We start from the raw sequence: 144179 nt of genomic DNA, 5'->3' as shown, positions 1-144179 counted from the left end.
ATAGATAATTAGAACACTGCTTTGCAACACTAGCAACTGCATTTAACTGACTTTTCCAATAGACCTTGCTAAGAGGGTTGAAAATCCTAATAATGCATCCTATGGGACAAGCAATGCTCACAAGCCCTTCTCCCTCACTGCAGTGTTTGATGAAATGCATTGCAGTTACTCATATTTGTGAACTGACGGCAGCTAGAAAAGGAGGAAGCTGTGGAACAATTACATCAGGGTGATGTTTATCAGCACCTCTGTGACCTGCAGCATGAGGGCACAATCCAGCGAGTTGCTGAGTGCCCTCAGTTTCCGCTGACTCCCATTCCCTTCAGTGGAAGTCTCATGTGTTCAGTCACTACTGCGAGGCCCTCAGGACCTTCAAAATGAAGCTCAATATTAGGATGTTAAATACCAGGTGACTCATATAGGCGTGAATAAGCAATGATCCAAGAATAGATGGTGGGTGTAATGCTCAGAGCAGGCGACCTCGAACAGGAAACAAACCAATGACAGGCAAAGACTCTCTAGTACATGACTGTGAGATGAGAGCCAATATTTACTCAGCTTATTGGGGTAGTGAGGTCCAGTTAGTTTAGAGAACTATTCACCTGGCTGGGGATCCTTGCAGTTTAGGCCCTAGATACCTGCTGATTCCTGGCATCCGCTGCTTTTTCTGACCTCTTTCCACCCCCTTCTGATTCATGGATTCCTGCTCCACCAGTCTGTCTAGTTTTGAGTCACTTCTTAAAATGAGTCCTGAAGCAGAATCTAAGCTTGCTCCCATCAGGTTATTTCACCTGCAGAAAGTCACGCTTAATGTTGTATATTAATTTTTTGTCCACTTCCTTCCAAATGGTGAACTTTGTAATGGTTAAAAGAAATGTTTGGATTTAGGAGGGATAGGTATTGACTGGTTTTGTATGTTACTCTTATTAAATGTCTTGCCTCCCTCTGACAACATTAAAGAGCTATACACTGGCAATCTGACTGTTCCAGTGTATGCTGCGGTGTGGATCCAAATAGCCAGGTGCTGGCCGGTCATAAATGTAAACCAGCTTCTTCATTACTGCAGGAGAATTTGGCCTTGCAGCAAAGATACTCAGAGCTGACATAATACATTGGAGACTCCATAAGATGAAAATACTGGGAATAGTCCTCTGTTTGGAAAAGGTACAATGGCTTGATCACTGTAACAATCAATACACTTCAGACAACAAGTGGAAACTTGGCTATAATAAATGTCAGCCTTCATTTATGCAACAGTGCTGTTGGTATTGAAGCAGATTTGAATTACTTATGATATTCATGCTGATTCAAGCCAAGATATGGGTGGTGTTTTTGAAAAGTGCATGCACACCGCTTGGGCACACAATTCCACCCTCAGCAGTGTACACTGCATTCATATCTATACATGCATAGAACCAACTTGCATTTGTGCATTGGGATGGTTAGGCAAGTTCACTTAGATGTACAGCTCTTTTGAAATGTGGGACTATGTCTTTGGTTACATTTATAAGAATCCTGTTGCAGAAGTAGCAGCAGAGGGTAAGAACATTAGAGTACAAGCCTGCAGTGTGTAGGGGGAGACTCAGCATCCCTGACGGGCAGCCATTTTGAGGAATATGGACTTCCCTTATCTGCCTTTTGACTTATGGGAACAGAGTGCCTAGAGAGGGTGAGAAGAGGAATGATTCACATTGAAGACAGGCATGTGAGATACTGAGTTGGGGTCACCAACATGGAAAGTAATAAACTAACATTTTGGCTGGACTTGGTTCCACTTACTGGTTTGTTTAAATGTGGGGACATTATGTTAGAGTGGTGCCCGTTATGCTGATCAATATTGTCTCATTCTTTCCTTTAACACCCCCATCTGCCTGCCTGTCTAATCACCTGTTCTGTTGTCTTCTCTTTAAATTGTAAGCGTCTTAGGATGGGGAGCATCTTTCTGTTCTGTGTTTGTACAGTCCCTAGCACAATGGAATCCCTGAGTCATGATTGGAGTTCTAAGGTGCTACCACAATGCTACTAATATGTGGTGGCAAAACACCTGAACCACTTGCTATATCTGTCTGTGTGGAACAGCCACGTTCTGTAGAATTTAAGCTTGCATTTAAAAACAAAAATAAGTTCTAGCCCACATGGCTGTGGAAAAAACCTTCTGAAACCAACCAAACATAAACCAATGCAGTGATGTCTTCCTGATTCTGCAGATGGTCTGAAGCAACAAGCGGGGGGAAGGGAGGGGGAACTCAACTCACACTCAGTTGTTCTCATTATCAAAGAACAAGCATCAGAATAAGCTGTTGAAGAGAGAGAGAAACTTAACTTTTCTGTACTCCAAGGGCGAGATTTTCAAAAGCATTTAGTGCTTTTGAAGATCCCACTAAGCATCTATCTGCCTAATTCCTTTGAAGATCTGACCCAGGTCCTATCAGATTCAGTTCACTAAATGGCACAATAGTACAATCAAGCTATACAAAGCACTTGAGAAGAGTTATCTCATTGTTTTACACCCTTCCTCCCCCACTCCCCAGCTGAGTGACAAGTAATCTCAGTGATAGTTGCTCCTGAAACTGACAGCTCTCCTAATAGTTTTTTGCTTGGTAAATACCCACTTGTTGGGGGCAGGAAATTCTAAGCAGCAGGCGTAACCTTCTGAAGCGTGTGGAACTGTTTCAGGCCTCTTGCTGACTTTCTCCCTTGTACTCCTAAGTGCAAGATAAAATAGAAGGGCTGAATGAGTGTGGCAGAGGAGACATGGGAATTGGTGGAATCGTCCTACTAATGAAGCAATTAGTTGTGTTCCCTCCCATGCTGTCTTTGATCTTACTCTTGCTATTAGGGAGGAATAACTTGGCGGTTGCAGAGCAGTGCTCTCACTAATGCAGAATTGATGTATGCCCTGTGCTGCCCACTTTTATGTGTGTTTATTTCCGCAGCATGTCATGCTTGGATTGTACAGGGTCAAAGCCCTTGGAGTTTCCAACACACCTTCCTCCTGGAAGGAAGGGGAGGCATTTGCAGCAGTGAGCAGAGGAGATGGCCCTCCAAATGTCTAGCTGTCCTGAGATCTGAAGGGAAACCCCAGAGCGTCACTGAAGGACTGGCCTTCCTCGCTATTTCACAGGGGCCCCAGCCCCTGCCAGATGGGTCCCCTAAGGTGGCAATGGTCTTCCTGCATAAGGAGGCTGGGCACAGAGCAGGACGATGCAGAGTTGTAGCAGGAATTACCCAGTTTTGTAATGGAAGGGTGCTGTGAAGAGTGAATGACCCTCAGCTCTGCCTTCCCAAAGCCCCAATCCTGGGGCATTTCAGAGGGGCTTCTGCAAGTTGGAATGAAGGTGAATGCCTTTTAGGTGTTTCTTAAGACCCTCCTTTAGCCATGCTTGGCCAGTATTTATGTACCTTTCATCCCTGCTGCTCCTAGAAACAGGGTTGATGGTTTGGCTCCATGTCTAGAGTTGAAAGAATAGAGTATTAACCCATTGCACCAACTTTTCCTGTGCTGCCATCTTCTCCACAATGTAAGAAAAAAATACCCTATAACCAAGGCGTATTTGCCTAGGAAAACAAGGAATCTATTCTATTTCAAAATCTCTTTTGCTCCAGTTCTATGAACACTGCAGCTTGGGTTTTCTTTGCTCTCTATTTCAAAATTGCTCATCCAGCCCTCAGCAAATGGTATGGTTAATGGGTCTCACAAGCTAGGTTTACATTAAGAAATAATTATCTGTTACCAGAGAAACCGTTCCAGGATGATTCGAGCGTATGTTATGAGTAGCACACAAAGGTGTGTGCGCTAGTGTATTGCCAGTGAAACTACTTCATCATCTGTGGGTTCCACCTGTATTTCCCTCACACATGCACAGCCCCGGAAGGGCTCACAAATCATACTTTGCAAGACCCCTGCTGACAAAGGTTTGCCTAAAAGCAGTTGCAGTGGCACAAGGCAGAACAACTCCCACTGCAGTGGATGGACCACAGCCAACACAACTTCCAAACTGGTCTATGCTGTCCAGAAAGGGGGCATGGCCAACACACCTCCAGACACAAGTTGAAAACTTCACAGGGAGCTCTAATGCATCATCTCTGCCTAACTTCTCCGGGGGAGAAAGGGAAGTGGGCTTAGTAACCCCAACCCCCAGAAACGCTGGACCTTGATGATGGAGGAGGAGGGGAGGGTACAATGTGCATCCACCATGGCAGCTGGAATGAATCAAATCCCAGGGCTGCAGTCGTTGAACTAGACAAGACTTTTGCATTCAATCAGAGTACATACGCAGTGGGGCTGTCATATCTGAAGAAATAACAAAAGCGAAGAATGCTCATCAAAATGAAATGTTCATGGAGAAATATTCTTGGAGTTGATCTTGCATCTCCATGCCTGGAACTCTAATTGACTTCTAGGGGAGTTCTCCTTGAAGGATCAGACCTATTAGCTGTCACTAGAGAACTGGCATGTGTATCTGTATCTTCTAATATGGAATTAATACCCTTTTTCCTGTAGAAAAACGTCTGTCAGCCCCACTTCTAGGGACACTTATAACAACCATTTAAAATGACAATGAGAATTGCTCGTACTTGCCACTGCTGCATGTCTATCTGACTTGACATTATGTCCCTAAGGAAAATCTATTCATGTGTCTGTTACTGTTAGTTCACCTCATGACAGGCCATCAACTCAATGGTCATATGTTGTGGGTCTGCATGTATGATAAAAAGGTGAAACAATTTCATGGCACAGCAGTGCTAGCACAAAAGGTCAGAAAACCTGATGTTTGGATCTGGAGTTGCTCTGAGGAATGATTGAAAGAATTATGGGAGGCTGCCTATGTGCATGTGTATGTGTGTGTGTGTGTCTTTATGTTCACTGCAAGTGCACAGGTGTCTGAGATGCATCTGTCTATGTCTCATTATCACATCTCATTCCCACATCTGTTATAGTGCCAAACAAGGTGTATGTTTGGTTATGAAAATTGTTTTAAGGGTGGATGCATTACTGCATGGGAGATGCTGCAGTACCATATCAGTCACTGCTCTTTCTTCTTTTCAGTCAGCGGATTAATGCTGGAGATAAGCCAGAACTGGACCACCATCTGTGAACTCTCCTGACATTTGTGGAGTTTCAGATCCAGATCCCCAACTCTCTTAGTCCAGGCCTGTTGCCAGAGTCTGTTCATGTAGTGTTACCAAATTTATAGTACAGCATCCCCAAGCCCCACCTCTACTGTACTGAAAAGCTAATCTGGGGCTATGTGCTTGGCCCTGGTGGGTGCTCACATTCAGTGGGGAAGATGGCCTTCCCCAACTTAGTGCCCCTGTGCAGGGACAACACACAATCAGATTTCCCAGAATGAGAGCTGCTCTCTGTTAGCCCCTCTGGACACCAGCTACCTGAAAAGGCCTGGGGAAGAAGGATATGGCCAGTGCCGCCCCCTGCCCCCCCCCCACCTTCCTTTGTAGTGTCCACCAAAGCTGCCCAGGTGTGGCAATGGCACATGGTCAGGACTGGCGCTAGGGTTTTGAGCACCCTAGGTGGACGGCAATTTCGCCGCCCCGCATGCTGGTCCCGCGGCTCTGGTGGAGCTGCTGCAGTCGTGTCTACGGAAGGTCCACCGGAGCCGTGCGAGCGCCGACCTTCCGCAGGCACGACTGCGGCAGCTCCACGGGAGCTGCCGGCCGCCCCCTCCGGACACTCTGGACTGCTGGCTGCCGCAGCGGCGCCCTGACCCAGGGTCAGTGCGCCTCCGTGGCAGCCGGCAGCCCGGGGTTTCCCTGGGCCATGGGACCCCCGCCCCTGGGCTGCCGGCTGCTGGGGTGGAGCCCTGACCCAGGGGACACCCTGGGCTGCCAGCTGCCACGGAGGTGCCCTGACCCAGGGGACACCCTGGGCTGCCGGCTGCCGCGGTGGCGCCCTGACCTGGGGGACACCCTGGGCTGCGGCTGCTGCGGAGGAGCCCTGACCCAGGGGACACCCTGGGCTGCTGGCTGCCGCGGAGGCACCCTGACCCAGAGGACACCCTGGGCTTCCAGCTGCTGCGGCGGCGCCCTGACCCAAGGGAACCCCTGGACTGCAGGCTGCCGTGGAGGCTCCCTGACCCAGAGGACACCCTGGGCTTCTGGCTGCCGCGGAGGTGCCCTGACCCAGAGGACACCCTGGGCTGCCGGCTGCCACGGAGGCGCGCTGACCTGGGGGACACTCTGGATTGCGGGCTGCCGTGGAGGCGCCCTGACCCGGGGGATACCCTGGACTGCTGGCTGCCGCTGGCAGCTCAGACTCTCTCTCTGTCCCAGCAGCAGCGGCTGCTCAACCATTTAAAAAAAATTGGGGGGCGCTTTTTGGTGCCCCCAAATCTCGGCGCCCTAGGCAACCGCCTAGTCTGCCTAAATGGTTGCACCGGCCCTGCACATGGTGTACCATTGGAAAAATGGCAGACCTGCTGCTGCTGCAGCCTGTGCTCCCTGGGAGTTCTCAGAAAAAGTGAGAGTCCTGGAGGACTGAGTGACTTCTTCTAGGGTGTCCAGCTGCTTTGTTGTCCTTCCACCTCACGCATGCAATCTCCAGGGCAAGCTGTGAATATTTTGAGTCATGTTCCTTTAGGATGAGACAGAGCAAAGGTTTGGGAGCTCCTGGTTCCATGGCATTGGATCTGGATGCTTAAAAGGCCCAGTCCTGCAAAGCGCCCTCAGCTCTGACTGAAACCGGAGGTAAGTAGAGACCCCTTCCACCCTGGGGGTACAAGGTCCCCAGCAGGCCCTTCTTCTCTCATTAGAGTGACCATATTTCCCAAAAGGGAAAATGGGACACTACCTGGGCTATAGCCCAGGGCTCCCCTCCCCCATCTGTGTGGGGCTGGCCCGAGCCCTGGGAGTCCCCCCCACACACATGAGGCTGGCCTGAGCCACCCACCCGCCCAGGGACAGCCTGAGCTATTGGCTTGAGCCACTTCCCTGCCACCCCTCCCCCCGGCATGCTTGTGCTCATCCAAGCCTTCCCTCCCCTATCCAGGACTGGTGTCACTCTCCACCTCTCCCCCCGTACATCCCTCCACACCTTGCTAGGGGTCACACCCCACTTTTTTTTGCAAAACCGGTTTTGTCAAAAAACTTAGGCCTGCTGAGACATGGCAAAAACGGAATATATGGTCACCCCATCTCTCTTCTATGTGGGCTGGAGGCAGCAACGCAGCATCTTCAACTCACAAAAGCTATGTAGGTCTCGACCCCTGGGAGAAAATGCAGACAGCAGAACAGCACCCGCCGCTCATTAACAATAAGTGAAATATTCAGTTTGGGTTTTAGTTGTTGTTCTTGTTAAAGCCATACCTGGATCATAGATAATATTCCCTTCCCTCACGTATGTTCTATTTCCTCCTCCTCCCTGTTCTTTGGCACATCACACGTTTCAAGCAGTCCCTTTCAGATGCAAATTTCTCCCCAAATAAGCATTGCTGACCAAGTTTTCTCCCAAGTTTTGTACGTGTTCATTAGCTGCCGTACTGTTGGGCCAGGAACTCAGATACCACAATGATGTTTGCTGTATGAAAATCAGAATAGACCCCTTTTAGAAGTGCTTCATTACTACACAAGTTAAGGAAAACCCTTTATATGCACCTGTAGACAGAGCGCTAGGTCTTTAAACAGCATACACACAGAACACAAAACAGAGATTAAAGTCCACATTTTACAGGCTGGACACCACATGTCGCAACATGCAAGCATGCTTTTATTTACTCTCTGCAGGCAGAGCCAGTCTTGTGATTTTTTTTCCTCAGCAGTGCAGGCATCATTTTGGGCATGGTTTGACAGTAATCAAATAACAAGGCAATCAGTAAACAATACATTTATAACAAAAAAAGATAGGGGCTCAAGAAGCTGCCCCATTTGATTGTGCATGCATGACTGTGAGGGCTTGTCTTCACTGCAGAGTTAACTTGGACCTTTAGTGTGATGTTGCCTCAACCCAGCTCCCATCCACAACTATAGGATGATCAGATGGCCCGATTTTTATAGGGACAGTCCCGATTTTTGGGTCTTTTTCTTATATAGGCTCCTATTACCCCCCACTCTCATCCTGGTTTTTCACACTTGCTTTCTGGTCACCCTACACACGTATAATAACACTTCCACCCAAGTGCAGTGGTACTTTACACTCAGGCTAACTGGTCTGACCTGGGATGTAGGCATAAGCCCAAGTGCTGCTAACATTCCAGCTGGTAACCTGCCCACTTTACAGTGAGAATGCAGGTTAAACCACCTCTGTGCTGATAGTCCTCCAAAGCCTTCCCACAATTCTGTGTGCCTACCAGGAGAGATCAATTCTCCCACAATTCACTGGGAAAGAATTATTAAATGGTGCATCTTACTGCAGTGCTAAAAACCATTGGATATGCCCCCAGAATTCCTAGCAACACACAAAAGTGAGTACAGCACCCATGTGTACACAGTTGAGTGGACAAGCTTCAATGCAACCGTGCAGTGTGCATGCTTACACTTAGCTAGGTTACGGTGACACCCCTGGTGCTGATCCCCTGAGTTAACTCCACAGTGAAGACACCCTGGGAGGCTAAACCCTGCAGAATATATGTGATGAATCTAAAATACAGAGGCCTTGAATCTGCTGCTATTTAGACATCAAAACTCAAATTAGTCAAGAACAATTGCAGCTGAAAATTAATTTCTTGCCACACCCAAAAAAGCTTTCCAGGACAGTTTGTAGCCTCTGCACATACAAATAACAACTGTGCCACATGCTGCACACAGAAAAGTGGGATCACACATACCGAAATGTATACTGTCACCTGGTTTCTTTATGCATTAAATTAAGCGTGAAAATGTTTTAAGACTTTCATACTGTTGATAATGATAATGTAGTGCTGTACTATATGTTTGAAACACTTTTTTTTTTTTTGGCCAGGGAAATCAACAGGCCTTCTAGAATCCAAAGAACCTAGTGCAGTGGTGGGCAAACTTTTTGGCTCCAGGGCCACATCAGGGTTGCATTACTGTATGGAGGGCCGGATAGGAAGGCTGTGCCTTCCCAAACAGCCTGGCCCCTGCCCCCATCTGCCCCCTCCCACTTCCCGCCCCCTGACTGCCCCCCCTCAGAACCTCCGACCCATCCAACCCCCTCTGCTCCTTGTCCCCTGACCGCCCTGTCCCGGGACCCCCACCCCAAACCATCTCCCCGTGGGACCCCACCCCCTGTCCAACCCCCCTGCTCCCTGTCCCCTGACTGCCCTGACCCCTATCCACACCCCTGCCCCCTGACAGCCCGCCCAGAACTCCCACCCCCTATCCAAGTGCCCTCTGCTCCTTGTCCCCTGATCATTCCCTCCTGGGACCCTCCCACCTCTAACTGCCCCCGCTGGGATCCCACCCCCTTATCCAACCCCGCCTCACTCCCTGTCCCCTGACTGCCCTCCCAACCCCTATCCACATCCCTGCCCACTGATAGGCCCCCCGGGACTCCCACTCCCAACCCTCCCTGTTCCCCATCCCCTGACTGCCCCCCCAGAACCTCCACCCCATCCAACTGCCTCCTCCTTCCTGACTGCCCCCGAGGACCTCCCGCTCCCTTACCCAACCTCCCCCCCCATTCCCTGCCCCCGCTCCCTTACCCAACCTCCCCCCCCATTCCCTGCCCCCTTACCAGCAGCAGGAGCTCGCAGCTGTGACACCCAGCCAGAGCCAGCTGCGCTCCCCATGCTGCCCAGGGGAGCAGCGGGCCAGAGCACAGCCCATGCAGCAGCATGGCTGCGGGGGAGGGGGAACAGCGGGGGAGGAGCTGGGGACTAGGCTCCCTGGCTGGGAGTCCTCCACAGTTTGCCAATGTCTGACCTAGTGCATACTCTGAGAAAAGGCTAATTATGGGGGACCTTAGCAAAATTATCATAGAATCATAGAAATGTGGCACTGAAAGGGGCCTCTAGAAGTCATCAAGTGCAGCCTCCTGCACTGAGGCAGGACCAAGTAAACCTAGACCATCCCTGATAGGTGTTTGTCTGGCCTGACTGTTCTTGAAAGCATCCAGTGATGGAGATTCCACAACCTCCCTTGGAAGCCTATTCAAGAGCTTAACTGCCCTTATAGTTAGAATGTTTTCCCTCAGATCCAACCTAAATCTCCCTTGCTGTAGATTAAACCAATTACTTCTTGTTCTACCTCCTGTGAACACAACTCATCACAACAGTCCTCGATATAGCAATCTTTATATTTGAAAACTGTAATTACGTTCCTCTTAGTCTTCTTTTCTCAAGACTAAACATGCCCAGTTTTTCTTAACCTATTCACATAGGTCAGGTTTTCTAAATCTTTTATCATTTTTGATGCTCTCCTCTGGACTCTCTCTAATTTGGCCACAATTTTCTTAAAATGTGGCACCCAGAACTAGACACAGTACTCCAGCTGAGGCCTCACACATAGAGTTGGACATTTATCTTCCATCTCTTTCATATAACAATCCTATTAATACACCCCAGAATGATATTAGCCTTTTTTTGCCACTGCATCACATTATTGATTCGTATTCAATTTGTGATCCACTATAACCCCCAGATCCTTGTCAGCAGTACTACCACCTAGCCAGGTATTCCCCATTTTGTAGTTGTGCACTTGATAATTTATTTTCTTCTTTGCGCTTGTCTTCAGTGAATTTCATCTTGTTGATTTCAAATCCACTCTCCAAATTGTTACTGTCATTTTGAATTCTAATCCTGGCCTCCAAGGTGCTTGCAACCCTTCGTGGCTTGGTATCATTTGCAAATTTTCTAAACATACTCTCCACTCCATTATCCAAGTCATTAATAAAAATTTGACTAGTACTAGACCCCTGTGGGACTTGCACTAGATATGTCTTCCCATTTTGACAGTGAACTGTTAACTATTTTTTTAGTATAGTCGTTTAGTCAGTTATTCATGCCCCTTACAGTAATTTCCTCTAGAGTCAGGCCATATTTCTTTGGTTTGCTTATGAGAATGTCATTTGGGACTGTGTCAAAAACCTTACTAAAATCAAGATGTATCCCATCTCTAAGGAATTAATATCTTCAAGATTTCCCTAGACAGGTGAAAAAACATATTCCTTTATTTTTATGAAAACTATCAATGGTCAATATGTTTAATAAAAATGTGGCTTCTGTCCTTTCAGCTGTTCGCTTGCCTGAGAAAGATAACGTAACTTCCCAATTCCTATCCAAAAGCTTTAGTCTTCAGAAAGAATTCTTTCCAGATGGCTCAGGTTTAGAGCAATGTAAACCTAATTGCTTTTTACTTCCAGACACGTCTGTTTTCTGGCATATACTAGATATCCAGGCCTCCCAATAATAGCACTGCTTTCAGACACATTTAACCATGAGAGATTCATGAGTTTGGCATGTATCCCAGATCTTAAAGGAAGAGCCAGGGGGAAAAAATCCAATAGGCTCTACAAGAATCCTGAATTTTAGACTGTAATCCAGGATTTTTTGCAAATCTTTTTGCAACTGACCTATCCATTTGAAAAATGCCAGGCTGCACTCTCATTAAGAGTTTCCATCTCAATCATATGCCCCTTTATAAGGAAATCCTAGTAAGTTTTTCAACAAAGGCTACTGACCTGCTTTTCAGCTACTTCAGCCTTTCTGGAAAAAAAGACCTAATAGGATTTAGCTTTAGTTTGTGGGTCAGAAAAGAAGTGAAAATTATTTCCCTCTATTCAGCACTGGTGAGGCCACATCTGGAGTACTGCATCCAGTTTTGGGCCCCCCATTACAGAAAGGATGTGGACAAACTGGAGAGAGTCCAGCGGAGGGCAACAAAAAGGATTAGGGGGCTGGAGCACATGATTTATGAGGAGAGACTGAGGGAACTGGGTTTAATTAATCTGCAGAAAAGACAAGTGAGGGTGGATTTGAGAGCAGCCTTCAACTACCTAAAGGGGGAGTTCCAAAGAGGATGGAGCTAGGCTGTTCTCAGCGGTGGCAGAGACAGAACAAGGAGTAATGGTTTCCAGTTGCAGTGTGGGAGGTCTAGGTTGGATATTAGGAAAAACTATTTCACTAGGAGAGTGGTGAAGCACTAAAATGGGTTCCCTAGGGAGGTGGTGGAATCTCCTTCCTTAGAGGTTTCTAACGCGCTGCTTGACGAAGCCCTGGCTGGGATGATTTAGTTGGTATTGGTCCTTCTTTGAGCAGGAGGTTGGACTAGATGACCTCCTGAGGTCTCTTCCAACCCTAGTCTTCTATGCTTCTATGAAGATCCATTTAAGGCCTTAAATAAATCTTTGCTCAAACTGTGTGTAGACAAGGCCTAAGAATTGAAATCACAGGGGAAAACCCTGAGCACTTGCAATTTACAGTGAAGTCAATAGCCTACATTGACTAAACTTTTATCAGCTGAGTGTGAGCTTGCAGTGTCAATTAACCTGATCCAATAGAAAATAAAATCACTGTTAGTGATTTTTAGAGAGAACTATTCGCCCAAGTCTCCAGTGTCTGCTTATGGAGTTAATCAGCCTTGAAAACAACACTCCCTTTTAAAAATCATAGAATCATAGTACTGGAAGGGACTGTGAGAGGTCATCTAGTCCAGTCCCCTGCACTCATGGCAGGACTAAGTATTATCTAGACTAGTGGTCTCCAACCTTTTTACACCCAAGATCACTTTTTGAATCTAAGGGCAACCCAGGATCTACTCTGCCCCTTCCCTGAGGCCCCTCCCCTCCCCCAAAGTCCCACCCACTCCACACCCCACTCTGTTGTTCATGCTCTCCCACTCTCACTCACTTTCCCCGGGGTGGTGTAGGGGGTTGGGATCTGGGAGGGGGTGCAGGCTCTGGGCTGAGGGGTTTGCAGTATGGGAGGGGGTTCTGGGATGAGCCTGGGGCATGGGGTTGGGGTGCAAGCTCTAGGAGGGAGTTTGGGTTCAGGAGGGGACTCTGGGATGATGCAGAGTGTTGGGGTGCAGGAGGGGGTACAGGATGCTGGCTTTGAGGGGGGTCAGGGCTAGGGCAGGGGGTTGGGGTGCAGGAGGGTACAGAGTGCTGGCTCTTGGAGGGGGGTCAGGGATGGGGCTTGGGGTGCAGGAGGTGGTTTGGGGTGCAGAAGGAGGTTTGAGGTGCTGGCTCCAGGAGGGGCTCAGGACTGGGGGTTGGGGTGCGGCCTCCCACTGGGCAGCACTTACTTCTGGCAGCTCCCGGTCAGTGGCGGGCGCAGCAAGGCTAAGGCAGGGTCCCTACTTTCATCGCTCCCAGAAGGGGCCAACGCGCCCCTGTGGCCCCTGGGGGAGACAGGGGGCACATGACTCCACACACTGCCCCTCTCTGCAAGCACTGCCCCCACAGCTCTCCTGGTCAATGGGAGCTGCAAGGGAAGTGCTTGCAGGCAGGAGCAGCGCGTAGAGGGACACCCCTGCCCCCTTGCCCCCGGGATCATGCTGGCTACTTCTGGGAGTGGTGTGGGGCCAGGGTAGGGAGTCTGCCTTAGTGGCAGCCACACTGCACTGCCAGAGATTGCAATCGACTGGGAGATCCTCTGGGATCGACTAGTCAGTTGTGATCGACCAGTCAGTTGTGATCGACCAGTTGGTGACCACTGATCTAGAACATCCCTGACAGGTGTTTGTCTAACCTGCTCTTAAAAATCTCCAATGATGGAGCCCACAACCTCCTTAGGCAATATATTCCAGTGCTTAACCAGCCTGACAGGAAGTTTTTCCTAATGTCCAACCGAAACCTCCCTTGCTGCAATTTAAGCCCATTGCTTCTTGTCCTATCCTCAGAGGTTAAGAAGAACAGTTCTTCTCCCTCCTCCTTGTAACAACCTTTTATGTACGTGAAAACTGTTATCATGTCCCCTCTCCATTTTCTCTTTTCCAGATTAAACAAACCCAATTTTTTAAATCTTCCCTCACAGGTCATGTTTTCTAGACCTTTAATCATTTTTATTGCTCTTCTCTGGACTTTCTCCAATTTGTGCACATCTTCTCTGAAATGTGGCACCCAAAACTGGACACAGTACTCCGACTGAGGCCTAATCAGTGTGGAATAGAGCGGAAGAATTACTTCTTGTGCCTTGCTTGCAACACTCCTACTAATACATCTGAGAATTATGTTTGCTTTTTTTGCAAGTGTTACACTGTTGACTCATATTTAGCTTGTGATCCGCTATGACCCCTGTAATGGGTTAGATCACGGAAACCCCCTTGGGGCTGCCAACTGATGTGCCAAAACTACTTCTGCCCCTGCTTTCCCTGCCAGTTTGGAACTCCAGCACCTCATCTTGTTGAGCCAGGCACGCCAGTCTGCTCCAGCACAGACCTGGGTCTGAACCACGTGCCCCAAAGCTGCAGACTTAACTGAAAGCAACTTAAGAAGTGTTCCTATCTTTAACACTCAGATGCCCAACACCCAATGGGGTCCAAACCCCAAATAAATCCGTTTTACCCTGTATAAAGCTTATAACGGGTAAACTCATAAATTGTTCACCCTCTATAACACTGATAAAGAGATATGAACAGCTGTTGCCCCCCCACCCTAGGTATTAATACATACTCTGGGTTAATTAATAAGTAAAAAGTGATTTTATTAAATACAGAAAGTAGGATTTAAGTGGTTCCAAGTAGTAACAGACAGAACAAAGTGAATTAACAAGTAAAATAAAATAAAACACACCAGTCTAAGCCTAATGCCAGTAATAAAACTGAATACAGATAAAATCTCATCCTCAGAGATGTTTCAGCAAGTTTCTTTCACAGACTGGATGCCTTCCTAGTCTGGGCACAATCCTTTCCCCTGGTACAGCCCTTGTTCCAGCTCAGGTGGTAACTAGGGGATTTCTCATGAAGGCTGCCCCTTTGTTCTGTTCCACACATGTATATATCTTTTGCATAAGGTGGGAATCCTTTGTCCCTCTGGGTTCTCACCCCTCCTTCTCAATGGAAAAACATTAGGTTAAAGATGGATTCCAGTTCAGGTGACATGATCACATGTCACTGTAAGACCCCCAAGCCTTTATTCCTCTGAGCCTGACTCACAGGAAGGCCTGCCTGCAAACAGAGCCATCCACAGTAAATTGTCCTGGTTGATGGGAGCCATCAAGATTCCAAACCACCATTAATGGCCCACACTTTGCATAATTACAATAGGCCCTCAGAGCTATGTTTCATATTTCTAGTTTCAGATACAAGAGTGATACATTTATACAAATAGGATGACCACACTCAGTAGATTATAAGCTTTGTCATGATACCTTACAAGAGACCTTTTGCATGAAGCATATTTTAGTTACATTGAATTCACACTCATCAGCCTACTTTCATAAAATCATACAGAATGCAACGTCGCCACCCCCAGATCCCTTTCCTCAGTATTCCTTCGTAGGCAGTTGTTATAACCTTATTCCCAGATTCTGGACCTTAGCGTCCAAAATTTGGGGGTTAGCATGTAAACCTCCAAGCTTAGTTACCAGCTTGGACCTGGTACTGCTGCCACCACCCAAAAAATTAGAGTGTTTTGGGGCACTCTGGTCCCACTGAAAACCTTCCCTGGGGACCCCAAGACCCAGATCCCCTGAGTCTCACAACAAAGGGAAATAATCCTTTTTCCCTTCCCCCCTCCAGATGCTCCTGGAGAGATACCCAGACACAAGCTCTGTGAAACTACGCAGAGTGATTCCCCCTCTCCGTTCCCAATCCTGGAACAAAAGCACTTTCCTCTTCACCCAGAGGAAATGCCAAATCAGGCTAGCAATCCAACACACAGCTCTCCCCTGATTTCTTCCTCCCACCAATTCCCTGGTAAGTACAGACTCAATTTTCCTGAAGTAAAGAAAAACTCCAACAGGTCTTAAAAGAAAGCTTTATATAAAAAGAAAGAAAAAATACAAATGTTCTCTCTGTATTAAGATGATACAACACAGGGTCAATTGCTTAAAAGAATATTGAATAAACAGCCTTATTCAAAAAGAATACAAATCAAAGCACTTTAGCACTTATATTCATGCAAATACCAAAGAAAATAAACCATAGAACTTACTATCTGATCTCTTTGTCCTTACACTTAGAAACAGAAGACTAGAAAATAGAACTACTTCTCCAAAGCTCAGAGGAAACAGGCAGACAGACAAAAGACCTCTTACACAAACTTCCCTCCACCCAAAGTTGAAAAAATCCGGTTTCCTGATTGGTTCTCTGGTCAGGTGTTTCAGGTGAAAGAGACATTAACCCTTAGCTATCTGTTTATGACACGCCCCCCAAATTGCAGACAGTGGGGAAGCTCACTGGCGGCAATTTCTTCTAGAACTTGAAAATAAACAGATTAATACAACACATGCACCTTTACATATACTACTAAGTATATAACTAACAGACTTTTACATTTTAAGAACACTTTTTAACTACTGGATTCTGGGAAACTTTCACGGGAGAGTGCATCAGCAACTTTGTTAGAAGCTCCTGTGATGTGTTGAATTTCAAAATCAAAATCTTGGAGAGCTAAACTCCAACGAAGAAGTTTCTTGTTGTTCCCCTTGGCAGTATGAAGCCACTTTAGTGCAGCATGGTCAGTTTGTAGTTGGAACCGCCGTCCCCAAACATATGGGCGTAGCTTTTTCAGGGCGTACACAATGGCATAGCATTTCTTTTCACTGACTGACCAGTGACTTTCCCTCTCAGACAGTTTCTTGCTGAGAAACACGACAGGATGGAAGTTGTGATCTGTTGCTTCCTGCATGAGCACTGCTCCTATACCACACTCAGATGCATCTGTGGTTACTAGGAATGGTTTGTCAAAATCCGGGGCCCTGAGTACAGGGTCAGACATGAGCATCGCCTTAAGCTGGGTAAAGGCCTTTTGACACTCATCAGTCCACTTAACTGCATTTGGCTGGGTCTTTTTGGTCAGGTCGGTCAATGGGGCAGCGATTTGGCTGTAGTGTGGTACAAATCGCCTGTAGTATCCGGCCAAGCCTAAGAAGGATTGGACCTGTTTCTTTGACCTTGGGACAGGCCACTTTTGGATAGCATCCACCTTGGCCTGTAGGGGGTTTATGGTTCCTCGACCCACCTGATGCCCCAGGTAAGTCACTCTGTTTTGGCCTATTTGACACTTTTTGGCCTTAACAGTTAGTCCAGCCTGCCTGATGCGCTCAAAGACCTTTTCCAGGTGGAGCAGGTGTTCGGGCCAGGAGTCTGAAAAAATGGCCACATCATCGAGGTAGGCAACTGCAAATTCTCCCAGTCCAGCTAGTAGACCGTCTACCAGCCTCTGGAAGGTGGCGGGTGCATTTCGAAGGCCGAAAGGAAGGACATTGAATTCATACACCCCCGCATGGGTGACGAATGCTGACCTCTCCTTGGCAGGTTCATCTAGCGGTACTTGCCAGTACCCCTTGGTTAAGTCTATTGTAGAGATGAACTGGGCACGTCCTAACTTTTCCAATAGCTCATCGGTACGTGGCATTGGATAGTTGTCCGGACGAGTTACAGCATTTAGCTTACGATAGTCCACGCAGAAGCGTATTTCCCCATCTGGTTTGGGTACCAGAACCACTGGAGATGCCCATGCACTGGTAGATGGGCGGATTATACCCATCTGTAGCATGTTCTGGATCTCCCGTTCTATAGCAGCTTGGGCATGAGGAGACACCCGGTAGGGTGGGGTTCTGATTGGGTGAGCATTACCTGTATCAATGGAGTGGTATGCCCGTTCAGTCCGTCCTGGGGTGGCTGAGAACAATGGGGCGAAGCTAGTGCACAGCTCCTTGATTTGTTGCCGCTGCAGACGTTCCAGGGTGGTTGAGAGGTTCACCTCTTCCACGCCACCGTCTTTTTTTCCGTCGTAGTAGACACCGTCAGGCCACTCAGCATCATCTCCCTGGACTGTAAACTGACAAACCTGTAAGTCTCTGGAATAGAAAGGCTTGAGAGAATTAACATGGTACACTTTAGGCTTTAGTGAGGAATTGGGAAATGCTATGAGGTAGTTCACAGCTCCCAGGCGCTCTTGGACCGTGAATGGCCCTTCCCATGATGCTTCCATCTTATGGGCCTGTTGCGCCTTCAAGACCATAACCTGGTCTCCTACCTTGAAGGAACGTTCTCTGGCATGTCTGTCATACCAGGCCTTTTGCTCTTCTTGAGCATCCTTTAGGTTCTCTCTAGCAAGGGCTAAAGAGTGTCGGAGGGTGCTTTGTAGGTTGCTTACAAAGTCCAGAATGTTAGTTTCTGGAGAAGGCGTAAACCCCTCCCATTGCTGCTTCACCAACTGTAATGGCCCCTTAACCTCGTGACCATACACAAGTTCAAATGGTGAAAACCCTAAACTGGGATGTGGTACAGCCCTGTAGGCAAACAGCAACTGCTGCAACACTAGGTCCCAATTATTGGAGAATTCGTTGATGAATTTTCGTATCATGGCCCCCAAAGTTCCATTGAACCTTTCCACCAGGCCATTGGTTTGATGGTGGTACGGGGTGGCAACCAAGTGATTCACCCCATGAGTTTCCCACAGTTTTTCCATGGTCCCTGCCAGGAAATTAGACCCTGAATCTGTAAGGATGTCAGAGGGCCAACCTACCCTGGCAAAGATGTCTGTTAGGGCCAGGCACACGGTGTTAGCCCTGGTGTTGCCTAGAGCTACTGCTTCTGGCCATCGGGTAGCAAAGTCCACTAAAGTCAGTACGTACTGCTTTCCTCTGGGCGTCTTTTTGGGGAAAGGGCCCAGAATATCCACAGCTACTCGCTGAAATGGGACCTCAATTATGGGGAGTGGCTGGAGAGGGGCCTTGACCTGGTCTTGAGGCTTACCCACTCTTTGGCATACCTCACAAGACCGGACATACTTGGCAACATCCTTGCCCATGCCCTCCCAGTGGAAGGACTTTCCCAACCGGTCCTTGGTTCTGTTCACCCCAGCATGGCCACTGGGATGATCATGGGCTAAGCTTAAGAGCTTCCCCCGGTACTTAGTTGGAACCACCAACTGTTTTTGCGGCTGCCATTCTTCCCGGTGTCCACCAGAAAGAATTTCCTTGTATAAAAGTCCTTGGTCTATAACAAACCGGGATCGATTAGAAGAGCTGAGAGGCGGTGGGGTGCTCCGTGCCGCCGCCCACGCTTTCTGAAGGCTGTCATCTGCTTCCTGCTCAGCCTGGAACTGTTCCCTTGAGGCTGGGGTCACCAGTTCTTCCTCAGACTGTGGACTTGGGCTTGGTCCCTCTGGAAGCGATGTAGGTGATGGGGTTGTTTCCGTTGCTGGTGAACCGCTCTCCGCTGGTGCACCTGAGGGTATTTCAGGCTCTGGCTGAGCCTTTTGGGTATGGCTGTCGTGTGCTTCTGCCAGTTCTGGCTCGCTGGCGCCCTCTGGCGTTGAGTTTGAAGATGTGGTTGCACTTGCTGGTGCTGGTTGCTGTTCCAGTTCCGGGCCTGGGACTGGAGATGCTGTGGCTGTTTCAGTGGTAGGCATGGAATCCGGGTCCACTGCCTCTGTCTGGGTCTCTGGTAACACAGACGGGGCCTCTGTGGACGGCTCAGGAACAGGAATGGGTCTGGAAGCTTGCCTGGTTTGGCTACGTGTAACCATTCCCACTCTCTTGGCCCGCCTCACCTGGTTGGCCAAGTCTTCCCCCAGTAGCATGGGGATAGGATAATTGTCATAGACTGCAAAAGTCCACATTCCTGACCAGCCTTTGTACTGGACAGGCAGTTGAGCTGTAGGCAAGTCTACAGCTTGTGACATGAAGGGGTAAATTGTAACTTTGGCCTTTGGGTTGATGAATTTGGGGTCAACGAAGGATTGGTGGATAGCTGACACTTGTGCTCCCGTGTCTCTCCACGCAGTAACCTTCTTTCCGCCCACTCTCAGATTTTCCCTTCGCTCCAAGGGTATTTGAGAGGCATCTGGGCCTGGGGATCTTTGGTGTGATGGAGGTGTAATGAATTGCACTCGCATGGTGTTCTTGGGACAGTTGGCCTTGATATGTCCCAGTTCATTACACTTAAAGCATCTTCCATCTGATGGGTCACTGGGCCGAGGTGAGTTACTGGAGACTGGTGAGGTTGAAGAGTAGGGTATCTGTGGCTTTACTTGGGTGGTATGTAGGGTCTTTGGCTGTCCTCGGTTGTAGGGTTTATGGTCTGTGTGCCCCCTGGGGTAATCGTTCCCCTTGACAGTAGCTTTTTTGCTTTCTGCCAGTTCCATCCATTTGGCTCCAATCTCCCCCGCCTCATATAAGTGCTGGTACTTGCCACCTAATGGGAGGGCTATTGCATGACAAAAGACCCTTAACAGTCTTCTCGCTTAATATGCAAACCACAAACTGCTAGAGAGAGCAGAAAAAAAAATTCTCTCTGGTTCCCTTTTAAAACCAAACTGTTTCTCTCTGCTAAAAAGCCCTTAGCAGAGAAAAGAAAAATATAATATTCCTACTGGCTTCTGGATTCTGTCTATATCCCGCCGCTGCTACACCATGTTATAACCTTATTCCCAGATTCTGGACCTTAGCGTCCAAAATTTGGGGGTTAGCATGTAAACCTCCAAGCTTAGTTACCAGCTTGGACCTGGTACTGCTGCCACCACCCAAAAAATTAGAGTGTTTTGGGGCACTCTGGTCCCACTGAAAACCTTCCCTGGGGACCCCAAGACCCAGATCCCCTGAGTCTCACAACAAAGGGAAATAATCCTTTTTCCCTTCCCCCCTCCAGATGCTCCTGGAGAGATACCCAGACACAAGCTCTGTGAAACTACGCAGAGTGATTCCCCCTCTCCGTTCCCAATCCTGGAACAAAAGCACTTTCCTCTTCACCCAGAGGAAATGCCAAATCAGGCTAGCAATCCAACACACAGCTCTCCCCTGATTTCTTCCTCCCACCAATTCCCTGGTAAGTACAGACTCAATTTTCCTGAAGTAAAGAAAAACTCCAACAGGTCTTAAAAGAAAGCTTTATATAAAAAGAAAGAAAAAATACAAATGTTCTCTCTGTATTAAGATGATACAACACAGGGTCAATTGCTTAAAAGAATATTGAATAAACAGCCTTATTCAAAAAGAATACAAATCAAAGCACTTTAGCACTTATATTCATGCAAATACCAAAGAAAATAAACCATAGAACTTACTATCTGATCTCTTTGTCCTTACACTTAGAAACAGAAGACTAGAAAATAGAACTACTTCTCCAAAGCTCAGAGGAAACAGGCAGACAGACAAAAGACCTCTTACACAAACTTCCCTCCACCCAAAGTTGAAAAAATCCGGTTTCCTGATTGGTTCTCTGGTCAGGTGTTTCAGGTGAAAGAGACATTAACCCTTAGCTATCTGTTTATGACAGCAGTAATTTCGCATTTTGTATGTGTGCAAATGAGAAAGGGTCCTGCTTAATCTACAGGCAAAATTGCTTTTATCTGGTGTACCACCTTAATTCTTAGTAGTTGTCCCATCTGATTACTAGGTAACTGTTTATAAAGTAAGCTCTGGGTTGTCCCTGAATTCACAGTTCAACTCTGTCTCATTACCTCGGCTTTGATACCTGCAAGAGACTTTAATAAGAGTGAGCTCCCTACCTGACAATGCACTGGGACAATGCACTCTGTCACAGGGATATTAAAAAGACTGTCAGTGCTATAACATCAGTGATCTAAGATCTTGTGGTGAATCTCTCTCACTGAGATGCTGAAATGTATGCTTCTGGATGGTGTGGTAGCCCTGTTTGAGTGTATGTGCTTACAGTTGAATAGTTGCTGACCTAAAGAATGTGTATATGACCTAGTATTGCTGGGATGCAGTTTTCAGTGACATCTGTGCTGTATGAACTCATTGCATATTTTTGTAGAACTTGCTTATAGTATGGTTCCTCCCTGATTGCTCTGGCCAGCAAGTTGGCACACCACCAATAAGTACTGTTTAAACAAAACCGTATTCAATCACAATTCTGGCTAACTTGGTGTCTCTCTATGACTTCTGTCGTGAGCATTACTAAAGCACTCGGCCGCTTATAGAATCACAGAAATGTAGGGCTCGAAGGGACCTTGAGAGATCATCCAGTGCAGCCCCCTGCACTGAGGTAGGACCAAGTATACCTAAACCATCCCTGACAGGTGTTTGTCTAACCTGTTCCTAAAAATCTCCAGTGATGGGGATTTCACAGCCTCCTTTGGAAGCCTATTCCAGTGCTTAACTATCCTTATGATGAGAGATATTTTCCTAATATCCAACCTAAATCTCCCTTGCTGCAGATTAAGCTGATCACTAAACCGTAGGATAAGAAGTAGATATGGAGAACAATTGATCACAGTCCTCTTTATAAAAACAGTCTTCAAATATGTTAAGGGCTATCAATTCCCCCCCCCCCCTCAGTCTTTGTTTTCAATATTTCTCATAGGGCAATAGACTTGTAATACTGTATCTAAAATGTCCAGGAAATGGCTAGTCAGTGCAGAACATGTGTTTTGGGGAAAATTCAGGACTGGGTGTGTTTTGGAGTCATCCTGCAAGTAGTAACCAAGGCTGCTGGAAGCCAGAGTGCTGCTGTCAGGCTGATGGGGTCAGAGTTGCTGGACCAGGGCTGCAGCTATATACAGACCCACAGACGACCTATATGCTGGCAGGTTGATTGTGAGCAATGCAAGGTAGGAGCTACAACAGCAAAACACTATGAGGCAACTAAGATTGCAGGGCAAGCAGTGACACAACCCCTCACTGGTCTGGCTTGCACCCTGGAATGTGACAACAACACTCCTCTTAATACAACCCACAATATTAGCCTTTTTTGCAACTGCATCACATTGGTGATTCATATTCAACAGCAAACAGTGAATAACTACACTTTGAGTACAGTCTTTCAACAAGTTGTGCACCCACCTTACAGTAATTTCATCTAGAAAAAATGGCTCTAGTTTCCTTATGAGACTATCATGTGGAATTGTGTCAAAGGACTTACTAATATAAAGATATATCATGTCTACAGCTTCCGCCCATCTATTAGGTCAGTACCCCTGTCAAAGAAGGAAAATAGGTTGGTTTGGCTTCATTTGTTCTTGACAAATCCATGTTGACTATTACTTGGCATCCTGTTATCCTCTAGGTGGTTACAAATTGATTGTTTAATAATTTTTTTCCAGTATCTTTACAGCTATTGAAGTTAGGCTGACTGGTCTGTAACTCCCCGGTCCTCTTTGTTCCCCTTTGTAAAGATAGGTTCTCTGTTTGCCCTTCTCCAGTTATCTGGGACCTCACTTGTACTCCACAAATTCTCAAAGATAATCACTAACGATTCTGAAATTGCTTCAGCTAGTTCCTTTAGTGCCCTACAATGAATTTCTTCGGGACCTGCTGACTTGAATCTAACACCAAAATATTCTTTAATCTCTTTGGCTTTTGTTCCTTCTCCCATTGTTGTTAATATTAATTGTGTTAAGTATCTGATTGCAATTAATGATTTTAGTGAAGACTGAAACAAAAAAGGCATTAACACCTCAGGCTTCTTCTTGTCATCTGTCATCTTCTTCCTGCTAAGTAGAGGACCTACATTTTTCTTCATTTTTTTCTTGCCCCTAATGTATTTATAGAACCCCGTCTTATTGCCTTCTATGTCCCTTGCTAGGTGTAACTCACTTTTTAGTATCTTGGTACTTAATACCAAATCTTTGCTATGGTATCTGAGCACCTCCCATCTTTTAATGTATTTTATCCTCAAAACACCCCTGTGACGTAGAGAAGTGCCCCCATTTTACAAATGGGGATCTGAGGTAGCAAGAAGCTAAGTGACTTGCCCAAGGTCACACAAGAAGTCTGTTGTCGAGCAGGGACTTCAGCGTAGGGTTGGCTAGGTGCCTGGGTTTCGACTGGAACACCTAGTTGAAAAGGGACCCTTGCGGTTCCAGTCAGCACCGCTGACTGGGCTGTTAAAAGTCTGGTTGGTGGTGCAGCAGGGCTAAGGCAGGTTCCCTGCAGATCCCGGAAGCAGTGGCATGTCCCCCTCTAGCTCCTAGGCACAGGGGCAGCCAGGAGGATCCGCATACTGCCCCCACCCCAAGCACCAGCTCCACAACTTTCATTGGCCAGGAAGCATGGGCAATGAGAGCTGCAGGAGCAGCACCTGAAGATGGGGTAGTGTGCAGAGCCACCTGGCTACGCCTCCGCATAGGAGCCAGAGACGGGACATGCCGTTGCTTCTGGGAGTCACCTGAGGTAAGCGCTGCCAGAACCTGCACCCTTCCCATGCCCCAACTCCCTGACCCAGCCCTGAGACCCTCTTCCACCCTCTGAACCCCTCGGTCCCAGCCCAGAGCACCCTCCTACACCCCAAACCCCTCATCGCCAGTCTCACCCCGGAGCCTGCACCCCCAGCCAGAGCCCTCACCCCCCACATCCTACCCCCTGCCCCAGCCCAGAGCCTCCTCCCAAACTCTGAACCCTCCTAGTGCCAGCCTGGAGCCCCCTCTTGCACCCAAATCTCTCATTCCTGGCCGCACACCAGAGCCCGCCCCCCCCCACACACCCTAACCTTTTGCCCCAGTCTGGAGCCCCCATCCACACCCTGATCCCCTCATTTCTGGACTCATCACAGAGCCCGCACCCCCAGCCCATAACCTGTACCTTTTCCCATGCCCTAACCCCCTGTTCAGCCTAGAGCCCCCTCCTATACTCCAAACCCCTCATCCCTGGCCCCACCCCAGAGCCTTAACCCTTCCTGCATCTGAAGCCACTGCTTCAGCCCAAAGCCCCTTCCCACACCCTGAAGTCCTCATTTCTGGCCCCACCCCAGAGCCCACACCCCTTCCTGCACCCCAACCCTGAACCAACCCAGTGAAAATGAGTGAGTGAGGGTAGGGAGAGTGAGCAACAGGGTGTGTGTGTGTGGAGTGAGCAGGGTCGAGGCCTTGGAGGTGAGGCAGAGCAAGGGTGTTCGGTTTTGTGTGAGTAGAAAGTTGGCAACTCTACTTCAACCTAGTTCTTCTGAAGGTAGTGCCTTAATCACTAGACCATGCTTTCTCTTTTTGCACCATGCTTCCTCTCTCCAGTTAACATGCATCCGACGAAGTGGGTATTCACCTACGAAAGCTCATGCTCCAATATGTCTGTTAGTCTATAAGGTGCCACAGGACTCTTTGCTGCCTTTATAGATCCAGACTAACATGGCTACCCCTCTGATACTTGTCTCCAGTTAAGAACTCCATTAAGAAGGGACTTGTCTCTAGATCATTCTTGGATGCAGCTGCTGCTTCTTTGACTTTATTTTTTAACTTCCTCAACCTTCTTCTTTTGCTTTTACCCTCCTCTTTGCAAACACCTCTCTACTTAACTTCTCTGTGCCAACTTGGCAACATTTGGACTAAAATCTCTTTAAAAGAGACTTCTACAGTTGTACTCTTCTTCTAGAACTTGATTCAAAGCCCACTGAAGTCAGTCAAATAATGGATTAGCCCTTAGTTCATTGCACTTTTATTATGATTCATGGAGTACTGACATAGATGCAGCACTTTGTGGTCACTAAAACACATGGCTTTAATCCAGATGTGTTCAGGATTTCCCCCATGAGATGAGGGATGTGTGCATGGTAGTCATGCTTAGAAAGACAATACAAAAAATTCTTGTTCCTGATTTATTCCTTCTTTATTTTTTAAATTTCCACTCTCCGAAAATAGAGAATAGATTAAAATATACCAATATTTTCTTATCTAATTCCTTTGTTTTTCAGTCTTTCCACCTTAAAAGATCTATCGTGCATGTTGGTTCTTCAAGACTAAAAATAAGACATATAGATATGCATACTTCAGCATTGAGTAAGTGCAATTTTTTATCACTAGATGTCACCATTGACTCATTTACAATATCATATTGTCCTGCTTGTTTTTCTTTCATAGGAAAGGAGGAAGAATTGTCATGCTGAATTAGAACAATAGTCTCCCTCGTGTCCTCCAGCACAAACCGGTACCTGAATCCTTTCTTCGCTCTTCTTTCTCTAAACAGAATGTGTGCTTTCACTATTTCCTTGATTTGGATGATCGATACAATCAGGAAAACCCCCATTCAGCCCAGTGATTTTATAATTTTTAGTATAAACAGCATTCACTGTGACTCTTGAGTAAAAACCAGGTGTAGAAGTCTATGGAGAACCACAGGAAGATCTAAGACTTCTCCAGAGACAAGCCGTAATGAGCAGTACTATCAGAGTAATGTGCTATATATGCTTTACACTGTTGGTTAATCCAGTAATTAAAGGGTTAATTATCTCAATGTGTCCACAGGGCATCCATGGAAACTATTCTCCTGTTATCTGGAAGTGTTTTGTTACAGCAAAAGAGAAATACACTGTTTCAACCAGTATTCTAACTTGAACCTGGTTTAATTAGTTTGCTTGATACTTTCTGGAGACAACGCAAAACAGTTTGAACTGCCCAGCAAGAAGTGTGCTTGACTTCTAAGATGGTTACATTGCTGATTTGAGCTCCTGCCCTTCTTTAAAACATTTGATTTAAGAAATGTGGGCCAAATTTGCTTGGCCCCTGAGCTGCTGTGGAAGAGCAGGGGAGTGAGCATGAACCATCTTTTGTGTGGGCAACATTCTGAGAAGCACAAGGACTGCTTATTCCTGTTACCCAAAGAGACTGGGATGCTGGGAAGGGACAAGCTGGGGTGGGAAGGAGACAGAGTGATAGTGTTGGTTTCCCCATACCCTTCCCCCTTCACTGCCCTCATACAGCAGGCAGTAGATCAGAGCTGATGCCTCCAAGGGAGCATTTTATGCCAGCCTAAAAGCTGAGGCCATCTGAGCACCCTGGTGCTTCTTGTTGGGCAGTACAGCTCTTATTCAGGGCTGTCACATTCTAGGGCTCTGTTAAGAAAATCCAGCCGCAGGCCTTTTGTTTCTTCACTATAAACAGCTCATCAAGAAGAAGAACCCTTGTGCATACACTATTACACTTTGCTCTCATTATAGTTCAAGGTGGTTATTGCATTGTGTGTGGACTTCTGCCTCAAGAGGCCATTATTGCACAAACTGCGGTAGTTAAAAAACCACGTGAGCAGCAATCTACTGTTTTTGTGTCTGAGTCCTAGGCTAATCAGTGGCAGACTATATATGCGAGGCTATACAAACTACTGATTAAAAGTCTTAACAAATATGTTGAAAAGACAAGGAAGTAAGGCATTTTCCTCCCTGGGACTCAGCAAAGTAGGATTAAGGTAATAATTGGCAGATAATGCTATAACTGAGAGAGTACATGTTGTACTTGGCAAGCCTAGTGCTGTAGATCTCCCACCTCCTGGGGATCATCCATTTCTTCCCCCTTTCTTTTTTTTCACTGTTCCTGCAATGTTCTTTTTTCCCCTTTACTTTCAAGCAGCAACTTGCCCCTGTAAAAAATGCAAGAGGTATGTAGCATTAAAGATATTAGCAGTCCTAAAGAAATGTACATTTTGTAAAAGAACGTGTGCTGGACTTGAAATTGTCTGCATCCAGTTTGACTCCTTTCCCAAGATTGTGATTTAATTCAGTAATACTCACTCTGGGCCAGGCTACAAACCCTATCTGTACTCATAATAGGAAGCAGTCCTCAGCTAGGAAGTCCCACTGAAGCCAATGGGAGCAACTGCTAACCAAGGTTAGGAGTTTGCAGTCTGGCACTCTGCACCTTGTAAGAGAAGACAAGATATTTTGCAAGATTTTATTTCGACAGAATACCACTGTCTCATTCCTTAGCAATGGCGGAGAATTGTGTTGTTAAAGAACTCAGCACTTAGCAGGGATTGCTAGATGTTCACAAGTCCAGATCTGAAAACATGCACAGGAAAGAGCAAATATAGCTTACAGCTGTTTGAATAAATGGGGCATGATCTTCAAAGCAGGGATCTGGTTTTTTTTTAGGCCTTTTCTGTAATAGAGAAATTTGTACTGGTACATGTCTAATGTATAGTGGGCCACAGTTTGAGCCATTGCTTGTCTTCTGTTACACAATATTGTGTCTATGGTAGCAATACGGTAGCAACGGCCAACACAGTACCTTCTGAAGGAAGGCAGCATAGAAGAAGAGGAGATAACCAAACATGCACACAAGAATAGGAGGGAGAAGTCATGTGTTGTGCAATGTGGTATGTGTGCAAACCCTGTTATAGAGTAAATGGGGAACAAAATTAATTCAATCATGATTTAAGGGGGAGGATCAGCAACAAAATATTTTGGACTGATTATCAGTTAAAACAACAAGTGCATATCTAATAGTGCCCAGCATAATGGGGTCATGGTCTATGATACCAATATTCTGTGTAGAATATCTTGAAAAAATAAACATTCACCATATTATTTTATAATAATTGTTATAATACAATATTTCTTAAAATATAACTAAATTATAGCATCTGCACAGAGAAAACTAGACATTTCTTGAGAACTCATTCCAAAATATTTGTTATTGTACCAAAAATAAAATAAAAAGTTGAGCAAGACATCTAGCCCAAAATGGTGATTTTATTTTTAAAAATGTTGTTGTTTTTTGTGATCAAAATTCTTAAATTTGGATAGTTAACATACATAAAGTACAATATATTCTGTTTACAACATGATACAGAGCGCAGACAGACAATGACTGGCAGAATGTAACTTAGATTTCTGTGAGGAGGGTAAATTTGAAACTATAAACATCAGTAATCCATACATTTCCAAAATAAACCTTTTAGGAGCCAATCCTGCAAGGATTTAAGCACATGCTTAGCTTTATAATTTGTGAAGACTATTCACACTGCATAAAGTTAAGCACATTCACAAATCTCTGCAGGATTAGGACCAATTATCACTACATAGTAAAATTAATCTTTGGTATAAATCCAAGACACTGGAATTACCTCAGAGTTAATAAAACAAATGCATATTATTGAGATTTGGCCAATCACCACCGTGATCACTTACCTTTATTTACGGTGGCACCTCTTTAACCCATATCTGTTTTCTAGTTGTCTTGTTAGAGTGTAAGATATTTGGGGCTGGGATTGTGATGTATAGTTATGCTTATACATGTAGTACATTGTGGGCACTACTTGAAGCAATGTTAATTTGGTTCATACCAAATAACAATAGCTGCATTTGCAAAACTATGAATTAATGATATTTTGAAATCAGTATACGTTTTGTTTTAGCTGGAGTATATATGGTATAGCAAACTATCTGAAATATAGGTGTAGTAAGATGAGGCCCTGAAACATAAACTCTTGCATCAGAGGCCTGGTATGATGCCTGAGGCCTGAACTAAAGTAATGGTCAAGACTTTGCTAATGTAAAGCAAAGTTAAGCTGTTAGTCAGAGGCAGGCCCTGCTCACAGAATGTGGCAAGAAGAGGGCTGATGTTACAAAAATACACATATCTAAAAGGTACTGGGCACTAGTTATGGAAACACATGCCAGGATGGTACCAGAACACTCCAGTACTAGCACATTCCCCACAGATAACAGGAACTGGCTGACCTATCATAAAGACAGGGGCAGGACAATAATGTGGTAAAGTTGTTTTGTGAGACGCCGCACTTTAACACGTAGGGTATGTCTACACTACGAAATTAGGTCGACTTTATAGAAGTTGAGTTTTTAGAAATTGATTTTATACAGTCAATTGTGTGTCCCCCCACGTAAGACCATTAACTTGGTGGAGTGCATCCACAGTACTGAGGTTAGCGTCGACTTCCGGAGCATTGCACTGGGAGTAGCTATTCCACAGTTCCCACAGTCTCCGCTGCCCATTGGAATTCTGGATTGAGCTCCCAATTCCTGATGGGGGCAAAAACATTATTGTGGATGGTCTAGGTAAATGTTTTCAGCTTCCCCCCCCCCAAAAGCAATGGCAATAAATCGTTTCTCGCCTTTTTTCCTGGGTTACCCATGCAGATGCCATACCACGGCAAGCATGGAGCCTGCTTAGCTCACCATCACCATATGTCTCCTGGGTGCTGCCAGACATGGTACTGCATTGCTACACAGCAGCAGCTCATTGCCTTTTGACAGCAGATGGTGCATTACGACTGGTAGCCATCGTCATCGTCTCCTGGGTGCTCTTTAAGCTGACCTCAGTGAGGTTGGTTGGGGGCGCCTGGACATAAATGGGAGACGACGATGGCCAGGAGTCGTACTGCACCGACTTCTTGCGAGCAGCCAGGAGACAACGATGGCCAGCAGTCATACTGCACCATCTTTTCGCAAGCAGCTAGGAGACGACAATGGCTAGCAGTCGTACTGCACCGTCTGCTGCCAGCCTAAGATGTATAAGAGAGATGAAGTGGATCAAAACAATAGAGACAAGATTTGTTTTGTATTCATTTGCTCCCCCATTCCTCCCTCCCTCTGTGACTAGTAGGGGGAGGGATAGCTCAGTGGTTTGAGCATTAGTCTGCTAAACCTAGGGTTGTGAGCTCAATCCTTGAGGGGGCCATTCTGTGTGAGAATCCTGTAAGCTATGTCATCAGTCACCCCTCCCTCTGTCAGAGCAACAGCAGACAATCTTTTTTCAGCACAGATGCTATAGCACGGCAAGCATGGAGACTGCTCAGATCACCACTGCAATTATGCGCACTGTAAACACCACACGCATTATCATACAGTACATGCAGAACTAGAACCTGCAAAAGCAAAACGAGGTGAGGAGGTGACGGCAGCGCGGTGACAAGAGTGATGAGGACATGGACACAGACTTCTCTCAAGGTACAGGCCCGGCAATGTGGACATCATGGTCTTAATGGGGCAGGTTCACGCCATGGAACACCAATTCTGGGCCCGGGAAACAAGCACAGACTGGTGGGACTGCATAGTGTTGCATGTCTGGGACGATTCCCAGTGGCTGCGAAACTGTTGCATGAGTAAGGGCACTTTCATGGAACTTTGTAACTTGCTTTCCCCTGCCCTGAAGCACAAGAATACCAAGATGAGAGCAGCCCTCAGAGTTCACAAGCGAGCGGCAATAGCCCTGTGGAAGCTTGCAATGCCAGACAGCTACCAGTCAATCAGACATCAATTTAGAGTGGTCAAATCTACTGTGGGGGGCTGCTGTGATCCAAGTAGCCAGTGCAATCAAAGAGCTGCTGATATCAAGGGTAGTGACTCTGGGAAATGTGCAGGTCACAGTGGATGGCTTTGCTGCAATGGGATTCTCTAACTGTGGTAGGGCGATACACAGAACCCATATCCCTATCTTGTCACTGGAGCACCAAGCCAGCGAGTACATAAACCACAAGGGGTACTTTTCAATGGTGCTGCAAGCACTGGTGGATCACAAGGGACGTTTCACCAACATCAGCGTGGGATGGCTGGGAAAGGTACATGACGCTCGCATCTTCAGGAACTCTGGTCTGTTTCAAAAGCTGCAGGAAGGGACTTTCTTCCCAGACCAGAAAATAACCATTGGGGATGTTGACATGCCTATAGTTATCCTTGGGGACCCAGCCTACCCCTTAATGCTATGGCTCATGAAGCCGTACACAGGCAGACTGGACAATAGTCAGGAGCTGTTCAACTATAGGCTGAGCAAGTGCAGAATGGTGGCAGAATGTGCATTTGGATGTTTAAAAGCAAGCTGCTGCAGTTTACTGACTTGGATAGACCTCAGGGAAACAAATATTCCCATTGTTATTACCACTTGCTGTGTGCTCCACAATATCTGTGAGAGTAAGGGAGAGACGTTTACGGCGGGGTGGGAGGTTGAGGCAAATTGCCTGGCTGCTGATGACACGCAGCCAGACACCAGGGCGGTTAGCAGAGTACAAGAGGGCTCGGTGCACATCAGAGAAGCTTTGAAAAACAGTTTTGTGACTGGCCAGGCTACAGCTTGAAAGTTCTGTTTATTTCTCCTTGATGAACTCCGCCCCCACAACACTTGGTTCACTCTACTTCCCTATAAGCTAACCACCCTCCCCTCCCCACTTCGATCACTGCTTTCAGAGGCAATAAAGTCATTGTTGCTTCACGTTCATGCATTCTTTATTAGTTCATCACACAAATAGGGGGATAACTGCCAAGGTAGCCCAGAAGTGGTTGGGGAGGAGGGAAGCACCGCGTGGGGTGGGGGAGGAGGGAAGGACAAGGCCACATTGCACTTCAAAACTTATTGAATGCCAGCTTTCTGTTGCTTGGGCAGTCCTCTGGGGTGGAGTGGTTGGGTGCCTGGAGGCCCCCCACTGTGTTCTTGGGCATCTGGGTGAGGAGGCTATGGAACTTGCGGAGGAGAGCGGTTGGCTACACAGGGGCTGTAGCGGCGGTCTGTGCTCAAGCTGCCTTTCCTGAACCTCAACCATTTACTGGAGCATATCAGTTTGTTCCTCCAGTAGCCCCGGCATTGCCTCTTGCCTTCTGTCACCAAGCTGATGCCACCTATCATCCGCAGCCCACCACTTATTATCTTCAGCCCGCCACCTGTCCTCTCATTCATATTGTGCTTTCCTCGACTCTGGCATTGTTTGCCTCCACGCATTCTTGGGCTCTTTCAGTGTGGGAGGACTGCATGAGCTCAGAGAACATTTCATCGCAAGTGCATTTTTTTTGCCTTCTCATCTTCACTAGCCTCTGGGAAGGAGAAGACAGTGTGAACGTTGAAACATTTGCAGCTGGTGGAGGGAAAAAAAGGGAGAATGGTAGTTAAAAAGACACATTTTAGAGAACAATGGGTAGACACTTTCACAGTAAACCTTGCAGTTAACATTACATAGCACATGCGCTTTCAGTACAAGGTCACATTTTGCCTCTTACTGAGAGTATGCTGGTTTGGTGTGAGAGATCTTTCACACAGGGCCAGGCAACAGAATTTGGCTTGCAAGCAGCCATGGTAAGACACAGTCTTTTGGCTTCTTTAACCTTCATAACATGTGTGAATGGTTTCAAACAGCAGCGGCCTCATTTCCCATACCAAGCAGCCGTTGGGTTGACCATTTAAAATGGGTTGGCCATTTAAAAGGAGGAGGGGCTGTGGTTTTCGGGTTAATGTGCAGCACAAACCCAACTAAACTCCCCCTCCCACACCCTCAATTCTCTGGGATGATCACTTCACCCTCCCCCCCTCCCCCGCTGCCGGCGTGGCTAACAGCGGGGAACATTTCTGTTCAGCCACAGGCAAACAGCCCAGTAGGAACGGGAACCTCTGAATGTCCCCTTAATCAAATCACCCTATTTCAATCAGGTGACCAAGAATGATATCACTCTCCTGAGGATAACACAGAGAGATAAAGAACGGATGCTGTTTGAATGCCAGCAAACACCGGGACCATACACTGCAATGCTTTGTTATGCAATGATTCCAGACTACGTGCTACTGGCCTGGCGTGGCAAAGTGTCCTACCATGGAGGACGGAATAAGGCTGCCCTCCCCATAAACCTTTTGCAAAGGCTTTGGAGTACATCCAGGAGAGCTTTATGGAGATGTCCCTTGAGGATTTCCACTCCATCTCCAGACACGTTAACAGACTTTTCCAGTAGCTGTAGTGGCCACGAATGCCAGGGCAAATTAATCATTAAACACGCTTGCTTTTAAACCATGTATAATATTTACAAAGGTACACTCCCCAGAGGTCCCTCCTCTGCCTGGCGGGTCCAGGGGGCAGCCTTGGGTGGGTTTGGGGGGTACTGACTCCAGGTCCAGGGTGAGAAACAGTTCCTGGCTGTCGGGGAAAACGGTTTCTCCGCTTCCTTGCTGTGAGCTATCTTCCTCATCCCTGGTGCGTGCTACTCCATTGACGGAGCCAAAGCAAAGAGGTGGGGTAGTGGTGGCTGCACCACCTAGAATGGCATGGAGCTTGTCATGGAAGCAGCATGTCTGGGGGGCTGACCCGGAGTGGCCGTTTGCCTCTCTGGTTCCTTGGTAGGCTTGCCTGAGCTTCTTAAGTTTCATGTGGCACTGCTGCGGGTCCCTGTTATAGCCTCTGTCCTTCATGCCCTTTGAGATTTTTTCAAATGTTTGGGCATTTTGTCTTTTGGAATGGAGTTCTGATAGCACGGATCCGTCTCCCCATACAGCGATCAGATCCTGTACCTCCCGTTCAGTCTATGCTGGGGCTCTTTTGCAATTCTGGGACTCCATCATGGTCACCTCTGCTGATGAGATCTGCACTCACCTGCAGATCGCCATGCTAGCCAAACAGGAAATGAAATTCAAAAGTTTTCAGCCTTTTCCTGTCTTCCTGGCCAGTGCATCGGAGTTGAGAGCGCTGTCCAGAGCAGTCACAATGGAGCACTCTGGGATAGCTTCTGGAGGCCAATACCATCGAATTGCGACCACAGTACCCCAAATTCGACCTGGCAAGGTCAATTTCAGCGCTAATCCCCTCATCAGGGGAGGAGTACCGAAATCGATTTTAACAACCCCTTCAGTCAAAAATAATGGCTTAGTCGTATGGACGGGTGCAGGGTTAAATCAATCTAATGCTGCTAAATTCAACCTAAACTCGTAGCGTAGACCAGGGCATAGAGGAGTTGCTCCTCTGTGTGTCAGGAGTGATGTGTAACTTGTTTGTACCTGTGTATAAGAAGGCATCCCTGAGTCAATGTCTTTGTCTGGCCTAGCGGGCAGTGGTAAATCCCGCCACTGGCTGAGCCGGTTCATTGTCAGGGAGCCCATATGTACTAGCAGAACTATAGGCATCTGATCCGGAGAGCCAGAGACTGTGTTTCGTTTGGAAGCAAACCTGGCTGGATGCCTTCGTACCTTATCAGAGTCTGTGGTCATTGGGGATTCTCTCGGGGTCTGCTGTGTCAGCAATCTGCAGAGCCAGGGCAGCACACAGAGGGAACACACGCACAAAGCCGACTTTTATCAACATTGAACAGAGCAGAGCACCACACCAGTGACTTCTGACAATAGGTATGCCAGTAATGTTTGAAATATTAATTTGCATGATGTAATTAAAATATCAGTTGCCAGCTGGAGAAAGACATAGGAATCTGAATAGCAGAAAACTCAAAACCAAGATAGGTATGTGTAGCACATGTGGCAGTATTGGCATGAGTACGAAATGGGAGCTTTTTCGTTGGAGTATAGATATGAACAGATCTTAAAGCCATCTGGCCAACCTGACACTGGTTCAATATTAGCTGTTAACATGTAACTCGTGTATATCTTACATTTCTTATTTTAGAAGGAAGCAGCTGTCCTGTCTTGCTTCATTCTCCAAGCAACTGAACATTTAAATCCCCCGTTTTCATTATCCAAGGAGTGGTGATTGTCTGATGTTAGTTATATTTCTGTAAAAATCGAAAATTTACAGAATTTCCCCCATTGTTCTTGCAGCTGTACTGGTACTAGGAATATGTGAACCAGGTGTAAGCACACTAGACCTACACTAACAGGGCTGGACATCATGGTGGCCTTAAAAAAAAAAAGCCTATGCCCACTCAACACTAGACCTCCTGCCATTGCTAGAACAGGGTGAGCCGCAGGGACACTAGACCAATAGTAGCAGAATTCCTGAAAATACCCTGAATGAGCTACATTGAGTATCTCCTGCCATGGCTCGCAAAACCACTAAGGCTCTGTTCCCGCAACTTATTCTACTATGGCAGACCCCTGTGCCTACCTGAAGCCCCATTGACTTTAATGGTTTAAATGCAAACCAACATTTGATGGCTAGGTTTAAAAATGTTATTTGCTTCTAATCACAGCTGCAAACAGCATAAAAGTTGTCAGCACGTGTAATATTTTGTATATAAATTTTAAGGTTAAAGAACATTTTAAAACCCAGTTAAATAATCTTTGGTAGTAGTTATTCCACTAGTGTTATTATTGATATGGACATAGCTAGCTGGAGTAATTCAAATTTGCAGTGTTAGAGAATTTACTGAAACATGAGAGCCTTGGACTGATTTATAGAAAAGCTTCACAGTGATGTACCCTATTAAATCCCAGACAATAATCCATATAGACAAACAGTTTATGCTGCATGATTGATTGTAGGAATCTACTCATAGATCCAATGCATGACATATTCAATCACATCATCTTTCTATTTTTTAAATATTAAATGATCTTTGCATCCTGATGTGATCTGTCCAGTGGAGACTGAACCACTTATTCATAAGGTTCAATTGATAGGACCAAATCTGGCAGTCTTGCCCTATATAAAACTCTCATTAGTCAGTAGGAGTTTTGTCTGAGTAAAAGACTAAGGGGTTTAGGATTTTGCTCATATGCCCAGAAAATAAACATATGGGACAAGATCCTACCCTCATTCCTGCCCTTTCACACCATTCAGGTGGTACCAAGGGGCTGGCATCAGGCCCTAAATGCTCAGATAAGAATTCCCCCCACCTGGGAAATCTCTCAACCTGTTTCTATGCCAACCACACCCATCCACTCTATTGCAGGTGAAGCATCAGGAGTAGGAAAGGATATACTTACTGAAGGCTGAACAGATATTAGGGTGACCAGATGTCCAGATTTTACAGGGACAGTCCTGATATTTGGGGCTTTTTCTTATATAGGCTCCTATTACCCACCACCCCTGTCCCAATTTTTCACACTTGATATCTGGTTGCCTAGCAGAGATAGAACATGCCAACTGAGAATGATCAGAATAGTTGTAGTCCTTTTAGGGACCATAGCCAGCCTGTGTAAATTTCAGTAGCCCCTCGGCCCCTCTAACTTTTTGCTGTAGAGACATATTTGTGAATCAGGTAATGATAACCTACTCTTTCCTGCAACAAGCAGATCTTGTTGCAGGAGAAAATCTGGATCATTATATCTTATTAAAATCAAATTACTGGTTGTTACAGCTGTATCCTGAGTGGGAAACTGGTCTTCTAAGAATCTGTTGTGCTACATAAACCTGTTGCTAAAGATTATGGATGATGTAATTTTTATGCTAAAATGTGGTTGATGTTTAAATTTTCAAATTTTACGGAGATCAGAATGAGATTATCTAAAACTTGTTCCCCCACAGGGTCCAAAATGGAATGGTCACTATATTCTTAGGTATTAGTTATTCCACAGGGTGGAGTCTGCCTCCTGAGCCTTGTAACACTCCTCCTTCTAGAACCCAAACTCCTATATGCACTCAGCTATGCCTATACTCTAGTATCTGCAGTGAGTAATTATGTCTTTCATACACTTCAGTGGAAAGTTCACTAATCTTAGGCAAGATTTTCATTCATGTAAAACTGCCTGGTAAGAATGGAAGCTGCCCACACAATTTCTTTGAACACTCCGCTGACATAACAATACTCATTCATAGCTGCCCCATTTTAGGTGGTGTAGTCCTAGGTGTACACACTTGTTAGGATGACCAGACAGCAAGTGTGAAAAATTGGGATGGGGGTGGGGGGCAATAGGAGCCTATAAAAGAAAAAGCCCCAAATATTGGGACTGTCTCTATAAAATCGGGACAGCTGGTCACCCTAACACTTGTATACATCTGTTTTCTGTGCACAGAAGCCAATGCAGTTCCGCATTGCTGCACATAACTGACAGCTATCTTAATGCATGTAGCTGTACTTTTTAACTCTCTCCCTCTTTATGTTATGCACTAGAACTGCATTATTAAATTTTAAAGATGAAGGGATAAATTCATCCCAGTGCAGTGATGTCTGAGTTTCCTAGCTTTTTGTGAAGTCCCAAGCACAAGGGTCATGTTTTTCAGTCTTTTCTCTAGAGCCATAACATTAGAAACTTTTTTTTTTAAATGAAAGACGAATTTCTCCCCTAATCTCATGCTTCCAGGAGCTGGGCCTTCAAAAAACAAACAAAACCAAAACCCCAGAAGAAACAAAAAACCAAGGACAGCCCACGACCATTAGGAATCTGGGCAACACTGAATTTTAAGTAAATCGCTTTAAACCATTTTAATTTCCCTTTCAAGAAACTCTCAGAGAAAAGAGGCCAAACCCTGAGCGGCGGGGCCCCGCAGCAGCCCTATTTCTGCTGTAACACACTTTGAAAATAGCTTTGTGGCTATGTTTTGGCGCCCAGGGCGCTGGCTGTGCCCCGCCAGCAATCTGAGCTCTGCTCATCGAGCAGCAGCAGCTGGGATCTGACTCTGCACGCCCCGGCAGGGGCTTGGGAAGCAGTAACAGGTGGCTAACTCTGCAGCAGCCCTTTCGGGCCTCTGGTCAGTGCAACCGCGGGGCCCAGCCTGCGCTCTACCTAGCGGGGGCCGGGCCAGGTGGTGAGGGAAGAAGCTGGGGCCCCGCTGCGTCTCCAGACGGCAGCAGGCGAGAGGCGTGACTAGTAGCTGGGGGTTGGGCTTGCCCGGCGCTGCTGGGGGGCGGCCCGGGCTGTACCTAGCTCGGGGGCGGCTCCAGCCCGAACCTCCCTCCAGTCCCCGGCCGCGCGCCGGGGCCGCCCCCCGGATGGCGACACGGTAGGGGCGGCGCCCGCCCCTCGGCACAGCCACGCACGGCGGGCAGAGCGAGTGGCGGCGGAGGGGGATGGCGGCGGCTGGGCTTGGCCCCTGGACAGCGGCAGCCGGAGCCAGCACCGCCCCGAGCGGCTCATGGTGGCGCCCGAGACCCGAAAGCAGCGGCCGCTCCGGCAACGCCAGTTGAGCCGGATCCCAGCGGCAGCCAGAGCGGGCGGGCGCCCGGCGCGCACCTCCCCGCGCGTCCCTCGGGGGCTCGCTCCTGCCGGGGGCGCCGAGCGGCGGGACTATGGGCGCCAAGCAGAGCGGCCCGGCCGCCGCCAACGGCCGCACCCGGGCGTACTCGGGCGGGGATTTGCCCTCCGGCAGCGGCGGCGCTAACGGGGCCAGCGGGCGCTCGGCGGGGGCCGGCGGGAGATACACGCCGCTGGCGCCTCAGGCAGCCCCCGGGGGCTCGGCGGGGGGAGCTACGGCCGCCCCGCCCGTGGCTGCGCCCCGGAGCAGGTCCCTAGGCGCGGCGGCAGCCTCCGGGACCAGGGCCGCCCGGTCAGCCTTCAGCATCCCCCACAGCAGCGGCCCCTACGGCTCGCAGGACTCGGTCAACAGCGCGGCCGAGGAGGGCGGCCGGGGGCGGCCCGCAGGAGGCGGAGGACGCGGCGGGCCCCGGCTCGTGATCGGCTCGTTGCCAGCGCACCTCTCCCCGCACCTGTTTGGAGGTAACGTGCCCACCCGTGCCCCAGTGTGTGTGTAGTGGGGGGGTAGAGAGAGACTGCAACCCCCTCGCTACCCCGGGGGGGGGTCGGGGACTGCAGCCTCCCTTAGCTTCCCCCTGCCCCGCTACCCCTGCCTGGGCAAGTAGGGGTGGGGAGAACTGTAACAGCCTGCTCCAGCCCTGTCCATGGCATGGGGGGAGAGGGGCTAGAGAGATTGACATTCAGCCCTTCCCCAGACAGAGAGACCATAAACACTATACAGTACCACAGACCTGGGGGCGGGGGGTAGGCGTATTGGAACAGTTTGTATGGCGGGGCTGCTGAGAGACACTAACCCAAACTGTAAACTCTGTATATGATGGAAACAGCTTCAACCCGTGGGATGTGTGGCAGCTCCCCTAGAACCCCTGATTTCAGCACCTGTGGGAGTAGGTCTCTGACTCTCAGTGATGGCTCAGGGAGAGGCTTGAGATGTAGCGCTATTTGTGGTGGGGTTGATGTAGTGAGTACTCAGCTTGGTAGTGTTGTGGGGAGTCTTTTTAATTTTTTTTTTTTGGAGGGGGTTAAGGTTAGCAGGGGAGGCGTTACCCTTCTCCTCTTCCTATGGAAATCTCGGGCCTGAATCTAGGTCACTACCCTCATGTTAAAAGGACAATATATTCTTTCATTTCAGTGTACCTTTCTTAGTTAACTGACTAACTGATTGATTTCCGGTTCCATGTTTCCACATTCTGAATATTTTGTAAATCTGACTTATAAAGTGAAGTGAGTGTTTTTTGTGTAGCTCTTTTTTGGCTCTTACTTGGGAGAGTAGTTTGTGACTTTGAGGGGATTACAATGAATCATCAGTTTGTGAAAGGGGCAGCTTTCTAGTTCCTCCAGGCTTTAGTTTTATCTATACATGCTTCTGCTGCTGTTTCTTGGCTGTGTAGGTTTGAAAAAAATTAGAGGTCTGAAAGTGGAAGGAAGGAATGAATTTAATCATGAAATAAACTCCCTCCCCCCAGCAATGTAGTTTGCATAGTAAAAAGGAAAAAAAGCGCCTCTCTGTCTTACCACTTTAGACTTTAATATCTAATTTGTGCCTGTGTAAATATACCAGTCTGCCTGCTACTTACTTAATTAGGATTTAATTGGATCATGTATTCATGCAGTTTATTTTAAATCAGACTGAAATCTGTTTTTAGGTACTGATTAAAATGTGGCTGCAGTTTGTTCCTGTTTCCGAGTCACTGAATTGTTTGTACTGAAACTTGGTTAATAAAATAGAAGTTATTGTAATGGAAAGTTTCTTTGAATTAACTTATTTTTTTTTTCAAAAGAAGAAAATGTTTAGATGAAGGGAGGTATTTTAAAAAAGTCTTTAAGAAAATATAGCACTTTTTTTTCTAAAGACTGCAGTACGTTTCCTGAAGGCAATAGAAATGGAGGAGGCGAAGGAAAATATTGAATCTATTGAGAATGAAGTTAAACACTGTAAATAGTTTGAAAAGGATGAACTTGTTCAGTTTTTCCTGTACAGAAGATTGTACAATTGTTTAAATGAAAGTTTTTGGTGTATAATATGCACTCTTCTATCTCCCTTTCAAGTGTAGATTTTATAATTTTTTAAGGAAGGTTTGTTGAGTTGATGTCTTTCAATGACATTTATAATAAAGGTTTCACTGTTCATATGAGTAAACACTAAGGTGCAACAGGACAGTCTTTTAATTCTGTTAATTTTTTGATAACTGTTGTAATTGTCTAGATTAACTTAATACATGTGTTATAGCTTGTGTAAAGTCTGAATTAAAAATAGAATGAAATGCCCTTTTTTGGGGAAGGGAGTTTTGATGCAAGGTGTCTGTCTGTGTGAACTTACTTTCACTTTTGATAGTGATAAATGAGAGCATTATTTGCAATAGTATGATAATGTAGTTCTGTAATATAAAATGTCTGTAGTTTTACATTTGAGATTTGTAGTCTTCAATGTAAGTGGGGGCATAGACTCAAGAACAGTAGGTCAAATGAAAGTGTTTTTTTCCCCAGTCCTGGCACCTCCTGGATGGTCAATATGTATGTTACAGACACCCCTACAAACAGATTTCTGTTCAGTTGCATTTGTGTGTGTGGGGACCTGAAGACAGTTCTGGGTCTCCTGAAGACTATCTGCTCCTAGTACTGTGATTGAACATGCTAATGGAGAGCATCAAGCCTACCTTAACAAGGAGCATTTGCCCTTGAGAAGGAAAACTGTAAGTGTAAGTGTTCTTATAGTGCTGAGTTGCTGCATGTTTATTAATTGTTAGTTAAGAGTAGCAGGGCTTTGATGCAAGGATGGCTGCAGTGTTATCAGAGTAGTATGCATGAAAGCTGGTGTGTGCAATTCCTTTTGCAATCAAAGGGTACGGTGCTATTGCATATTTACAGTCTACACAGTGAGAGAAAAGCATTAATACTTAAAGCATGTTGCCAATTTGTCAGTCAAAAATAGGATTCCTTGCTTAAACCTTGCATCACAGCCTTAATTAGATCAGTTATAGACCATATTTTCCTCCTTACAATTTCAGGTGATAATTTACATAATTGCTAAGCAGTACCATATGTTTTCTTATTCATGAATCTAGAATTCATAAGCTAAAGTGCAGAATATTAAATATTTATTGACTGAGGTGATATAGAATGTATGCCTTCCACTTATGCCATAATCTTTAACCTTGCAAGGTGACTAATTGATGATGGGTGTCAGATATTAGATTTTTGATGATCAAGACTCAAAATGTAACTAGCTTTGCTAGTTACAATCGCTGTATCATTTATATCTCTATATATATCTGTGAATTAGTCTGAAGTAGCTTTCCTTGTTTTCATATGAAAATGAATGACTGTTTAATCTAATTCTAGCATTCAGTTTTGTTAAAAAAGGAGGGGAGGATCTTTACATGTCAAACTTTTCTATTATATATTTTTTGCAATTTAAATATTTTTGTAATATGGGTGGCATAATAACTTTCCAGTGTAATTAACATAGTAAATGTCATAGCTATACACTTTCAAAAATTCAATATAGTATTCAGATGCTTCGTTCAAACAAGTGGCTTTGATCTAGATCATAATTTCATAAGACTGTCCATGGTGGGGAAGGAATAACTTGGAGAACTGCTTTTGTGCTGTTTCTGACTAGCTTAAGCTTGTCTAGGTATAGTGCCTGGCAGTTACTATGTGTATTGTGAGTGCGCTTCAAGCACTTTCCCTTATTTTGTAAACTGTAGTTGTCAGTTTAAAAAAAACAACAACAAACAACTGCAGAAGTTTATTTTGAGAATCAGTTCAGCAGTTTCTTTGGAGAATTAGTTTAATATGTAAAGATTAAACTGTATTTTCCTGGCAGACTTCTTGGCTTTGACAATCAATAACGCATGTGTGTTACACTTGTAAGACTACTATAATTAATTTGCCCTTATTGAATTGTACTCCATTGTGACTTTTGAATTACCCAGAACAATGTTTAAATATTAGCTATCTAATCTGTTAGTTTTAAACTACATGATTAGTACTAGAGGTACACTAAAATGCAAAAAATGCAACACTGCTATATGCTGAGATGGGCGAAAGTATGATTAGTCTGTTATATTTCTTTGGTACAAACTGTAGTAATGTTTAAAAAATAATTCATTCAAAGTCATAGTTCTCCTTTGAGTTAAGATGATCTTGTGCTCATGCTAATTTTAGGCTTACAATCCTTTATGATCAAGATATATAGCAATATTTGTGATTAAGTATCAGAGCCAGTTCAGTAACAATTTTTGCAGAATCAGGGCCTAAGACTTGTACTTATGCTTACTGTTATGCACTGTGAATACAGGGGCGATCCTGGTATATATTGGGGTTGAGTTCTTGAAAAGGGTGGTGGGTACTGAAATGGTGTATACTGCGGACCCCCTGTACTCATGGCTGTCCCACCTCATTCCACCCCCTCCTCCAAGCGCGACCCATCTCTGCTCCTCCTTCTCTCTCTCCACACCCCCCACCCCCACCCCTCAGCCTCCTGAACATTACTGAACAGATGTTCAGAGCCGGCAGGAGGCACTGGGAGGGAGGGGGAGTAGGTGATTGGCAGACAAGGGGTGCTGAGGCGGGAGGGCACTGGTGGGTGGTAAACACCCACAGAAAAGTGACGCAAAAGGTGAAGCGAGTACAGTACTAAGTTGCAAACGATGGATATGCAGATTGGGACTGACATGAATCAGAACATGTTCCCCTATTGATGAGCGAAGGATGTGCGACAAAACAGGTAAAGGGGAGACATATACCGGGGACACCCTGTAGTTCTGTTTGTCAGTGTGTTGCAGGATCTGGGCCTTATGCTGTAGTTAAGAGTAGACTCCTAAACCTTGCATGCTCTTCAGCCAGTTCTTTGCACTGGGAAAGATCCAATTTTGTCTAAGGAGATAAAATTGAGGCATTACTCTCATCTGTAAGAGCTGTCTCACCATTTCTTGACAGAAAGAACATTAGTGTAAAAAAATAGACTTCCTATTAAAAACAGCCTGTGAAAAAGTTGGCTTTGAAAAGAGTGAATACAGTTAAATTTATATGTCTGACTAAATAATTTTATGTTTTCGACATTTTGTATTTCTGGTTAAGACTGATGTCTAGGTGTATCCTGTATAACTCTTACTGTACCAGAGTTACTATGATAGGCCTTGTATACGCTAGGATTTTTTGCCAAAAATTTCCCTTATTGGAACAGCTCATTCAGCTCCAACGGTAGGAACTTCAGGGTAGGCAGGGGCAGAGATGCTTGGTAACCCTTGGGGAGAGGGCACAATATAAAGGTTGGAGGGGGGATGGGACACCTGATCTCCCCAGGTGTTGCCTCTGGCCCCTTTCCTGCTCACCTTGCCCCCTCTCCCATCAGAGTTCCTTCCTTCTCCCATTACTGCTCCACTGCCTGCATGGTGCAGGCAAGAGTGGGTTCTGCTCACCTACTGTCAAGCAGGTAACTGCGGTTGTGAGCAAGGAAGGAATGGGTCTCTTTCCTCTCTTTTCCCCTCCCCACCCCCCGCCAGGTGTCAGTGACTTTCATGGACACGTCTCCCTGAGTTGCACTCAACCTGTTTCCCACCCTGGCAGAAATGGTGGGTGGGTGGGGGAGGTGGCATGTGACCCTGCGTGCCCCCCTCATGCATAGCCTCTGGATCCAGGCAGCTGCTGGTGTGTTTAACCCCTGTGTCATCTAAAACACAGAGCTCTGTGTAGCTCAAAAGCTTGTATCTTCCACCAACAGAAGTTGGTCCAATAAAAGATATTGCTCACCTAACTTCTCTCTCATTCACTGGGACCAACACAGCTACAACAGTGCTGTGCACATCTAAAACAACTGCTTAGGATTTTGTTTACACTAGTGCTCCCACCTTTGGAGCAGAACTAGTGAGCACAATGGAGAAACTTTCTGGCAAAAAAGTCTAATGTAAATAACTCACTTGTCTTGACATACAGTCTGTTAAGAGTGATCAGACAGGGAGAAGAGTAAGGCCTTTAAATTGAACTCCTGTTTGTCCATAAAAAGACTCTGTGGGGAATGAGTTACACCATCAGTAGATAACATAGAAAATGTTAAATATCTTTTCATTTCTATTTCAGCTATTTCTCTGCTAATGTAATTTGAACTATTATTAAAATATTTAAAGGGGAACCATTGACTGGAAGTGCAGTATGCCATGCTGCCTGGAGTTCATGACCTTGAGTGCCAATCTCAGGGCAGACTGTCAAAAAGCAGGGCAGACTCTCCAAACTGGTTGTGTGTTCTGTAATTAGAGTCCACCCAGCCGGTAAGAAATGTGAACTCCTGAACTCTTACCGTGGAGTCACAGACAGTTTCCTTGGGCAGTTCAGTTTATCTTGCCATCCAGGCAAGCTGGATTTAGTGATGGTTGGTTGCTGTACACCAAAGATCACAAAAGGTTCAGGTTACTTCCAGTCTGAAGAGACCAGTCACTTACTCCAGGTCAATTTGTACCTCAGATCTCATGCGAAAGACAACGCTTGTAGCCAATCCTATAGTAAACTAAGAATTAATTAATTAGGAAAAAGAAATGAGAACTACTTACAAGTTAAAACAGGCAAGCATATACACGCAAATGAGTTATAATCTGTGGTTCCAAAAGGTCATAGAATTATAGCAGTCTGTCAGCACTGAATATCTTTTAAGGATAAGCCAAGTTGATCCTGGGGAAGTCTGCTTGTGTTTTGTAGTTCCAACCTTGTAAGAGTTCAAACAGCAAAAGAGTGGACAGTTTTTCTTGTTCGTTGTCTATTTCCTCTTTCCAGAATTCAAACTGATGGGATAAGCCCCTTTGTATGTAGCATCTTCATGGGTGTGAAGGGGAAATTAATAAAGTCTTGTGAAGTTCCACAGTCACCCATTTAATTTTGATAGCCTTCTTAATGATAGAGGCAATCCCTTCTGACAGGTTGACTGTTTCAGGGCAAAACATTTTTACAGTTATAAACAAAAACTTAAATATTTTTAATATTGAATTTTCTCCCTTGTTATATAAGCTTGCACAAATGATGCAGGTATCTAACTATACACACAGTGCTGTCAAATGCACGAAGTTTACTGAATAAGTTATTTTGTGATATTTCCATTCCAGAATCTTAAATGTTGAAACTACAATTGTTTAAAATAGTCACTAATGTCTGATTTTTTTTTTCTTTAGGGAAAGCTGATTATGTCCTTTCAAGATAAATTTAAACTGTTGGTGTAATTTTTTTATCATTCTGACGGGGAAAGCTTATGTAAAAAGTACTTTTACATAGAATACTGCTGGTATAGGAATGGCTGTTTTGCACCAGTAAAATTATACATTGACCGTCAAGAGTAGAAGCGAAGAATAAATTCTACAAGTGAACCTTTAAACCTATAATAGGAATTGAGGGAAAGCAAAATGTAAGGCTTGAAATTTAAGGTTTGAAATGCTTACTGGACTGTAGGTGGATGCTGATAACAGTGATGTGAAGTTTGGTTAAAACAGGGGCTGGCAACCTTTTAGAAGTGCTGTGCCGAGTCTTCATTTATTCACTCCAATTTAAGGTTTTGCATGCCAGTAATACATTTTAACATTTTTAGAAGGTCTCTTTCTATAAGTCTATAACATATAACTAAACTATTGTTGTACATAAAGTAAATGAGGTTGTTTAAATGTTTAAGAAGCTTCATTTAAAATTAAATTAAAATGCAGACCAGTGGCCAGGGGTGGGGCAGTGTGAGTGCCACTGAAAATGAGCTTGTGTGCCGCCTTCGGCATGCATGCCATAGGTTGCCTACGCCTGCTGTATATAGTAGATACAGACAACTCTTTTTATTAGTAGGTAAACTTGAAGCTGCTTTTTCCAGTATCCGTAATAAAACCAGATGCAGCTTCTTTTTAAAACTTGAAATGCATGACATGACTATTTGGAACACATTTCTTTTCAAAGCTCGGACAAATTATAATTAAGGTTGTCTGACCAAACTCGGACCTAGTAGGAGATGTTCTTGGTGATTTTTCTCCCCTTTTTGAATTCACTTGAAGGAGGAAGGGGGCGGTATTTTTGCATATTTAAGTGTGAAAGTTTCAGACTTCTTCTCTTGTGAGGGTTCATTTTATGCCAGAAATTCTGGAACTCCCAGGAATTGCCACATGACTACTTTAGATAAGAGCTCCCTCCTAACAGAGGGCATCCACAATCTTCATGGCTATATATGCTGACTACTCCCCCCGAGAGTAAATATAAAAAACAAAGATGCCTGATCATGGCCTGGCTGCACAAGATCTAATTTATGTATTTAACCTGTCTACTTATAGCCTCATTGTAGAATCTGAATAATTTCAAGCATTTAAAAATAGAAATAACAATCACTTTATCCTTTACTTTCTATAGGAGAAATAGTGTCAAGTTCTCTCTCTCTTTCTCACAGTCTCCTTTATAAAAACAGCAAGAAAAAGGTTTGAACATCCTAGTCCAAAGATCTATTCAGCACCTAGACCCTGGACAGCTCAAACTATAAGATTTGCAGCAGATGCTCATGAACCAGGCATAGGCTTTATCAGATGGGATTCTCCTTGCTAACTGCCAGAAAGCAAGGTACCTCCAAGAATTATGTGCTGTAAGTGGTTGTTGGGAGTGTGTGGGTTTGTTTTTGTCTTAGAGTAGGGGCTAGGGAATTCTGTGCTCCAGAGACTGGAGTTGCTTTAGTTGGCTTGGACAAAGTTATTCTCCAGTTCTCTTTAGATGTAGGAAGTAGCTTTACAGTGCTGAAGGGCACCAAAGATGGCCTTTCTCTGGAATGCCACCTTCCAATCTTCCTTAGTCAAAGCAGCTGTCCGTCTTGAATGCCTTATGACTCTAGTTTCCTCGTGTATCTTTAACTGCTTGTTCAGGTTTGCCTTCTTTTGAATCTGCTACCACAGTATCTCTTCAGTTTTGGTTCTGGAAAGTAGATTTCCTTGTTGGCATTGTTGCCACCCTGTCCTATGTTTCTTTTTTGTCTTAGTTTTCCACCTGGATAAAGTGCTCCTAATTCTCTGCCTAAGGTATTGTCTTGCTTGCCTTTTAATCTGGATTTCCCTTGCTAGTTTCTGCCTTCCAAATGATGGAGGAAGAGGAAGGCCGTATGGAAGTCATTTCCCATGGCTCTCATCTTTTGGCTACCCCCCTTAGCCCTTTCTCTTCACACAACTTGCTCAACTCCCTTTGTATGGTCTGTTTCACACACTTTTTTCAAATGAAAACACTTATGGTAACTATTTGACCTGAGAGAAGTAAATCTGGAGGAACTTCAGAACACATTATTCTGATATACTGTTTGAATTAATGTGGGGGAGAAGTCTTAAAGAGTAATCTCACTTTCAGAGAACTTCCTCATTGCTTAAGTAACAAAGATTTATGTTTACCAGATAAGCTAGAAACATCTGCTCTTAAATAGTCACTTAAGGTAAAGGCAGTTTTGCATCTAGTGAAGCTGAAAGTACCATACAAAGATAGAGGAAGGAGAGAGAACACAGAACTAAATATTTAATTCATTTAATAGCTTTTGAAGCAGAAATGGAAAACATAGTAAGACTTTGGCCATGGCTACACTGACGCTTTACAGCGCTGCAACTTTCTCACTCGGGTGTGAAAAAAACACCTCCCGAGTGCTGCAAGATACAGCGCTGCAAAGCGCCAGTGTAAACAGTGCCTTAGCGCTGGGAGCACAGCTCCCAGCAATGCAAGCTAAACCCCATGAGGAGTTGGAGTACGTGCAATGCTGGGAGAGCTCCCTCCCAGCGCTGGCGCTGCGACCACACTCACACTTCAAAGCGCTAGTTTCAAGTATAGCCATACCCTTTGACTCAGATGTTTGAACTCAAGACTTGTAAACATTCCAATGACTTTTCCCCCTTTCTCTTTGTGACCTGCCTTGAGAAAACTACGAGGCCTGAATATTTTCCATTGTTAAATGAAGTTTATTTAAGATAATGGAGTAGACCTTTTTCTACTTAATGTTAGCTTTTTACAAATATTTTGTTATGTCCTTTGGGTAGCTGAATCCTATGGTAAATATCTCTTTCTACATTAAAGACTCCTCTGTGTCTGTGCATCTCTTGTGTTAGGCTTTTGCTTCTGACAGAACATTTAGCTTTACCCTGTTTACAGTCAGTTTAGAAAATCATTTTGTTTTAAAAGCTTTTTTCCTTATTGGAAGATATTGCCTGCATCTCAGGAAAATCTATTAAAATAGAATATAGATATTTGTGTTTCTAACAACAATGGAAAGATCAGTAGTAAAAAAAATGAGTTTTAAAGTTTTTCATTGCATTGTAAAAGCTGCTCTTCCAATTAAGCGTCCTATGTAGGTGAACTGTAACTAAGGCTCCCCAACTGTGCTTTATTTAGGTTGGATGTCTGCCAGATAACCTTGGGAACTGTGGCAAAACTATTTGGTATTTGCTGGTGAAGCATTTAAAGTTTTCTTGTAAAAATACTGCTGTCACCTTAAACTTCTCTTTCTTGCACATAATTTTTGAAACCCTGAAATACAGTTCGGTATTACTGTATATTTGTAAAGTAATGCATTGATAAAAGCCTTACTGTTTTGTAGGTAGAATTATTTTACTAGAATTTTTGTTCAGCTCTATTAAGTGGTGAATAGGTATACAAACAGTTTCATTATTTTTATTCTTTATATCTTCACAAAATGTACTGAGACTGTAACTTGGAAGAGGCATTTGTATTCACTTTGTGGGGTGAGGAGGAACACCTTTTTACATTTAAAACCTGTTTTTGGCAGCCTACACAAAGCAAGAAAGGGAGTGTTTAAGGAGGTGAGCCATTGCTGAGATGGTGAAGTGGTGACAATGAATAGCAAATTTCCTCCCTAAAATGATTATTGATGGAAGGTCACCCCTGAAAATAGGGGTCAATAATAGAAATGCTGACACAACAATTTCTATACCAGGGCACTGCATGTTTTGTAAAATTGGCTAAAATGCTAGAGTACAAGAACCTAGTTGATTATAAAACTATGTAGCAGTTTTTGTAGCTGAAATCTGAATTTTAGTATGCACTAGTTCTGGCACTTACAGTATACTCAAACTTGTCATGTGTACTATTTTTTTCCAAATAACAATAGAAGGGAAAGTTATATTCCCTTTTAGCTCTTCAAAATGACTTGAGATTTTTTTTTTTTTTAACCACTGAACTTTCCCCAGTAATTCCAAACAATTTCCCTGGCATTTTTTTTTTTTAGGCATTTGAATGCTGAATGTTACCATTATCAGGCTTGTCAGATGTCTAGCTAGTCTAGAAGTAGAGCAAGCTTTTAAAGCATTGGCATTTTAATCCTGTGTATCTTGGGTACTGGAGGTAAATTGTTGTATAGAGATTGCAGTCTAGCAAGTCTCAGTGTACATAGGCCAGTCTAAAACCTTTGATTCAAAGACCTTAGGTGATTTAGTTATTAAAAAAAAACAACCTTCTGCGCTTGTCTTTCTGGAGTAACTAGCGTATTGCCTACATTGTGAAAAGATTGCCCTGTCTACATATTTAGTCTTCTTTTAACAAATCTTGGTAAATGTAGTAAACCAATGAAGCATTGGTTAGTTTCTGTCCTTTCCTAAGGATTATTATTATGTGCATAGTTCTTCAAACGTAGAAGCGGACAACTTTTTCTATTAAACCAAACTTAATTATAATGTAGTTCTGAATGTCTCTGAAACCAAGACACAATATTGTACTGTGCATACATTAGTGAAAGAGGAAAATCTGCATGTTGATTTAATTTTTTACTGTATCTAATCTTTCTAGAAGTTCTTATTTGAGGGCTTAGGTCACATCCATATGGCTTCTGTTTTGCTTTTATTTGTATTCTTGCTGCTTTCTTGGTGGTTTTTATGCATTTCAGCTGAGTAGGATAGATTGATTGTACCAAGAGAACAACAATCTTGTGCTTGTGTAAAGTATCAGATTGACAGCATTATAGAAGTCACTTATTCACAGAATAAGTTCAGCATTTAGCATATGTCTACATTACAAAATTACTCTGATTTTACAAAGTCGATTTTTGGAACAGATTGTATAAAGTCGAGTGCATGCGTCCACGCTGCGCACATTAATTTGGTGGTGTGCGTCCATAATACCGTGGCAAGCACTGACATTCCGAGTGGTGCACTGAGATAGCTATCCCACAATTCCTGCAGGCCCCACTGACCATTGGAATTCTGGTTTGAGCTCCCAGTGCCTGACAGGGCCAAAACTTTGTCACGGGTGGTCATGGGTAAATGTCATCAGTCAACCTTCCCTCCGTGAAAGCAACAGCAGACAATCATTTTGCGCCCTTTTCCCTGGATTGTCCGAGCAGACGCCATAGCACAGCAAGCATGGAGCCCATTCAGTTCACTGCAGCAGTTGTGAGCATTATCATGCAGTTTATCACCTTGCGCATTATCATGCAGTTTATGCAGAACCAGAAGCTGCAAAACTAGACCAGGAGGCGACAGCAGCGCGGTGACGAGAGTGATGAGAACATGGACACAGACTTCTCTCAAAGCGTGGGTACCGACAATGTGGACATCATGGTGTTAATGGGTCAGGTTTATGCCGTGGAATACCAATTCTGGGCCCAGGAAACAAGCACAGACTGGTGGGATTGCATAGTGTTACAGGTCTGGGATGATTTCCAGTGGCTGTGAAACGTTCGCATGCGTAAGGGCACTTTCATGGAACTTTGTGACTTGCTTTCCCCTACCCTGAAGCATAAGAATACCAAGATGAGAGCAGCCCTCACTGTTCACAAGCAAGTGGCGATAGCCCTGTGGAAGCTTGGAATACCAGACAGCTACTGGTCAGTCAGGCATCAATTTGGAATGAACAAATCTACTGTGGGCATTGCTGTCATGCAAGTAGCCAGTGCAGTCACTGAGCTGCTGCTATCAAAGGTAGTGATGCTCGGAAAAGTGCAGGTCAGTGGATGGCTTTGCTGCAATGGGATTCCCTAACTGTGGTGGGTGATGAATGGAACCCATATCCGTATCTTGTCACTGGAGCACCAAGCCAGCAAGTACGCAAACCGCAAGGGGTACTCTTCAATGGTGCTGCAAGCACTGGTGGATCACAAGCGACGTTTCACAAACATCAACTTGGGATGGCCGGGAAAGGTTCATGACGCTTGTGTCTTCAGGAACTCTGATCTGTTTAAACGGCTGCAGCAAGGGATTTACTTCCTAGACCAGAAAATAACCATTGGGGATGTTGAAATGCCTATAGTTATCCTTGAGGACCCAGCCTATCCCTTAATGCCATGGTTCATGAAGCCGTACACAGACAGCCTGGACAGTAGTCAGGAACTGTTCAACTATAGGCTGAGCAAGTGCAGAATGGTGGTAGTGTGCATTTGGATGTTTGAAGGGTTGCTGGTGCAGTTTACTGACTTGCTCAGACCTCAGGGAAACCAGTGTCCCTATTGTTGCTGCTTGCTGTGTGCTCCACAATCTCTGAGAGAGTAAGGGGGAGACATTTATGGTGGGGTGGGAGGCTGAGGCAAATTGCTTGGCTGCTGATTACGTGCAGCCAGACACCCAGGCGATTAGAAGAGCACATCAGGAAGCGCTGTGCATCAGAGAAGCTTTGAAAACCAGTTTCATGACTGGCCAGGGTACTGTGTGACACTTCTGTTTGTTTCTCCTTGTTGAAAACCCGCCCCCTTGGTTGACTCTAATTCCCTGTAAGCCAACCGCCCTCCCCTGCTTTGATCACAGCTTGGAAATAAAGTCACTTCTGCCCACTGGGGTGGTGAGGTTGGGTGCCCGGAGCCTCCCCCCCTTCCCTCCGGCGTTCTTGTGCATCTGGGTGAGGAAGCAGCTATGAAACTTGGGGAGGAGGGAGGGTGCTTAAACAGGGGCTGCAGCTGCAGTCTCTTCAGCTGACATTCCTGAACATCCACCAGATGCCAGATCACGTCTGTTTGTTCCCGCAATAGCCCTGACATTGCATCCTCTCTCTTCAGATCTTCCTGCTGCCACCTCTCCTCACGTTCACTAGCCGCTTCCCTGTCCTGTGCTATTGTGTCCCTCCACACTTTCTGCTGAGCTCTTTCAGTGTGGGATGCTTTCATGTGCGCAGAGAACATTTCATCGCACGTGCTTTTTTTTTTGCTGCCTTATCTGAGAGAACCTTTGGGATGCAGGAGGAAGGCTTAAAACATTTGCAGCTGTGGGAGGATAAAAAGGAGAGAATTATTTTAAGATACGTTTTACAGAACAATGGATATACTCTTTCACGGTGAACAACACTATTCACATTACATAGCACATGTGATTTCAGTACAAGGTCATTTTTTGCATCTTATATTGAGTGCCTGCGGTTTGGAGATCAAACACGCTGGGCAACAGAATTCGGCTTGCAGGCAGCCATGGTAAGCCATAGTCTTTCGGCTTCTGCAACCTTCATAACAGCAGCGCCCTCCTTTCCCATACCAAGCAAAGCCCGTTGAGTTGTCCATTTAGGGCTGCGGTTTTTGTGTTAACGTGCAGCAGCAGAAACAAAACTAACCCCCTCCCCCATCCTTTTCCCTGGGATGACTGCTTTAACCCTCCCCCCACTGCACTGTGTGGCTGGTATCAGGGAAGATCCCTACTAGCCAAACATGAACAGCTCCACGCCAATGCCGCCAGCCTCCCACTCCTCTCCCCTCACTTGGCTAACTGTGGGGAGGATTTCTTTTCAGCCACAGGCAAACAGCCTGGTAGGAATGGCCACCCATGAATATCCCCTTAATTAAATTCCTGTATTTCAACCAGGTTACCATGAACGATATCACTCTCCTGAGGATAACACGGCGAGATAAAGAACGGATGGTGCTTGAATGCCAGCAAACACCGGGACCGTACGCTACCAGGCTTTATCATGCAATGATACTAGATTACCATGCCATGCTAGTAGCAAGTAAAGTGTCATACCATGGAGGACAGAATAAGGCTGCTCTCTCCAGAAACCTTCTGCAAAGGCTTTCAGAGTACCTCCAGGAGAGCTTCATGGAGTTGTCCCTGGAGGATTTCCACTCCATCCTCGGAGACGTTAACAGACTTTTCCAGTAGCTGACTGTCCTCACCCCCCTCACCCCCCCCCCAGAATTGCCTGTAGCTCAGCGTAGAAGCGGCATGTCTGCAGCTCTGTCCTGGAGTATCCGTTTGATTCTTTAGCTTTCTGGTATGCTTGTCTCAGCTCCTTAAGTTTCACGCGGCACTGTGTTAGGTCCCTGTTGTGACCTCTGTCCTTCATGCCCTTGGAGATGTTTTCAAATATTTTGGCATTCTGTCTTTTGGAACGGAGTTCTGATAGCACGGATTCATCTCCCCATACAGTGATCAGATCCAGTACCTGCCATACAGTCCATGCTGGACAGGGTAGCCCAGATGGGGTGTGGGAGGAGCGGAGGAGGGAAGGAAAAGGCCACTTCAGTACTTGTTGAATGACAGCCATCTGTCCACTAGTGTGGTGTGGTTGGGTGCCCGGAGCCTCTTCCCCCTTCCCCCCTTCTACCCCCTTTATGTCGACAAAATGGCTTCGTTGTGTGGACGGGTGCAAGGTTAATTTGATTTAATACTGCTAAATTCAACCTAAACTCGTAGTGTAGACCAGGCCCCAGTTGATGTTCTTCAGTACCGAACGAGGATCCACCTGGAAGATGAAAGAAAAGTTTAGTTTCCTTACCTGTAACATTTATTCATAATAGAGGGCATCCTCTGGTCTGGAGACTACTTGGGAGTTAGATTTGTTCATTTCTCTACAGTGGAGGCAATTTATGCTGATGCCCTGCATCCATCCTTCCTCTAGTGAGTTCAGATTCCCTCTCCTGGTCTGCTGTAGCACTGCATGTTGCCCCTAAGGAGAACTGAAATGATGTATAGTAGAAAACATTAATATTAGAATGAAAGGTATAACAGGCAAACAGTTCAGCAGAGAAATAGATTGGTTTAATTGGAATTTTTTTCTTTTTTTGACTGTACAAACTCATGACCTAGACTGCGTATTTTCTCTTCTTAAGGAAAAAAGGAAGATTTTTTTTTTTTAAATTGGCAGAGCTCCGAACTCTCTTACTTTCCTAGCTGATGCTGTTGCTATAAGAGAGAGAAAAATATGGTGAGGCCTCCACTAGAGGCTTAAAGGTTTTGTGAAGACTTTCCAAATGCCACAGTTCCACTGGCAGTTTTTCTTTTCATGCAACAGAAACTGGAGATGTGAAGTGACGGTTGTGACGGGTTCTCCCTGGGGTGCTAACTGGAACTGGGGTGCCACTGAGCCCCTTGACCCATCAGCCTGGGCTCCCTTTATACCAGGGTGGGCAAACTTTTTGGCCCGGGGGCCACATCTGGGTATGGAAATTGTATGGCGGGTCATGAATGCTAACAAAATTGGGGATTGGGGTGTGGGAGGGGATGAGGGCTCTGAGGTGGGGCCAGAAATGAGGAGTTAAGGGTGTGGGAGGAGGCTCCAGACTGGGGCAGAGGGTTAGGGTATGTGTGGGGGTGAGGGCTCTGGCTGGGGGTGTGGGCTCTGGGAGGGGGCTAGGGATGAGGGTGCAGGAGGGTGCTCTGGGATGGGACCAAGGGGCTCAGGGAAGGAGGGGGATCAGGGCTAGGGCAAGGGGTGGGGGCAGGCTCTGGGCTGCGCTTACCTCAAGCAGTTCCCAGCAGCAGTGGCATGTCCTCCCCCCCCACCCCAGTTCCTATGTGGAGGCATGGCCAGGCAGCTCTGTGTATTGCCCCATCCACAGGCACAACCCCTGCAGCTCCCATTGGCTGTGGTTCCCAGCCAATGGGAGCTGCAGGGGTGGTGCTTGGGGTGGGGGCAGCATGCGGAGCCCCCTGGTTGCCCCTAGGCATAGGAGCCGGAGGGGGGACATGCCACTGCTGCTCAGAGCTGTGTGGAGCAACGGCTCGTGTGGAACAGGGCAAGCCTCGGACCCCAGCGGGAGCTCGAGGGCTGGATTAAAATGTCTGAAGGGCCAGATGTGGCCCCTGGGCTGTAGTTGCCCACCTCTGTTTTACACCGTACTGCTGTGACCAGCCTGTCAAGCCCTCTCCCAGGCTCCAGAACACATACAGGTAGGGACACACCCAGCTGCAGTACATACAGAGCTGTGATCAGCGCTGCATGGGGAGGTTATAGCTGAGGAGCTGCCCAGGTACCCAAGGGGCACCCCCTCTGGCATGTAAACAGAAAATTATACTGTCTTGCACTGCACAAAGATCTCTACAGCATAAGCTCATGAAATTTGCCCCTTCCCTCAGTGTGGAGAAGGGTATGCCACAGCTTTCTGCCCTAAGTTATGATTCCCACACACTGGTTTCAGACAAAGCAAAAATAAGTTTAACAATTAAAGATAAACTTTAAGTGATTATAAGGGATACAAACAGATCAAAGCAGATTACCTAGCAAACACAGAAAACATGCAAACTAAGCTTAATATACAAAAGCTATTGGATATGAAAAGCAAATTCTCACCCTAAATGATGATTCAAGCAGGCTGCAGAGATTCTTAAGGGCCATCTACACTTGCTTACAGTTTATAAATCCCAGGTGTTCCTTTCACAGGGTAAAAATCCCTTTAGTCTGGGTCCAGCACTCCTCCCCGCCTTCCAGTTCAGTTTTTTTCCCTCAGTTGTTTCTAGGAATCTCTTTAGGCGAAGAGTCAGTGAAGAACCACGATGATGTCACTCCCCTGCCTTAAATAGCTTTTGCATATGGTCAGAACCCTTTGTCTTGAAGCTTGGTTCCCATGCCAGTCAGTGGGAAGACACTGGTATTCCAAGATGGAGTCCAGTACCAGTGGCCTGGTTACATATTCTTGTAGTGCCACAGCAGCTATTAAGCAGGCCTTGGCTACACTCACACAGTGCTGCAACTGGGGTGTGAAAAAACACCCCCCTGAGTGCTGCAAGATACAGCGCTGTAAAGCGTCAGTGTAATCAGGGCAGCAGCGCTGGGAGCGCGGCTCCCAGCGCTGCACGCTACACCCGTAAGGGATGTGGTTTACATGCAGCGCTGGGAGACCTCTCTCCCAGCGCTGCTGCTCTGACTACACTCACACAGCACTTTGAAATTCCAAATGTAGCCATACCCTTAGTTATTTGTGGCTTAATCCTTAATAGAAGCGACCCATGAGAAATTGGAGGAAGTCTCTGAGGTTATGTAGTGTTGGTCTGAGCACCTGAAAAAACTATAAAAGTTGTTGCATCCACACTGATGCTGTACTCATGTGAGATGCTTGGAGTTTAGACATATTCAGTGACAAAGAGTGGATTAAGGTTGAGGTCTATTGTGACAGATATTGCAGCTGCATGCAGGATCTTCGAGGGGAACATATTGTGTTAAGCTTATGTACCACTGTGGGCTAGGGCAGTGCTTCTCAGTCTGCGAGCCATCGGCTGCCAGTCCGCGGCGAGTTTCCTCATGAGAGTGTCAAATAGGATAATAATATGCCACCGGTCCCTGGCCCATTGGGGGAGGGAGGAAATTGCCAGTCCCCCACATCAGATAGCTTGAGAAGCACTGGGTTAGGGGTTGTATGTATGCTGGTGTTCCATTCTGTGGGGGATGGCTTACCACAGCTAGTTTAGGAACTAAAAATAGGGGAGTGAATAAAATGAATCCCTCATATTGTAAATGCTTCCAGAGAGGTACCACCCCCAGTACAGGTTCACATACAGTTGTTCAGACTGGGGGCTTGTCTACATCTGAAAGTTGCAGCGCTGGTGAGGGAGTTACAGCGCTGCAACTTTGAGGGTGTACACATCTGCAGGTGATCACCAGCGCTGCAACTCCCTGTTTGCAGCGCTGGCCGTACTCCCGTTTTGTCTCGGGTGTAGAGGATCCAGCGCTGGTGATCCAGCGCTGGTAATGCAATGTAGACACTCACCAGCGCTTTTCTTGACCTCCGTGGAATAAGCAGGTATCCCAGCATACCTGAGGATACCTCTCTGGTAATCAAGAAAACTCCTCTGCCCTGTGCTCACCTGACCCCTCCTTTAAATACCCCGGGAAATTTAAAAAATCACCTTCCTGTTTGCTCAGTCAGGCGTGGAGTGCAATTAATCAATCAATCATTCAGCGACCATGCCTCCACGCAGCAAACGAGCCCCAGCATGGACCAATGCAGAGCTGCAGGATCTAATTAGTGTGTGGGGAGATGAGGCTGTTCAAGCACAGCTGCGCTCCAGAAGGAGAAACTACGATACCTATGGTCAGATATTGCAGTCCATGATGAGAAGGGGCTACGAACGGGACGCCTTGCAATGCAGAGTAAAAATTAAGGAGTTGAGGAGTGCATACTGCAAAGCCCGTGAGGGAAACCGACGCTCAGGAGCAGCCCCCACAACCTGCAGGTTTTACAAGGAGCTGGATGCCATTCTTGGGTGTGACCCCACCGTGAATCCTAGAAGCACGATGGAGAGTTCAGAGCAGGGAGAAGTGGGGGACGGTGTAGAGGATGAATACAGTGATACTACTGGCGTTGAGGGGGACACCCCGGAGTCTCAGGACACAGGCAGTCAGGAGCTCTTCTCTAGCCCTGAGGAGACTAGCCAGTCCCAGCAGCTGGAAGCGGACGTTGATGAGGAAGCTGAGGGTCGTGCTCGTGGTAAGTAGACTGCAATGCTTTGTGATAGCAGGATTCTCGTTATGGCTGACTGCCAGCATGCCTAAACGTGGAATAGCCCATTGATTTGATCTATTACATCTGTGTAATCTGCCTGAGTAATCTCTTGAAAAGTTGCAGCTAGATCTTGGGCAATGTGCTTTAATAAGTTTATAGGTAGAGCCACCGTGGTCCCTGTCCCGTTCAGGCTAACTCGTCCGATCCACTGTGCAGCGAGGGGTGGGGGGACCATGGCCGCACACAGGCGAGCTGCATAGGGGCCAGGGCGGTATCCACATTCCTGTAGAAGACCCTCCCGCTCTTCCTTGGTAACACGCAGCAGTGATATGTCTGGCATTATGAAAGCCTGTGGATAGTTTAGGGATAATTGAGGGCAGGTAGCTAGAAGCACGGCTCCCCAGCGCAAGGCGGTCTGTTTCCTCTGCCCCAATCCACCCCCCCACACCCTTCCCAGCACGTAGGCATCCAGGCGGGGTGCTTCTTCCTCACCTGCTCTGCGGTGTGTTCGTCCCCCAACCCCCCTTCCAAACGTGAAACCTGCTCTGCGGTGTGTTCGTCCCCCAACCCCCCTTCCAAACGTGAAACCTGCTTTGCGGTGTGTTCGTCCCCCACCCCCCCCTTCCAAACGTGAAACCGGCTTTGCGGTGTGCTCGTCCCCCACTCCCCCTTCCAAACGTGAAACCTGCTTTGCGGTGTGTTAGTCCCCCACCCCCCCTTCCAAACGTGAAACCGGCTTTGCGGTGTGCTCGTCCCCCACTCCCCCTTCCAAACGTGAAACCTGCTCTGCGGTGTGTTCGTCCCCCACCCACCCTTCCAAACGTGAAACCTGCTCTGCGGTGTGTTCGTCCCCCACTCCCCCTTCCAAACGTGAATCCTGCTCTGCGGTGTGCTCGTCCCCCACCCCCCCTTCCAAACGTGAAACCTGCTCTGCGGTGTGTTCGTCCCCCACCCCCCCTTCCAAACGTGAAACCTGCTCTGCGGTGTGCTCGTCCCCCACTCCCCCTTCCAAACGTGAAACCTGCTCTGCGGTGTGTTCGTCCCCCAACCCCCCTTCCAAACGTGAAACCTGCTTTGCGGTGTGTTAGTCCCCCACCCCCCCTTCCAAACGTGAAACCGGCTTTGCGGTGTGCTCGTCCCCCAACCCCCCTTCCAAACGTGAAACCTGCTCTGCGGTGTGCTCGTCCCCCACCCCCCCTTCCAAACGTGAAACCTGCTCTGCGGTGTGTTCGTCCCCCACCCCCCCTTCCAAACGTGAAACCTGCTCTGCGGTGTGTTCGTCCCCCACCCCCCCTTCCAAACGTGAAACCTGCTCTGCGGTGTGCTCGTCCCCCACTCCCCCTTCCAAACGTGAAACCTGCTCTGCGGTGTGTTCGTCCCCCAACCCCCCTTCCAAACGTGAAACCTGCTTTGCGGTGTGTTAGTCCCCCACCCCCCCTTCCAAACGTGAAACCGGCTTTGCGGTGTGCTCGTCCCCCACTCCCCCTTCCAAACGTGAAACCTGCTTTGCGGTGTGTTAGTCCCCCACCCCCCCCTTCCAAACGTGAAACCGGCTTTGCGGTGTGCTCGTCCCCCACTCCCCCTTCCAAACGTGAAACCTGCTCTGCGGTGTGTTCGTCCCCCACCCACCCTTCCAAACGTGAAACCTGCTCTGCGGTGTGTTCGTCCCCCACTCCCCCTTCCAAACGTGAAACCTGCTTTGCGGTGTGCTCGTCCCCCACTCCCCCTTCCAAACGTGAAACCGGCTTTGCGGTGTGCTCGTCCCCCACTCCCCCTTCCAAACGTGAAACCTGCTCTGCGGTGTGTTCGTCCCCCACCCACCCTTCCAAACGTGAAACCTGCTCTGCGGTGTGTTCGTCCCCCACTCCCCCTTCCAAACGTGAAACCTGCTCTGCGGTGTGTTCGTCCCCCACTCCCCCTTCCAAACGTGAAACCTGCTCTGCGGTGTGTTCGTCCCCCACTCCCCCTTCCAAACGTGAAACCTGCTTTGCGGTGTGTTAGTCCCCCACCTCCCCTTCCAAACGTGAAACCTGCTTTGCGGTGTGTTAGTCCCCCACCCCCCCTTCCAAACGTGAAACCTGCTCTGCGGTGTGTTCGTCCCCCACCCCCCCTTCCAAACGTGAAACCGGCTTTGCGGTGTGCTCGTCCCCCACTCCCCCTTCCAAACGTGAAACCTGCTCTGCGGTGTGTTCGTCCCCCAACCCCCCTTCCAAACGTGAAACCTGCTCCGCGGTGTGTTCGTCCCCCACCCCCCCTTCCAAACGTGAAACCGGCTTTGCGGTGTGTTAGTCCCCCCACCCCCCCCTTCCAAACGTGAAACCGGCTTTGCGGTGTGCTCGTCCCCCACTCCCTCTTCCAAACGTGAAACCTGCTCTGCGGTGTGTTCGTCCCCCAACCCCCCTTCCAAACGTGAAACCTGCTCTGCGGTGTGTTCGTCCCCCACCCACCCTTCCAAACGTGAAACCTGCTCTGCGGTGTGTTCGTCCCCCACTCCCCCTTCCAAACGTGAAACCTGCTCTGCGGTGTGCTCGTCCCCCACCCCCCCTTCCAAACGTGAAACCGGCTTTGCGGTGTGTTCGTCCCCCACCCCCCCTTCCAAACGTGAAACCTGCTCTGCGGTGTGTTCGTCCCCCAACCCCCCTTCCAAACGTGAAACCTGCTCTGCGGTGTGCTCTGTCCATCCCCCACCCCCCTTCCAAGCGGGAACCGTGTCCTACGGGGTGCTTTTCACCCGGCCCCCCTTCCAAGCAGGAACCAAGGCATCCCACTAACAGGGGAGAATTTTAAGCAAAAGTACTCACCGCACAGCTAGACATGTCTTAGCTTTCTTGAGCTCTACAGTGTTATGTGAGGTATGTGAGAGGGATGCTACCTACAGTTTCCAGTGTCCTTCAAAAGTTGATAATAAACAATGATGCCCCTGTGTTTTACATGTCTCTATCTCTATTTTTTCTAGACAACTCGAGAAATGCAGCTGTGTCACCAGCCTCACGTAGATTGCAGAATTTGAGGCGCAATCCTAGAAAATCAAAAGAGGAGCTGATCAAGACCGTTCTGAACCACTACGACAGGGAAAGTAGGAAGACTGAGGAGTGGAGAAAAAGTTTACAGGAATGGAGGGTGACTGAAAGCAGGAGACAGGAATTGTCTGCCAAAAGAATAGCCAGGCAGATGATGAGACTCCTGTTTCGCCAAACCAAGTCTTTTGAGTCTCTTGTAGCCATGCAGACAAATATAAACCGTGATATCCCACAGCCTTCCCAAAACACTGTTCCTTGTCCCCCTGTGTATCCTCAAAATACCTTTATGCAGCACCCAGTTCCTTTTTATCCTCAGCTGCCCCCAACACCTATAAGATCACCTAGTAACCAAGATATGTTTAATTCTTACCCAGTGCACTCCACCCCAATCATTCTGCAGCAAAGTAATGGTGAGTTGCAGCAGGCGGTTACAATTGAGTAAAAGAGGAAATAGTAAAACCTGTGAATGTACTGTGAACCAACCATACCCCCTTTCCTGTTTTTTACTGTATGACAAATAAAAGGATTTGGTTTGTATTTCTTTCCCTATGTTTTATTGGTGATAGAAATGGTTACTTATACACAGCAAGGTAAAGCAAAGCACTACACATGCACCAAACATTACTGCTGGCTCTCAGCATCAAATTGCTCCCTTATAGCATCCCTAATCCTTGAAGCCCTTTCCTGGGCCTCCCTATTAGCCCTGCTCTCTGGCTGAGCAAACTCATTCTCCAAACGTCTAACCTCGGAGGTCCATTCCTCACTGAACCTTTCACCCTTCCCTTCACAAATATTATGGAGGGTGCAGCACGCGGATATAACAGCGGTAATGCTGCTTTCCATCAAATCTAGCTTCCCGAACAGACTGCGCCAGCGGGCTTTCAAACGGCCAAAAGCACGCTCCACAGTCATTCTACAGCGGCTCAACCTGTAGTTGAACAGTTCCTTGCTCCTGTCAAGCTTCCCCGTATATGGTTTCATGAGCCATGGCATTAATGGGTAAGCGGGGTCTCCCAGAATCACGATGGGCATTTCCACTTCCCCTACTGTTATCTTGTGATCTGGGAAAAAGGTCCCGGCCCTAAGCCTCCTGAACAGGGCACTGTTCCTAAATATGCGTGCATCGTGCACCTTTCCAGGCCATCCAGAGTAAATGTCAGTGAAATGCCCACGGTGCTCCACAAGCGCTTGCAGAACCACAGAGAAGTACCCCTTGCGATTAATATACTCCGATGCCAGGTGGGGTGGAGAGATAATAGGAATATGCGTCCCATCTACTGCCCCTCCACAGTTAGGGAAGCCCATTTCTGCAAAGCCATCTAAAATGTCCTGCACGTTCCCAAGAGTCACGGTTCTTCTTGTCAGTGTTCGATTAATGGCCCTGCAAACTTGCATCAGCACCATTCCAACGGTGGACTTTCCCACTCCGAACTGGTTCACCACCGATCGGAAACAGTCTGGAGTTGCCAGCTTCCAGATTGCAATAGCCACCCGCTTCTCCACAGAAAGGGCATCTCTAAATCTCGTGTTCATGCGCCGCAGGTTGGGGGCGAGATCATCACAAAGTCCCATGAAAGTGGCTTTCCTCATACGAAAGTTCTGCAGCCACTGCTCGTCATCCCATGACTGCAGGACGATGTGATCCCACCACTCAGTGCTGGTTTCCCGAGCCCAAACGCGCCGGTTCACGGAGCAGAGCACGTCTGTAATTGCCACTAACATTGTACTGTCTGCATATTGATGCGATTCAGTACCATCGTCCCTCTCCTCAATGTCAGTCACACGCATATTTAGCAGCCTAAGGATTAGATCAACAGTACGGAGAGATGTGCTGGCAATAGTCATTACTAAGGCATTCAGTACCTGAGGATCCATTCTTGAAAGAAAATGCAGAAAAACCGCTTTAGAGTCACAATGCTGCCACAGGGCTCCGCATGTGTACCAAAGCAACGCTGGCCGTTGGAACAGGAACAGGAAGCAGAAGGACAATCACACTTCCTTCCCCTTCCCACAAGCCCCAGCGCCGCTTTGGGACGAGGTGCCCTGTGGGATAGCTGCCCACAATGCATCACTCCCAACAGCGCTGCAGTGTGGCCACATCTAGCAGCGCTTGCAGCGCTGCTAGCGGTAAGTGTGGACACTCTGCAGTGCTGGCCCTATACAGCTGTACTAATACAGCTATAACAACCAGCGCTGTAAAGTTTTAGATGTAGACATGGCCTGGGTTTCTAGAGATTAGGAAAACAAAAGGCTGTGTTAAGCTGACTCAGGGCCTTCTTTCTGATCTAGCAAGTGGGCAAGGTCTTCTATCCAAGGACCTCAGCCCTTCTGGAACATTTGGAAAGATTTTGACCTACCAGAGCTCCATAAGACCTCTGAGCTTTTAGCATGTGTGTAGGAACTTCTATTGTTTTTATGTTTTCTACTAATGTTTTTGCCTTAAAAATGTTTTGCTTGCTTGGAAAATGGTGAATGTGTGGTAATGCTGGTAATACACAATTCATAGTCCTTGGAGAGAAAGCAAAGCGCAGATGCTAGCCTTTAGGCAGACTGTCTCGTCGTGGATATTACAATATAATATAGGGAGCTGAGAAACCTTAAAACCCCTTGACAAGAGTGAGAGAGACACAGTGTCCACCCAAGAGAGGTGATTGCTGGGAGCAAGGAGCTTAGCGGTATTGTAACTTCCCCCCCAAAGTACTGCCTCCATATGTTAGAAATAAAATCTTTGAGGACTGATGACGGCCCAGACTTGAGAGGTGGAATTCCTTTGGAAAACACAGGAAAATGCCTGCGGTGAACCAGGTTTTTCCATATACTTTTTTTGGTATTTGATCTTTTGAAAGGTGATACTGTAAAAATATTGCAGCAGTAAAAACATGGCTGTAAGAAATGCATTTGGTTGTGGGTCTTTTTTTTTTCTTATTGACTTTTTATTGAATTTTTAATTATGTACGTGCAGAAATTTTCTCAATGAGTTAACCATTTCCTGCATAACTTTTAAACTATATTTGAAACATTTGATTATATATAATTAAAGCTATGTTTTAGTCACAGATATTTTTAGTAAGTCACAGACAGGTCATGGGCAGTAAATAAAAATTCACGGCCCGTGACCTGTCCATGGTTTTCACTATATACCCCTGACTAAAACTTTGGGGTGGGGTAGGGGGCTACCCGGGGGAGCTGTGGGTGCTAGAGTGGGGGAGGCAGGTGGCAGCCCAGGACCCCCGCTCGGGGGGGTAGGGGTTGGCAGAGCCAGCAGGCTCGCTACCTGGCTCTGACCCCCACCAGCAGCAGAGTTTGGGTGTGGGGGGGGTTGGGGCACGGGATGGAGTGAAGCAGGCTCTGGGCGGTGCTTTACCTGGGGGGGCTCTCCAGGAGTGGCAACATCCCCCTTGCTCAGCTTGCCATGGCCAGGCAGCACTGTGCGCTGCTTCAGCCCAGAATGAAAGCTTTGCAGCTCCCATTGGCCAGGAACCGTGGCCAGTGGGATCTGTGGGGCTGGTGGCTGTAGGTGGAGGCAGTGCACGGAGCTGCCTGGCCACCCCTCTGCCTAGGAGCTGAGTGAGGGAGAAGTCACCGCTTCTGGGGATCCCCCCAGGTAAGCATCGCCCAGAGCCCGCCTCACCCTGCTCCATGCCCTTACCCCCTCCCATAACCAAACTCTGCTGCTGCTGTGAGGTGGTGGGCAGTGTAGTGGCCCGAGTCTACCCCAGCAGCAGCCGGTGAGACTGGTGCAAGGGCTTCCTAAGCTGCCCCTGAACCAGGTGCACTGGCTGCTGCAGAAGTCACAGAGGTCACGGAAAGTCACAGAATCCATGACAAACTTGCAGCCATATAAAAAATATGATGAATGGTTGGGTGTGTTTGGTTTTTTTAACCCAAACCTCTGTGGGGAATTGGCCTGTATAAGAGGTTTTCATAAGAGGTTTGATGCCTCTGATGGGAAGTATGAACATTTTAAGTAAAACTCTTGCCCCTCTTGCCCCAAGGGGGAAGAGGCTGTAATGTGAAAATGCTGGTATTCAGTGGTTCCCTTTTGACTCCTCATTAGAACATTAAATGTATTCTTACCTCAGGATGTGAAAGCTCTTTGAGAGGTATGGAAAACTTTTACAGCTATTTGCTGGTGACTCAGTTAATGGCCACCTTGAATGTTCAGAGGCATGGAAGAATTTCTAGCCATTCATGATTTCAAGAAGAAAGGGTTACTGGACAGAAGTATTTGCATTTAGGGAAGAGTTCCTTGCTCTAACATGCATTGTATACAGATAAGTTTGAGAGTAGCAGCCGTGTTGTCTGTATCCGCAAAAAGAACAGGAGTACTTGTGGCACTTTAGAGACTAACAAATTTATTTGAGCATAAGCTTTTGTGGGCTACAGTCCACTTCATTGGATGCATAGAGTGGAACATACAGTGAGGAGATATATATAGCCCATTTCAAACAGGTTGACAAGAAGTTGTGAGGATATTTAACATGGGGAAATAGATTCAATGTGTGTAATAGCTCAGCCATTTCCAGTCTCTGTTTAAGCCTAAATGGATAGTATCTAGTTTGCAACGAGTGTGAGCCGGTGTGACTCTGTGAACCCACAAGGGGGAGGAAACTTGTGGACATCCCCTGAGCCCTGAACCCACCCAACCGAACTCCACCATGTGAAGGTCATCCTATCCCCATTACCCAGCCCACTTATCTTTACCCATGACTGTCTGTAACCTGTATGTATGAGCGATGTACCCGCACTGCTTCCTGACTGTATCTTGATCTCACCCACCGTACACCCCGCATTGGGAACATGGCAGACTGTATATGCTATGTGCCGTTCAATATCAAACTACTAGCATCCCCCTATACTCTGCATGCTACCCCCCGATGATCAATAACTGACTTTTCATACTCTCTGTATCGTTTTAAACATTTTTTAATTCAAGTTCAGCAGCTTCTCGCTGGAGTCTGTTTTTGAAGCTTTTCTGTTGCAAAATTGCCACCTTTTAAATCTGTTACTGAGTGGCCAGAGAGGTTGAGGTGTTCTCCTACTGGTTTTTGAATGTTATGATTCCTGATGTCAGATTTGTTTCCATTTATTCTTTTGCATAGAGACTGTCCGGTTTAGGCAATGTATGTGGCAGAGGGGCATTGCTGGCACATGATAGCATATATCACATTGGTAGATGTGCAGGTGAATGAGCCCCTGATGGCATGGCTGATGTGATTAGGTCCTATGATGGTGTCTCTTGAATAGATATGTAGACAGAGTTGGCTGCTACTCTGAAACCTGTCCAAATAATTGAAACCAGCATGATATTGTGTTATTTTGATGAATAAGATATGCAGAATTTTGCAGAAGTTTAAAATATTGTGCACAGAATTTTGATTTTTTTGGCTCTGAATTTCCCCAGGAGTAGTTTATACTACAGCAGCTACAGTGGCTCAACTGCATCAATGCAGATGCACCACTATAGCGTTTCTGGTAAAGATGCTGTAAGCCAACAGGAGAGAGCTCTCCCTTCAGCTTACTAATTCCAGCCCCCTCGAGTGGCAGAGGCTATGTCAGCAGGAGAAGCTTTCTTGCTGTCATAGCGCTGTCTACTCTAGCGTTTAGATCAGTGTAATTTACTTGTCGCTCAAGGATGTGAATTGTTCACACCCCTGAGTGATGTGATTTTATACTGAAGTAATTTGTAGTGTAGACCTAGCCAAGGTTCTTCTTCGAGGGGTGTCCCTGTGGATGCTCCATTTTAGCTGTTTGTGCACCCCTGCACTTGTACTAGGAGACTTTTGGTAGCAATGCCTGGTTGGGTCACACATGCTGGTCTCCTTCTGCTTCAGGAGTTAACTGAGGCTTTGTGATCAACCCCCCCCCCCCAGTTCCTTCTCTACCTCCCAAAGGTATGAGTCTGAGCAATCAGCAGTGCCTCTACTTAGTAGTTAATTAGCTTAACAGTTTCCAGTAAGCAGCTATTTACATTGTTTTCCTTTTTCTTTTATCCCGCCACCTAGTTTAAAAAAAAAAAAGCAAGCCACCTTTTACTTTCCTTTTGAACTGCTGGCTGGGAGGCGTTTCAGTTGAATCTCTGCTTACACAGCCACTCTGAGGGCGAAAGCCACCCCCTGACAGGAATGCCTTCTCAACTGCAAGCTTGCTGTATCTTTCTCAGATGGCCGTGATCTGTCTGTTTGCTCCCTAGGTGAAACGCACACAACTCAGAATTGTGAGCACTGCCTCAAGCTCACTTCCAGGACAAGAAGAGCTGTGGATTTGCAGTTAAAGCTCCTCCTTATGGAGAAGTCTCTCAGACCTGCATCTGAGGCCAGAGCTTGGACCCCTCCTGGTCAAACTTCGCTGACCAAAGCTTCTGATGGGGTCCCTCATCAACCCATGTGTCTAAGCACAAAGTTCCTCTTTTTCACACCCAGCGCCCTAGTGGTGGATGCATTCCAGGAACGTGATAGGCAACAACAGTCCAAAACCACACCTTATGACAAAGAGTAGAAAAGACTTGATCTTTTCAGCACAGGGCTTATTCCTTGGTTACACTACACCTCTCGATAGCCAACTACGAGGCATTACTAGCAAAATATGACTATATTAACTACACACAAATATCTGAATTGACTGATTTTTATTTCTGAGGATAAGAGAGAACAATTCACAGCACTTGTATCAGAGAGACAACTTATCTCCAAAACAGCTCTGCAAGCTGCACTTGATTTTGTGGACACAGCTGCAAAATCAGGGGCGAAGGCTGTCATGAGGAGAAGGGCCTCATGGCTCCATCTCTCTGGCTTCCCTAAAGAGGTGCAATCCACAGCTGGGGATTTGCCATTTGAGGGTCCCAAACTCTTTGAAGATAGATGACTCTCTCAACTTGCTCAAGAATTCACGAGTGACACTCTGATCCTTGGGAATCTATACACCCAAGCCCAAGAAAAAACAGAGAATTTATATACCTCAACGCTACCACCAGACCATGTATTTGCAACAATGGTGCTTTGAGTCACAGGCCCCCGAGGAGATGCCAGTCTGCTACTTCCGTAGCTGCATCCCTACCATCAACCTCCAGACAACAGATTTGAAGCCTTGGTCAAAGGCACAAGAACCCCAGGTCCATCTGTGCTGGTGACACCATCTCTCTCCCAACCATTCAGAGATCTAGTTCCATTTTATCCAATCTGGAAGGCCATCACATCCAACAAATGAGTACAGAAATTGTGCTAACTGGTTGGTTGCTCCATCCTCTTTCTTTTCTCCAGCCCCCCCATCCTCCCTCCCTGTCCCTCTTCAGGGATCCCTCTCATGAGCCTCTACTGCACCGAGAGGTAAGCCACCTCATGCAGCTGGGAACAGTAGAACCTATTCCAACAGAACACGGAGGGGAGAGGATTTTATTCCCACTATTTTCTCACAAAGAAAAAGTCGAGTGGATGGAGACCAATACTCTACCTACGACAACTCAACAAGTTTGTCAAAACACAACAATTCAAGATGGTCACACTAGGTACTATAATCCCAGCTCTAGAAAGAGAGTATTGGTTCTTGGCCCTCAACCTCTCATTGCAAATTTCTCTGTTTTACTGTTGGACAGGACCACTTCAAATACAAGGTCCTTCCCTTCAGCCTCTCTACTACCCCTTGAGTGTTTTCAAAGGTACTGGCTGTGGTTGCAGCATGGCTGTGCAAAACTGCAAGTATGGTATTCCCGTACTTGGACGACTGCTTGCTAAAAGCTACAGACAGTAACCTCTTCATGAGATTGGGCATCCAAATAAATACCGAAAAGTCTGCCCTGACTCCAGTGCAGGAGTTGGAGTTCATTGGGGCCAATCTCAATTCTACCAAGGCTGTAGCCTCTCTACCAAGGTGACGGTTTCTTACTCTCACCAGCCTCATATCCACGGCACAAAACAGTCTGCAAATATCAGCCAGGACTTGCCTATAAGTTCCTGATCACATGGCAGCCATGATCTTTGTCATCAGACATGCCACATTAAACATGAATTGCCTACAAGGATGGCTCCATATGAATGATGTCCCCCCCAGACACAGCATAAACAAGTGTCTTATGATGCTGGACAAAATAAGACTCCCTACTCTGATGGATACAACCAGCCAATTTATGCACAGGGGTTCCTGTCCTTCAGAAGATGTTGACATTAACCATCATTACAGATGCCTCACTCTTGGGATGGGGGGCACACATGCATCCGCATTCTATCCAGGGATGCTGATCTCCTGCAGAATCCCTTCTACATATATATCTATTAGAACTACAAGCCGTCCACAACACCTGCACCCACTTCCTACCACTCATCAAAGACAAGGCCATTCAGATCCTTACAGACAATATAGCCTGTATGTTTTATATAAACAGAGAAGGGGGAGCAAGATCACAGTCCCTATGTATGGAAGCCATAAAACTCTGGCAATGGTGCATCAGACACAATATCCACATCGCCGCATCTTACCTACCTGGATGCCAGAACGTCACAGTAGATGCCTTAAGCGGGCATTTTTCTCAGGACGGTGAGTGGGAGCTCAACAACAGAGTACTTCTACACATGTTTCAACTGTGGGGGTTCCCAACAATAGACCTCTTTGCAACTGCACAAAATACCAAACGCCCTGGAGCAAAACTGAGGACAGGTCTCGGCATACAGTCCTTAGGTGACGCATTCCTCCTAGAGTGGAATGCTCTCATCCTATATGCTTTCCCTCCCATCCCTCTCCTGACCTGAGTGATCCACAGGATCAGGCAGGATGAGGCCAAAGTAATCCTAATAGCCCTCATGTGATCTCTCCAACCCTAGTATCCTTACCTCCTCAGGATAGCTTTGTGTCCATCAATCACACTCCCACTTCAGCCTCATCTGCTGTCGCAGGACTCAGGTCATGTCCTGCATCCAGCCCCACAAAAATTCTGTCTCAGAGCATCTCTTTTCCATGGCTCACAGGATCTGAGATGACCTGCTCAGAAGAGGAACAAAACATATTATTAAATAGTCGTAGAGCAGCTACCGTCATATGTACATGTTCAGGTGATGGCAATTTGAATCATAGTGTTGTCAAAAACAGATGGCATCCATCTTACTCTCATTACCCTCAGTGTTAAATTACCTATTGGAACGTAAAAGGTCTGGCCTCTCCATGAGTTCAGTAAAAGTTCACCTTTCTGCCATAACAGCCTTTCACCCCAAGGTGAATCCATATTCTGTTTTTGCTCACCTGCTAACTAAACATTTCCTCAAAGGACTTAGTCTACCCAGAACTACATGAGCCAAATACACCATGGGCCTCACTCTGGTCATTCAGTCCCTCACCCATTCTCCATTTGAACCCATGGCAACATGCTCGTTATTACATCATTCAATGAAAGTGGCATTCCTTGTGGCAATTACATCTGCTAGATGTGTATGAAAGCTGGGGGCCCTCATGGCAGATCCCCCATACTTTCTTTAAAAAAAGGCAGTGTATCCTTGAGACCACACTCCAAGTTTTTACTGAAAGTCATCTGTGTTCCACCTTAACCAACCCATTTACCTACTGACATTCTACCCCAAGCCCCACACAGATAGAACGCAGTCCACGCTTCATACTCTGGATGTACAGCGTGCATTGGCCTTTTACATACACAGAAGTAGGCCATTTTGTAAATCACCCAGACTGTTTGTATCTATCATCAAACGTTCCAAAGGGAGTGCCATATCTAAACAAGGACTCTTCTAGTGGCTCTCTGATTGCAAAAAAACTATGCAATCATCAGTGCACCTGCCAACCCCCCAAGGTGGTTCACACACATTCCACCAGAACCCTGTCAGCCTCCATGGCTTTCCTGATCAATGTATCCATCACAGACATTTATAGAGCTGCTATCTGGGCCTCAGTCCACACCTTTACACAGCACTACACATTAGAGCAACAGGCAACATCTGATACCTCATTCGGACTCTCTCTACAGTTATCTGTCATGACTTCATCTCTGAAGCCCTCTCCTTCCACCGGAGGGCACTGCTCTGAAGTCCCCTAAAATAGAGCACCCACAGGGACAGCACTCGAAGAGGAGGATTCTCACCATGTGCAGTAACTGAGATTCTTTGAGATGTGTGTTCGTGTGGGTGTTCCACTACTCACCCTTCTCCCCTCTACTTTGGAGTTTCTTAGCCTCTGCAGTAGAGAAGGAACTGAATGGGGGTTGGTCGCACAGCATCAGTTAACTGCCTGAAGCTGCACGAGACGGGGACCACATGTGTGCGACCCCACCAGGTACTGCTATCAAAAGTCTCCAAGTATGAGCACAGAGGCACACAAACACCTAAAATGGAGCACCCACAGTGACACACCTCTCGAAGAACCTCAGTTACTGCACAAGATGAGTACCCTTTTCTTTAATAAAGAAACTCATTCTGATTTGTCACCTCCTGACTTCCTTTTAGTTCCTGAGGAGGAACAAAAAGGAATACTTCCTCATTACTTGCACATCATCTCTTTTTGGATCTTTCTTGGTTCAGGGTCATGCAGGGTTATGAGGGAAGGGATGGACTTTGAGTTGAAGCACTGGACTAAAGCTCTAGTTTGAGTTTGGTTCCTGGCTCTGCCACAAACTTCTTACGTAACCTTGGATGAGTTGCTCAATTTTCTGTGAAACTGAAAGTTTGCCTCAGTTCTATCTGTATAATAGGGATAATACTTTTTTCTCCATCCTTTGCTTTGTCTATTTAGATTGTAAAGCCTTTGGGGAAGGGACTGTCTCACACTAGATGCATGTTCAGCTTCTCACACAATGGGGTGCCGACCCTGTTATGGCTTTACTCTAATACAAACAATAATTATACTGCTTCTCCATTCAGTGTAGTGGGCCTTTTCTTGATTCTAATAGGAGAGGAGGCACAGAGGTGATTAACCTGTTTTAGTTTCATAATGATTATATCTGTGAGCTTGAAAACTGAACACTGGCCTGTGTTTAAATGTATACACTACATTACAGCTATGTAAATCAACATTTTATTTGCTGTCAGTTTCAGCACTATTGGTATGTGAACATAACTCTTAAACAAAGCTTTTTATTTATTACTTGAACTATTATGAAAGGTTGAGGTATTAAATACATCCTTTTTATTCCCTTTCAGCAAAGCTTTAATTATTGTGTAGATTGAAATGTTTTTATTACACCTATCCTTGAAATGCTGAAATGTCAAAATATGTCTGTCAGTGTGTGTATGCGAGTGTAAATATATGTTCATGTTCACCTGAACAATATACACGCAGTGTGTCTATATCATGTATAAATAAACTGTGTGTGTGTGTAATTGGTGTAATTATCATGATCCAGTTGCAGTGAGCAAATATCAAATTTCAAACCACAAAATACTCAAATGTCTAAGAATAGAAACTTACGTAATACCTCTAGCAAATTTCTCAGCAATCTAGTTTAGCTAGTAGACCCGCACCTAGCAGCCAAATACAGGGATATATTTAATACTGACTGTCTTGTCACTTGCTGTAGTATTTGGATTTATTAATCAGAAAGTAATGTTTGTTTTAGTTCCCAGCAGACTTTAAAGACCTTTCTATCTAAAACACTCTACACCAAAAGTGTGCTGTGACAGTAGTAATAACCAATGCATTATGTTGCATATTCATCTTTTTGTATATGAAATACTGATTTTAAGTTCAGAACAGTCTAATATTACAAATAGCTTCCAATCCCCTTTTCCTTTGATAACATTAAAGAAAACTTGGGTTGTCTGTTTAATGGTGATAGGTACTGCCATTATTGGGGAAGAAAAATAGAAATCTGAACTAAAGGTTATGTAATAATGTCAGCGATGCCCCTATTTGAGGAAATTCTTATGAAAGCTTTTTGCATTATGGTTCTCGTTAAAGAGAGAAATTGCCCAGTGCAAGCTGTAGCCTAGGATTTCTGCAGTGCTACTGAAAAGTACTTTAATATGTTTCACATTCAGAAAAACACACTCTCTATCCTTTTATGTTTCAAATATTCAGCTTCAAATATACAGAGTTCTGTTTTTTTAACATCTTTTGAATACGATTTGGCATTATTTTTAACATGAAAGCAACACTGTTCAAGCATGTAAACATTCTGGATCCATTGCAGCAGCGTTTGTACGTTTCCTTGTGACACATTGCATCTCAGGGCAGGTCTATACAATGGGACCCAGTCAACCTAAGTTACGCAACTGCAGCTACGGCAATAATGTAGCTGGAGTCAACGTAGCTTAGGTCAAACTTTTGCAGTGTCTATACCACACTGGGTCGACGGGAGAAACCATCCTGTCGACTTACCTTATGATTCTCATTCCAGTGGAGTACAGGAGTTGACGGGAGAGTGATTGGCGGTTGATTTAGTGGGTCTTCCCACTAAATTGATCCCCGGTGGATCGATAGCCACGTGCCCATCCACCGGTAAGTGGAGACAAGCCCTTACATTCCCTTTGCACGTGGGCAACTGTCCAGAATAGCAGAAAAGTGACTTTAAAAGGATCTTTCTGTATAGCTGTTCATTTTGGATGTAGAGTTTTTGGAAAGCTAGTTCCTCCTCCACAAACTGTTTTTTTCATTATTTATAACATGTCTGGAGACTCCTAAATGAAATATTACCTGACTCTCTTTGAAGAATTAGTCTCAAATTAGGCATAATTCTCATCATGTAATGCTGGAATTGAAATCTCATTGAAGTCTGTAAATACTCATGAGAGCCAAATGGCTAAATCAATGCACAGTGTGCTGAAACTTTCTCTTGTTGCCCTTTGTCTTCCCATATACTCTCTCCCCCTCCAATATACAGCTTTTTAGGGGGTTTCTGAGAAGTATATAGCACAATACTCTACAAAATACAAGAATATTTCTCCAATTAATAATCCATACATGAGGATAATTGTATTCCTAGTCAAGATAATGGAGAATTCAGTGACACAGCATGGTCTTTCTATTAGATTGGAATTCTCCTGTAAAGTTTCACCCAGTGAGTTGAAAGGAAGATGCTTTATTGTAAGTGAATATATGATCATCCTTCAGGGCCACCCAGAGGATTCAGGGGGCTTGGGGCAAAGCAATTTCAGGGGCCCCTTCCATAAAAAAAAATGCAATACTATACAATACTATATTCTCATGGGGGCCCCCGTGGGGCCTGGCGCAAATTGTCCCACTTGCTCTGCACCCACAGGTGGCCCTGGGAAAAATAAACCTTCTGCATTTCAGCACAAACCCAGTTTTGAGAGAACTTCTTTACAAGGTATCACTGGTTCTCAGCATCAGCTAGTGCTAAAAGGCACTAAAGCTCATTAAAAGGGTTGGACAAATATTTTCTGTCAAAACTTTTTCTGGATCGAAAACTAGGGATTTTTAAAAAGCAGAAAAAAATCACGGACAATGTCTGCTTTCCTTCAAAATTTGTTGTGGGTTTTTTTAATTGAAAGGCTTAAATTAGTCTGCCAAAACCTGAATAAGGTTTGGGGTTTCAGAAATGTATGGTCAAATATTTGCTGCTTGCTGTGTTTGTTTTTAAAGAAACAATAAAAAAAATTCTGCTTAAAAAAATCCAAAACTTTTGAACCACCTCAGCTTGTGACCAAATGCCTGAGCCAAAGATTTTTCCAGGTTTCTGATACTCCACTGGCTTCCTTGACTCATATCTGTCTCCATAACTTTGGGTTCATTTAGGTTAGAACATAAGAACAGCCATACTGGGTCAAACCAAAGGTCCATCAAGCCCAATATCCTGTCTACCGACATTGGCCAATGCCAAGTGCCCCAGAGGGAGTAAACCTAACAGGTAATGATCAAATGATCTCTCTTGCCATCCATCTCCACCCCCTGACAAACAGGGGGACACCATTCCTTACCCGTCCTGGCTAATAGTCATTAATGGACTTAACCTCCATGCATTTATCTGTTTCCTAGAGACTGGCTCCATGGGGTCCCTCACAAACTGGAGACGATTACTGTGGGTTTGTCTTTAGTATAGCTTATGTATATGGTCCACAAACTGATCATTTGAGCTTGTTCCAGAATCTGGGATGAGCCTATGTTGTGAAAACTGAAATGCTCAAAATAGCACATGCATGTGAATGAACACAGGGTGCAAAAATTAAATTAACCCAGGGGTCTCAAACTGGGGGTTAGGACCTCTCGAGGTCACAAGGTTATTACTGGGGGTAGCAAGCTGTCAGACTCCACCTCAAACCCCGCTTTGCCTCCAGCATTTGTAGTAGTATAAATTTAAAATACTTTTTTATATATTTAAGGGGAGGGAGTCGCACTCAGAGGTTTGCTATGTGAAAGGGGTCACCAGGACGAAAGTTTGAGAACCACTGAATTAACCCCTTTGAAGCCTCAGGGAATGCAGGGGAGGAGGGGTCTCCCTTGGTAGGGTTGGGAAGGATATTGCTCTTCTCATATGATCCCTCCCCCAGTGGCTAATTTTAAATGAATCTCCCCTCCCCTGACATGAATCTCCCTGTGGCACTGAAATTAAATATAGACTATAATTTGGCATTTGAGAAGTGAAAGGGATGGTAGCCCTAATGGAAAAGCTAACAGCGTGGCTCTTCTGCAAGCCTCAAACTGCTGAATGAGCTTTAGGGTGGGGAAGGCTGTGCCTCCCAAACAGCCTGGCCCTGCTCCCTATCTGACCCCCACCCACTTCCTGCCCCTCAGAATCTCCGACCCATCCTGCTCCTTGTCTCCTTACTGTCTCCCAGAGACCCCATCACTGCTCCCTGTCCTCTATCTACCCCCTGCTGAGTCTTAACACATCCCTGGAATGCGCATGATCCAACCCCTGATTCCCTGACCACCACCCCCACCTCTGCCCCCTCCCTGTGCCCTGACTGTCCCTGAGACTTCCTGCCCCTTAGCCAACCCCAGTCGGACACGACCCCACCTCCGCCCCTCACCTGGAGCCTCAGCGCATCCAGGAGCTTCGCTCAACAACGGCAGTGTGGCTCCGGCGGGGCCCCTGAGATCTGTCCCGCTCAGAGCCGCGTGGTAAGGGGGTGGGGCTGCGAGCTCCAGGCTGAGTGGAGGGAACTCAGGCCCTGCTGGAGCTCGCAGCCCTGCCCCCTTACCATGCGGCTCTGAGCAGGGCGGAGCTAAGGGGTCCCACCGGAGCCATGCTGCAGTGCTGTCCAAGGAAGCTCCTGGATGTGTTGAGGCTCTGGGAGAGGGGCGGAGGCGGGGTCGGGTCCGACTGGGGCCGGGGAGGGAGCCTCGGCCGTTCGCGTGGGGGCCCCTGCGGAGCCTGGGGCAAATTGCCCCACTTGCCCCCTCCCCCCGGCGGACCTGTCATGCTTCTTAAGAAGGATCTCCTGGGCAACTGGATTCCTGTGGGCCAAGGATAGTGATGAAGATGTAGATACCCTCCAGTCCCAGACCATTCTGCTCACCTCAATATACCATCATTTATCTGAAGGAGAAAGGCACTTAACTCTTCTGGCCAACTTGAGCTGATTTTCGGTGAAATAAGTTGTAGGCTTAATCCCCTCCCCCATCTCCTGCCCTGGTTGATCTAAGAAATTAATATTTTCTGGAGATGATGATGTATAAAGAACAGCTAAATTGGAAAAAACTAAGAGAGGGGAAAATTGAAGTATGTAATAATATAGAGGTCTGCTCTCTTTCTCAGTTCACGTAATTTTCTTTCAAATTTTATTTTTAGTCATTTTCCAGCTTTTTCCGTTTCTAAATGGACATATGTTTTAAATAATATTTGAAGTGTTTTGTGACACTTTAATTATTAGCAAAATACTGCATAGTTTGATCTGTTAAATAGAATGACAAATGTAGAGAAGGCCCAAAATACTAAGATTAATATTTTAAAAGCAATCCTTAATTTATAAATCTCAGTAGTAAAGTAAAAAGTTGCAATACCTAAGGTAAGTGGTTTTTTATATATATAACATTTAAACTCTAGTGAGCAGACCACATAACTATTTAACTTTGGATCTTTCTCTCTCTCTATTGCTTTGTCTTTCCTCCCAGATGTACATCTTAATATTGCATTCTATTTTTTGTTGTTATTGATTGGTTTTCCTTTTTTCTTTATCACTGCTACCTCTATTCCTCCAGGAACCAATAGGTTATTGGTAAGTATTTCAATTTAATCAGATTTTTACAAAGTTTTTGCTCTAGTAAAGAATTTTTACATTTCCTTACTTTTGGTGGAAACTTTGTAGGCTACAGACAATAGTCTGTTAACTGTGCTTTCTCAGGTCTCCATTATTGCCTTGTTTAGTAGAATGATAGTAGTAGTATTAAAACTCCGAGATACTTTGTCTTCTGCATGCTGTCAAGTGGCATCCATTTCTCTGTGGTCCACGATGATGCTGCCTTCTTCTGGATCCTGTTCTTTTCTATCTGTTCGGTTTTTAAGTGTGATGTCTTTTTCTGCCCCGTTTATTTTTGTTCTTTATACATGTTTTGATCAGTCTGCTTATAAGATTCCTTAGCTTTTTGGAGGATGTTTGATCAAATCTTTTATATGTAATTTTTGCTAACTGTCACTCATGTCTTGTTTTTGTCTTCTTTCCTTTGACTCTACCATTAAATAGACTTGCTCAGCATGGTGTTCTCACCCTACCCCCTGTTGTCATGCTTCATGTAATCTTCATCCTATTCATTATTATCTTGTACAGTATTAAGTTTTCAAGATATATAAATCTGTACTTTCTATTAACCAGAACGTTCTTCTTATCTTGGATCAGTTCTTTCCATCCTTCCTCTTAAACTACATGACAATAACTTTCAACTGACTTTTTAAAATCCATGTAATTTTTGATGCTGTATTAACTTTTACTCTCAAAAAAATTGTTAAATCATTTGAAAAATCCCATCTTATTCCATTATGCAACTTTTCATTGATGTGAAACAAGGCCATCCTTTTGCTCAATGGCCATTTCTGTGCACTTTTTGGTGTGCTGCCATTAAATCTGTCCAACCTAGTGATTACAGGAACTTGTTAATGAAAGTAACAATTTGGCATAAGATGCCTCAGAGCTGTGTAATTGTTTTTTAGATTGTAAGCTCAGAATGATACTGTTTTTATTTTGTATAGGACTAAGCATGCTGTCTGTAAAATTCATTTAACTTTTCTGTGCCTCGGTGTATGCTTATATATAAGGGAATAATTGTAGTTTCACTGGGAGTATTGAGTCTTAATTTACTTTTTAAAAAAGAATCTTAAATAACTTTTCAAGGTCCTAAAATATTGCAGTGGATTAAACAAAATATTTTCAGCTACAAAACAGTATTTCAACCACGTGCAAAACACCACATGGTTGATCTATTTAAATAGAATGTACTCATTGATAATACTTAAATGATAACTCACATACAGGTACTTATTGAAATACAGTTCACAATGTCAAATATATTTAGTGTTTTGACTCTTCTGCCTGTGCATCCATGCAGCCATTCAGCAATGCAATTATGAAGCAGCACTGCATTGCTGAGATTTTTTTGTCTAGTTTGGCTTTGTAATAGCATAACAATGGCATTTAAGTGCTCAAATCTTCTACTAATCTCTATGGGATTTTTCTTTACTGTTACGTATCTCATAGGAATTAGATTTGTATGCAGTCTTTCCATTAAAATATTATTTTATAGGTAAGAACAATAATTTTTGGACCTTAATGTTTATGTAGCTTTCTAAGAGGATTGAGAATTATATGAATCAGCAGTTCTCAAATTTTAGTCACCTGAGGACCTCCATTTTGATTTAAAATTTTGTTGTGGACCCCCAAGTCTCCCGCTCAGCCCCAGGCCCTACCCCCACTCCACCCCTTCACCTAAGGCCCCATCCCTGCTCCACCGCTACCCCTCCTCTTCTTTGCCTCTTTCTTCTCCTGTCCCCGCTCCCAGCACCTCCTTCATGCCAGGGAACAGCTGTTCTGCAGCATGCAGGAGGCACTGGAAAGGAGAGGGAGGAGTTGACAGCAGGTCATGTAGACACCAAGAATACCCTTGCAGACCCCAGTTTGAGAAACACCGATATAAATGATGAAACACTACGTAAAGGCACATTTAATTGAAAATACTGTAGTTGGAAGATGTTTGAAAACCAGCTTCATTTATGCTGTCTTCCAATTTCTTTTGGAGTCTACCCATTTCAGATCCCTCTCTCCTGGGGGTCCTAGTGGTTACTTTTCAGGCAGATGCTTGGAGTCTGGGAGAAGAGTTCCTGAAATTGGTCCAGAAACTTGCACTCTGGCAGTTTTCCCCCCCTCTTCCTCTTCTCCCCCCCCTTTTGTTCTGCAATAGCTGTTTTTACTTTTCTTCAATTTCCAAAAATGTGAAGCTGTCAAAGAAAACCATTAGCATGTTACTTTAGCAATAGATCATATGGAGTCAGGACCAAACTTACACAGCTGATATGAGATTCTTTCACTATATAAAAAAACTTGTCTTGTTTGTTCAACTTTTTCTTTTTCCCTTCACTCCAGTTTTTTCCCCTTTCACTGTTTTCTCATATGCTATCTTTCAGTGTTTGGTATTGATGACTCCGCTTTCCCCAGTTAACAAAAGGAGAGGATTAAAAAATTTCATGTAGTAAGATTTTTTTTTCTTTCACAAATGTTAACTTAGTTTATAAAGTATTCTCTAAACAAGTTCTTCCAGTTGTTGGCTTATTCAGTAGCTTTTTCTAGCTTTATTCAAAACTTTTTTTTTAAATAAGAGTGGTGTTTGACTCTTCTTTACAATTGTCTTTTCTCTTGAGTGCTATGGAAGTTTTGAGTAAGGAAATGCAGGCGAGAAGGCTGCAACTAGATAACTGGGTTCATATTGGGCTGTATGCACGTGTGGATACAGTACATCCACCTTTCTGCCACATTAATCCATGTGCTAAACTGGCCTCTTGTACAAGTTAAAGCAGCTACTACGGTTTGGGCACATCCTTGCTAATCCCCCATCCTGCTCCCTAAGCAGGAAAGGTAATGCTGACTACGGTACCTTTTAAATGGACTCCTCAGATCCTCTTTTTAGACAACGGTTAAGGCCTCTTTGATGCTCTGAGCTGAGGATCTGTCCCTACAAATTTTTGACTAATTAGTACTTTTTTGCCTATCACATCTGTCTTCAACACATGATCTACTTCATTTTCTTGGGAGGCACAAAATAAAGGGGAAAACTAGGACATCAGCCCAAAAGTCTACCTAATGGAAGGACTTAGCATCATCTGGTCTTACTGCAGTTCCTAGAAAACTTATAACAATATTTTTGCTGTGGAACTGTAGCATGATCTTCCATAGTTGCTGTGGTTTCCTATTCCTCCCTTCTGAAATCTAAGGAGATGATTCACTTCCACCTGTTTAACCTTCAAGAATCTTTCTGCTTGATGCTATATTCTCTAGCTGGATTAGGGAGCTGGATGTACAAGGGGACAGAAAACTGTCAACATTTTAGTTGGGGATTCCTCCAAAATTGGGTAGTCTCAGGAGGCCTAGTGCTAGATTATCCTCTTTCGCACCATGCAGCTTTTGGTATAGGGGACATGACAGGAGCATGCTGTACTCTGGCATAGTAATGGTCCTTTGTCCTTTTGACTCCCTTATGACTTCTTTAGGAATAACTACAGACGCAAGTTTGTGTGTTTTTTCTGTGTTCTGACATCAATTTAAACAGGTTTGTATCCACTTTTAGGTTAGGTGAGGGAAGGTTGCAGGAGGAGGAATTAAAATCTTGCTGAAAGGATATATTTTCACAAATAATAACGATTTGAAGATGTGTAGTTCAGTGTGTGTTTGGAGATGGATTTATACTTTTCTTCCCTTTTAGTTTTTATTTGGATCTTTTGGGGAAGTTTATTTATCTAATTGGTTCTATTGCAGCAGCTTTCACTGAAAATCAGTTTGTTTAATTTTACAAAATAGTTGACTAGGGCACAAAGTAATCAACAGACTTGCCCAAGGTGTCTGGTTCAGCAAGAATTAGAATTAGTTCCTTTGGTCCTCCTAGTTCCCTGTCCTTTAAATAATAGCTGGTCCACTCTACAGTTAAATGTAAATCATTACACTCAAAGAATTTGGCTTGCACATGACGACAGTAGACCTTATGTGGGTGATCTTTTTGCAAACCTGTCATTTTTGATTGGTAATCATAAATACAGATTGTATGCACCATTTCTTCTCCAAATGTTGAAGAACAAGCAGTAGTATAGTCTTTCTACAGCTGTTCCACCCCCCAAAACTTTTTTTATTTTATTGTAAGACTATTCATGTATGTAATACTTTCCTTTTGTTTTCAACAACCTTTTACATTGCGAGCATAGTTAACGTATCTGTGTAATAATATACAAGGGATATTAAATCTTTATGGTAGGAGGAAATATGTTTGTTTTGAAATAATTGAGGATTTGTTAAATATACTTTCAAACTGGCCTGAGTTCTGTGGCATTCTGCCAGAAACTTGCTCTGTTATAAGTGTATTCTGATCAGGTTAAGCTACAGTGTCCTTTCTGTGGCCCTTCTGGGTTTGTTCGTGGCCTTTTGGCCAGTGTTAACAATATTAACCGAACATTTTACAACTATATTTTATGCAGCTGTAACATTTCCTTAACATTTTTTTTAATGTAAATTTGTGGCCTCTGTTAATGTTCTGAGTGTGAGTTCCATGTCTCTCCCCCCCGTTTACCCTCAGAAAAATAGGTTTGTGACTGGTTCTCCCAGGATGCTACCTGGAACTAGGGTACCACTGAGCCCTCTGACTCACCAGCCGGGGCTCCCTCTTGTACTGTGTTGCTGTGAAAAGCCTCAGACCACTTCCAGTCCACACTTCTACCAGCATTCACACAGGCAGGGACACACCCAGCTGCAGTTAACATGCAGGCTGATCAGCTACTACATGAATCAACAATAGAGAGGCTACAACCAAGATACCCCCAGCCTAGGACCCCAGAGCTGTACCCTGACCAGTATGAATGTATTACCCAATTTGCCCCTCCTTCAATGTGAAGAGGAATATGCAATATGTGTTAACCAAGCTGAGAATTTTTTTCCCCCAGACACCTCATTCAAAGGCACACTGGTTTAGATAAAGGAAAAAACAAGTTTATTAGCTACAAAAGACAGATTATAAGTGATAGCAAACAGATCAAAGCAAATACCTAGCAAATAAACAAAACAGCAAACTAAACCTAAGATACTAAATTGTATATGAATTAGCAATTTCTCACCCTGGCTGATGATACAAGCAGTCCATCAGGTTTCCATACACAGGCTGGAAATCCGTTTAGCCTGGGACTAGCACTTCCGCTGGTTCAGTCTTTGTTTCTCCGGTGTTTCCAGGAGTGTCCTTGGGGAATGAGGCCACTTGATTTCACACCCCATCTTATATAGCCTTAACATATGGTGGAACCTTTTGTTCCAAGCTCAGTTCCCACCCAGTTTGTGGAAAAATACAAGTACCCAAATGGAGTTCAGTATCATGTGGCCTAGTTACATGCCCTGCTGAGTCATAGCAGCCATTATTTACAGGCCCGTTGAAATGTTTACGGGAAAGCTAAGCCCTTTTCATAGCCCATTGTCTTTGGTGATGAGCTATTAGCACTGTCTAGCTTCATCACTGTTGTACCTGAAAAGGTTAGCTGTGGGAGTTTTCCAGAGTAAGCACATTTGAAATATAAACCATAGTCTATAACTTCAGTTACAAAAATGATACATGCCTACAAATAGGATAATCATATTGGAAAAGTTGATTTGCTGAATGACACCTTACATTACTCATTTTGTACAAATTGCATCATAATTATGTCATCATCATACCCCCACGATGAATATGGGGTATAGTGTCACGAGGTATTCCAGATAAAATTGAAATGTTCATGCAAAATACATAGGATCCAAGATTTTTTGTGAAGTTTTAACTTAAAGGCATCCAGATGGTGGATCTTCACTTATTCCCCTCCACCCCCCCCCCCCAAAAAAAAACAACCCAGCCACCCAAACCCTATTACAGTGAATCAGTTTGAATGGTGCACAGTGAAGCTGTATAAATTCGCAGGAAAGTAAGGCAGACCCAGAAGGATGTTGCTGGAAGGCTGAAGTTGGCAGAATGTTGTAGAGCACCTACACAGCAACTCAGCGGCAGCGAAGGGATGTTAGGTCAAAATTTCAAGAAGTGTTTGAGATGCAACAACTATCAAAATCTCCCTGCAGAGCTGTGCAAGGGTGACATATCCTGAATGTGTGAATAGTCCTCAGACACTGGGGAAAAGCTGTGCATCTAAGAAAACAAAGAAAAATTGACTTTTCTTAGATTGTTCTTATTTGTTTGTTATGCATAAATAGCTATGTTGATTTACTAGTGTTTTAAAACAGTTTGTACTGTTTTTAGTCTGCTTTGGCTGCTATAACTGATCTTCAGTGTTGTTCTGTGTCTTCGCCCTTGTACTCTTTCCAAACTCATACTTTGTTTTACATAATAATTACTTTCACTAGAATGCTAAACTTTCAAAATCAGATCATAAGGGTATGAATATTTGGGTGAGGACTCTTTGCTGTTTTTTGTTTTGAATCTTGTGTTTGTGGCAGTCTAACATTACTCCTCAGGGCATTCTGGGCCAAAAAACAAAAATTTAGTGCCAAAAAAATTAAAATTCTGTGCACAGTATTTTAAAATCCTGCAAATTTTATTTGTCAGATTAAGTGTGGAGGCTCCAGCATGGCATTGTTGAGCACCGGCCACTGGCTGCACAGAGGTGGGAGATCACTGTGCAGCTCACCTCCCCCCCCTTGAGACACGCCTGCCCCAGAAAAACCCTAGGGCCCTGCCCCTGCATTCCAGGTGCACCAGGTGTGGGCAGGCAGACTCAGCAAGACAAGATTCAAGTGTGGAGGGGGTCAGTGTGTGTGTGTGTGGGGAGAGATCCAAGTGTGGGTTGCGAGGGTCCTGTGTGGGGCAATCTGGGTGCAGGGAGGGATCTGGCTGCACAGGATCGTGGGGGGGTGGAGGGGGGATGGGTTCTGGGTACAACAGTAATGGGACTCTGCAGGGCGGTCCAGCTGAAGGTGGTTTTGCACTCAATGCGGGGGTCTGGGTGTGTGGGAGGAATAGAGCTCGGCAGGGGGCTTTGGATGTGCGTATCAGTGGGAGTTCCAGATGTTGGGGGTGTGGGGCTCAGTGGGGTGGGGAACCAGATGCAGCTGGTCGGGGCTCAGTGGGGTGGATCTGGGTGCGGGCCGCTCGTCAGGGTGGTCCAAGTGCAGGGGGAGTGGGGCTCATTGAGCCAGTTCTGTGTGTGTGTGTGTATGGGGTGCGGGGGTGAGGCTCAGTGAGATATGAGGAAGTCTGGATGCATAAGGGTTGGGTGGATGGGGGATCACTCCCCCTGCAGCTGAGGAACAATAGGTGCAGGAAGTGAGTGGCGGGGGTGTGTTTGTGTGGATGGGGGAAGTTTGCAGAGCTTCCTGAAGCTTGGGGAGAAATCTGGGGGTGGGTCTGTCCTGGCCCCAGATGCTGTGCAGGGGAAGAGGAAGCTGAGCTGGGACTAGCAGCTGATGCTGGCGCAGAGGAGGAGCCACCAGCCAGTTCTTTTCCAGCCCCTGCATCAGAAAATCATTTTTCTGCAGGGAAACAAAGAAATCTGTGAGGAACATAAATTCTGCACATGTGCAGTGGTGCAGAATTCCCCCAGGAATATAACATGTACTGTTAGACAATTAGAATAAGATATACATGTGCTGTGCTGGATTAACTTTTTTGAAATGGAAGAAGGGTCTCTCAGTGGTCTATTCACTGTATTAGGAGGAAGGGACATCCTTGGACTGATGCTACAGTGGCCTGGCTTCAATACCTGATTCTTACAGGGTTCCTGTGCGTGACCTTGACAAGTTGCCTAACATGGAGGTGATACATTTCTCAACAACATGTAAGGATAATTACATTAAAGTTTGTGAGGCACTCAAATAGTATGATGGGGGGTTATGTGGCTTCATAAATATGTGTAGTGGCTCTGGCTCTTCTTTTCCTTATTTACGTAAGGATATCTAGTTACCTTAAAAAAAAAAAGCGTTATTTAAAATCAGTGACATGCCTTTCTGTAACCCTCTTAATTTTAACAGATGCTTTTGTGGTTACTACAGAGCAGTTGTATGTACTCTTAGTGAATTTGATAACACATTAACTGACTTAGGCCTCTTTGTTGCCCTAATGTATCTGGATATACATTATTGACAACAGTTTATCCACTAAACACAAAGGACTTACTACTATATTAGAGAGCAGGCCAATTAGAACTTTCCTTTGCTTCATTGACAATGACTTTAGGCACCTGAAAAACTCTTATGGAATTGGTTATTGGAATGTTTCCTTGAGCTGGTGATAAAAGCAAACTGCCATAAATGCTTTTCTTGGGTTTGCCTTGTAGTAGCACAGCAGTTCCTTTGTTCTCTGAGTTATTTATACATTGTGAATCACTGAAGGACTGCTTTCTGAGAAGTTCTTCTACCTTCCCACCCAACTCGCCTCTTTTTTGTTTAGTACATTCAGTACTATTCTAACTGTGGTTGTTGATAAAACAAGTACAGTAAAACCTCAGTTATGAACGCCTCAGGAAGGGAGGTTGTTCATAACTCTGAAATGTTGGTAACTCAACCATAACATTTTGTTGTTCTTTCAAAAGTTTACAATTGAACATTGACATAATATAACTTTGAAACTTTAGTATGCAGAAGAAAAATGCTGCTTTTAACCATCCTAATTTAAATGAAACAAGCACAGAAGGAGTTTCTTTACCTTGTCAAATTTTTCCTTTTTTTTTTTTTTTTTTATAGTAGGTTACATTTAACATAGTACTGTACTGTGTTTTGTCGCTGCTGCTGCCTGATTGTGTACTTCTGGTTCCAAATGAGGTTTGTGTTTGACTGGCCGGTTTATAACTCTGGTGTTCATAACTCTGAAGTTCTACTGTAGTCCTTTCCCCTTTAAATATATATTGGGATTGTAAAGCAATTAAAAAGATTGTGTGATTAAAAAGACGAATTATGATTATTTATACTGTTAATAATAGAATACCATTTATGTAAATATTTTTTGATGTTTTCTACATTTTCAAATATATTTCAATTACAACACAATACAAAGTGTACAATGCTCACTTTATATTTTTGATAACAATTTCCACTGTAAAAAAAGGAAATAGTATTTTTCAATTCACCTAATACAAGTACTGTAGTGCAATCTCTTTATCATGAAAGTTGAACTTACAAATGTAGCATTTTGTACAAAAAAAATGCATTCAAAAACAAAACAATGTAAAACTTTAGAGCCTTCAAGTCCACTCAGTCCTATTTCTTGTTCAGCCAATCACAGACAAATAAGTGTGTTTACATTTGCAGGAGATAGTGCTGCCCGCTGTTTTTTCGACATGTCACCTGAAAGTGAGAACAGGCAATTTCATGGCACTGCTGTAGCTGGCGTCGGAAGGTATTTACATGTCTGATGCGCTAATGATTTCTATGTCCCTTCATTCTTCGACCACCATTCCAAAGGACATGTGTCCAGGCTGATGATGAGTTCTGCTCGATAACAATCTAAAGCGGTGTGGACTAATGCTTGTTCATTTTTGTCATGAGAGTTAGATACCGCTAGCAGAAGGTTGGTTTACTCTTTTAGTGGTTCGGGTTCTATAGTTTCCGCATCGGAGTGTTGTTCTTTTAAGACATCTGAAAGCATGTGCCATGCCTCGTCCCTCTCAGATTCTGGAAGGTACTTCAGCTTCTTAAACCTTGGGTCAGGTGCTGTAGCTATCTATAGAAATCTCACATTGGTACTTTCTTGGGTTTTGTCAGATCTGCAGCAAAAGTGTTCTTAAATCGAACATGTGCTAAGTCATCATCCAAGACTACTGTAACATGAAACACATGGCAGAATGTGGATAAAACAGAACCGGAGACATACAATTCTCCCCCAGGGAGTTCAGTTACAAATTTAATATATATATTTTTAACAAGCATCATCAGCACGGAAGCTTGTCCTCTAGAATGGTGGCCGAGGCATGAAGGAACATATGAATATTTAATATATCTGGCATGTAAATACCTTGCAATGCCGGCTACAAAAGTCCCATGCAAATGCCTGTTCTCACTTTCTGGTGACGTAAATAAGAAGTGAGCAGCATTATCGCCTGTAAATGTAAACAAATTTGTTTGTCTTAGTGATTTGCTAAACAAGAAGTAGGACTGAATGGACTTGTAGGCTCTAAAGTTTTACATTGTTTTGTTTCTGAGTGCAGTTAGTAACAAAAAACCCCTACGTTTGTAAGTTGCACCTTCATGATAAAGAGATTGCATTATAGTACTTGTACGAGGTGAACTGAAAAAAGTTATCATTTTTACAGTGCAAATTGTAATGTAATGTGAGCACTGTACACTTTGTTGTGTTGTAATTGAAGTCAATATACTTGAAAATGTAGAAAAACATCGAAAAATAGTTGTTAAAGACTAGAATATCAGTTGAAATTTAACAGTGCAATTAAAACGACAGTGAATCGTGATTAATTTTTAGTTAATCACGTGAGTTAACTGTGATTAATTGACTGTGTGTAGGGGTGTGTGTGTGTGTGTGTGTGTATCAGGGTTTCTCAAACAGTAAGTCCCTCGGTCTGTGCCACTTCCAGCAGCTCCCATTGGCCCGGAGCAGCGATCCGCTGCCAGTGGGAGCTACGATCGGCTGGACCTGCGGACAGGGCAGGTAAACACACCGGCCCGGCCCACCAGGGGCTTTCCCTATACAAGCGGCGACCACTTTTTTGAGAAACCCTGGTGTGTATATATAACATATATATTTTATTTAAAGGCAGCTAATTCAAAATGAGGCTGTAAATTTCTTAGAGATCAGGGTAAGTCTTTTGCAGTGGCAGGAAGCAATAGCTTGAGTGGTGAGAACCCTTTCTTCTAAAAATCTCAGTTGCTGTAGTTTCTGTCAGCTGCTTCATCCGCTCTCTTTGGTGATAATGATGAAGAGACGGATGGTGATATTGGGTCAAATCTTTTCATTCCCTCCCTGTTACCCATTCTCTGCTGCAGCAGATAGTGATGAGCACCATAGGATTTATTTCAACTTTGCAGCAATTATTGGGTTGGTAGTCAAACAGTTTAATTTTAAAATTTAGATCTTAGGCATTATTTTTTCACTATACTCCCACCTGTCCTTCATATATAGTCTGCAATTCCCTTCTAATTCCTCTACTACCGTTGATCAAATAAGACTGACTGCTCCTATAGGTCTCATTCTTAATTATTTATATCTGTTAAAACTGGGATGAAAGCAACTTAAAGTAGAAACTTGTTAAATTGTTTCTCATGCATGCTATTGGATCTGTAAAATGAATTTCAGTCATACAGATTAAAACCACATATATTAGGAAGGCTTTGCCGTAGAAACATTTGACATAATGTTTATAGGGTATATGTGGTGTTAATTTTGATCCTTTCTTTCAGAATTAATGAAGATATAGGTGGATAATACCTAAATCTACAAGTACAGTGTTGTTAAAGGTTAACACTGGTAATGAGAGGCCCCAGAGGGAGAGGAGATAAAATTAAGGATTGCTTTTGGAATCTTGCTGTAGAAAGAAGGGTGAAGTGACTTTTTATAAGAGGTGTTAAAGGCAACTGTTTTGAACAGGAGTACTCCTGAAGGAATTCTGCGCCAAAAAATTAAAAAATTCAGCACACAATACTTTAAAATTCTGCAAGTTTTATTTGTCAGTAAATAAATCTGGAGGCTGCAGCATGCCAGTGGGGAGTACAGGCCGCTGGCTGCACAGAGGTGGGTGATCAGCCTTCACCCTCTGGGACACGAACTTAGCAGTGAAGCTGCCCCCCACCCTGATACAGCACAAGGGCTGGGCCTGCCCAGGGAACACCCTGGGACCCTGCCCCTCCACTCCAGGTGCATCAAATGTGGGGAAGGCAGGCTCAATCAGGAAGGATCCCAATGTGGGGGTGAGAGGATTCTGTGTGGGACAGTCTGGGTGTGGGCAGCTCAGTGGGGGTATCTGGATGCACAGGGGATCGTTGGAGGTGGGAGAGTTCCACGTGCAGGGACAATGGGACTCTGTAGGGTGTTTCTGGTGAAGATGGTTGGGGGCTCAGCAAGGGGGTCTGGGTATTAGGGGAGTAGGGCATGGTGGGGGTCTGGATGCAGCTAGTTGGGACTGAGTGTGGTGGGGTCTGGGTGCATGGGGGCTCCTTGGGGTGTTCCAGGTGCAGGGGGAGTGGTGGGGGTCAGGAGACAGGGGAGCTCCAGAAGCAAAGGTTGAGGTTCAATGGGGTGGGGTTTGGGTATGGAGGGTTGGCAGGGGGAGGGGGTTCTGGGTGTACAGGGAAAGGCTTGATGTGGGGCAGTCCAAATGCACAGGGGTTGGGTGGATGGGGGACCAGCTTCCCGTATAACAATGGGGGCAGGAAGCAGGGGAGGATGCTGAGCTTCCTGCAGACGGGAGATTTCTGAGGGTAGGTCTGACCCAGCTCCATCTGTTCTTTGCAGGGGAAGAGGAAGTCTTGTTCTTCCCCACCTCCAGCCCAGCCAGGACTAGTAGCTGATCCCGGTGCAGGGTAGGAGCCCCTGCTGGGGTGTCCCCAGCCCCATGATGATTTACCTCTCCACCGGCTGCCCGAAACGATGTACAGTAACTCCTCACTTAATGTAATCCCGGTTAACATTTTATGTCCCTGATCTATTAGAGAACATACTCATTTAAAGTTGTACAATATTTGCTTATAATGTTTGGCTTTGTGGGCTTAGGACCAAGGGAGACTGGCAGCCTCCCATCAGCTCCCCTCCTGCCCCCCAGTGGCCCCATGGATCAGCAACTCTCCCCTCCCACCCGCAGCAATCAGCTGTTCTGTGGGTGCTCAGGAAGCTGGGGGGAGGGGGTGGAGTGAGGACATGGTGCGCTGGCCTCTTGAATGCCCTGAAACAGCTGATTGCTGCAGGCAGGAGGAGTGGGGAAGGAGCTGTAGGCTGCACGCTGCATCCTCGCTCCTCTCCTCCCAGAGCCTCCTGAACTCCACAAAACAGCTAGCTGCTGCGGGTGGGAGGCATGTAGCCTCCCCACTCCCTCCCTGTGCAGCAGTCAGCTGTTCCACGGCATTTAAGAGGCTAGGGGGAAGGAGCGAGGACGTGTTCGGGGGAGCAGGTGGAGTGGGAGTAGACCTGGGGCAGAGCTGGAGTTTGTGCTCCCCCAGCACTTTGGAAAGTCTGCACCTGTGGAATCGTGCATGCGCCATCCGGAGGAAGGCCTGATGTGCTCCAGAGGGATAGTGTGGATTCATCATCACTTTCCCCAGGGAAGCATTTGCAGCCGCTGTCCTGTGTATTGTCTCCTCCCTTGGTGCTGCCTTGTGGCGTGTGAGGCTACATTAACAACAATATGTTAACCCTTAAGGGCTCAGCAGAATGATAGTTCATCATTTAGCAGCAAGGCATTCCCTGGGAAATATCCCTCCTGATATCAACGTGGTTGCTTTAGGAGAAGCTCAGGGAGCTCATGAGCAGGTCCCCAGACAATCCTCTGGTTAGAACTTGTTTAAAGCTTATTCTGTATACGTCTTTTGTCCAGTGAAAATTTCTTCCCTGGAACCTACCCCTCCTCTTCCCCCACTCCCATTTACATGAATTCTTATGGGGAAATTGGATTTGCTTAACATCATTTTGCTTAAAGTCACATTTTTCAAGAACATAACTATAACATAAGCGAGGAGTTACTGTATTTGTGCTGCTAGGGAGGGGTGTATGATCACTCTTGCAGCTTCCCTGTCAGTCATTTTTCTGTGGGAAGCAAAGAAATCTGCAGGGAACGTGAATTCTGCACATGTGCAGGGGCACAAAATTCCCCCAGGAGTACATGAGGTAGGCTTGGCAAGCTGGCCAAATAATGTCAGTTTACTGCCTATTTGTCCCTGGTTAAATATTATCAAATATTTCAGCAAGAATGCCCTGATGTAAGCTATGGCCTACTTTTCTGATTGCATCATATTGTTGTCTGTTAGGGAGGGAGGGAGAGAAGGGTTCACAGTCGTCTTCCTCCAACACAAGGAAAAGATGCACAGCCATTAAGCTGCTTGAAGAGTTGGCCTGTCGCCTGCCTAGCAAAAGTGCATGTAAAATGACTCTTTTTTTTCTTTTATGGTTGCTATGTGATTGACTTATTTCTATTTAATTTATTTTTTCTATTCTAACTATTCAGACTTGAATACCGTTCACATTGAACTGCTATTCTAACATTGGTAGAAAAGTCAAAAGTTCATTTTTAGAACTTGATTTAATTATTTCACATTTTTGAGTTATTCCAAGTCAGTCAAGTAACTTTTGTAATTAGCTTAGCCTTTAAAAGATATGCCTGACCATTAAGTCTTAATCTTCAATGTTACTGTTACTAGTCTAATGAATGAGTGCTTTAAAATATTTGATCATTTGTGATAACATTTGATTCAAATGGCCAACCCTAACATGAGGCAGGTTAAAAAATCATTGTGGAAAGGAAATTTGACTAATGGATGTGGGAATGGGCTCAGAAAATGAGAATAAAAATATTTGACAATGTAAGTAGTTGTTTTAGAGAATGATACCTCAAGACAGAGGGGAGTATTGTTTCGATGGAAATTACTTTTTAATGAGGGAAGTGATTGCTAGTAGCAAAAGAGGGTCAGAAAATGAGAAATTGGGTTTCAGCTGTGAAGGCAAGGATGGATAGGAATTCTGGTATGGTTTGGAGAGTAGATTATAAGCAAAATATGATCAAGAGGGAGAAAAGTTGGAGTTAAAGAGGTTGGTGAGATAATAGCATTAGGTGTTTAAGTTATCAGTTGAGATTAGAATTTGACAGTAATGGCAAAAACAAAGAAATTCTGGAAAAACACTGACTTGTCCTGTAGAAAAGTGGTTCTCAGTCGGGGTACATCAACTCATCTTGCTATTTGCTTAGTTTTATAACAGGCTACATAAAAAGCACTACCGAAGTCATGAAACTTTACTTTGTACTATAGACAATGACTTGTTCATACCGCTGTATATACTATACTCTGAAATGTAAGTACAATATTTATATTCCAGTTGATTTATAATTATATGATAATTAGAAAGTAAGCAATTTTCAGTAATAGCGTACTGGGGTACTTTTGTAGTTTTATGTTTGATTTTTGTAAGCAAGAAGTTTTTCAAAGAGGTGAAACCTGGGGGTAGGCAAGACACATCAGACTTCTGAAAAGGGAACAGTAGTCTAGAAAAGTTGAAAGCCAGACCATTTCAGATTGGTTAGTGGCTGAAGAGAGGTGCTCAGTACATATTTATAAACATCACTTGGTAGAGAACACTTCCTGTTGTGTGAAATCACAAGACTGAAGAGACTTGACATGATCACTTTCTGAAAGCTGTTCAGTCTTTGGTGTTCTGAACTCATCACACCCATCAACAGTTACTTATTTGTCTTCAATTTTAATCTTTGCCTCCTTTTATCTTGCACCAAAAATTTATAGTTTTTTTTGTATGAAGAGGAAATTAACAGTGGGAAGAAATCCATTGCACAAGATTGGAAGTAAATAATGTGTTTTGAAAAGTTGACTCCATATCTGTGTAATTTTTAACAGATCAAAGCTTATAGGAATTATTTGCTTAAAAGTGTGGCATCAAGTAATTTGATATCCTCGACTGACTTCTGTGCCTTATGGATGATTTAGTGCTAGAGATAGAACTACTGAGGAATAATATTGCAAAAAGCCTGGGAGCATCCTTTCTAAGAACAGCCACATTGGTCTAGCCCAGTGATCTGTCTTCTGACATTGGCCAATGCCAGATGCTTCAGAGGGAATGAACAGAATAGGGCAAGTTATCAAGGCTTCCATCCCCTGTCATCCAGTCACAGCTTCTGGCAGTAAGAGGTTTAGGGACACCCAGAGCATGGGGTTACATCCCTGACCATCTTGGCTAATAGCCATTAATGTACCTGTCCTCTGTGAACTTATCTAATTCTTTTTTTAACTCATGCTTCAGGGTTTCACAACATCCCCTGGCAACGAGTTCCACAGTTTGTGCATTGTGTGAAGAAGTACTTGCTTTTGTTTGTTTTAAACCTGCTGCCAATTAATTTCATTGGTTGATGTCTGTTCCTTGTTTATGTGAAGGGGTAAATCACACTTCCCTATTCATTTTCTCCGCACCATTCATGACTATATAGACCTTTTATCTTATCCTCCCTCACTTGTCTTTTTTTCTAAGATGAGCAATTCCATGTTCAGCTGGACATGGAGATGGGAGCCTCTGTGTTTTAACTGTACCCACCTCCATAATTGCTCTCCACTGTAGTTTTTTCTTCATCTTCCTATTCCTCTTACGCTATTAGCAGAGGATGATTGCTGAAGGCTAGCTTTGAATGTTTTAGGTTCACATTTTTTGCTGTGTGTTATACTCATTAGCAAGCTGTTAGACCTTAAGATGAGCATTTTTTCTTTGAGGCAGCTTATGCACCAGTGGAAAGCAAACCAATTCCATTGATCAAAAGCAGTCTGCCACTTGAATTTTCCTTGGGATGTGGGTTCCAAGACTTGACCCGCCAACCTTGTTCTTTAATTAGAAGGCCACTGTCATTGATAATCACAGATATTACAGCATTAAGCAAAGTATCATACACCATTATGGCATTGCATCAGAGTCCAGACTACCTAATTATTCCTTACCTCAAATCAGTTTGGGCTGTGATCTCACAAGCTAAGCAGGGTCATGTCTGGTTAGTATTTCAATGAGAGAAATCAAATTAAAACTGCTGCAGGAAGTCATGTCAGTGATTCAGTAGGTGAGCTGACACCTCTGAGTTAATATTAAATCTGTGTCCCAGTATGTGGTATTAGGAGATGTGATAGTATTGAACCTGCAGTCTAGTGTTCGTAATTGCTTGTGATCACTAAAGGTTTCATAGCATTCTTTGTTAAGAATGAAGGTATTAACTCAGAACTCCTGCCCAAATTCAAATTTTAATGACTATGTTCTACCTTTTTTAATTCCCATAGCCATGTCAGTTGGTTAAGATATTCTCCACTTACTGTCCTAAACTGTTTTAAAAGTTGCTCTGAGTTATTAAACAACTGTATGTTCCATTCCAGCAGTATGTCTGTGGTAGGTGAAGACTCAAATACATTATAGGTAAAGATTAAATACCTTTGGGGCTTGATTTTCTCACAGGGCCCGAGGGCTTTCTTTGAAGCACAATTTTGTGCTTGCAGGATTTGCACCTGCAAAGCATTGCCATGAAAAAGCACACATGAAGTGTGAGGCTGATATAATAGGGTCCGTTTCACAGAGTGCAAAACTGCCTTCCAAAAATAGTGTTCTGTTTGAACACCCATGTTCTTTGAGATTTTTCAGAATCCAGGGAACTGTATAAATGTCAGACATATTGTTTCTGTTGCATCCATAAAAGCTACTGGTTCACTTTTTGTTTTATTGTGTGTAAAATTATTGTATGTAAAATTCTGTATCCAGTACAAATATATAGTAGCTCTATATATTTATATATTTATTTTTTTAATAGGATTCAAGTGCCCTGTATGTTCAAAGTTTGTATCTTCAGATGAAATGGATTTGCATCTTGTGATGTGTTTAACGAAGCCAAGGATAACCTACAATGGTAAGTAAGAAGTAACTCAATATTTATTCTTCATTTTAACTGTTTACTGGGATAAACATTCTTTTATTTTAGCTGTTGAGAAGCTCTTCTGATCGTTCGTGTGTGTGTGTGTGTATTAGACATGAATGCTACAACTACACTGCTTCTAAGATGCACATAAGTAGTATCACTTCTAACGATACAGGTTTGCATTTCAGAGTTCTAGCCTACCTAACATGAGTGGCCCTAATTACCATTTGCATACCTTTCTAACATGACTTTAAAGGTTGGCTCTGGGTCATTCAGCCTGCAAGCTGTTTAACCCTTTCTGGCCATGAGTTAATCTTTTTATAAGTTTCGTTGCAAGTATATAACAGTGGTAGCAGTAATGATTTACATTGGTGTATTTTAATTAGACAACATCACAGAGTAGTACAGCTGATAGCATAAAGGAAGACTGTTCAGGAAGGGAAGGTTTTGAAGCTTTCTGAAGGGTGTGGCTCAAGGAAAGTGGGTGATGGAATCAATTTGTTTGGAAACCTTGGAATTGTGCTGGGGGATGCTGCTGAGCAATAGAGAAGAATGGGCTATCTATCCCAATTAGGAGAGAGTAAAGCAGTTGGGCAGTAGTCAGAGTGGAGCAGGAGGGAAGCTGGCAGGGAGGAAACAGGCTGTGGAGAATTCTGACCGCAACTGAACCATATGAATGAGTAGCTGGTACGCGCACACTGCTTGCAGACTGTCTGAAGCCTCTTGTCCTTGCCCAGAGGCACATGCATATGCTCAGCAGCTGATTGTCTAGCCAAAAAGATTATAGTAATCCACCTTGTGGTTATAAGGATTGGTGAAGGAATATGCCAGGTTTCTCTGTACAATAGAACCTCAGAGTTATGTACATCTCGGAAAAGGAGGTTTTTTTGTAACTCTGAACAAAATGTTATGTTTTTTTTCAAAAGTTGACAACTGAACATTGATTTATACATCTTTGAAACTTTACTTTACTGCTTTCCCGTTATTTTTTAGTAGTTTACGTTTAAACCAATACTGAACTGTATTTTACTTTTTTTTTGTCTCTGCTGCTGCCCAGTTCCAAATGAGGTCGTGGTTGACTGGTCAGCTCTTAACTCTGGGGTTCTACTGTAACTTATCAGAGGGTAGCAGTGTTAGTCTGGATCTGTAAAAAGTGACAGAGTCCTGTGGCACGTTATAGACTAACAGACATATTGGAGCATGCATCTGACGAAGTGGGTATTCACCCACAAAAGCTTATGCTCCAATACGTCTGTTAGTCTATAAGGTGCCATAGGACTCTTTGTCACTTTTTACTGTAAATTGTAAGCATTGGATTGGCTTGATTTAATTGTTCTTTAGAACTTTTTCACTCTGAAATAATGCATTCCACTTAATTAGATGGACATCAGAAGTCTGCCGTTTTGGACTTGATTACGAAGGGTTATAAGTGTGATTTTTATTTATTTATTATAATGAGTTTAAAGGAAGTGTAAGTAATGGAATTTGCTTTCCTGCCTTTACATTGCTGTTGTAATTTTTTCCTGGGTACAGCTTAATGTTCATCAAATTGCTTCTGGAAAGGTATTTTTGTATGTTTTCCTCTGCTTCCCATATTTAACCATTGCTGCCTTGACAAAATCCATCCAAAGGGAGCAGAATGTTTCCTTATGACAGCCAATGGTTATTTTAGAAACCTACTAAAGATGACAAGAAAAACATCTATTCTTCCTTCTCTTTTCTCCAAATTCTCTCTCTCAGGGAAAACAAAGGCAGTCTTACACTGGAAGTATAAGCAGTTTAAGAAATGGACGGCCACTAAAGAAGTGAACTCTTTTATGTGATCAGTTCATTTAATTCTCGATTACTTGTTCCTTCTGATATTGTAAATGTGTGAAGATTGCTTACTTCAACTCGAGGATATCTAGCAGCATTTTTTTTTTGAAGAGTGTGGTAAATTTATATCCACTCCCCCTGCCCCTCCCGCCCCCAGCAAATTCATAAATCTGTTGAACTGTTAACCTGGATTTAACAAAAATAAGTCTCTTTTTTGAACTAGTTTCTTTCTCTACCACTTTTCTTTGGCTATGGCATTTTTGGCAGTTAGAACTTCAGCAAGGAGTGTCCATGAACAACAAAATCTGGTAGTTGATTGCTTCACATGTTCTTCTGCCCTAATTTCAGGTTGACAGTTGCTGACAGTTGATATTTCATATAAATTGGTACATCTTGTCCTTATTCTTTCCAAGATTACATGACCTGCTAGGGGAGATTGTGTTGCTTTACTGTATCTGGGATGTAAGAAGCGCCCTTTTTATTTCTCTAGAATTATCTTTTCCATATCTCCTAGATTAGAACAACTTGTTCAATACTGCTGAGAAGGATCTGGGAGTTGTGATGGATCATAGCCTCAACATGAGTCAGCATTGCAATGCTGTTGCAAAAAAAGCAAATGCAGTTTTAGGTTGCATTAACAGAGGCATAGGATTCAAGTCATTGGAGGTGATCGTACCACTCTACATGGTGCTGGTTAGGCCTTAGCTGGAGTACTGTGCCCAGTGTCGGTCACCAATATATAGAAAGGATGTAGAGAAACTGGAAAGGATCCAGAGGCCAGTGACAAAGATGATCAAAGAGATGGAATACAAGCCCTATGAACAAAGCCTGAAGGAACTGGGTATGTTTAGTTTGGAAAAGAGGAGAGTAAGGGGGGACATGATAGCAGTTCTCAGATACTTGGAAGGATGCCACAAAAAAGATGGAGAAAAGTTGTTCTCTCTTGCCACAGAGGCCAGGACATGGAGCAAGGGGTTCAAACTACAGCATAGCAGGTTTGGGTTAAATCTCAAGAAAAGCTTTCTAACTGTAAGAACAGTAGGACAATAGAACAGACTGCCTGGGGAGCTTTTGAAAGCTGCTTCACTGGAGCTTTTCAAAAGGAGACTGGATCACCGTCTGTCTTATATGACGTGGACTCAACAAATCCTGCATCTTGGCAGAGGGTTAGACTAGAAGATGACCTTTGCGATCACTTTGATTTCTAGAATCGTAGGTTTAGAAGAATCTAGCAATTTTCAATCAAGGTTATTGGCTCAAGATGTGCACTTTAATCTGATACAATATAGCAGGAATCTTGGTTCCAGAAAGGGAAGCACTTACTCCACTGTGGGCAAAGCCATTTACAACAACTTGCTTATGTTATGTAACCATCTGATTGTTTGCAGAGCTATTTCTTTGGTGTTCTGTCCATACTCCTGCCATGCAGTACTATTGGTTCAGATACAGTCAGCTGTTGGGTTTGAGCAGGGGCATGCTCAGGAATTTAAATTTGACCACTTTTGGAGGGCACATTCTGTGCCGCCATAGCCCCAGGGTTGGAGCAGCTGTCAGCTCCTGCTGATTATTGGGGGGAAGGGAGGGAGAGGGAACGGGGCTATGCCCCTGCTTGCTCTCCCCCTTGTCCATGCCCCTGGGTTTGAGTGAGGATTGCTTAAGTAGTAGTATTCTCTTCTTAGTGGGTTATCTCTAGTAGCTTGCCTCCATACTATGGGGACCTACAGAGTCAAAGTGATGACGCTGAAGGCAAAGTTACTTATTAAATTAACTAACTGGGTTTTCAGAAAGTGTTTTGCCTCTCCAGAACCATTGCGTAGCCACACTGGTACCTCCCATCATCCTCCCTAGTTCAGAATGTTGGTTGGGGCCTTAATGGGTGACTTCTGAGTATTAGTAAAAGGTGTGGTTTACAGAAAAAAGCCCACAACTCCTTTACAGTGTGGATGGGCAGGAGCAATATATTGGGAGAACCCCACTCCTACGCAGCTCCACTAACTAGGTGGACGGCCCTTCATTTTTTCATGTGCGGCCGCCCAGGCGTGCACCTTAGAGGTAACTATATGCGGACCACACTTTGAGAACCTTTACTCTATGCCATGGTAGAGACCAAGAGTCATGTTTGCCCGGCAGACTCTGATGAAGCTGGGACAACATCCAACTGCTTCTGTCCACAAGATATTCTCCTTCCTCTGTCATAAACAGATAGTTAAGGGTTAATGTCTCTTTTACCTGTAAAGGGTTAACAAACAGTGAACCGGACACCTGACCAGAGGGCCAATCAGGAAACAAGATATTTTCAAATCTCAGTGGAGGGAAGTCTTTGTGTTTTTTGGGTTTGGCTTTGTTCTCTCTGGGATCTGAGAGGGACTGGACGTACTACAGGCTCTAATTTTCTATTCAAGTAGTAAGTGCAAGTAGAAAGGCGGTTTAGTCTTTATAATTGGTTTTCTTTATTTGCAAATGTGTAGAGTTCTAATGTGTATTTGGCTGAAAGTATTTTAAATTGTATTTCTGTTGAAGGAGGCTTTTTCTCCAGTTCCTATAAGCTGACAGACCCTGTAACTTTTACCATCTAAATTGCAGAGATAACTTTTTTTTATTTTTTTCTTTCTTTTTATTAAAAGTTTTGCCTTTAAGACTTGTCTGATTTTCTCCCCTTGTTGAGGCTCAAGGGAATTGAGTCTGTACTTAACAGGGAAGGAGTAGGGAGGGGAAAAGGGTGGAATCCCTTTGTTTTAGATTCACGGAGCTTGAATCTCTCTCTCTCTCTCCAGGAGCCCAGGGAGGGAACACCTGGAGGGGAAGAGAAGGAGAGGGAAATGGTTTACTCCCCTGTGTTGTAAGACTCAAGGAATTTGGGTCTTGGGGTCCCCAGGGAAGGTTTTTTGGGGGACCAGAGTGCCCCAAAACACTATATATATTTTTGGGTGGTGGCAGTATATCAGATCTAAGCTGGTAATTAAGCTTAGGGGAATTCATGCTGGTACCCCAACTTTTGGACTCTAAGGTTCAGATTGGGGAAAGATACCAGAAGCTGGGACAACATCCAGCTGCTTCTGTCCACAAGATATCCTCCTTCCTCACATGAGGATGAAGTTGCCAGCTAATTTCTAGAGTAGTGCACATTCACTCCCCGTTTCTCCAAAAATCCTTACTTTAATAAAAAACATACCAGGACTTAGTCTTAATGGTGACCATGTTTTGTGGGTTAGAACTCGGATCACCTTATTGTGTTGCCTTTGTGCTCTTGCAGAAGCATGGACATGGAAGGGAAGACTGCTCTGCAGAACCTCTTATCTTTCTGGTAATATTAAAGTGTAGGTGCTTTAGAGAGTGATATACATGAATGAGCATAAACTGTGTGTGCAATCCATGCAGAATATTTTTCAAAAGCCATTGAAGGGAAAAAAAATAAGTAAAAGGAGTGGTAAAAGAAACATCTCTGTGGCACTGAACTAGTTTTAGATTCCATCTCAGAGAAATTGATCGCTTTTTTGACAAACCTTGCAACCTTATTCTGTTTTGAAATAATCCTTGTTATCATGTTAGACTTCTAGTCCTCTTTATTTCTTAGAGTATCTAAAGATTTTAAGAAGTCCTCTGTTTCTACAGCTGGTTTTCCTCTCGGAAGTTGTAGTCTTTCTCTTGCTCTTCCTCCTTCCTGTCAGTCTAAGTTAGATGAAACCAAAATGTGTCAGCCTCTCTCACTGTCGGAGAGAAATTTTTCAAGGTAGTAAAGTTTTTGCGTAGACTGACTAATTGTTAGTGTAATTTTAAAGGGAGAATATCAAGGCATTTAGTGTGTAAACTTAGGGTATGTCTACACTACCGCCAGATCAGCAGGTAGCAATCGATCTATCGGGGATCGATTTATCATGTATAGTGTAGACATGATAAATCGATCCCTGATCGCTCTCCTGTCAACTGCTGAACTCCAGCAGTGCGAGAGGCAGAAGCAAAGTCAACAGGGGAGCTGCGGCCGTCGATCCAGCACTGTGAGGACGTGAAGTAATTTTAATTGGATCTAAGAGATCTGTTCTTGTAGCTGAAGTAGCGTATCTTAGATTGACACCTCCCCACCCCCAGTGTAGACCAGACCTTAGTGTTGAACATTTTCTTGTGCAAGGTAACTTTGTTGATATTCATTTGTTCAGCTATAAAAATAAGTGAAATTTTGAGCCCTATCATCCAAAGAGACATTTCTACAGTTAAACTATGTCAACAATATAGCATTGCCTATGGCTTTTTGGATTTATATTTCAAATCAATTCAGGTCTTTTCTAAATCATAAGATAGTATGTGGCTACTGCTTTTATATTAAACAATCTCGAAAATTAAAGTAGAAGATTAAAGTAACAAAATATTTGATGGAAAACCAGGAAAATAAAGGTCAATATTCTCTTATTACATCAGTTGTGGTGGTGTTTGACCCAAACAGAGCATACACATGGCTCAATATTATACAGCAGCATTCCAAGTGACTTGAGCCATAGCAGTACAACTGATCTTAATTATCAATAGAAGAAAGCAGAGTGGAGGGGGAAAATGCTTCAATTATACATCCTCATTTTTCTTACTATTCTGTATTGACCCAGACACATGGAGAGCAAGAGAAGTAGAACTGACTTTTGATTATGTTCAGGCCTATATGTAAGAGGGTTACTGTGTCAGAATCCTGAGTTGAAACTCCATAATAAACCTGCTGTATGAATTAAAAGTAATCAGCATCTTGATCAGTTTAATTATTCATTTTCATTAACATACACTCTTAATGCTGTGTTGACTAGCAACGAGGGAGTTGGGGCTGGTATAAACAACTACACAAAATTAAAGCACTAAATAAGCTACTGCTTTTATTCTTTTATCCAAATACTTGGGATTTTGAAAAATCACTTTTCGAAAAAAGATGGGCTTACTGCCTTATGGCTGTTTGACAGAAAGATTTTGCAAAGTTGTTTCAATAAGCTGTTGAGAAGGTATGTGTTGCTGGAGGTGTTGATTCAGCCTCTAAGGCTCTCTTGTATCAGAGGGTAGCCGTGTTAGTCTGGATCTGTAAAAGCAGCAAAGAATCCTGTGGCACCTTATAGACTAACAGACGTTTTGGAGCATGAGCTTTCGTGGGTGAATAACTTGCATCTGAGGAAGTGGGTATTCACCCACGAAAGCTCATGCTCCAAAACGTCTGTTAGTCTATAAGGTGCCACAGGATTCTTTGCTGCTTTTAAGGCTCTCTTGATAGACCTGCCAATGGGATGCATACAGTCATTTAGGTGTAGGCTTAATTAAGTGAGTTAAGCAGCTGTTTGGATGAAAATGCCATTGCTTAATAATTCACCACCACTAACAATCAAAAACAAACAAACCCAAAACCCCTCCACTGATTCTGCATTTCTGAAGGTGAGGAAAAGAGAGATCAGTTTTGGTCAGTCTCAAAAGAAATGTTCCTGGATGCTAGACATAGTCAGTACGTTGGAATATGTCCTTTAAAGAAACTCCTCCACTGCATTTCTATTTTAATCTATAATACTTGCAAGTTGTGTGTACCAGTTCCTCAAGAAGGGATAGAAATGAAGTGGAATGCAGAAAGCCATGATCCTGGTGTGTCTCCAGGTTGGCTGTCAAGCTGCTACTTCAAGAGACTTGTTCTCAGCGAGCAATCAAAAATATTGCCTAAATTGTTTGGGTGAGAGTCTTTCTTCCCAAGAGGCACAGCACAGAACTCTGACTGGAGAGAGTGGGGACTAAGGTGGCTTTAAGCCCTGTTTGTGCTCTCCAAATCCTGGGATGTTCTGGAGGCTGGAGAGGCCTGCACCACAACTTAGACATAAGAACAGCCATTCCATTTAGCTCAGAATCCTTGACAGTGGCCAGAGGGAATGAACAGAATAGGGCAGTTTCGAGTGATCCATCCCTTGTCATCCAGTCCTAGCTTCTGGTAGTTGGATGTTTAGGGACAATCGGAGCATGGGGTTGCTTTCTCTGACCATCTTGGTTAATAGCCGTTGATGGATGTAGCCCCCAGATCAGTGGTTCTCAAACTGTTTTTCACGGACCACTTGAAAATTGCTGAGGGTCTCAGCGGACCACTTAATGATCTTTCCAAATATTGTTTGTACCATTAGCTAACTATTGTAAAGCACTTGGGATAAAAACTCAATTTTTAAAAAAAATATTTTAATATAAACTTTTTTTGTTCTACAAATAAAAGCACACTAATCATATTTTGATATCAGTAGTCTTCCTTTCTAATGCAATGGATTTACCCTTTCTTCCTTGGGGTTGAGAAAGAGGAGGGTCTGTCCCTTGCCAAGGAGCTGAGGCTGGGAAGAAGGCTATCTCTCCCTGGCGGCCACAGCCCTGGAGCTGGGGAAAGCTGCCTCTTTCTCTGACTGCAGCAGTCCTGCATGTTCCAAATTCTCCCCATTCCCTCTTCTGCCCTACTGCCCCCTCCTACCTGCCCTTTATTCCCTCTGAGGCCACCACCTCATCTTACATGTGCATCTTTTCCAGGGTCCAGGCACCTAATTACTGTAGCCACGCCTGTGCAACTCAACTAATTAGGTGGGTGGCCCTTCATTGTCTCATGTGCGGTTGCCCAGGCGCACATCTTAGAGGGAACTATCCATGAACCACTTGAATGGAGCTTGCGGACCACTCGTGGTCCGCGGACCACAGTTTGAGAACCTCTGTGTTAGATGGCATAAGACCATGCTTACACTATGGGTGCTATAGTGGCATATATATGGTATAACTATGCCATAGGAAGCCCATAATGTGGACGCATACTACATTGACTGAAGGGGTTTTTCTGTTTTGGTAGGAACTCAGCCTTCCCAAGCAGTGGTAGCTAGGTTAACAAAAGCCTTATTCTATCAGCCAAGATGGTCAGGGGCACAACCCCATGCTCCGCATATCTCTAAATTTCCCACTGCCAGAATTGGGACTGGATGACTGGATGGAGCACTCAAAATTGCTCTGTTCTGTTAATTCCCTCTGAAGCATCTGGTGCTTGCTGTTGTCAGAAGACTGGATACTGGGCTAGATGAATCATTGGGCTGACCCAGTATGTCTGTTCTTAGGTTCTAAGTCTTTAGAATTGGTATTTTGTCTACCTGTGGGTAAGGAAGGCCGTGTAGTTTCCATATAGGTACAAAAGAACTTGTCTAAAAAAAAATCTACATAAAAATGTCTTATTCTTGACCATTTTTGTCTTTTGTTATTCACATGGAATGCTGAGGGCTGACCATTGGCATTTTCTCAACCAGCTGTAATTCCCTTTAAACCCATCCCACAGTAATGATCTGCAAGGGACAAATCAATCAAGGTTTTTGAAAGAGCGTGTAGAACCAATAAAACCTGATATACATATTGCTGAAAGTTTTAGAGGAAAAGTCATTCATATATTAAGTAACTAAAATTCCATGAGTTCTTCCTTCTTCCCTTCATACACTGTTTCTAAGCTTATTTGTCATACGTAATCATATCTTCTTATCTTGTGTTGATACTGACCATAAAAGGAAGTACCAAAGGTAAATATTTTCATCATTGTAGTATCTAAATGCCCTTCAAAACTAAGGATATACCTGTAAGGTAGTCCAGAATTTTTTTTGTTTCAGAAAAAAGTCATTAAAAGCAGGTTAGAGAAAATATTTATCTTCCACTGCATTCCTTTTTATATGCGTGCATCCATTGCACTGCTTTTATATGATGAAAGTGCTTGGTAGTGAGCTGCAGAAACTTGAAATGCTATATACATGCCCAGTAGCAAATGCAAACTCATTACACACTGCGTCATGTGATCCACTTGGATAGGAACTACCTACCATGTCCTACACTTAATCAGTCTTTAGCTTTGAGAGGTCATTCCGAGGATGTCATAAATCGTGTCTGCAACTGCTGCAGTTTTGTGACTGCTGGGACTTTTGCTACAGGGCAGACATTGTTCCTTGTCTTTCAGGTCATTTCTGCAGCATTTAAATTTGATATTCCTAAAACACTGGAGATTTTAGCATTTTGTCAGAAGGGAAGTGACTTATTTTGTGGAGTCAATCTGTGGAGACTATATCCATCAACATATCTTTTTCCTTTCACTCAGTCTCTCAGTTCTAGGAACATTGTCCATGTGTCTGGATTTTGATGCAGCAGTATTTTAAAACTATAGATTTAAAAAGTAAATTCTAGGTGTTTAGTTTTGTTTAAATTGAACAATAAATCTAAGTTAGTGGTCTTCCACTTATACTGGAACCGCAGTATCCTCACTAGAAGAGTTTTTGCTCATATTTAGAGTTTTCTCCTGTCAGAGAATTCCCTTCATGTGTAGAATATTGAAGGGCTTTGTCTAAACTAGAGTTAGATATTTTTTCTCCTCAGATGAAAGCATCAGTTCAAAATCTGTTGCACTTTCAATTATTTGAATATCTTGCTGTTCTTTTACTACCAAATCTTCAATGCAGAAGTCCATACTTTTTTTTTTAAAGGGGATTTTGATAGTAATTTTTTTAACCACTGTCCCAAAATAAATTAAGAACATGTTGTAGTGAGAGCGAAGTCCTTTCATATATAAATCAGGGATTATCCTTGGTCTTTACATAGGAGATATTTACCAGCTGTATGTATTATTTGCAATTGGATCCAATGATCCTGCAATAGTTTTAAAACTGTCTACTTGGTGATTATATAGTGACATGGTGGTAGTATTAGGTTAATGTCTTGCCAGTAATGGAATTATTTCTTCTTGTAAGATTTGCATAATTGTCAGTGTGTCTTGGCTATATTTTTTTCTCCTAAGGAAGTGAACCTACAGTACTAGTACAAAACTGAAATATGAAATACTGCCCTGCTACATTCATAGTAATGGGAAATGTTACAATTGAATGATATTAACATTATGGAAACTCATTAACTTCATAGTTAAGGCTGTAGGACAGTTTCCATTCAAAGACTCATTTTAACCCTGCATTCCTCTGATACCTTTATTAATTTAACAAAAATTGGCATGAAATTTCATATCCTAACCTTGGATTAGAGGAGATTGCTTTCTTCAAAATATCTCATTTAATCATATAAGCCCTTCTGAGTTTTGAATAGTTGAGTGAACTATCCATAGCAAATCATTTATTTAGCTATTTGTCAGCAAACAGTATGTGAATTATGAATTTTGCTCAAAATTGTTCAAATACTTTCAACATATTTTAAGTCTATGGGTTGATTTACAGTGCTTGCTTCACATGTTTGTTAGTGGTCCTGATTATGTAGGTCATTGCTGCTGTTTCTCCTAGATTGGTAATAGAAACTTTGAAAATTACTTTTGAAATCAAAGAACTGGAATACGTTTTGTGTCTCTGGCTTTATGGTGTAGGGGAAATCACTGGGTCATTGTCACTGCTAGAATTGCTAGAGCTATTCACCATTAGTGTAGAGGACTACAGTAGATTGAGTTGATGTAAAGCAGGCCAGTATAAATCAGCATTTTTACATTCGCTTTATAATTTAAGGTTCTGAGGGGGTTTTGCCTTATTTGAAGTGTGTACTTTGAATTAAGTTATATATCCAAGGTGATTGTGTTTGGGAATAGGAGTAGTTTGCATGTCGTTTGCCTTGAGCAGAAGAAATAATTTTGAGGAAATGTTTTGTAGTGACTGCTTCACTGCCATAATTTTTCAGATTCTTGCTTCAATCCAAACTGTCCTTGCAAAACATAATTCTAGCACCATGACTGCCACTAGTGCACATTCTCAGCCTACTTCTGTCTCCTGGGAATCTTGCAAAAGATATGGAATCCATATGCAAAGATTTCTGGCACAAGCATCTCCACCTCAGTTTCCTCCGTTATGCTGTCTGCCTAATCACTGATGCCAGGAAAAAAAGTTTTTCAGGGAGAGACTGTGCCTTTTGATTTTAGCTTTCTGTTGATAATCATGAATTAGATTAGAAAATGGAAGTAATCCCCCGACTGCAACCTGCACTTGCACCTTATATAGTGTAGCCTGAGTGTACTGACACTACATGAAATCCAACCCCATTCCAGGCTTATGCAGAGATGCCTCAGTCATCTGGTAAATTTCTGAAAGTGGAAAAGAACTAGGCAAGCTTGCTGTGCTTCAGTTTCTGAGACTAGCAAGAGGACTTGGTAGAGGAGAAGACATGGAACTAAGGCACACCTCCAGATTAGATATTTTTCATCCCTACAGTTTGCCCCCTCTTCCCTCCATACTGTCAGAGTATTCAAGATTCCAGGAGAAGCTTCTAAGGATAAAGGCTCTTATGATTTCTTTTTCCCCATAACAGACTTTTATTCCTGACATGCACTCCATCATAGGTGCACCAATGTCATGCTAGGGCTTAGTACAATGTGCCCAGTCCCACTCAAGAACTCTGCATTGGTTTCTCATCTAGATTCTCTCATTGGTAGGATAGAACTTAAGACTTCAGAGTCCATCTTCCAGGAATAGTAAGGAAATCAGTCTGATGGATGAATAGTTACAGTATCCCAAGGGATACCCCTTCCGGAACCATGCTACCCTTGGAATCAGCCTAACCATAGATATGAACCAATTCAGCTAGGATGGGGCCTGTTCAATGGAAGAACTTGACCAGGGATTATAGGCAGGCAAGGAGCAGAACCCTCCAAATCATGAGCTGGAGGCCAAGTCCATCCACTGGTAGTGCTACCAGGAAGAAATCCAGCTTGTGTCATCATGTCTTCATCGGGACCAACAGTGTGGTGGTGGTGATGGTATGAGAACTGATAGGAGTGTCTCTCTCACACAATTTTTTCTGTTCCACTTACCTAAAAATAGACCATTGGCTACCCTGAGAGGACTTAACATCCCAGGGTACCTAAACCTGCAGGCAGATCAGCTCAACAGAAGTTGGAAACAGGGCAATAGCATGAGCAGATGTTCACAAATTCCCACCTGTGTAGAACAACCTGGATCATTCCTCACAAGAGATGAAGCCTGGCTTAATTTGAGTTTTGGGCCATGTGTTCCCTATAGAGCAGTTCTCTCAAACTGTTTTTCTTTAGCGAAGGAGTTATGTTTTATTCCCTTGTATCCAATACTCCGTTCTTCTGGTTGTTCCTCAATCTTAAATTTTAGTTTAACGAAACTAAAAATATAAATTCAGGTCCATCCCAAGGTAAAAAGTGAATTGAGAAGAGGTGGTAGCTGTTTTCTCTGCTTCTTCATACCACCACCATGGATTTCTAGTCATGATGGTTTCATAGAATAAAATCAATAACTTAAATGTTCTCAGGTTTTCTTTAATTTTTCATTTGTAGTTTTTGGATGTAGTTTACCTGTTTATATATGTAGGTAAGCAAACTCTCATTGCTGACTGCCGTTGGATCACACCATTTCTATAAATTAGCAACTATATCATTTAATGAACAATGGATCTCCTACACAAACTTTGTCTTCAACCTTTTGGATTGTCTTTTGTAGGTAGATAACTAGTTATATTTTACTACAGTAAACTCCTTAACATGTTGATTCATGAGCCATTTTTGCCTACTCTTGTCCTGTTAAGAGCACAGAAGATGAAGTTTAGTTTAAATAAGTCAGTATTTCAACTCTTAGGATAGAGGATAAAGATCGAAATTGCAGTCTCTTTAAATAAGTATTGAAAGACAACTACCGTTGGTCTAAAACTGTATTCCATACATAATTGCCACTGAACTGTTATTGAGAAAAACATATTGTCACTCTTGATTTTCCAGGAAAGTGCCACATTTGAACTGCCTTTGTTTTCTACTGCTACATTGAGGGTTAAGAACCAAAAAACCCCGATTTTTTTCAGGTAAAATGCTGATATTTCTCTATCAAGTTATAGTGTCTGTCTTTTAACAGCTGTAAAAGAGTTTGTTTTGGTGCTGGTCTGATGGTGACTGTTCCCATATGAAGTAAAGCATGGAATTTCCTTGGATGTCTTTATAAAACCAATATATTTTCTCTTGAAAATATAGATTATTATTTTTTGCTGTTTGCGTTTACCATATTGTGTGACTACATTACAGTAGAGGTATTTATTTAGAGATGGCAATTCGTATTTAATTTTGCATCTTTGGCTGCATGAAAGTTAAGTATAAGACTTTGACTTAAATGGTCTTTGCAAAATTGCACTTTGTTGAAATGTTATTCAAAGTAGTGGACACAATTTATAAGTAGATTTTTGAATCTGGTCTCGGTAATGTGACTTATATAATTACCACAGAACGTACCCAATGGTATACAAAATCTCTGCCTGTTCAAATTATTCAACAGGGCTAATCCAATTTAGAATTAGATCAAGATGTCTAGAGCTTTAGACTTTAGTTGATCCCACTTGAATAATTAATTATAAAATATTTACTACTTTGTGCTTTTTTTGTTTTTATTATAATACTGATATTTTTTACTGACAATGTCATGTGTGTCCAAAAGAGCGGAACTTACTTATTTCTCAGGATTGATTTCTGAGTACATTTTTCATGTGTGAAGTTTGCATTCTCCAAAACAACTTTTAAATAAAATTTTGACAGTCTGCAAATGCAGAATTAAGTGTTCACAAATAACCTTCTTCTTCGAGTGATTGTCACATCCATTCCAGTTAGGTGTGCGCGCCGTGCTGTGCACGTTCGTCGGAAAACTTTTTACCCTAGCAACTCCAGTGGGCCGGCAGGTCGCCCCCCTGGGAGTGGCGCGCATGGCGCCCCCCATATATATATCCTGCGGCCCGCCCGCTCCTCAGTTCCTTCTTACCGCTGTGTCGGTCGTTGGAACTGTGGAGCGCGGCATAGCTGTCCTCCACGTCCCTAGCTCTCCTAGTTATCTATCGTTTATCTATCGTTCATCTCTAGTTCCATTATAGTTGTTAATTAGTTTGTTAAGTAGATAGTTAAGTTAAATAGTTGTTAAGTAGTTCTTCGCCGGGGGCTTAGCCCTTCCCGGCACCCGGCGCCAGGCTCATGCCTGTTTCGCCGGGCTTCAAGCAGTGTGCGGCCTGCAAGAAGCCCATGCCTACCAGCGATCCCCACGAAGCGTGCCTGAAGTGCCTCGGGGAATCGCACAGATCCGACAAGTGCCGCATCTGTAAGGCTTTTAAGCCGAGGACAAAGAAGGAGAGGGATCAAAGGCTCCGAACTCTCCTAATGGAGGCGGCACTTGACCCGACGGCTTCGCAGGCCGTGGTATTGGCACCGGCACCGGATCGCTCCGGCACCGAGAAGACTCCTCGGCACCGACCCTCTCCGGCACTGGAGTCAGAGCCAAGGCCGTCGAAGTCTGATACTCCGGCCAGGCAGACCCGGCTAGAGCACCCAGCCTCGACATCGGCCGTGGCGCCGCCGGCACCGTCAGCACCGTTGACTCCGGGCCCGGCGGGTCCGTTGAGTCCGGTACCGCCAAGCTCCCCCATGAGATCTGGGGTTGAGATAGTGGTCCCGTCCACACCGGAGACCTTCGCCTCGGCTCGGGACCTTATTGCCCTGACTGAGCCCACTCGGCTGCCACCCCCGGTACCTCCGGTGCGGGTCGTGTCCAGAGGCAAGCCCATGATGTTGGCACCGCCCAGAGACAGTCGTTCACGATCCAGGTCCCGACGTCTTGGGCGCTCCAGATCCCGACGCCGCTCGCAGTCCCGGCACCGCTCCCCTCAGCGGTACCGGTCGCACTCGCGGCACCGGTCGGCATCGAGACGGTCGCGGTCAGGCTCCAGTCGTCGACACCGGCACCGCGATTCCAGGAGCAGGTCCTGACGCTACTCGCCGCACCGGTCGACCTCCCGGCACCGAGCTGGTGGTAGGTCCCGGTCGACCTCCCGGCACCGAGCTGGTGGCAGGTCCCGGCACCGAAGCGGCGCCCGGTACCGATCAGGATCCCGGCACCGTGACAGATCCCGGTCCCGATCCTGATCCCGGCACCGATATGACTCCCGGCACCGGTCCCCGGCACCGAGACGATCCTCCGTGCCGGCCCGCGCAGACCCTTACCATCCAGGGTCGGCCCCACCATGGCCCTCGAGACAGCCGTCCGTATCTTCCCAGACGGACAGCGGGTATGCGCTGGGCACCGACCGGCAGGCGGCGCTGTTCGGTGATCCGCCGCTGCAGGACCAAGGCCCACAACAGTGGGGATTCTGGACACCCTGGGCATACCATCAGGCCAAGGGCCCCCAGCAGCTCCCTGCTAGACCGGCGACTGCGGAGCGTAGGGCCCCTGAAGCCTCGTTGTCTCGCCCCCCTCCCTCCCCGGAAGGGGAGGAAGGGTCCAAGCAGCAGGACTCCGCTGCGGCTCCGGAGGCAGAGGCGAGGGCTGAGGAAGACCCTCAGTTAGACACTCTCGTGCCTGGGGTCTCATCATCCTCCTCCCCGGATGAGGCGGTGGCGGGTACCTCCTCCAACAGTCCCCCCCCCGCTGGATCTCAGGGCGCACCAAGACCACCTCAGGCGATTGGCTCAAAATCTGAGTTTGCAGGCAGAGGAGGTCTCGGAGATAGAGGATCCAATTGTAACCATCCTCTCTTCTGATGCTCCCACCAGGGTCGCCCTACCCTTCATACGGACCATCCAGGCCAACGCCAATACCATCTGGCAGTCCCCGGCCTCCATCCCTCCGACAGCAAAAGGAGTCGAGAGGAAGTACATGGCCCCTTCTAGGGGATACGAATATCTCCATGTACACCCGACTCCGGGTTCACTGGTGGTGCAATCAGTGAACGATAGGGAGCGTCACGGCCAGGAGGCTCCAGCCCCCAAATCCAGAGAAGCCAGGCGGATGGACCTCCTTGGCCGTAAGGTGTATTCGGCTGGGGCGCTGCAGCTCAGGGTCTCCAACCAGCAGGCCCTGCTGAGCAGATATGCCTTTAATTCCTGGGTGGCAGTGGACAAATTTAAGGAGCTGCTGCCACAGGATGCTCGCCAAGAGTTTACGGCCATCTTGGACGAAGGCAAGAAGGTCGCACGCACGGCCTTACAAGCCTCCTTGGACGCTGCGGACTCGGCTGCCCGTACCCTCGCATCAGGAGTTACGATGCGTCGCATCTCCTGGCTGCAGGTTTCCGGCCTTCCGCCGGAGCTCCAGCATACTATACAGGACCTTCCTTTCGAAGGCCAGGGCCTGTTTTCTGATAAGACAGACCCCAGACTCAAGAGTCTAAAAGACAACCGGGTCATTATGCGGTCCCTCGGGATGCACACCCACGTGACGCAGCGTAGACCCTTTAGGTCGCAACAACAGCAACAACGTAGGCCGTTTTCCCAGTTCCGCCAGCGGCAGGACCTTTACAGGCGCCGCGGCAGGAACGGAAGGCGCAGGCAGTCGGGGAACCAAGGGGGGCAGAACCAAGGCTCCTCAAAACCCCCGCCTGGTCCTAAGCCTTCATTTTGAAGGTGCGCCCGAGGGCGCGGTAACAGTTTCCCCTATGGATCCTTCCCCCCCGTTTTCCAACCGCCTTTCGTTTTTCCTCCCGGCGTGGTCCCAAATAACATCGGACCGCTGGGTCTTAAGCATGGTGCAGACGGGATACCGCCTGCAGTTTGTTTCATTTCCTCCTTCCTGCCCTCCTTCCTCGTCCCTCTTCAGGGACCCCTCTCACGAGCAATTCCTTCGGCAGGAGGTGCAGACGCTCCTCAGCAAAGGAGCTATAGAGGCGGTTCCGGAAAACGAGAAAGGCAAGGGGTTTTATTCCCACTACTTTCTGATCCCCAAGGCCAAGGGGGGCCTCAGGCCTATCCTCGACCTGCGAGAACTCAACAAATACCTCGTGAAGTTGAAGTTCCGCATGGTATCCCTGGGAACCATTATTCCATCCCTGGATCCGGGAGACTGGTACACCGCCCTCGACATGCAGGACGCGTATTTCCACATTGCCATTTGGCCGCGCCACAGACGCTTTCTCCGCTTCGTTGTGGGGGCTCTTCATTATCAATTTGCAGTCCTCCCATTCGGCCTGTCCACGGCCCCGAGGGTGTTTACAAAATGCATGGCAGTTGTCGTGGCGCATCTTCGGCGCAACCGTGTCCACGTGTTCCCTTATCTGGACGACTGGTTGATTCGGGGCACGTCGGAACAGCAAGTCAACAGCCATGTCCGTGTGATCACCGGCATGTTTGCAAGTCTGGGCCTCTTGATAAACACAGACAAGTCCACCCTGAGGCCCACGCAGAAGGTGGAATTTATCGGGGCCGTCCTGGACGCCACTGTGGGCAGGGCCTCGCTGCCTCTGCAACGGTTCCAGACCATGGCGGCGATCGTTCAACGTTTGCGGTCAGCCCCATTGACGTCAGTGAGGACATGTCTAACCCTGTTAGGCCACATGGCGGCGTGCACCTTTGTGACCGACTACGCTCGGCTCCACATGAGGCCTCTCCAGCTGTGGCTTATCAGTCATTACAGGCCGGCAAGGCAACCGTTAGACATGTTAGTCACAATCCCCCAGAAGGTCTTAGATTCTCTCGGCTGGTGGTTAGACCAGTCCGTATTATGTGCGGGTCTTCCCTTCCACCCCTCTCAGCCCTCGGTATCCCTGACAACGGATGCCTCAGATCTAGGCTGGGGGGCCCACCTAGGGGCCCTGCGGACACAGGGCCTGTGGTCCCAGGAGGAGGTGGGGCTACACATCAACATGCGGGAGTTGAGAGCGGTCCGCCTTGCTTGTCAAGCGTTCTGTCATCAGCTTCAGGGTCGTTGTGTCGCCGTGTTCACGGACAACACAACGACCATGTACTATATCAACAAGCAGGGCGGCACCAGATCCTCCTCCCTGTGCCACGAGGCGATACGACTCTGGGACTTTTGCGTAGCCCACTCCATTCACCTCAGGGCTTCCTTCCTCCCTGGAGTACGGAACACACTGGCGGATCGATTGAGCAGATCCTTCCTGTCACACGAGTGGTCCCTTCGCCCGGACGTCGCTCTCTCCATTTTCCGGAGGTGGGGTTATCCCCGGGTGGACCTCTTCGCGTCCAAGGGGAACAGGAAGTGCCAAGCGTTCTGCTCCTTTCAGGGCAGGGAGCCGGGGTCGATAGCGGATGCCTTCCTCATCCAGTGGTCGACCCACCTGTACTATGCGTTTCCTCCGTTCCCTCTGGTCCACAAGGTCCTCCTGAAGGTGCGCAGAGACAGGGCTCTCGTGATCATGGTGGCCCCGGCATGGCCCAGGCAGCACTGGTACACCATGCTGCTGGACTTGGCCATAGCCGACCCAGTTCCCCTGCCTCTTCATCCGGACCTGATTACCCAGGACCACGGGACCCTCTGTCACCCAGACCTGCAGTCGCTGCACCTAGCGGCGTGGCTCCTGCGTGGCTGACTGGTTCCGAGCTGCGCTGCTCCACGCCTGTGAGAGAGGTGCTCTTGAGCAGCAGGAAACCGTCCACAAGAGCCACATATTCGGCGAAATGGAAGCGCTTCTCCTGTTGGTGCGTAGAGAGAAATCTCCGCCCTATGGAAGTTTCGATAACCGAAATCTTAGACTACGTTTGGTCCCTCAAAGGGCAAGGTCTGGCCTTATCGTCGTTGCGAGTCCACCTAGCAGCTATCTCCACCTTTCACCCGGGTGCGGACGGTCGCTCCGTTTTTTCTCACCCGACGGTGTCGAGATTCCTTAAAGGGCTGGAACGTTTATTCCCTAACGTCCGTCCCCCTGCTCCAACCTGGGATCTTAACCTGGTGTTGTCCCGGCTCATGGGGCCCCCCTTTGAGCCGTTAGCTACTTGCTCCCTGCTCTACCTCTCTTGGAAAACTGCCTTTCTAGTGGCTATCACCTCAGCTAGACGGGTGTCGGAGCTCCGAGCTCTTGTGGTAGACCCCCCATATACGGTCTTCCACAAGGACAAGGTGCAGCTGAGACCACACCCTGCTTTTCTGCCCAAGGTGGTCTCAGCCTTCCACGTCAACCAAGAGATTTTCCTTCCGTTTTTTTTCCCAAAACCTCACTCCTCAGGCAGGGAGCAGCAGCTCCACTCGCTGGATGTCCGTAGGGCTCTCGCGTTCTACATAGAGAGGACTAAGCCCTTCCGAAAATCCCCCCAGCTTTTCGTGGCGGTAGCAGATCATATGAAAGGGCTTCCTATCTCCTCCCAGAGGGTATCCTCTTGGGTTACGTCCTGTATCAGGACCTGTTATGACTTGGCCCATGTCCCTACGGGCCGTGTGACTGCGCATTCTACCAGGGCGCAGGCGTCGTCGCTGGCTTTCCTCGCCCGCGTGCCCATCCAGGAAATCTGTCGGGCAGCGACCTGGTCATCAGTCCACACCTTTGCTTCCCACTACGCCCTGGTCCAGCAGTCGAGGGAGGATGCGGCCTTCGGAACTGCAGTGCTCCGTGCCGCGACTTCTCACTCCGACCCCCACCGCCTAGTATGGCTGGGAGTCACCCTAACTGGAATGGATGTGAGCAATCACTCGAAGAAGAAAAGACGGTTACTCACCTTGTAACTGTTGTTCTTCGAGATGTGTTGTCACATCCATCTCACACCCGCCCTCCTTCCCCACTGTCGGAGTAGCGGCAAGAAGGAACTGAGGACGCGGGCGGGCCGGCAGGGATATATATTGGGCGCCATTGCGGCGCCACTCAGGGGGCGACCTGCGGCCCACTGGAGTTGCTAGGGTAAAAAGTTTCCGACGAACGTGCACGCGCGGCGCGCACACCTAACTGGAATGGATGTGAGCAAACATCTCGAAGAACAACAGTTTACAAAGGTGAGTAACGTCTTTTCTCTACCTTTTCCTCTTAGTATGCATGTAGATTAGCTTCTCTGCTATTTCAATACTTTTTCAAATTTTTCCATCTTTGCTCTATATGTAGTATGGTAAAGTTATATGTTTTGTTGTGAGAATGAGGTTGCAGAACTGACTATGGTAACCAGTGTTTGTGAAGTGTACGTTAGTTATGGTGGATATCTGCTTATATGTTGGTATCGGAACAACATGGAGAGGGAAACATAGGTATAGTGTTTGTACTCCACATAGAAAATTGTAATGTGTTCGTGATGGTTTTGAGGGACACTACTTAGATGGTGGATATAAAATATCTCTACTATAATGGGAATAGATAGAGGAGAGGGAGGGACAGGTATTTGATAGGCATTGGTAAATGTCAAACTGTTTGTAGCAGGTTCATTACAGAATGAGAATTTTGTATCTTGGTAGGTGGCTCCAAATGCAGCTTGTTCGTTAGAGTATGGGCTGAAATAGCAAGGACAGGTGATATGTTATGTGGTGCATTATGAAATGTCTGAAAAGGACACTGTGAATATGTTTTGGTACCATGGCGATGTTAGTGGTAGGCTGTTAAAGGATGCAGGAAGGGGGAAAGTTAAGTTTTGCAAGCAACCTTAACTCTGAATTCTAGATTTACTAATGTAGCATTAATATAGAATTCCCTTGTGGTTCAATACATGCAGTAGTTTATAGGGGATTTTAGCAGAAGGAATTGATATCCAGGCTTGAAAATTCCACTTGCCTGTGGTCAGCGTCCTGAATAAGAGCCAGTACCTGTTGCAGAATGTAGGTTTTCATTTAAAAAAAGCTTCCCAGTCTCCTACTTTTGAAGAAAATGTTACAAATGTGAACTAAATGTAACTATTTTAGCCCTTGCCTTCCTAAGACTGCAGAAGGCAACATTGTTGGCAAGCTAAGAGCAGAAGCAGTCTGCATTGGAGTGACAAACTGACTGGTCTCATTTTTTGCTACTGATACTTAGAGAATCCTATGAACAGCAAATAATCAGATCTTTGTTTTGTTGCTGGATGGGCAAGGTTCGGTAAAGACACATCCTGATCTTCTGTAGGAAAGGGAGAGGAGAAATAGTGAAGTGGGAATGGGGGAAAATAACAAGCCAGAATATGTAATAACATAGACTGATGAATGTATTTATTAAATACTAATTTAAAGAATTTTTACCACGTATGTTGCTTTGGCAATACTTATTTGTGGTGGTCAACTAATCTGAGAGTGGTCACATACTATTCAGTGAATAATAGATTATTTTGAAAAATTTTCAATTGTATTTCTAGAACAGTAGAATAATGTTCTTTCTGTACTATTTGGTCAGCCTTGGTAGCAAATTACTTGATTTGATTAAATAACTTGAGTGTCAGTGTTCTAATTAAAAGCACAATACACAGCTCGTTTGTTTGAATTTGGGTAGACCTGGCCTTCGGAGAAGCAGTTCATCAGGTATTTTTTCACCCTTGTGGTAAGCTTTAGTCCTTGGGCTAGTTGGTGGTGTATAAATATTTCAGTCTCTGCTTGTAACTATTTTAATTTAATATATATAATTGTGTACATATAATTTAATATAATTTTATCTGGGGAGTTTTTTTAAAGACTTTCAAAAAAGCTGTGGTGGTTTTTTTTAAATCGATAAAAATGTGTGAAAACTTGCTGTGATGGTTGTACCTTCATCCAGTACTATATATTTTAGTCTAAGTACGGTATGGTGTGTAAACTGTACTCCATGAATCTCAAGATAAGATTTTAGAAAAATCTACCATGTACCTACTAGTTGAATACTAATCCTGTTAGCCAGAGGTAGATAAATATAAGGATGGAGACTTGGGGCATATCATGGTAAGAAACACCAAACCCTGCTTGAGTGCTCCATCTTTTATATCAGACTCTCTGGCTAGTAGGAGTCTAACACAGGAGTGGGAAACCTTTTGGCCCAAGGGCCACATTGGGGGTTGCGAAACAGTATGGACGGGCCGGGTAGAAAGGCTGTGCCACCCCAAACACCCTGGTCATGCACCTATCTGCCCACCTCCATTTCCCACCCCTTGACTGTCCCCCTCAGATCTCCGACCCATCCAATCCCCCCTGCTCCTTGTCCCCTGACCACCACACCCTGGGGACCCCACCACTCACCTCCCACCCCACCCCCCCATCCCTGTTCCCTAACTGCCTCCTCCCGGGATGCCCGCCGCTAACCCACCCTCCTGCCCCCCTCTACCCACCCCTGCCCACTTCTTTCGGACTGCTGGCCCTCGAACATGGGCGGAGACTCAGGAGGAGCAGGGGGCAGTGCGTAGCCGGAGAGACGCGGCGGTTTCACCCTTTTAAAGCGCAGCTTCTCTCTGGTCGGCTGCATAGCTGCCTGGTGCTCCCCCTCAGTCCTCGGGCCACGCTCCCACCATCCGTACCACCTGCCTGCTCTCCTACCCCCACAGTGCAGTCCCTCCCCCCCACGGGGGGTGCGCTGGTGCTGAGCTGACAGAGTGCATGGCCCTGGGGGCCCCGTGCTAGGGCACCCTGTGTTCACATGTGTAAATCCCCTGAGCTACACTGCCTGGCCTGAGCCAGCCACCCTGCCAGCACAGTGAGCTGAGGCTGCAGGGGGAGGGGGGACAGCAGGAATCATTTGACTCTATCCACTGCCAGGGAAACATGAGAAATGTAACTAGCTGCTGCACACTACCAGTGGATTAGCAAAATCTTATTTAGCCAATGTTTCGTGACAAATGCATTTAAAAATCAGTGTTAAATGGACCTTAAACTGACTTCCATCTGGAGTGATCTAGGGCTGGTACCCTGGGTGGTTGTCTATAATGGGGACAGTTGGGAATTCTGACTAAATCAAGGCATGAGGTTTTTTTTCCATTCTTTATGGTTTACCCAGTTTTGCTAATTTGACTACATTTCATCTCTTTATATAAGTTAAATATGAAGTTCATGGGGTCCCCTGCGTACAGTCAGTTTCACTGTCGCCATTCTGTAGATGTTATCAAATATGAGAGCAATTTATGTTGGCTTAGAATCTATTATAGTGTTGTGCAAGTTGTACATTATAATTGGGTTATTTTCAGTTAGACATCTTAAAGATTTAGGCAGGTGAGTGTTTTCCTTGTGACATGAGTGGGTGGGAGGGAATGCAAGAAGTTTGACTTGCTCACAATATATTTGGAAGAGTGAGCATACAAACACTGGAAACTTCATAACTTGTTACAAAGTCTAATAGTATCTTTTGGTACCAGGTAGAAAAAGAACATTTTGTAGAAACAGATGTGTCTGCCTTTGTATTACCCCAGAGTATTGCAAAGATACAGAAAACAGGTGTCAGGACTATGGAATACAAGTTTTGTGCAGTATACAATAACCCTGGCATATAATGTAAAGAATAGTGCGTACAGCAATTCATATAAATGTTTTATGTCTTATGAGCTTTTTAACCATATTAAATGATTTTTTTAAAATTGGCAGGGGTTTGGCTTTGTCTCTTGTAAGAATGTCTTCAGTTATGTAAATGTTTGTTTTTAAAGTACTTTACAGGAGTCCTGCAGGCTTTTGTATAGTCAGTTTTGTGACTGACTAAAGTGACACTATGCTTGAATGTACCGGGGAGAAGAACCCAGTGCATAGTTCTATGTGCCAGTTTCAACTCTGAATATAGTGAAACCTCAGATTAGAGTGAAGTTATTCTGTGACAAATTTTGTCATTTAGTGTGTGTGGTATATATGCATGTGCATTATTTTTAACAGCATTTGTTTGTGGCCATAATGAGGAAGTAGAAAATAGATATGTTCAGAGGAGCAAGAGAACCATGTTGCAGCAGTATCCATAAAGAGAGGAGTTGAAGCGGGAGGGAAGCAGTGAGATAAGTAAACCCTTGGAGAAAGCTTCCAATCTCCCTGTGAAACAGACAAATGTAATTGTCTTTGTCCTTTTTTTTGTTTTTTGTTGCCTTCTTCCAGATATTGAAACATCTGTTAATTCAAGAGGTCAAGTGAAAAATGTGTACCCCTAGCACCCTCTTCTGGGCAAATTCTCAATGTCTTTGATGGAAGTTTCAGTAGTAAATGTGAGATTCTGCAAGATAATATGGCACTGTTTCCATCCTTTTATCACTTGAGAATGGTAAATGCCCCTAATGTTCATGTAAAGTTCCACTTCTCTGTTAAAGAGTAACAGAAACCATCTGGGAATGCCCTCCCCCCCTTTTTTTTTGTAGACTGCCTACAAACAGTGCAAATATATGCTGCATTTTTCCTTTTCTTCATTACTAGTGTGTGTTGTTTAAGAATTAGTTGGTCTACTCATGCTGCTCAGCCATCTTGGATTCCCTCTGGTTCTGGGGTGGGGCTGGGGGGTGGGAGAACCTTCCCTCAGGTGCCATAGAAACTTTGAAAGCTTTGTTCACAATTTTAAAGGAAACATGCACATTTTTTTAAAAGTCTACTGATTTTGGAGTGATGTGCGGAATACCATAAATCAGAGGTTCCCAAACATTTTTGCTAAGCCCTCCTTCTCCATGGAAGTCACATAACAGGCCCTTCCCCACCCATCCAGGGACCAGGGTAGAAAGTGACTTACTAAGAGAAGCAGGTGGCTTATGCCAGGGATGCAGCAGTATCTAGCTGGCTCCATCCCTGGAGGAGTTTGTGGCAGCATGGTGCAGACTGCGACTCCTCATCTCTTCCTCCTCCCTTTCCCCTCTCTTTCCCCCCTCCCCCCAGGACAGAATATCTTGTTTCTGCAGGCTCTGAAGGGTTTAAAATACACACTGCTCTGGCTGAACGAATTGTTGGGCTGGGGCAAGCATGCAGAGTCTGAGTCCTCAGCAGTTAGGGAGGAGTAGGGAGAGCAGCAGGCTACTGCTGGGGAAGGGCTGCCCCCTGTACCCTCTCCCTGCTGTTGCCTGGTCCTTCGTGCCCAGTGATATCCTTGTGCCCTGCACTTTGAAAACCAGTACCCTAAAGAGTTAGTCAAAAGGGGCATTCAGCACATATATTACCCTTTTTAGGAGTGCATCATTCAGCTCTGCCGTGGATTGCCAGCTCTTTTGCTGTGGCACCCTGAATGTGCCTTTTGGTTATGGTCCTTGCACTGTGTAAATCCACCATAGGTTATGTCTACAGTACAGTGGACCTAAATTCGGGTAGTCAGGCTTCTTGATTTGTGTTGTACCGATGCAGAATTCTGCATCATGCACTGCTGCTAAGAAAACTATCCAGAAAATACAGCTTTTACTATATCACTCGAATATTTTTCATAGAAACTTCCATTTAAAAAATGGCTTCTGTGCATTTCTGGCAGCTGCCTCATCTTCCCATTAACTGCAGGACATAGTATTGATTCCACAAAATCAGGGGACCTTGCAGAATTTAGGGTCTGGGAGCCATACCATACACCAGTTTGCAGTGAGGGAGAACTCTGGTTCCTCTTGAAGGGCTGGATGATAGGAATGGGAGGGAAAGAAGTGGGGAAAGGAAACAGGCTGATAGGTGGGGTAGGTGGCAGGCAACAGCAGAACCAGGTGCTTACAGGAGAACTGGTGGGGAAGGGGTCAGGCATACAGTAAAGGAATGAATGGAAGGAAGCAAGAGGAGGGACTGGATACTTAGAGGGAGGATGTCAATGGGGTCTCTACCTAGTTAATTACTCTGGGGGTGGAGGATGTAGAAGGTGTCAGTCTGCAACGTTTTTTTCAGAGAAGTCACTTGTCCAGGCTCAGCCTTAGCCTCTAGCTCAAGTGTGTATTTAAAGCAGAATATGTGCACTTGGGCAGGAGGAGGAGGCAGCGGCAATGAGGAAAAACCCCTTTCTCCATAAAATGAACTGGAGCCATTAAGGTTCTGAGAATCCAACTTCAATGTTTGTTACTGGTACTGAGTTACAGCTTCTATGCTGTGTAGCGTGCAGATGCTCTGAACTCAGAACTAGGGTGATGGTGGTGGTGGTTTCTTTGTCTCTGTCAATTTTAAGAGTAACTGACCCTAAACTATAGCAGCACTGCCATAAAACCAATTTTATTTGCAAATTTCAGTATGGTGGTGTGTTTGTTATTTAGTCCTACAGTACTTCCCTTTGTTGTACAACTGTGTTTAGTCAGAGACTAGATCACAGCTGTAGTTTAATTTTATCTCTTAAGACTCCTGATAACAGACCTCTTACATCCTCAGACATTATAAACATGCTTAATTTCACATCTTGTACTGAAAGGGAACCCTTAACATTTTTTGTTGTATAATTGTGTTAATGCTATGAAACTTTTGCCATAAGTGTTGATTTTTTTTTAACCATTTAACACTGCCCTGTTTCTACAGAGGATGTGCTGAGTAAAGATGCTGGGGAGTGTGCAATATGTCTGGAAGAGCTGCAGCAAGGGGATACTATAGCACGACTGCCTTGTCTATGCATCTATCATAAAGGGCAAGTATTCTTCATGCTATATTATTCCCAGATAAAATGCCATATGCCAACATTGGTTGGATAATTTTAATAAGGGATTTTTAAAGGAACAATTAACATTTTAAGAAATGAAAAGTACAAAAAGTAATTGGTACATTTTGTTAAAACTTCTGAAATAAACAGTTACAACAACGTACACATTGAGTTCTCTAATGTTTAATGCATGGTATGCTTTATTTTATTGGGATTTTGAGATGTTAAAATGATTATTGAATGTTGAAAAATACTGTGCCATGCATTCTAGTTGAAGTATCTTAGGTTTTAAAACACATTCATTCTCTCTCTCTCCCCCACTCTCAAATGTTTCTAGTCACTTTATTTTAACTATGATAAAATTATTTAGTACACACAATAATTGTTGGTAATTGTAATCAATATACTTACCTTCCATTTATTCTTTATGTTCCAACAGCTGCATAGATGAGTGGTTTGAAGTAAATAGATCTTGTCCTGAACACCTTCAGATTGAGATGACAAGATTCCTCTTTTGTAGGTAACTTCTTTTTACATATTTAATTGATCTTGTCAGTAATAAGACTTTTATATAAATAAGTAGATAAATATTCACTCAGATCTAAATTCGACCTAAAATAATGAGTCAATTCATTGTAGTTCCAGTATATTTACTATCTGTTTAAATTATTAGACTTCATAAATGGTTTCTACACCCTCACATCCGGTAGTCCTGGAATGATAAATTGCAGTTTAATTACTGCAAAGTGACAGCAGCAGTGCCATTGAAATTTTAATTAGCCTTTTAAGATTATTTTGTTGTGTAACCTAAGCCTACTTAATATACCCAAATCTCCAGAATTTTTGGTAGTTTAAGTGAATGACCATTTCCTTTCTGGACTGAAATCTACTTTTTCATTTGGGATATTACATAGTTTTCAGTGAGATCCTGCTTTTTACACAGATTTGATCATTCATTGTTTTTTCTGCAATGCATGTAAATGTTACAACCCAGCCCCCGCCCTACCCCCATTCACACAGATACAAAGTTTTCCTGGTTTAGTATGTGCATTATGGTTTAGATTGGAAACTAGTTAGTCAAGGACTAAAGGGGCATTTTATTCTTTCAGGTAACTCGCTTACACTAAACTACCAGCTCCAACCATTACAAAACACATTAGGTTTATATTAACACTATGGCAATCAGGAATATGAACTCTTTGCCTCAAACACTGTAGTGTTTTTTTTTAAGCACTGTTTCAGTGTTCTGCTTTTTTTTTTTTATTTCACAAGTATGAGTTGTAGCTCACACTGCAGTCCTATTAGCGAGGGTTATGCACTGTTACACTTGCCAAAGAACACATTACTGCAGGGACAACGGTTTTTTCCCATAGCCCAAGACTAGGGACTAATTTTTCACTTGGACATGTACATAGAGCATCACGTGTTATCCCTGGTGTATTGACCCACAGAAGAAGCACAAGATGCTGTTTGCGATGAGGTTTATCATTGAAAATACTTAAGGAGTTTCACTCAGGATTCTCAATCAAATGTGTTTAAATTGTAGAAGATAGGAGTGATACACTAGGAAATATGAGTAGGGAAAAGTAGATTTTCCTTGGATTTTTTTTGTTTGAGCAAGTAATGCCTTACTGTGTATAATTTACTGAACTAGCTGGGAAAGTAATATTTGTCATCTTTGGTTTTCTCACAGCTTCTTACATGGATCAGAAAATGCAGGGGATTTGAGATTCTGTCTTTGAACACAAATTTGAGAACATACTTGGCTTCAGACTTGTGTTCCCGTGTGTGTCTGGAAAAGGCAAAGATAGACAAACGTGTGGAACAAAAACTGCCGGTCCAATTGCTTGCCAGTAGAGTCAGCATACCAAACATGCATATAAAGGACACACAGGGATTTTGAAAATGCTGCACATCCTGTAACAATCTTCTCGCCACAGATGTTGTTGATGATTTGTATTTGAAAGGCCAAAGTTACTAATTTCAGTCTAACTTTTAAGTTCTCTGCAGAAACAGGTTATGGTTGTCTCTCTTCTTACCCCAAATGAAATTGATGCATTCTCAATCAACACTATCGGAAAATTTTCATGAGGATCACATATTTTGAGTGAAGCATTTTAATCTTCTCTTAGGCTGAAGAAGAGTAAATGGCAAGCAGTCTAGCAGTGTGACCTATACACTGAATTTACACCCTGTCCTCCGTACATTCTTCACCTTCTTCAAGAACAGGAAATGAAAACTACTTCTGCATAGGAAAACTGTATTTCAAAGTTTTTTTTAACTAAACCTTTATTGGAATGCTGTCCAAAGAATAAAACCAAGGCAGCTGACTAATTTATATTGATTGAGCTATACAATTGTTGAAATCTGGATGCTGTATTGCTATTTAAGTGTACTAAAATTTCTCTGTTTTACAGCTTGTCGTTAAAAAATGCAGCAAAGCATAATCTTGCAGCTATGCAATTTTTTTTAATGGGAGAATTTACAATTTTAAGTGCTGCCAGTTAAGGTAATTTGTTTACGGGTATTTTTTTAAATGTTTCAGGTAATTATTTTATTGTACTACTTTCATCTCCAGGCTGCCTATTAGGTTTAGGGGAATAACTGCGAAAATGGTCAGTGAAGTTTCCTAGGCATTAGAGTAATGATATTAACACGGGGGTGGGATTTACATTAACTTTTGAAACACTTTTATACGTAAATTTTTTTAATTGAAATTTTCTTGATAGCAGAGCCATAGTAATTTGCACCTAACATCACTTATCTGTTTATGTGGATATTAGTATTTTTAACATGCACCTGCGTTTATCCATAGGGGGAAACAACATACAAACTGTGGATAAATATTAGTTCCCATAAAACTGGAACAGATATCACAGCTTAGAAGGAAAACATTATTTCATTTCAAGAATGGATATATAGCAGCTTCTGAATTTTCACATTACAGGGATAGATTAGACTATAGTGACTGCAATTTTTAGTTAAGTTTCAATAGCAAAATAAATTGCACAACACCTTTTTCTTAAGTGTCTAAGTATTGTGTGCTTAATTTGGCTGGCATTGTATTCTTAAGTCTATATTTTTCTCCTCTGTTGCTGCTCTTTCATATTAAAAAGGGCAAGTACGGGAGCACCTGCTGCCACCCAGAAGAATTAGTGCATTGCTATACAGGGCCTTGGAGCTGTGCTCCAGCTCCGCTCCAGCTCCAGGCAAAAAAACCTGCAGCTCCACTGCCCAGGCTCCACTCCAAAGCCCTGTTGTTATAAGAATCCCCCATTTTGCTTGTCAAATGACTTTAGTCTGGAGAACCTTTTTCCTTGAACTTTATGCTGTGAAATGCCTTTTGTTATGCTGCAAATCTGACACGATCAAAACTGGTTAATGCTGACAACTGACATACAGTTTCCATGGAGCTTTTTTTCCTTGCATCAATCACTCTCAATTTAATCTGTTGTTATAGGTCCCCAGTCATACTCTTTGATTTCAGTGGGAGCAAGATCAGACTCTGGCAAGTTTTAAACTGCGTAGTAAATCAAACAAGCTCTCCTGACCAATGGTTGACAGTAGTTTCCAGTATAGGTTTTGTTGCAGGGAATTGTTTTGCTGCCTTGTATTAAGAAGAAGAAATTGCAGAAGCTGTAATATTTTTACTAGAGGTGTTGTTGCCTAGAAGCTTACTTACCTTTTGAAAGTAATTTTTTTGCATTTATATTGACTTCATGCCATACAATGTCAATGCACAATACACTTAGTGTCATCATCCCCATCCACACAGACTGTGGGCTCAACTGCTGGAGCAGAAATTCCTCTGTAATTTACAATGAAAGTTTGGGGTGTTTTGGTGTCCTGCGCTTCAAGGTTGTAGGTAGTCTTTGGCTTAGGGATAAGTAGATCAGAATTAAATGTGAATCTGTTTACAATTTGCGTGATTTCAGTAGTTCACTCTTTCAGTTCATCTGCTGATTTTCCAAAACCTGAATCTTCTAGATTTAAATGCCTAAGTAAATAGTTGAAAGAACAAACTCCCCAGCATTTATCATCACTGTCAGAAGTTCAAGGCCAGTGTCCATGCTGTAGTTGAAACATGCCAGCAGCTGATACTTTTATATATGGTGGTTACTTGTAGGTTTGCCCCCCCTGGCCATTGGGGAGAGTGGATTTTTTTGGACTGTTTGGGGTTGTTAGGATGACTTCAGTCCTGGGCCCTAATCCTAGATTCTTGGTTCATCCAAAACTCCTTCTGAGGTCAATGGAAGTTTTGACTGAGCCAAAGAAAGAAGGGTTAGATCCTAATGTGGACAAAGCTTGGAACGATATGGAAAGATTAAACAAAAGCTTGTATTCAGAACTCCTTGTGGAAGTTCATGTATGTAAGCTTTCATCTCAAACTATTATGAAAAAAAATTGTGTACACAAAACTACATAATTAAGCCTACCCTCATTTTAAAAATATCCCCTCACCAAGATCTTGGACCACTGTGCTTCAGTATGGGAAATGTGTTCCCTCCTTGAGTAGAGGAAGATCACACATTAGAAGCCAATGGGTTATGATAAAATTTAGATGTGCCACATTTTCTGCCTGTAAATATATAGATTGCCAATTTATATTCAGTTTTTCTTTCATCTGACCTATATCTTGCCCAAGGTATGTAAGAGTGAACTAATTTCCCATACTCAGGTTTGCCATATACATGCTGCTTACCGAAAAGAGAAAAGTAGACATATAAGTTGTGAGGTTTTTTCAAAACCTCATATAGCAAAAGTCTCAAGTAAAAGTTTTGCTTAAAGGTGATCGGGAGTGGTTATGATTTGGGTTTTATATGATCATCCTATATTGGTATCAAGAGAGCCATGCTGCTAATAGTTACAGTGATTGATTATCCTGTCTTTTGTATCTTTAATGCATCGGTTATCACTTCTGTTTTAAATAGTGAGCTAGTTTTCCCTGTGCATGTACTCTAGACATTGATTTGAGTGGAATGTAAAAGGAAAGATGGTGAAGCCCACTGCAAATTTGAAGTAGGCTATTTTATTTTGGAGAAATGAGTTTAAATAGATTAAACTAGAGCATCTCCCAATTTTAGTGTGCAAGGGGAAGTGTACTGCAGTATTTCTAAATGGGGCATTTGAAGGTAACCCACAATGGTGGGAGTGAATTCTTTGTTATCCTTTTTGCTTTTTTTAATGATGGTAAAGATGTCTTATGATTTAAACAACCAAACAAACTCCCCTGAAAGGTTACAAGTATCTCAGTTTGAGTTCCATTTTTTGCTAAAGGACTGGAGAGCTAGTAAGATTATGACCTCAGAAAAGACTTAAAATCTGAGCATTGTGCGAAAAGGAATTTTGAGTCAGAACTTTTGCAACTTTGTTTGTGTTATATCATCCACTTCTCCTGACAAAAAACTTGGGAGAAAAGCTTTCTTGTTGGAAGATTGAGCACTTCTGATCTTTTATTTAAGGGCTTAAGATGTTCCCTCTTCAATCTTCCAGGAAAAAAAAGGAAGTTAAAACTTAATAATCTTGATATCGCTAAGGAAACAGGGGCAAACAATTATTTTTTAAAATGCAGTTGCTTCCAGTTCCTTCCAAGTTTCTGTGAAATCTGAGCTGCTTTGTCACATGGAATAGAATGATTCCACTTAGATTCAGTATAGCTGTTTGTGTTTGCTAATTCTGTGGTAGAGAGGGAGTTTCCTGACAGAATACAGAACTGCTAACATGAAGATTCCCCATTTATCTGTGCCAATCGGTTATCTCAGCTCTGATTTGACCAGTGCAAAATTTTGCTGTTCATGCTTCTCTCCCTCAAACTTTATATATAAGCTTCAAAGCTTTTTCTTCCTCCTCCTACCCCAACATGCTATACGATTTTTAGGAATTTATTCTACCCTCTTTCTTTGGACAAAGCTCCCATTGATGTTGATTAGAAATACATTACACCATCTCATTGGAAGAGGAACGTTTGTCAGAACTCTAGTGTCAACCACTTCTCAAGTGCTTTTGTCAGTGGGTGCAGCTTGTACCAGTTAAGTTCTTACCATCTGAAATGGTCTTGAGCAGGAGATTCTGAACAAAACAGTGGCCATGTTTTCTTTATGAAATATAGAGTTTGCACTGTGCCCTATTGCACACGTAGAACAGAGAAGTGCACTGCACGCTTCTAAAATCAGCTTTGTCATGACACATTCAAGATGTTTTCCCTGTTGGAATGGAGGACCCTGACTGTGCTTTAGTTGTGCAGTTTTTCTGTTTTGTGGTTGTGCTTCTGAAATTGAAACTGAGGTTTTGAAATCCTTGTTCCAGAAATTTCTCATGCCACTGTACAGTGTTCTATAGACTACAGGCTATCTTACCTTCCTAATGGGTATGTCAGAGTCACCGATTGGATAAATTGTAAACTAACTTAATGAGATTTGTTCCGATCGATAACTATAGCATAGTTGCATTTTCAGGAGGTTGGACTTGATTGGCTAGTATGCCTTTTCTGGCTCTGGCATCGATGATTCTTTCCCTAACGAGTTGCCAGTGTACAGTAGGTAGTGTGCCTGCTGCCTACCCGTTTTTGCTACTTGCTCATCTCCTTGTGTCAGCTTCTAATTAACATGTTTGTATGAGACTTTTGCCCTGGGGTCTGCTTTGACAAAGGTTTTCAATGATGAGATTGAGTTGACTCTGGCAGAGTTTCAAATGCAAGTAAATCCGCCCACTGGTAAATAGGCTGTTGCTGAATCCTGTTCTTGTTTTCCTCAAAGCTCTCCTTTTATTTTACTTTTTTTAAATCCCTACTTTGTTATATTGGAAAGTACTTGAATGGTAAATATAAGTGGTCACAAGCTCCCAGGGGTTATGATAATTAATGGGAACATCCGGGTATGGCCTTGTGTATAAGGGATTCTGTTTAAAATACATGTCAAAATAAAGCTGATCATTGTATGGGTGATAACACTCTTCTAACTGACTTTGCCAAACTGCTGCACTTGAGTGCATCAGTTATTGATGGGATGTTTTAATGACTGTCTTAATTTTAAAAATTCAACCTATTTTATCAAGTGGTGATTCAGCCTGGAACCTTTCCACTTGCCTGAGAAACTCACCTACCCTCTTCTTACCATTAAGCAGCAATCTCATGGTAGAAGGTGAAGTGTAGCCACCGGTTCATGTACCTGTTTCCACAAAATGAAGTGTCCACAAAGTGCTAGATGGAACTCTGTAGTAGTTTATGAATGCTACAATTATTTGTAATGGTAATGGACAAGAAGTCTTCCTTCATTACCCTGAGCATAAGTAAGAATATAATTTGCAATGTAAAACATGTTTGTAAATTTTGTAATTGAGCAGTATGATTGGAAGATGACTTGGGTTCAGGTACATTTTTTGATGGTCTGTCAGTACGTAATCATGAATTAAATATTTTTTTATTGATTTAGGTTATGTTTAACATTCCATTTGTGTAAAATATGTACAAATATATGTAATAAATCTTTTGAAGCACAGTTTCTGTCACGATTCCAGGTGACTTTAGTATTGATAGAAAGAATAATGCTGTAGATTGGACAGAATTGTTGTCTCCATGTTCTATTAAATACTATGGAACCCCCATAAATACAGGAGAAACAGTCATCCTCGAGGCAGCTATAGCCCTAGACGTAGGAATTCAGACATATCCTGCAAGCTTCTGGCTCCCGATATGGCCCCTTTGGATCCTGCACTAAAAGAGGATGTAAAGCTGGCTTAACTTGCCAGATGAAGGTTCCTCTAGCAGCTTAGATCTGAGGTCGCTAACACTATGCTGCTTCCAGTGTCGTGTGTGGAGCTGGAGAAAGGACATGACTGGAGTGTTTGTACCTTCTGGTAATCTCTGGATGGCATAACTGTCTTTCGGGGATCAGTACAAATTGGAGCAGCCCCGAGACCCGCTATCCAGCCTCAGAATAATAGAGGTGAGAGGAGGATGGGGGGGGGGAGTGGCAGACAGTCTCCTTTATGTATCTCTTGTCTCAGCTAGATAAGAGCGTGAAGCATCATATGTTAGTACATTTGTTCCTTTAATTTAAACTCTTGTGCTACAACTCATCTGTTTCTCTTAAAATGTAATGCTTCATTGATATGTCAGCAGTTCAGTTGCGAGTGGATTTCCTTATTGCCTCAGATGATCTTCAGTGCCCCACATCTGCTTCTGACCAGCAGGCAGAATGCTAATGAGAGAGCTTCCCTAGAGAGACCTTTGCTGCTAAAGGAGCTGATCACCAGACAGTGCTGCAGAAGAAGCAGGTGCTGGCAAACCAGCATACAAATGAGTTCTCTGGTGAGGGTAGAGCAATTTGTACAGGTAAGTAGCTTCTGAAAATGTAATCCCTTGTTAGAAGAGGGCAGATAAAAGAGCTGATGGCTTATCTGGGCTGTGCACTGTGAGGTAGTGGTGGAATGCCTAACGACGCCATTAGGACTATTACACCAGCACTTCCTGTCTGCCCTGACGTTGACCACATGCTGGCTATACAGATGGTGGCTCTGTTGCATGTGCCCCATTGGAAACATTTAGGTGCATGGTCATGTGGTGTGGTATGATCTTGCCAGGGAGATCAAAAAGCGCTTGGCATTCCAAATTTCACTAGCTTAGACAGTGGCTTATGGCCAACTCATCATACTCGGTGCAAAATCAGAATAAAGGGGCCTTTCGCAGGGGAACTATAGCTAGTTTGAGGAGGGAATAAAATCCTTTTTACCCCCATTCACTCCCAAACTGTCAGCAGGACATGAGACTCCCACAATGTTCTCTCTGTGATCAGTTTTGGCCATTTCTATGTAGACATTTCTCTACTGCCTACATCCTGATCCACTCCCAAACCAGCACCCAGGTTGTTGCAAACAGCCATTGTGGTGCTCTGCAAGTACACAAGGATACAAAATTGATTGCGGCCATTCATGCGGTGAAACAACACAGGCTCTACTGCATGATGACACTGCTGCTGGAAAGATTTCTCTTTGAATCTGTCAACTCATTGCGGTGTATGGACGAAACTTGGAACAAAACATCAACAGTGACAGCAGCATACAGTTTCCCAAACTGGAGAAAAGTGAGCCGAGAGAGTGGACAGCTGCAGTTAAAAGCCCCTTTCTGGAAAGCGTTTCTCAAGCCCTCTGTTGCCTTGTTGTTTAATTTCCTTCAATGTGGCCAAGAGAGGTTCTAAGAGATTTGAGGGAGGAAACCGATCTGTCCTGGGAGTAACACTTTCTGGCAAATGCCAGTTGTGTTCAGTTTTTGGCTATGTTCCAGGTGGTGCTTTGTTGTGATATAGGTGGGAATCTGGAGTAGCTCCACAGGAGCCAATAGTTATTCCAAACTTAGACCAGTTTGATTGAGAGCAGAATTTGGTCCTTCCCTCCTCCCACTGCTGGCCTATGTTGCCTCCTAACCAGGGAGACAGTGTGGTCTGGTGTGTAGGGTACTGGACTGGAAGCCCAGGGACCTGGGTTATATTCCTGGTTCTGCCACTGACCTCTTGCATGACCTTGGGCAAGTCACTTCATTGCTCTGTGCCTCAGTTTCCCATTTGCTCCCTGTTCCCATCTTTCCTATTTAACTTGTAAACTCTTCAAGGCAGTGACTGTCCCTCGCTGTGTTTGTGCCTTTGCCTTGAAGCACAAGCCTTCAATTCCATGTGGGCCTCTAGGCACTACTACTAATAATAATAATCCCAGGCTGAGGTTTGCACAATATACAGTGGCCAGATTTCTCCTCCTGTTATATACTGATGTCAGAGTTACTTTGCCAGCTACTTGCAAACAAGTTCACTGTAACTGGAAAGTGGTTTAAAATGGCAGCATGGGGCAATATAAAGCTCTTTGCTATTAAGGAAAACTGACTATAAAACTCTCAGGTTCTTTCTGGGCTTAGCCCAAGTTTCCTCCATAGACCATCCATCATCACACTGTGATGGGTGTCTTCCCCCCCCTCCCCCACCCCTATGGAGACCTTCTGGGGCAACCAATGTAAAGCAATAGCAGCAAAGCCAGTCAGGGAAATATGACCATTTATCACTGCTAAGATTCTTTCTGGGGGAGTCCATAGAGTTTAATACATGAATTATTCACACTCATGTCTTCACCAACAAGGAGTTGGCTATAATGCCGATGAAATGTGCCCACATTTTTTGCTACTGTGTTTCCCCCCCCCCCCCCCCCCCGGATCGGCTTTTGCTAAGCCTTAGTTCCTTCGTTGTCATTAATGCATGTGCTCTTCTCTCCTGCCACCCCCCGCTGCCACTCTGGACACATGAAGAGAGCTTTATTGTGGAAGCAGTTGATAATTAGTCAGGATAACCATGTCTGGTTTAGCAACAGGAATTCTGCTGGAAATTATTCCAGTCCAGCAGGTACAGAAGTTCATGTGTTGAATTTAAATTGGTGGCATCTGTTGGTTTCATACTATGCCTGACTATGTATCACTAGAACACATCAGCTCTGCCTCCAATTAGCAGAGCTGTGCTTCATTGGGCTTGTCAGTTAATCTACTGTAGATGCCTGTACCAGAATGTTAATCAGGTGCTCTAGGGATTACACTGCAGAAAGGTGGACCTTTTTTGTGGGGCTATTGGCACGAAATGTTAGTGCTGCATGGTGTACAGTTGGGCCCAAAGTTCAGTTGCGGTAAAACTTGTCTGCATTGCTTGTGAGGATTGAGCTATGTTTTGGTCTATGTGTTTGCCATACATGTGTGTTATGGATGAGAGAGGGAGACCCTAATAGGAGGTAAAATTACTTATCAGCTGGAAGCGAAAGAGTAGCCTGCAGCGGTCCGTGTCAAATGGCCACCTTAGGGAGGCAACTGTATTCCTCTCCTAGATTTAAAAGATCAGACGAGAGCTGGAAAAGGCTCTTTAAAGGAGACCAGGCAGCTCCAGAGAAGGAAGAGGAAGGATAATCTAGTGGTTAGGACATGAGGCTCTGACTCTGGAGACCCTGTTCTGTGTATCTGTATCTCGGTTCCCTTCCTATGTGACATTGGGCAAATCACTGAGCCTCTCTGGTCTCTGTTTTCCATCTGTAAAATGGTGATCATAGCACTCCCCTTGCTCCCAGGTTATTGTGAAAATAAACAGATCAGATTGTGTGATGCTCAGGCAGTACGGTTATGGGAGCCATATAAATAGTTTAGATGGAGAAAATAGTTGATAGGGCTGAATTCCCAACTCTCTGATGGTCAAGAATCTGTAGAGAGAGCTCTGTGACATTTTTCAGAGATGGCTAACATCTTCCTATCCCCTGTGACATTTTCTGTAGTAAACATCCAGATTTCTGAATGCCAGCTAGTTTTTGTACTTAAAATGTACCGTAGGCATTTCTATTGGGGGTGAAGAGAAAGCAGGACTGGTCCCCAAACAGCAGATGGGGGGCAGGGGCATATCTCTCCCTTCTGTCCTTGCAGATTTACTGGAAATGAATTTGTCTAAGGAGAGGCTTAGAAATGGAGAGAGGTGTGAAGGAAAATCCCTGTAATTGGTATCCCAGGCAGTAACCAGGGCAGGGACAGCCATTGACTAACCTGAACTCAGCTGCATGTGTTACAGGCACCTACTGATGCCAAAAAGTGTCCTCACAAGCCCAGAGTACTGCTAGAACCTTGCTTGAGGAGAGGAGGTGTTTGTGTTAGGGAAGTGGAGCGATGATAAAGGATTCTGTTACAAATTACTTGTTCCATGTCATCACTGATGTTTGAGAAACAAAAACAGAAAAAGGGACAAGATTCCTGCCCCTCTCCCACCCAGCTCACTGTCTCTGCATGAGCAGCCCACGCTGTAAGTGTCACAGCTTGTACTGATAAATCGTTTGTCCTTTCAAAGTTAGGATTGCAGAGAGCAGCAAGGCAAAGATTGGAGCCTGCCCTAGCTATGACTTCTGCTCCTTCAGCACAGGCTGTAATACTATTTTCAATGCCGTGCCTCTTCCTTTAGCTTGGCTGTCCTACGTGCCCTCAGCTTTGGGAAGTAACACATATGGCAAGTTCTGCTAACGCAACCACTGCTGAGTTGGAGAATGGTGGTTGTAGGGACAAGGAAGAATGCAGGTTAAATCAATGTCCTCTTGAAGGACATTGAAACAGTCCCCTTGTCCCTTTAATTAAACCAAGAAGAGACAGGCAGGAATTTCTCTGTGGCTGCTCTCCATTCCACTGTAAGCATGGCAGAAATCATTGCTACCCATAGAGTTGCCTCTAGGATTTAGGAAGCTCTGGTCAAACTCACTGCTGTGATGTCAGTGCTTTTGAAGGCCTCTTCTCTTGGCTGTTCTAGACGAAATCTACATCTTCAGATAAACCTTGTGACAGCCCTGGATCAATGTGTTTCATTTTCAGGCTGTGCTTACTGGATTTCCTTAATATGATGTTGTTTCAAGGGGCATGCACTGAGCCTGCTGCCATTGCTCTGACGTCTGCTCTGCTCTCACAAGAGGGACGAAGGAGTCAGGAGAACAAAGCCATAGGACATGCTTGACGTTTACTGTCAAAGCAGAATTACAGCAGCTACGCAGCCAGCTTCATGCAACGTTGTAAAGTGTTGCTGTTGGTACGGGCATTAATCTTGCTCCGGAGCTGGGCGAATCTGACAGCAAATGATTCGCGCTTTTGCTCACTTGAGGTTTTTCTGTTCACATTCAACATGCATTGTCTCACTACTAGCCAAATGTGAAATAGCAAGAAGCCTCTCAAGCACCATCCCTCAGTCTCGGAAACAGAGTTCTCAGGTGTCATGTAATAAAGCCTCTGTTTGGAGTGGGATGAGATCGGGGTGTGTATGGGGTTGTTAGCAGAGAGGGCTTGCCATAACTAAGTAATTGTGTAAAACCCATAGTCAGTAGCAAGATGACTCGCTCCCCTCTAAAGGCAGCAGGATAAACACATTTGCTGTAATTCTATCTCTTGCTGCCACTGATTTCAGTGGGAATGGCAGGCACTCAATGCCTCAGGCTTTGGCCCGTTATTTAAGTGATGTTTAGTGTCAGACTTCTGCGTAGCTTTTCTTCCTCCATTACAGATCTGTCTGCGTGAGCATATCCACAATTCAGATTGCTTCTCTGTGCATTGTCAATGTTGTTCCTGTCCAGACTTCACATTTTCACAAAGAACGAGAAAGCTAACCAGCCTCCCCCGGACGCCTATGCTAAATTGCTCTGCCTCTGACTTCCTGCCTTAGGCTGAGGCCAGCAAATCCACACCTGCGTTTGACAACGAAGGACTTAGAATGGTAGGCCCATCCATAGGACACATTGCCAGGCTCTGACTCACCCTGGCAGAGATAAAATACTGCACATCAAAGAGAGATGGGGCACACGCTCTTGGGCTTTATTTAAGCAGAGTTGGTCTCAGCCATATACCTAGGAGTGTGTTTATAATGGACTAAGCAGCGCATGCCTGCTGCCCTCTAATGATCTAGTAGTGTCCCTGTATCCCATGTCAGCAGGCTTGACTTGAGTTTTTGTTCTGTACTTGAAAGATGACTGACATAGCTGGGGAATAGAGACCATAACGGCGAAAGGAGCAGGGTAACTATATAAGGGAAGGAAGCAACTCTAACTTCCTCTATGGGGAACAATAACAAAGAAGTCTTAAAGAATGAATAGGAAGATAAGTTCTTCAGTGCTTGTGCTTTAAATCCTAGGTTAAGGCAAACAACAGCAAGTGAAGGTGACAACACTGGTTGAATGAGGTGGAAAGGAAAGGAGGAACCACCCCCAGAATTTTTTGATCTGTATCTTAATCTTCTGTTTGCAATCCTGACAAAGGCCATGGCTACACTTACAGTTTTGCAGCGCTGGTAGTTACAGCTCTGTTCGTACAGCTGTGTAGGATCAGCACTGCAGTGTGGCCACAATGACAGCTACCAGCGCTGCAGTGTGGCCACATTTGCAGCACTTGCAGCGCTGTTGGGAGTGGTGCGTTGTGGGCAGCTATCCCACAGAGCACCTCGTCCCATTTTGGTGCTGTGGCTTGTGGGAAGGGGAAGGAAGTGTGCGGGTCTTTCCGCTTCCTGTTCCAATGCCCCGTGGTGCTTTGCTACACATTCTGAGCATTTTGGCGGCATTGTGAGTCTGCAGCACGATTTCTGAGATTTCTGTTACAAATGGAGCCTGAGCTGCTGAGGACCTTGCTGATGAATGTTGCCAGCACATCACGCATGGCAGCGGAGCTATTCCTTCAGCTGCAAAGTGACAGTGAGGAGTCAGACGATGATATTGAAACGCCTGACGCTCAAGACACTCAATTGCTTGTGGCAGTAACAGACGTGCTCAGCACCGTGGAACGGCACCTTTGGGCTCGGGAACCAGCACTGAGTGGTGGGATCACATCGTCCTGCAAGCCTGGGATGACGAGCAGTGGCTGTAGAACTTTCGGATGAGAAAAGCCACTTTCATGGCACTGTGTGCTGAGCTCGCCCCTACCCTGCGGTGCAGGGACACGAGATTGAGAGCTGCCCTGCCAGTGGAGAAGTGGGTGGCTATTTTAATCTGGAAGCTGGCAACTCCAGACAGCTACCGATCGGTGGCGAACCAGTTTGGAGTGGGAAAGTCCACCGTTGGAATGGTGCTGATGCAAGTTTGCACAGCCATTAATCGCACCCTGCTAAGAAGAACTGTGACTCTGGGGGACGTGCAGGACATTGTGGATGGCTTTGCAGAAATGGGTTTCCCTAACTGTGGAGGGGCAATAGATGGGACGCATATTCCTATTCTGTCACCACCCCACCTGGCATCAGAGTACGTTAATCGCAAGGGGTATTTCTCCGTGGTTCTGCAAGCGCTTGTGGATCACCGTGGGCGTTTCACTGACATTTACTCAGGATGGCCTGGAAAGGTGCATGATGCACGCATCTTTCGGAACAGTGCCCTGTTCAGGAGGCTGAGGTCCGGGACTTTTTTCCCAGACCACAAGATCACAGTAGGGGACGTCGAAATGCCCAGTGTGATCCTTGGAGACCCCGCTTACCCCTTAATGCCATGGCTCATGAAACCATATACAGGGAAGCTTGACAGGAGCAAGGACCAGTTCAACTACAGGCTGAGCCGGTGCAGAATGACTGTGGAGTGTGCTTTTGGCGTTTGAAAGCCCGCTGGAGGTGTCTTTATGGGAAGCTAGATTTGGGGGAAAGCAGCATCTCCGCTATTATATCCGCGTGCTGTACCCTCCATAATATTTGTGAAGGGAAGGGTGAAAGATTCAGTGAGGAATGGACCTTCGAGGTTCGACGCCTAGAGGATGAATTTGCACAGCCAGAGAGCAGGGCTACTAGAGAGGCCCAGGAAAGGGCTTCAAGGATTAGGGATGCCTTAAGGGAGCAATTTGATGCTGAGAGCCAACGGTAATGTTTGGTGCCTTTGCTGTGCTCCTTTCTACCTTGGGGTACAATATTTACCACTTCCTGCAATAATAAAACGTATTGTAAAAGCCATAAAATCCTTTATTCAAAGTACAGTACATAAAAGGCCAGGGGGGTTAGGGTGGTGGACTGTACATTCAGAGGTTTGAATATGTCCTGTTTGGATTACTGTTCAATGTCTGCTGCACTTCAGGATTACTGTGCTGCAGGGTAATGGGGGTGGAGTGCACAGGGTAAGAATTGTAGTTATCAGGGCTGGTAGGTGATCGTACAGGTGTTGGGGGCAGCTGGGGTTAATAAGAAACTGGCTGCTGGAGAAAGGTGTTTTGTGCAAATACTGGGGAACAAGAAAGAGAGCTTTGGGAGGGGTGTGGGTTACCACGGTACAGATCTGCCTGCATGGCTACGAGAGACTCGAAAGAGTCAGTTTGGCGAGCCAGGAGGCTTATCTGCTTTGAGGTTTTTTTGGTAGCCAATTCCTTTCTCCTGCTTTGTGTTTGCCTCCACTCATACATTTTCTCTCTCCATTCCTGCGTCTTCCTACTTTCTCTGTTGTAGTGAATCATAACTGCTTTGATCAATTCTTCTTTTGATTTTCGTGGATTTTTTTCTCAAGTTCTGCAAGCGACGTGAGGCCGGTGATCCGGCTGCATTAGTCAAGGTCACTAAAAAAAACATAGATAGAAACATGTAATACACAGAGGCTACATTGTTTATTATCACACAGTGAAGGAGTTTTTAGACTTTTTGTAGCATCCTTCCCACATACCTAACATACCTTCGCTTCCCTGGCCTGTCTGTGTTATGGCGAGCAATGGGGTGAGTGTTTCTGCCCCGACTGCACCTTGGAGGGGGAACTGACCGATGGGTCACTGGGTTAGGAGGTAGCTGGTGTCCTGCACAGGGGATAGTAGTGAACAGGAAGGTGGCGAGCTGCTGGCAGGGCGGGGGCGGTCCGCGTAACTGCCGGCCTGCTGGTGAGGAGGGGGGGGAACGCACAGCTGTGCTGGCTGCCTGCTGGGAAGGGTGGGGAAAAACCGGAGGGCACTGCGGGGCTGGCTACGTGCTGGGAAGGGGCGGGGGGAAGACCGGAGCGCACCGCGGGGCTGGGGGGGGACTGCGAACCTGGCGCCCTGCACTCAAGTATCCCTAAATTCTCAACAGGGTTTCCTACTGCCAGATATATCACTGCTGCGTGTTACCTGGGAAGAGAGGGAGGGTCTTCTACAGCAATGTGGATTCCGCCCTGGCCCCTATGTAGCTTGCCTCTGTGCAGCCATGGTCCCCCCACCCCTCGCTGCACAGTGGATCGGACGAGGTTAGCCTGACCAGGACAAGGACCACGGTGGCTCTCTGATAAACTTGAGAAAGCAAATTGCGCATGCTCTGGCTGCAACTTTTCAAGAGATTACCGAGGCAGATTACAGAGACGTGATAGAGCAAATCAATGGGCTATTCCACGTTTAGGCATGCATGCAGGCAACCATAACCCAAACCGTCCTCTCCCAAAACATAAAAATCTGCTTACCCCGAGCACACTCCGCAGCTTCTTCCTCACCAGCAACTTCCAGCTGCTGCGACTGGCTAGCCTCCTCCTGGCTTGAGAAGAGCTCCTGGCTGCATGTGTACTGGGACTCCGGGGTGTCTCCCTCCACTCCAGTAGCCTCACTGTCGGCTTCCTCTACACCCTCCCCCACTTCTCCCTGCTCCGAACTCTCCATCGTGGTCCTCAGATTGGCAGTGGGGTCACACCCAAGTATGGCATCCAGCTCCTTGTAAAACGGCAGGTTGTGGGGGCAGCTCCTGAGCGGCAATTTCCCTCACGGGCTTTGCAGTAAGCACTCCTCAGCTTTTTTATTTTGACCCTGCACTGCAACGCGTCCCGTTCATGGCCCCTTCTCAGCAAGGACTGCGATATCTGCCTATTGGTATCATAATTTCTCCTGGAGCGCAGCTGTGCTTGCACAGCTTCCTCACCCCAAACACTGATGAGGTCCTGCAGCTCGGAATTGTTCCATGCTGGGGCTCGTTTGGGGCATGGAGGCATGGTCGCTGATTGATTGAATGATTGATTGCACTCCACACCTGGCTGAGCAAACAGGAAGGGGATTTTTAAAATTCCCGGGGCATTTAATGGTGGGGTCAGCTGCGCCCAGGGCAGTGGAGTGTGCATGATTACCAGAGAGGCTTCTAAGGTATGCTGGGATACCTCCTTATACCCCGGAGGTCAATAAAAGCGCTGGTGGGCGTCCACACTTGCTGACCAGCGCTGGATCACCAGCGCTGGAATCCCTACACCCAAGGCTTGACCGGGTGTACAGCCAGCGCTGCAACCAGGGAATTGCAGCGCTGGCCGTGCTTTGCAAGTGTGGCCACATCCTAAGTTGCAGCGCTGTAACCGCCTCACCAGCGCTGCAACTCTCTAGTGTAGCCATGGCCTGATACATTTAGCATTTATTTTTGTAAGGCAGAGACAGTGCCTGTTTCACTGCCTATGGGCACACAAAACCAAAGAGAAACATCTGAAAATTACAGCTTAGGTTGCCTCAAGTTATCAAAGGCAAACTCACAACACTGCCACTCCCCCCCCACACCTAAACGGTATCAAAAAGGAGATTAATTACAAAAATAATCAAAACCACAGCCCATACACGAAGAGTTTTGACCTCTAGAAAAGAGAAGTGCTAGAGCCTCAGTGAAGATCGTTAGTGACTTCGCTATTGCAATTGATTTTATGTAGAAGGTGCTCAGAGACTGCAGTGATGGGCAGCAGTATAACTGCCTAAGACAGAAACAAACCAAACCAAACCCATCTGCTCAAAAAAAGGCCTGTATAACTAGACCTTGCAGCATCCCCAGAAGCAGACTTCTCCCAGAAAGTGAGGAGGAGATTGATTACCCCGGCACCCAGCTGTTTGCAGAGGGTCTCCTGTTACTGCATTTTTCTGGCTTTCTTCCATGTGTCACAGGAATTGAATTTGTCTCTCCTGGGCCTATTGCAAGTGGATTGAAGTTCAGCACAAAGTGTAACTTGCTTTTGGATTGCAGCCCACACAACTGTTCTCTGCTAAGATGGAAACAGAACATGGACTGTGCTTTGACATGATTCCATTGACTCATGCTGGGCAGCTCCCTCAGGACTTGAGTGAGGCATTGGCTATTCAGTGTTAGGGGAATAGACCTATCAGTCTGTTCATGTCTGTGAGCCAGGGGAGGGGCAGAATCACACAGTTTGGGGTTGCAATTGAAGGAAGCTGTAGGATGACTGCTCCGCAAGCCAGCAGTGACAACACTCTAAGCTCAATTTTGACCCCACAGTAACCTGGTCATCAAAATTTAACCCGTTGAATCATGCTTCTTGGGAAGCTTCATTTTCTGTGCACATAGCTCATTTGAAATGTATACTGAGGCGGGTGCGCCAACTGGCTCAGGGACTTTGTTATGGGAGTTGGAGACTTTCACCTCCAGGGCTTTAGTTCAAATCCAGCCTTGGCTGGTCATTGGCTGTTGAGAGCTCAGTGAAATGAGTTGTCCCAACCCAATTCCTAGATACCTATGCCCACATCACCAAATCACTAGAATAATTGGTAGCCTCTGCAGAAAAGTCACAGGCTGAATAGGCATTGGAGATACCCGGAGAGCTGGTGCCCTGCTATTTGTGTGTGGATCCTTTAAGAGCATGCTACATATAGCTGACTCTCTCTCTCCCTCTTTCCCTCTAACTCTATGTAGGGATAATTCTGAAAGCAGTGCCCCATAGTGTTCAGGTTCTGGAAGTGTTTGTGATGCTGCAGTCAGAGCAGAAGCAAGGTCATGCATGCCCTGAGAGGCTGTGGACAAGGTGGAAGAAACAAGTCAGAAAAGAAGAGCTAACAGACCCTGGGAACGAACTAATTAGTGTAATAAAGCTGCTTCCCTGTGAGTAACTCTGAAGTGACCTCTTCTGAGTCAGTCAACTTCTCTTCCCGTCTTTCCCACCCTACTGTGCTGAGCTACACCCAGCCCAGCCTATTGTTACTGACCGTACACAGTATGTTGGGAAGCTTGTGTAGACCCAGCTGGCACTAGCCCAGGTTCGTAGCTAGATGACCATCCCCTTTCATGGGCACCACATTTGGATGCTCTGCTAGCAGATAACAGAAGTGGCTACTGGCTCTTCTCTCTAGTGACACTTGAATTAATTCCCTTCAGTGCCCCAAAAGGGAAGTTGCTGAGTTGGTATTGGCCAGGCAAAGATATCCCAGCTTTGTTTTTCAGGTGATGAGCTGGTATAACTGTCCATTAGTGCTAAGGGGGCTTCCAGAACTCCCCACTGTGTTCTTGAGGAAAAGATTGAATGTAGCCTTTCCCTACACCCCCTCCATTTGCTGTGATCGATATAAACCTTTTATGGCCTGATACTCAAAAGGTACTGAGCAGCCACAGCCTCCACTGGCTTGCTCTTAGTTTTAAAACTATCATTGCACAAAATGATTTTAATGTCTCGGGTTTGTTAGGGGCAGAAGGAATAATATGGTGATTGTTAGGGGGATAGTTTTTGAATGACCTGACAGGATTTGAAGCAGCTCTAGATGTGGAGATTGGGTTCCCTTTTGCTCCTTGTCCCCATCTAATGAAGAGGGTATTTTTAACTCCCTTTGGCATACAGGACTTGACTGGGGATGGATTATTTTGATTGAGTTGTATGCCCTGTTTATTAGGTCAGTCAATGCAATTTAGGGAATATGTGTATACATATTCTACCAATCAACTTGATTACAGCTGTCCCTTCATGAAGCTCCAAACCACCCAGTTCCTTAATGTATGTTGTCTTACCTGTGTGCCTTATGAAGGTTGCATGGATTTGGAACTATAGAAAATGATTGTTCCCTGTAACAGAGCCTCCTTTCAAATTGTAATAGGGAACTGGGCCCAGTTACTTCAAAACCCCATGACTCAGTGCTTTACTTGACACTTTTCATTTCAGTGTTTCAAGAGTGGAAGGGAGCTCAAGCTTCCCTCAGCCAGGGAGATCCAGCATCAACAAGTCAGGTTCAACCAAGGAAATTTCCTAGTACCTGTAGCTATGGCAGGATCCCTCAGTCTGCTTGCAGCTTAGAAATCTGGCATCAGGAATAGGACTTACCCCCATCTCCTCCAAATAAATAACATTTTAGAAGACTGAACTGTTCCTAGTGGCAGGCTGAGATGCTGCCCTGAGAAGCTAACAGCCAGCAGCATGTAAAGATGAACTGAGACAATTCCTGAGTGCAGCGGGATGTAGCCCTACCAGGAGTACATTTTCATCTATCATACTCAATTTTTTTTACATCCCCTACAGTGATAGGTAACCTGCTCTTGGGCTGCTGCTCCTGTCTTCTCAGGGAATGTACGTTTTGTTGTTACTTCCCGTTCTAGTTACTATCGCCTTTCCAGGCTTCTGCCTATGGTTGGGTGTGCTCTGAGTTAAACTCCTTGGCTCTTAAATGCTGTTGTCTATGGCACAAGGTTTTATGAAAGGCAGGGGATGCTAAGAGTGTCAGAGTCTAGCTCAGGTAGCCAAGGTGATAAACAAAACGAAATGAACATGGGACAGAAATGGGCTCTCCTGCTTTTAGCATTCTGTAAAATTCATGGGTTTAGATCCAGCACGGGCTGGAAGGGATGCAATGGTTCTGTGCAGCTTCTGTATTAAAATGGCAGAAGGCTGCATACAGTAACTTTATTGGGGCATTACTAGGAGGAGAATCAAACTGTTAAAGGTCCACATCAGTTTCACTCATGCTATAGAAGTGGTGTGTCCTGGAGCACAGGGGCAATTCTCTGGGTGTAATATACGCTGGATTTTAGAGCAACAGGAAACTCCTAGGGGCTTCTCACCCCGTGCATTGTCCTTCTAGTAGCAACTATCAACATGAAGGAGAGTGTCTACTACACGCTGTAAGGCCTGATCAGTGCTGCAGTTCACACATCCTGACCTTATATTAAGAACCAACTCTTAAATGCTTGTTTAAAAACAGTTTCTGGGTGATACTTACGTCAGCTTGTTCATGGTATTAAAACAGCTTTTAAACATTCTCTCTGAACACAGGGTTAGGACAGAATGTGCAGAAGTATGAGACTGAGTTGAAGCTGGTTGTTCCAAAGGCCAGTGTGTCAGTCTTTGTACAAAGCTGGGATGTGTGTTTCTAACAAACCTGCTAGATCTGTGCCAGCCAAGTACAAATGACACTTTTCTAAGCCAGTGGGGAGTCCACCCCTGGGACGAAGGGGAGCACACAGCGATTGCTAGGGTCATCTCATGACCAGGACTCTGCAGGTGAAGCACTGTAACAGTGCAGTCTGAGCAGCTCTGCCCATGCCCTCTGCCTGGCTAGTATTGCCCCCAGTGTGGCCAGCTGTAGGTCCCCTCCAGGAGGGCTGATAGTGCACCCACTGAGCAGCTGCAACTGCTCTTCCCACCAGATGAAGAATTTTCATTAATAGCATTCTGTAACCTGGGCTACGCTGTCTCATCCAGGACTGAATCTACCCGGTGTGTGTCTGGCAGGTCTGAAATAAACCCCAATGAATCAGAGGAGTAGGCTAGAGCAGCTCTTAAAAAGCTGTTTATTAACAAAGGGATGAAAAATACATGGTTCTGTAGAAAGAACTTGAAGTAAATTCTTTCCAAGTTTAAAAATAGGTATTTAATTACAGTTTGTGTCCTTCTCAGAGACCTGGCAAACAAGTCCCCCTTTGTAGGTGGCCACGCTATAGGTTGGGAGCTCACTGTAAATAGCCCATTAAGTCTATGAAGAAAAAAGTGCAGCCCAAAACTCTATGCCAGGAAATTCAAGCTTCTCCACGCATGGCAGCCACGTTCTCCCTAAGCTGACGCTATGAAGTAATGCGGGAAATAAATCACTGTCATGGCTCCACTTGGAACAGAAATCTGCTAGGCTTTAGAATCAACAACACTACAGCCTGACCTCTGCCCACAGCCAAGGTGCAGTCCTCTGAGCTCTCTGTATGTGGATCCTCCTTTGATGCTAATAGT

The 144179-nt window shown here is 44.9% G+C and overlaps 1 protein-coding gene across 2 annotated transcripts; it reads left to right on the top strand.

Annotated features, from left to right (window-relative positions):
• Positions 1 to 38574: 38574 nt before the first annotated feature.
• ZNRF2 (zinc and ring finger 2) lies at positions 38575 to 129280 on the top strand. 2 transcript variants are annotated; one of them, XM_030551065.1, is made up of 5 exons: positions 38575 to 39001; positions 94725 to 94820; positions 121667 to 121772; positions 122224 to 122300; positions 123478 to 129280. In XM_030551065.1, exons 1-5 carry the CDS (start codon positions 38575 to 38577, stop codon positions 123510 to 123512), a joined length of 741 nt encoding a protein of 246 aa, XP_030406925.1. In that variant the 3' UTR covers positions 123513 to 129280. The 2 variants fall into 2 exon arrangements, with proteins under 2 accessions (XP_030406925.1, XP_030406924.1); XM_030551064.1 differs by having other exon boundaries at positions 122224 to 122304.
• Positions 129281 to 144179: the final 14899 nt, after the last annotated feature.

The sequence above is a fragment of the Gopherus evgoodei genome, chromosome 2 (genome assembly GCF_007399415.2).
Source record: "Gopherus evgoodei ecotype Sinaloan lineage chromosome 2, rGopEvg1_v1.p, whole genome shotgun sequence".
Taxonomy (NCBI): Eukaryota; Metazoa; Chordata; order Testudines; family Testudinidae; genus Gopherus; species Gopherus evgoodei.
The sequence above is the reverse complement of the archived record's forward strand: the minus strand, read 5'-3'. Positions and strand labels throughout refer to the sequence as shown.

What these genes read in the sequence shown, in the direction of transcription:
- ZNRF2 (XM_030551064.1), top strand. Translation starts at nt 38,575, where the DNA reads ATGGGCGCCAAGCAGAGCGGCCCGGCCGCCGCCAACGGCCGCACCCGG. An exon ending in GCCAAGGATAACCTACAATG is followed by an intron (nt 94,821 to 121,666) that starts GTAAGTAAGAAG and finishes CTGTTTCTACAG; the next exon opens with AGGATGTGCTGAGTAAAGAT. An exon ending in ACAAGATTCCTCTTTTGTAG is followed by an intron (nt 122,305 to 123,477) that starts GTAACTTCTTTT and finishes GTTTTCTCACAG; the next exon opens with CTTCTTACATGGATCAGAAA.